Source organism: Mercenaria mercenaria, chromosome 9 (assembly GCF_021730395.1).
Source record: "Mercenaria mercenaria strain notata chromosome 9, MADL_Memer_1, whole genome shotgun sequence".
Taxonomy (NCBI): Eukaryota; Metazoa; Mollusca; class Bivalvia; order Venerida; family Veneridae; genus Mercenaria; species Mercenaria mercenaria.
Window position 1 is genome coordinate 64,857,354 of NC_069369.1, and position 144,179 is coordinate 65,001,532.

At 35.3% G+C, this 144,179-nt stretch overlaps 5 protein-coding genes and 1 long non-coding RNA gene across 6 annotated transcripts; 3 read left to right on the top strand and 3 right to left on the bottom strand.

Annotated features, from left to right (window-relative positions):
- Positions 1–25,580: 25,580 nt before the first annotated feature.
- On the bottom strand, positions 25,581–46,050 carry LOC123547315 (probable phosphoglycerate mutase). The gene is made up of 7 exons (XM_045334308.2): positions 46,034–46,050; positions 43,297–43,461; positions 37,715–37,924; positions 36,486–36,569; positions 35,845–35,943; positions 34,502–34,610; positions 25,581–26,652 (listed from the first exon to the last, which is right to left on the bottom strand). Exons 2-7 carry the CDS (start codon positions 43,426–43,428, stop codon positions 26,531–26,533), a joined length of 756 nt encoding a protein of 251 aa, XP_045190243.1. The 5' UTR covers positions 43,429–43,461; positions 46,034–46,050; the 3' UTR covers positions 25,581–26,530.
- On the top strand, positions 43,648–89,713 carry LOC123547313 (transient receptor potential cation channel subfamily M member-like 2). Its single transcript, XM_053550613.1, has 27 exons — positions 43,648–43,779; positions 47,728–48,050; positions 48,294–48,415; positions 48,768–48,868; positions 50,803–50,963; positions 52,789–52,962; positions 53,505–53,702; positions 54,722–54,896; positions 57,042–57,213; positions 57,608–57,635; positions 60,515–60,547; positions 60,948–61,014; positions 61,693–61,809; positions 63,748–63,878; positions 64,529–64,758; positions 65,487–65,630; positions 65,934–66,153; positions 66,778–66,915; positions 68,104–68,235; positions 69,125–69,260; positions 69,921–70,030; positions 71,310–71,484; positions 71,976–72,099; positions 72,941–73,119; positions 73,657–73,789; positions 75,200–75,359; positions 78,987–89,713. Exons 2-27 carry the CDS (start codon positions 47,799–47,801, stop codon positions 79,578–79,580), a joined length of 4,206 nt encoding a protein of 1,401 aa, XP_053406588.1. The 5' UTR covers positions 43,648–43,779; positions 47,728–47,798; the 3' UTR covers positions 79,581–89,713.
- Positions 89,714–99,804: 10,091 nt separating this feature from the next.
- Positions 99,805–101,461, top strand: LOC123547316 (uncharacterized). Its single transcript, XR_006685623.2, has 2 exons — positions 99,805–100,382; positions 100,889–101,461. It is a non-coding gene; the product is annotated as an uncharacterized LOC123547316 (long non-coding RNA).
- Positions 101,462–123,706: 22,245 nt separating this feature from the next.
- On the bottom strand, positions 123,707–125,776 carry LOC128559312 (uncharacterized). The gene has a single exon (XM_053550614.1). It carries the CDS (start codon positions 125,774–125,776, stop codon positions 123,707–123,709), a length of 2,070 nt encoding a protein of 689 aa, XP_053406589.1.
- Positions 125,777–133,686: 7,910 nt separating this feature from the next.
- On the bottom strand, positions 133,687–135,576 carry LOC128559313 (uncharacterized). Its single transcript, XM_053550615.1, has one exon. It carries the CDS (start codon positions 135,574–135,576, stop codon positions 133,687–133,689), a length of 1,890 nt encoding a protein of 629 aa, XP_053406590.1.
- Positions 135,577–139,464: 3,888 nt separating this feature from the next.
- Positions 139,465–142,491, top strand: LOC128559314 (uncharacterized). Its single transcript, XM_053550616.1, has 2 exons — positions 139,465–139,739; positions 139,860–142,491. The coding sequence occupies exons 1-2, from the start codon at positions 139,465–139,467 to the stop codon at positions 142,489–142,491; spliced, it is 2,907 nt and encodes a 968-aa protein (XP_053406591.1).
- The last annotated feature ends 1,688 nt before the right edge of the window (positions 142,492–144,179 follow it).

Below are 144,179 nucleotides of genomic sequence, written 5' to 3' on the forward strand. Positions count from 1 at the left end.
TTTTGTGCAGCTCTGAAAAAGATTGGATAAATATTAACTGATAAGTAGGTTATACAAGCAACTTACACAAACAACTATTGCTACAATATTAATGAAAATATACCTATTATAAGCATGACGTTTTAACTTTTAAGGCATATTTTCACTTAAAAATCCCTATCCTTGTGACCCAGGGGCGGGCCGGTTTTGACTTGAGGAGGATAATTTGAACAAATTTGGTATAAGACCACAAGATGATGCTACATACCAAATATTAAAGCCATGGTGTAATTCTGCCCAGTGGTTTTCAATAAGATTTTTTTTTAGAAAATGCTTACGGCCGGACCACACATGACGGACGACTGACACTGAGCGGTCACAAAAGCTCACCATGAACCTTAGGCTCAGGTGAGCTGAAAATGAAACTGCTATCGTGCAGGCAAGAAATTGTTGACGTGTGCATGGACGACAAACATCAGGCGGTCCATGAGCACACACTACACAGATAAGCACAGATAAGAACAATCTGAAGTCTGAATTTATAACTTACAACTTGAAGTCTCTTAAAACCCTATCGAGTCTGGGAGGTTTTTCTTCACAATATTTATGGTGCTAATTGGCAAGCCAGTTGATGGAAACCTGAAAGACAATATTGATCACAGTTAAAAAGTTATTCAATAATAATCCCAGGATTTCTTATTTAATGAAGCAAAACTATCAGATCCTTAGATAGCTCGTGTTTCTATAATTATATTATCATGTTGGTAACAAAGTAATAACATGTTAATATTTCCTTTTTTCAATCAACACATTTAATTAACAAAATCTTTTTTAATTTATACTTCCATTGTTTCTGCAAATGGCATACATACACCCCTGTGAGGACGGTAGAAACTCTTGTAAAAATCTCTGAAATATGAAGACACCAACCTTGGTCTCTCTCTGAGCACAGAAGGTCTTCTTCCATCTTCAAATAAAGCCATTGCTCATGCTGCAAAAGAAAAATCCGTTTAATTTTTTTACATCTGTGAAATAAAAAATGAACAGCATAGAAAACAAGAATCAAGAGTGTATTTGTAAAATTTCATTTGAATCTTACTTTGTCAAGTAATGAATGCAGGAATACCTTTTGCTATATTGCTTTCAGTTCAACAAACATTTTTTGGTATTTTGTCTTTTCACTGGATGATTACAACACATTTTTGCAATACAATACTTATTTTAATAACATAATGAATTATGTATTTCCCATATCAAATAAATGATTAAAGACTCTTATAAATCACCATGTGTAACTGTACTAGTACAAGTATAGTACAGGTAAGGTAGTTTCATCACAGATAGCCACGTGAAATTTCATTAGTGCATGCTTCTACAGTGATTATTTTGGTTAAATACATCGTCACAGATAGCCACGTGAAATATCATCAGTTAATGCTTCTACAATGAGTATATTTGTTCACTTACGTCGTACCTGATAGCCATGCGAAATTTCGTTAGCGCATGCTTCTACAGTGAGTATACATCGTCACAGATACCCGCGTTAAATGTAAGCAACATATGATTCTATAGTGAGTACTTCTAGCCACATACATGGTCACAGATAGCTACGTGAAATATCGATAGTGCATAATTCTACAGTAGGTATATTTGGTCATATACATCGTCACAGATAGCTACGTGAAACATCTTAAGTGCATACTTCTACAGTAAGTATATTTGGTCATATACATCGTCACAGATAGCTACGTGAAACATCTTAAGTGCATACTTCTACAGTAAGTATATTTGGTCACATATATCGTCACAGATAGCTACGCGAAATATCTATCGTCACAGATAGATACGTGAAATATCTTTAGTGCATACTTCTACATTAAGTATATTTGGTCACATACATCGTCACAGATAGCTACGTGAAATATCGTTAGTGCATACTTCTACAGTAAGTATATTTGGTCACATACATCGTCACAGATAGCTACGTGAAATATCTTTACTGCATACTTCTACAGTAAGTATATTTGGTCACATACATCGTCAAAGACAGCTACGTGAAATATCTTTAGTGCATACTTCTACAGTCAGTATATTTGGTCACATACATCGTCACAGATAGCTACGTGAAATATCTATCGTCACAGATAGATACGTGAAATATCTTTAGTGCATACTTCTACAGTAAGTATATTTGGTCACATATATCGTCACAGATAGCTACGTGAAATATCTATCGTCACAGATAGATACGTGAAATATCTTTAGTGCATACTTCTACAGTAAGTATATTTGGTCACATATATCGTCACAGATAGCTACGTGAAATATCTATCGTCACAGATAGATACGTGAAATATCTTTAGTGCATACTTCTACAGTAAGTATATTTGGTCACACACATCGTCACAGATAGCTACGTGAAATATCATTAGTGCATACTTCTACAGTAAGTATATTTGGTCACATACATCGTCACAGATAGCTACGTGAAATATCTTTACTGCATACTTCTACAGTAAGTATATTTGGTCACATACATCGTCAAAGACAGCTACGTGAAATATCTTTAGTGCATACTTCTACAGTCAGTATACTTGGTCACATACATCGTCACAGATAGCTACGTGAAATATCTGTAGTGCATACTTCTACAGTCAGTATATTTGGTCACACACATCGTCACAGATAGCTACGTGAAATATCTTTACTGCATACTGCTGCTGTGAGTATATTTGGTCACACACATCGTCACAGATAGCTACGTAAAATATCTTTAGTGCATACTTCTACAGTAAGTATATTTGGTCACACACATCGTCACAGATAGCTACGTGAAATATCTTTAGTGCATACTTCTACTGTGAGTATATTTGGTCAAACACATCGTCACAGATAGCTACGTGAAATATCTTTAGTGCATACTTCTACTGTGAGTATATTTGGTCACACACATCGTCACACATAGCTACGTGAAATATCTTTACTGCATACTTCTACTGTGAGTATATTTGGTCACACACATCGTCACAGATAGCTACGTGAAATATCTATCGTCACAGATAGCTACATGAAATATCTTTACTGCATACTTCTGCTGTGAGTATATTTGGTCACACACGTCGTCACAGATAACTACGTGAAATATGTTTACTGCATACTTCTACTGTGAGTATATTTGGTCACACACGTCGTCACAGATAGCTACGTGACATATGTTTACTGCATACTTCTGCTGTGAGTATATTTGGTCACACGTCGTCACAGATAGCTACGTGAAATATGTTTACTGAATACTTCTGCTGTGAGTGTATTTGGTCACACACGTCGTCACAGATAGCTACGTGAAATATCTTTACTGCATACTTCTACTGTCAGTATATTTGGTCACACACATCGTCACAGATAGCTACGTGAAATATGTTTACTGCATACTTCTGCTGTGAGTATATTTGGTCACACACATCGTCACAGATAGCTACGTGAAATATGTTTACTGCATACTTCTGCTGTGAGTATATTTGGTCACACACATCGTCACAGATAGCTACGTGAAATATCTTTACTGCATACTTCTACAGTCAGTATCGAAATATACTCACTGCAGAAGGAAACTCTGATGATATTTCACGTGGCTGTCTGTGAAGATGTCTGTGACCAAATATACTCGCTGTAGAAGCATGCACGGATGATATGTTATGTGACTATCTGTGGCGATGTACGTGATCAAATATGCTCACTGTAGAAGGAAGGTCTGATGAAATTTCACGTGGCTATCTGTTACGATGTATATGACCAAATATACTTACTGCAGAAGTATGCACTAAAGATATTTCACGCAGCTATCTGATACGATATATGAGACTAAATATACTTTCTGTAGAAGTATGAAGTAAAGATATTTCACGTAGCTATCTGTGACGATGTGTGTGACCAAATATACTTACTGTAGAAGTATGCACTAAAGATATTTCACGTAGCTATCTGTCACGATGTGTGTGACCAAATATACTAACTGTAGAAGTATGCACTAAAGACATTTCACGTGGCTATCTGTGATGATGTGTGTGACATACTTACTGTAGAAGTCTGCACTAAAGATATTTCACGTAGCTATCTATGACGATGTGTATGACCAACTATATTCACAGTAGAAGTATGCACTAAAGGTATTTCACGTAGCTATCTGTGACGATGTGTGTGACCAAATATACTCACAGTAGAAGTATGCAGTAAAGATATTTCACTTAGCTATCTGTCACGATGTGTGTGACCAAATATACTTACTGTAGAAGTATGCACTGAAGATATTTCACGTAGCTATCTGTCACGATGTGTGTGACCAAATATACTAACTGTAGAAGTATGCACTAAAGATATTTCACGTGGCTATCTGTGATGATGTGTGTGACATACTTACTGTAGAAGTCTGCACTAAAGATATTTCACGTAGCTATCTATGACGATGTGTATGACCAACTATATTCACAGTAGAAGTATGCACTAAAGGTATTTCACGTAGCTATCTGTGACGATGTGTGTGACCAAATATACTCACAGTAGAAGTATGCAGTAAAGATATTTCACTTAGCTATCTGTCACGATGTGTGTGACCAAATATACTTACTGTAGAAGTATGCACTGAAGATATTTCACGTAGCTATCTGTCACGATGTGTGTGACCAAATATACTAACTGTAGAAGTATGCACTAAAGATATTTCACGTGGCTATCTGTGATGATGTGTGTGACATACTTACTGTAGAAGTCTGCACTAAAGATATTTCACGTAGCTATCTATGACGATGTGTGTGACCAAATATATTCACAGTAGAAGTATGCACTAAAGATATTTCACGTAGCTATCTGTGACGATGTGTGTGACCAAATATACTAACTGTAGAAGTATGCACTAAAGATATTTCACGTAGCTATCTGTGACGATGTGTGTGACCAAATATACTCACAGTAGAAGTATGCAGTAAAGATATTTCACTTAGCTATCTGTCACGATGTGTGTGACCAAATATACTTACTGTAGAAGTATGCACTGAAGATATTTCACGTAGCTATCTGTCACGATGTGTGTGACCAAATATACTAACTGTAGAAGTATGCACTAAAGATATTTCACGTGGCTATCTGTGATGATGTGTGTGACATACTTACTGTAGAAGTCTGCACTAAAGATATTTCACGTAGCTATCTATGACGATGTGTGTGACCAAATATATTCACAGTAGAAGTATGCACTAAAGATATTTCACGTAGCTATCTGTGACGATGTGTGTGACCAAATATACTAACTGTAGAAGTATGCACTAAAGATATTTCACGTAGCTATCTGTGACGATGTGTGTGACCAAATATACTCACAGTAGAAGTATGCACTAAAGATATTTCACGTAGCTATCTGTGACGATGTGTGTGACCAAATATACTCACAGTAGAAGTATGCACTAAAGATATTATACTGACTGTAGAAGTATGCAGTAAAGATATTTCACGTAGCTATCTGTGACGATGTGTGTGACCAAATATACTTACTGTAGAAGTATGCACTAAAGATATTTCACGTAGCTATCTGTGACGATGTGTGTGACCAAATATACTAACTGTAGAAGTATGCACTAAAGATATTTCACGTGGCTATCTGTGATGATGTGTGTGACATACTTACTGTAGAAGTCTGCACTAAAGATATTTCACGTAGCTATCTATGACGATGTGTATGACCAAATATATTCACAGTAGAAGTATGCACTAAAGATATTTCACGTAGCTATCTGTGACGATGTGTGTGACCAAATATACTCACAGTAGAAGTATGCAGTAAAGATATTTCACGTAGCTATCTGTCACGATGTGTGTGACCAAATATACTTACTGTAGAAGTATGCACTAAAGATATTTCACGTAGCTATCTGTCACGATGTGTGTGACCAAATATACTAACTGTAGAAGTATGCACTAAAGATATTTCACGTGACTATCTGTGATGATGTGTGTGACATACTTACTGTAGAAGTCTGCACTAAAGATATTTCACGTAGCTATCTATGACGATGTGTGTGACCAAATATATTCACAGTAGAAGTATGCACTAAAGATATTTCACGTAGCTATCTGTGACGATGTGTGTGACCAAATATACTAACTGTAGAAGTATGCACTAAAGATATTTCACGTAGCTATCTGTGACGATGTGTGTGACCAAATATACTCACAGTAGAAGTATGCACTAAAGATATTTCACGTAGCTATCTGTGACGATGTGTGTGACCAAATATACTCACAGTAGAAGTATGCACTAAAGATATTATACTGACTGTAGAAGTATGCAGTAAAGATATTTCACGTAGCTGTCTGTGACGATGTGTGTGACCAAATATACTTACTGTAGAAGTATGCACTAAAGATATTTCACGTAGCTATCTGTGACGATGTGTGTGACCAAATATACTCACTGTAGAAGTATGCAGTAAAGATATTTCACGTGGCTATTTGTGATGATGTGTGTGACCAAATATACATACTGTAGAAGTATGCACTAAAGATATTTCACGTAGCTATCTGTGACGATGTGTGTGTCCAAATATACTCACTGTAGAAGTATGCACTGAAGATATTTCACGTGGCTATTTGTGATGATGTGTGTGACCAAATATACTCACAGTAAAAGTATGCACTAAAGATATTTCACGTAGCTATCTGTGACGATGTGTGTGACCAAATATACTAACTGTAGAAGTATGCACTAAAGATATTTCACGTAGCTATCTGTGACGATGTGTGTAGCCAAATATACTTACTGTAGAAGTATGCACTAAAGATATTTCACGTAGCTATCTGTGACGATGTGTGTGACCAAATATACTAACAGTAGAAGTATGCACTAAAGATATTTCACGTAGCTATCTGTCACGATGTGTGTGACCAAATATACTCAGAGTAGAAGTATGCAGTAAAGATATTTCACGTAGCTATCTGTGTCAATGTGTATGACCAAATATACTGACTGTAGAAGTATGCACTAAAGATATTATACTGACTGTAGAAGTATGCAGTAAAGATATTTCACGTAGCTATCTGTGACGATGTGTGTGACCAAATATACTTACTGTAGAAGTATGCACTAAAGATATTTCACGTAGCTATTTGTGATGATGTGTGTGACCAAATATACTCACAGTAAAAGTATGCAGTAAAGATATTTCACGTAGCTATCTATGACGATGTGTGTGACCAAATATATCCACAGTAGAAGTATGCACTAAAGATATTTCACGTAGCTATCTGTGACGATGTGTGTAGCCAAATATATTTACTGTAGAAGTATGCACTAAAGATATTTCACGTAGCTATCTGTCACGATGTGTGTGATCAAATATACTAACAGTAGAAGTATGCAGTAAAGATATTTCACGTAGCTATCTGTGACGATGTGTGTGACCAAATATACTCAGAGTAGAAGTATGCAGTAAAGATATTTCACGTAGCTATCTGTGTCGATGTGTGTGACCAAATATACTGACTGTAGAAGTATGCACTAAAGATATTTCACGTAGCTATCTGTGACGATGTGTGTAGCCAAATATACTCACAGTAGAAGTATGCACTAAAGATATTTCACGTAGCTATCTTTGACAATGTGTGTGACCAAATATACTCACAGTAGGAGTATGCACTAAAGATATTATACTGACTGTAGAAGTATGCAGTAAAGATATTTCACGTAGCTATCTGTGACGATGTGTGTGACCAAATATACTCACTGTAGAAGTATGCACTAAAGATATTTCACGTGGCTATCTGTGATGATGTGTGTGACCAAATATACTCACAGTAGAAGTATGCAGTAAAGATATTTCACGTAGCTATCTGTGACGATGTGTGTGACCAAATATACATACTGTAGAAGTATACACTAAAGATATTTCACGTAGCTATCTATGACGATGTGTGTGACCAAATATATTCACAGTAGAAGTATGCACTAAAGATATTTCAGGTAGCTATCTGTGACGATGTGTGTGGCCAAATATACTCACAGTAGAAGTATGCACTAAAGATAATTCACGTAGCTATCTGTGACGATGTGTGTGACCAAATATACTCACAGTAGAAGTATGCAGTAAACATATTTCACGTAGCTATCTGTGACGATGTGTGTGACCAAATATACTCACAGCAGAAGTATGCAGTAAACATATTTCACGTGGCTATCTGTGACGATGTGTGTGACCAAATATACTCACAGTAGAAGTATGCAGTAAAGATATTTCACGTAGCTATCTGTGACGATGTGTGTGACCAAATATACTGACTGTAGAAGTATGCACTAAAGATATTTCACGTAGCTATCTGTGACGATGTGTGTAGCCAAATATATTTACTGTAGAAGTATGCACTAAAGATATTTCACGTAGCTATCTGTCACGATGTGTGTGATCAAATATACTAACAGTAGAAGTATGCAGTAAAGATATTTCACGTAGCTATCTGTGACGATGTGTGTGACCAAATATACTCAGAGTAGAAGTATGCAGTAAAGATATTTCACGTAGCTATCTGTGTCGATGTGTGTGACCAAATATACTGACTGTAGAAGTATGCACTAAAGATATTTCACGTAGCTATCTGTGACGATGTGTGTAGCCAAATATACTCACAGTAGAAGTATGCACTAAAGATATTTCACGTAGCTATCTTTGACAATGTGTGTGACCAAATATACTCACAGTAGAAGTATGCACTAAAGATATTATACTGACTGTAGAAGTATGCAGTAAAGATATTTCACGTAGCTATCTGTGACGATGTGTGTGACCAAATATACTCACTGTAGAAGTATGCAGTAAAGATATTTCACGTGGCTATCTGTGATGATGTGTGTGACCAAATATACTCACAGTAGAAGTATGCAGTAAAGATATTTTCACGTAGCTATCTGTGACGATGTGGTGACCAAAATATACATACTGTAGAAGTATACACTAAATATATTTCACGTAGCTATCTGTGACAATGTGTGTGACCAAATATATTCACAGTAGAAGTATGCACTAAAGATATTTCAGGTAGCTATCTGTGACGATGTGTGTGGCCAAATATACTCACAGTAGAAGTATGCACTAAAGATAATTCACGTAGCTATCTGTGACGATGTGTGTGACCAAATATACTCACAGTAGAAGTATGCAGTAAACATATTTCACGTGGCTATCTGTGACGATGTGTGTGACCAAATATACTCACAGTAGAAGTATGCAGTAAACATATTTCACGTGGCTATCTGTGACGATGTGTGTGACCAAATATACTCACAGTAGAAGTATGCAGTAAAGATATTTCACGTAGCTATCTGTGACGATGTGTGTGACCAAATATACTGACTGTAGAAGTATGCACTAAAGATATTTCACGTAGCTATCTGTGACGATGTGTGTGACCAAATTTACTCACAGTAGAAGTATGCAGTAAAGATATTTCACGTAGCTATCTGTGACGATGTGTGTGACCAAATATACTCACAGTAGAAGTATGCACTAAAGATATTTGCGTAGCTATCTGTGACGATGTGTGTAACCAAATTCATATACGTCATCAGAGATAGCTATGTGAATTATAACCACTGTATGCTTAATTATATTTGGTACATTTGGTCACATACCCCGTCACAGATAGCTGCGTGAAATGTAAACAAGGCATACTTCTATAGTCCGTATTTTAGTCACACAACATCGTCACATGTAGAAACGTGAAATATCATCAGTGCATGTTTTTTCAATGAGTATATTTAGTCTTCTACATCGTCATAGATTGTCACGTGAAATATCATCAGTTCATGCTTCTTAATAGAGTACATTTGGTCACATACATCTTCATATAGCCACGTGAAATATCATCTGTGCATGCTTCTAGAATGAGTTGTCAATTTGTTTATTTAAAATAATACCCTGCAAGCAAAAGTATAAACAGAACAAAAGCAAAAATGGTGACAGTCATACTTATGACCTGAATACCCACGAAGGGCCTTAATATATATAGACATGATGTTGAGCGCTCGAGATAAGATGCTGTGCGCTCGAGGTAAGATGCCGTGTGCACGAGATAAGATGTTGTGCACTCAAGATAAGATGTTGTGTGCACGAGAAAAGATGTCGAACGCTGGAGGTAAGATCTTGTGCGCTCAAGATAAGATGTCGTGCGCACGAGATAACTTAATCTTAAAAAAAAATAACTGCCTGTCTTAAACATACCACCATTAGCGAAGTGAAATATTATCACTGCATGCTTCCATAATGGGCCAATTAAGTCACATACCCCGTTACAGATAGCCGCTTGATACATGTAAGTAAACAATGCATGATTTTTCATCACATACATCGTAACAGATTGCTGCGTGAAATATCATCAGATCTTTCTTCTACAGCGAGTATATTTGGTCACATATATCATCACAGACAGCCACATGGAATACCATCAGTGCATGCTTCTATAATGTGTGTGTGTGTGTGTGTGTGTGTTCGGGTTTAACGTCTTTTTCAACAATTTTTTTACAGTCATATACTACCCCACCCAGTCACATTATACTGACACCGGGCTGACCAGTCCTAGCACTATCCTCTTAATGCTGAGCGCCAAGCCAGGAAGCTAGTAGTACCATTTTTTACCTCTTTGATTATGTCCCCCGGGGATCGAACCCCGCCTCCTGTACTCGAAGGGGATTTACCACTGGCTCCCGGGGTTCTAAATGAGTAGGGTTGGGTCCATATAGTATGATTGGTAAAACATCTTCACAGAAGCCAGGGAAAATTCTTCAGTTGGGTTTCTCTAATGGGTTACGTAAAACTTGTGCTAGGGGGAACCCGGAAATAGCGCCACCTGTCGACAACGACGGTTTTTTTGGGCCCCCCCGTATAAAAAACCCATAAAAGGGCTGGGGGAATAGCGCAACCTGGTGACCGCACCAGCGATGGGCTTATTGTTTCCCCAAAAATTTTTTCCCCCCAAAACCCCCAATTGGACCGTTCCGGGAGAAATATTAAATCACTGAATTTCACGCTTTTGCTTTAAAAGCAAACACAATATTACTGCTTGTTAAAAAATTTGCAATTTTGCCCCCGGACGAATTAATACATAGAACATAAAGAAAAGCAAAAAAATTTTATCAGCATGTAATGGAAACTGAAAAGTGACCCTTCCCCCTAAATAAAGACCCCTGTGAACAAGCCCACTTTTGCTTTTTCCGAAGGGGGTTTTTGTTCACAGGTTTGAGATTTGGCCATACGCGCACGGATAGCCGCGGAAATTTATATATTGCATGATTCTTTGAAAGTTTTTTTTGTACATACATTGTCAAAAATAGCTAGGAAATATCTTAAAGATGCTTTTCAGGAGTTTTTTTGGTAAATCATCATCACAGATACCCGGAAATATCATCGTCCCTGCTTTTTTAATGGGTAGTTTTTGGATCAAAAATTAATATAGATAGCTGCGTGAAATTTAAAATCACATGTTTTCTATTGAGAGTTTTTTTTCACTTTTCTCTATTTTTTTAGTCAAACATCGTCAGAAAAGCACGTTAAATCATAGAGCTTATTCTACAGTTAGATAGCCATAATGATAATAACTATATTTCATATTTCCCTTTTTACAAATTCAATTTATAGAGACAAAACCCCCGTCTTTTTTAGAATTTTCCCACAAGACTATGTTGATTTTGGACATGGATATAGACTGGCCATTCACTACTTTCAATCATAAAATTGTAAAAAATAATCATATCTGGGAGCTAGTCTATTTCGTGAGCATATTTAAATTTATTATATTTAAAATTATACCGTTACAGATACTAGGGTGGGACGTTTTCAAAATTTTGAAACCGGTTAATCTTTTGTATGAAATCAATCGCCCTTTTTAAAAATTTAACCCCCATATTTGAAAGCTGTTTTTTTTTACTAAACCTTATAAAGGTACTTCCAACTGTGACTTCTTAGGAAATTTACAGATTTATCTTTTGGGAAACGGTGTAATTAATTGATTCATAATTATTGTGGTTATTATATTTTAGAAAAACCTAGAAAACAAGACATTGATTATGTTAAAGTCTATGTGTTTTGCGGAAAAAAAACGTAGGTCTAAATTTCTGGGCAAAAAAATTTATGAAGAAAATCATATGCGAGTTTATTGTTGAGCGATTAGCAGTTTTGCAAAAATTTAAAACCGGTTTTACCAATAATCAAATCGGTGATTAATGAGTAATCACCAAATCCACAGATCCTAAGTAAATATTGTCACTGCATATTTTATAAAATCACAGATAGCCGCAGAAAAATCAGTGATGCTTTTTGAAAGAGTTAAATTTTGGGCAAACATAACAGATCGCGGAAATGTAAAAAACGCATGCTTTTTATGGAGAGTATTTTTTGTCACATCATGGCCAGATAGTACCTGAAAATCATCGTGCATGTTTTATAGGAGTATAGTTGTTCACATCATTTTCACAGATGCCACGTGATATATCATCAGTGCAAGCCCTTTTTCAAAGTGTATTTGTTCATATACTCGCACGTAGCTTTGTGAAAAATATCAGGGGTTTTATAAGGGGATATTTGTCACATATATCCACCATAAGCGTGAAAAAGTAAAACGTTTGTTTTCGTATTTTTTGTCCAAATCGTCACAGATAGCTAGTGAAATATCATAATGCATGTTTGGGATTTGGGATATGGGACATAAATTTTCTATGGTGTTCTAAATGGATTTTGATAAATTTAATTTCCGTGTGAAATTTTAAAGACACATGCTTCTTATGTAGTTTCTAAGTGAGTATTTTTGTAATAAGTACATCGTCACAGTTTAATACATCCCTTTTTATGTATTTTTTTTTTCATTCCCTTAAATTACCCGATCTTAGTTACTTAAAGAGACCTCGGTAGACCCATTCTACCTTTGATTATTTTTTGGATACCCGCTCCGGACCGTCAACATTAAATCGCCCCCATTTGGGATGTATGCACGATTAGATACTATATTGACAAAGGTTTAGGTTGGTTAAAAAGGTTTAATAGCGTACATTTTAATGGCGGTCCCCGAAAAGCACAAATTGTATATAGCTAAATCTAGCTATATATAGAGAAGAGCAGTAAACTCCTTATTTTTTTTTTTGTCTTTTGGCATTCAGACCCCGACATGAACCAAAAACCCGGCCCGCCAGGCGTTCCCGTCCTACCCATACCCCTGGGGATATGTTCCCAAAAAGTGTCCGGGTCACAAAAAGGGCATCCTGTGTGACAACTGCGAAACTTGGTTTCACACAGACTGCGAAGGCATTGGCAGTCATACTTACGACAAACTCTCAGACTCAAAGTTCAGCTGGTACTGTCAACAGTGCGGCTCGCTAAACCACTCAAGTTCACTGATTGAATCCCTAGATACTCTCAGTGACACTTCTACTATTCCCCTCTAAGTCACGACCACAGTAAAGTAAGTTCAGCTTAAATAGCTCTTCTTTCCTCCATGAGCCTCCAGAAACCCCAAAGGCCTCATCTACCCCAATCTCTAAAAAGAAAAAGGTTACTCCCAAACCTAAACTAAAAACATCTGAACGTCTCACAGTCCTTAACATTAATTGTCGTTCTGTCAAAAACAAAATCCCTGAATTACACCTAGTTATTGACCAAATTAAACCAGATGTATTTGCTTACAGAAACATGGCTTAAGCCAGACATCAGTTCTTCCGAAATATTCCTGATAATCTTAATTATAAGGTATATAGGGATGACAGGAGTGAAGGTCAAGGTGGAGGAGTGATGATAGCTATATCTAACTCACTGATCAGCCAAGAACAACCAGACCTCAAGACTTCATGCAACATAACCTGGGCCAAAATTACCATCACTGGCCTTAAAGATATCTTTGTCGGAGCCTACTATAAACCCCAAGAATTAGATGCCGACTCCCTATCCCAACTCTGGTTATCCCTTAGTAAAATACCCAAGGGCAGCATAGTATGGCTACTTGGAGACTTCAATCTCCCCGACATTGACTGGTCAAAAGAGTCCCCTAAACAAACTTGTAAAAAACAGATCCTTTTATGAAGAATTTATTGAAAGATATTCCATTATAATCTTGAACAAATAGTTAAGATCCCAACTAGGTTATCCAACACCCTTGATCTCTTCTTTACAAACCATCCCTCCCATGTTCACTTGGTTAAATCCCTACCGAGTCTAGCCACCTCGGATCATGATATTATATTTCATGATTGAATCTTAATAGGGGCCGCCCAACCCAACCTAGACGCCCTATAAAACTCTACACGAAGGCTAATTGGGAAGGGCTAAAATCTGACATGAAGGCTTTTGGTGCTAGCTTTTTCACCGAAAACCATTCAGACCCTGAAGTAGCGTGGAATTCATTCAAGGACTGCCTTAATGAATCCCAGTCAAAACACATTCCATCTAAAATGTCTAAACCCCGTGCCGACTTGCCATGGTTAACCCCGAGAATTATCAGGCTTATACATAAGCGTGATAAACTGTACCAGAAACTACACAAATCTCCCTCCTCAGCCCGCCAACAAAGATTCAAATCCCTTAAGTCTTCTATCCAGAAGCAAATAAGAGCCCAATACTGGTCATATATGGAAAGTGTCATATTTGACCATGACTCACAACCTGGTAAAAACAAAAAGTTTTACAGCTTCATCAAGCACAACAAAAAAGAAAATGTCGGCATTGCCCCCCTTAAATCAGATGGTCTTACCTACACAGACCCCATCCAAAAGGCTACTATCTTAAACAAACAATTTGAATCTGTCTTTTCCCCTCCCCAGCCCCTTAGTCTGAAGCATATATGTTCCAACGTCCTCTCATCCCCAGTCTCCATGATGAATAAGATCCAGGTCACCACTGAAGGTGTGGAAAAACTGCTCTATGGCCTATCCCCACATAAAGCCTCAGGACCTGATGAATTATCCCCACGCATCCTAAAAGAACTCCACCATGAAATTGCTCCTGTACTTGCCCATATATACAGGTTATCTCTCGAATCTGGCCTAGTACCCAGTGATTGGAAAAAAGCCACCGTAGCCCCCGTATTTAAAAAAGGTCCCAAGTCTAAACCTAGTAACTATCGCCCAATTTCCCTAACTTGCATTGCTTCCAAACTCCTTGAACACATTGTTGTTTCCAATCTTATGACCTATTTTGACAAGCATAAGCTACTTAGCCAGTTCCAGCACGGCTTTAGATCAGGTCACAGTTGTGAGACTCAGCTCATTAATTTCACTCAGGAACTTTACAATAACACTGAACAGGGTCAACAAACAGATGTTATTGTCATGGACTTCTCCAAGGCGTTTGACAAGGTCGATCACATTAGACTAATTTATAAACTACAAAGCCTTGGTGTCAACCCACAAATTACCAAATGGGTCAAATCTTTCCTGTCCAACCGCTCCCAGAAAGTCGCTGTTGATGGTCATTTTTTCCAGTGAACTTCCTGTACTGTCTGGAGTTCCCCAGGGGTCTGTTCTTGGGCCATGTCTCTTCCTGGTATATATCAATGACTTACCAGATTCCGTCAAATGTAACGCAAGAATGTTTGCAGATGACACCATAATATACCTTACCATCAACTCCATTTCAGATAGTATATCTCTGCAACAAGACCTGATTAGCTTAGAAACCTGGGAGAAGACATGGTCCATGGAGTTCAACCCGGACAAGTGTGAAGTCCTTAGAATTTTTAGAAAGAAAAATCCTGTAGTCTACCCCTACAAACTTCACAACATAGAGTTAAAAACTTGTGAGGCAGCTAAATACTTAGGCATAACCATTTCCAAAGATCTAAACTGGTCCAAACACATTGACAGTATCACTTCCAAAGCAACTTCCACTCTTCGCTTCATACAACGAAATGTCAAAACTGAATAAAAAGGTCAAAATTGCTGCCTATAACACCTATGTCCGCCCTCAACTTGAGTACTGTTCAAGCGTCTGGCATCCTTGGCAAAAAACCCTCACTAGCAAAGTCGAAAATGTCCAAAGGTCAGCTGCTAGGTACGTCATGTATGACTACAGTTACACCAGTAGTGTTACACAAATGCTGAAAACCTTAGAATGGAATACACTCCAATATAGAAGGTTACACAATTCATTTGTAATGTTTTATAAAATAAGGACCCAGACAGTTGCAGTCGACCAATCTCATCTTATTCCAACTAGAAACCTAAATTACTTAATCCCCATGTCTCACACTCAGTACTTTTCTAACTCCTACTTCCCTAGGACCATCCGACTCTGGAACTCCCTACCAACTCATGTTAAATCTAGCCCCAGTCTCAGTATCTTTAGAGAGAGGCTGGCGGTGGTCAGTATGTAATTCTGTTGCCTCTGTCCCATTTTAACTGTAGCATACTGTCTTTTTTAGCTTTTATTCTTTTAACATTGTAACATATCAGTTCTTTAACAACTGTTTCTCTGACAGCGCCGCCCAGTGATAGTCGGAAATCGACGGTTGGGTGAAAGATGTAGATGTAGAAGTAGCTATAAAACCAATACCAATAATGCAAAATATGTGAAGACAAGATGCAAAATGGTCATAATTACATCCAAAAGTTTTAGAAGATGAAAGACAATAACACAAATCCAAGATCTTTGTAGTCACATTTTCAATAACTGTGGCAGTATTTTGCGATAAATCATCACTGAATTTTTCACTTGTGATAATCATCGTAGTATAAGACAAATTTATAAATGACTAATCGCAGAAATTCGCAACATGTATTGAAACTGAAACTGCATAGATCTCCATTCTTTGTGATTGTCTTCTGTCTCATAAACCATTTGAATGGGATAATAATTATTTTACATTTAATATACACATATGTTAAACAATTGTTATTGGTTTTATAGCTATTTCTAGAGATATATAGCTAGATTTAGCTATATAGCTAATTTGTGACTTTTCTGGGACCTGATGCGTGCGTGCACTCAATGCGGGAAATGTCAACCGCTACCAGACCCTGGCCTGGGCTTGCCACTCCCGGGCCACTGCCTTGGTTTTAAATAGGATTTTCATGATTGTACGAACCTGGGTGTCCAAAGTTTTTGGATGTCTTATAGGCAGCGAATCTGCTGTTGGTTTTGCAGCCTTAACTGCTGCAATCTGTCGTATTCGGTTCCATTTGACGTTTTGTTGTTGTTGTTAGTGTTTACCTAGTAACCTCCACGCGGAAGATGGATCAAGGGGAGTAATTTCCACACTATGATTTAGTGTATTTATACCTTGTCACCGATAGCTTCCACGGATAGCTAAAAGGGAGACCCTTTCCCTGCTCAAGATTCCATACGGAAGGTTATACACCACTAAAAGACCGGTACTACGTCCGTCCGTCCCGTATTCTTCCTTGTCCGGAGTATTTCTACGTACCCGCTGATGATTGTAATCTATAGCGAACTTCACAGACTTGTTGTTCCGGTCAGATGATTTTTCACGGAGTTATTGCCCTTTGACTATTTAACAGTGCATACAGTAATATACTGTTATCGTTCAGAGTTTTCTCAGCAAGCACAGTTTGGAATTTAGGAAGCTTTATTATCAAGAGGACATCTGCATAAACTTATTTTATTTGTGTTCCGGTCTGATAATGTTTCGAGTTATTGCCCTTTAATTAATCAACAATAGTATACTGTAGTACAGGGTGTCCCAGAATATATGTCCACTTAACAAATGTTAATAACTTTGTCCAAAAAATGCTTCAATACTAACAAATTTGGTCTCAAATGAAAAGTAATGGATGTAAGTTTTTTCTCATTACAAGAACGGCATCGTGCGACGTCACGGTAACGTCTTATGACGTCATCAAGGACGTCATTCATATTCAGGCTTCCAAGATGGCTGACAGTACTGAAATTGTTAGGCTGTACTATGAAAATGACAAATTTCTATCTATTGTGCGAAGAAAGTTGATTAAAATGTATCCTTCAATAAAGGCACCTTCCAATAAACAAATCATCCGAGTAGTTAAAAAAAATGAGAAGCATGGAACAGTTTTAGATCGCAGGAAAGATAATGCCGGGAGACCGAGAAGTGCCCGTTCCGAAGAACTGATTAAAGCAGTGTCTGAAGTTGTAGGAGAAACTCCCAGAACATCTGTAAGAAAGGTACTGAGTGACATTACAAATAAATCTACGAGTAAATCTACAGTGCATATAATTTTGAAATATGACTTAAAGCTAACTGCTTATAAAATTTCAATGATGCAGCACTTAAAAGACGATGACATTTCAGCAAGGATTGCATTTGCAGAGTGGATGCGGTCACATGAAGAATTAACCGACAGTATTTGGTTTAGTGACGAATCACATTTTCATCTTGATGGCTATGTCAATAAGCAAATCATCAGGTTCTGGGGATCTACCAAACCTGACTTTCATGACGAGAAGCCGCTGCATAGTCAGAAAGTTACCGTCTGGGCTGCCACGAGTACATCGATCCGGGATAATCGGGCCATTCTTTTACGAGGAGAATGGCGAGTGTTGTACCGTGACTGCTAAAGGATACTTGAAAATTCTGCAGAATAAGTTCATTCCAGAACTGATAAGAAAGGGAACAGTGATTGAAAGATGTTGGTTTCAACAAGACGGGGCGACCCCCCACACTGCAAATGATGTTTTAAAGTGGCTAGAGCAAACATTTGGCACCTGCTTGATTTCTTTGAAAACCGAGAATGTTTGGCATCCATATTCACCAGATCTCAGCCCCCTGGACTTTCATCTATGGGGATACTTGAAGGAAATGTTTATTACCCCAAACCAACATCCATTAGAGAGTTAAAAGCCGTTATTCGTAGAGAGATAAGAAAAGAGACACATGTGCCAACGTCATACGTGACTTTGGAGAGCGGATGAGCTAGTCAGGCAAAATAATGGCGGTCACTTAGAACATATACTATAGAAACTGTAAGTAAATAATCAAGGTAATAATTATTGTTTGATGTGCAAAAACCTACGTATGTGCTCTTTCAAATGAGATATAATTTGCTTATGTGTGACTCTTCTGTGAAAAGTTATTAGCATTTGTTAAGTGGACATATATTCTGGGACACCCTGTACAATTCTTGTTTTGAGTATTTCTCAGCAACCACTGGGTGAAATTTAGTGAAAATTGATAGGAAGCTTCACTATAAAGAGGAGATGCCCACTATTATTATCTTCATGTTCCGGTTTGATGATTTTTCGAATTATCGCCCTTCAATTATTCCACAATAGTTTACTATAGTACAGTTCTTGTTAGGAGTATATCTCTGCAACCGCTGGTTGGAACTTAACAGATATTTATAGAACGTTTCAGTATCAAGAGGTTGTTATGTTTAGGTTCAGGTTGGATGAATTTTAGAGTTATTGCCCTTTCATTATTTAAACAGTAATATACTATAGTAGGCTTATTTTCAGCAAAACAACCTGTTGGAATTTGGTGATATTTAATGGAAGTTTCAAACTTAAGAGGAGATGTGGATATGATCTAAATAGATGTCAATATAGCACCAAATACCTGTCTCACTTGTTCTATATGGCCACAGTAAATGAAGGTCAATATAACACAAAGTTCCCATATGACTAGCTTTATATGACCACAGTAAATGAAGGTCAATATAACACCAAGTTCCGATATGATTAGTACAGTATGGCCACAGTAAATAGAGGTCAATATAGCCCCACGTTCCGATATGACTAGCTGAATATAGCCACAGTAAATGAAGGTGAATATAACACCAAGTTCCGATATGACTAGTTGAATATGGCCACAGTAAATGAAGGTCAATATAACACCAAGTTCCGATATCACTAGTTGAATATGACACCAGTAAATGAAGGTGAATATAGCACCAAGTTCCGATATGACTAGTTGAATATGGCCACAGTAAATGAAAGTGAATATAACACCAAGTTCCGATATGATTAGTGCAGTATGGCCACAGTAAATGAAGGTGAATATAACACCAAGTTCCGATATGACTAGTTGAATATGGCTACAGTAAATGAAGGTAAAAATAGCAGCAAGTTCCGATATGACTAGTTCAATATGGCCACAGTAAATGAAGGTGAATATAACACCAAGTTCCGATATGACTAGTTCAATATGGCCACAGTAAATGAAGGTCAATATAACACCAAATTCCGATATGATTAGTACAGTATGGCCACAGTAAATAGAGGTCAATATAGCAAAAAAGTTCCGTTATGAATAGTTCAATATGGCCACAGTAAATAAAGGTGAATATAACACCAAGTTCCGATATGATTAGTACAGTATGGCCACAGTAAATAGAGGTCAATATAGCACCAAGTTCCGACATGACTAGTTGAATATGGCCACAGTAAATGAAGGTGAATATAACACCAACTTCTCATATGACTAGTTGAATATGGCCACAGTAAATGAAGGTCAATATAACACCAAGTTCCGATATGACTAGTTCAATATGGCCACAGTAAATGAAGGTCAATATAACACCAAGTTCCGATATGATTAGTACAGTATGGCCACAGTAAATGAAGGTCAATATAACACCAAGTTCCGATATGATTAGTACAGTATGGCCACAGTAATAGAGGTCAATATAGCACCAAGTTCCGATTTTGACTAGTTGAATCAGGCCACAGTAAATGAAGGTGGAATTATAACACCAAGTTCCGATATGACTAGTTCAATATGGCCACAGTAAATGAAGGTGAATATAACACCAAGTTCCAATATGACTAGTGGAATATAGCCACAGTAAATGAAGGTGAATATAACACCAAGTTCCGATATGATTAGTACAGTATGGCCACAGTAAATAGAGGTCAATATAGCACCAAGTTCCAATATGACTAGTTGAATATGGCCACTGTAAATGAAGGTGAATATAACACCAAATTCCGATATCACTAGTTGAATATGGCCACAGTAAATGAAGATGAATATTAACACCAAGTTCCGTATGATTAGTACAGTATGGCCACAGTAAATAGAGGTCAATATAGCACCAAGTTCAGATATGTCTACTTGAATATGGCCACAGTAAATAGAGGTCAATATAGCACCAAGTTCCGATATCACTAGTTGAATAGGGCCCAAAGTAAATGAAGGTCAAAATTACACCAAGTTCTGATATGATTAGTACAGTATGGCCACAGGAAATAGAGGTCAATATAGCACCAAGTTCCGATATGACTAGTTGAATATGGCCACAGTAAATAGTGGTCAATATAGCACCAAGTTCCGATATCACTAGTTGAATATGGCCACAGTAAATGAAGGTGAATACAAACACCAAGTTCCAATATGACTAGTGGAATTTTAGCCACAGTAAATGAAGGTCAATATAACACCAAGTTCGATATGACTAGTTGAATATGGCCACAGTAAATGAAGGTCAATATAACCCCAAATTCCGATATGACTAGTTGAATATGGCCACAGTAAATGAAGGTCAATATAACACCAAGTTCCGATATGACTAGTTGAATATGGCCACAGTAAATGAATGTCAATATAACACCAAGTTCCGATATGACTAGTTGAATATGGCCACAGTAAATGAAGGTGAATATAACACCAAGTTCCGATATGATTAGTGCAGTATGGCCACAGTAAATGAAGGTGAATATAACACCAAGTTCCGATATGATTAGTACAGTATGGCCACAGTAAATAGAGGTCAATATAGCACCAAGTTCCGATATGACTAGTTGAATATGGCCACAGTAAATGAAGGTGAATATAACACCAAATTCCGATATCACTAGTTGAATATGGCCACAGTAAATGAAGATGAATATAACACCAAGTTCCGATATGATTATTACAGTATGGCCACAGTAAATAGAGGTCAATATAGCACCAAGTTCCGATATGTCTACTTGAATATGGCCACAGTAAATAGAGGTCAATATAGCACCAAGTTCCGATATCACTAGTTGCATATGGCCACAGTAAATGAAGGTCAAAATTACACCAAGTTCTGATATGATTAGTACAGTATGGCCACAGTAAATAGTGGTCAATATAGCACCACTTTCCGATATGACTAGTTCAATATGGCCAGTATAGCCACAGTAAATAGAGGTCAATATAGCACCACGTTCCGATATGACTAGTTGAATATGGCCACAGTAAATGAAGGTCAGTATAACACCAAGTTCCGATATGACTAGTTGAATATGGCCACAGGAAATGAAGGTCAATATAACAGCAAGTTCCGATATGACTAGTTCAATATGGCCACTGTAAATGAAGGTCAATATAACACCAAGTTCCGATATGACTAGTTGAATATGGCCACAGTAAATGAAGGTCAATATAACACCAAGTTCCGATATGACTAGTTCAATATGGCCACAGGAAATGAAGGTGAATATAACACCAAGTTCGATATGACTAGTTGATTATGGCCACATTAAAGAAGGTCAATATAACACCAAGTTCCAATATGACTAATTGAATATGGCCACAGTAAATAAAGATGAATATAACACCAAGTTCCGATTGATAGTTAATATGGCCACAGTACATGAAGGTGAATATAACCCCCAATTTCGATATGACTAGTTCAATATGGCCAGAGTAAATGAAGGTCAATATAACACCAATTTCCCGATATGACTAGTTGATTATGGCCACAGTAAATGAAGGTCAATATAACACCAAGTTCGATACGACTAGTTGAATATAGCGATAGACTACCAGAATCATTTGTCCTCTTTATGTCTGAGTCAATTACTGAACTTGTCATTATATATTGAAAACGAGTTACAGTGAAGTGATTGTTATTTTAAGTGGACTAATTTTCACAGATTTCCATACCTCTTGTTTTTATTTCGATGTAAATGAGATGTGGAACCAAAATTTGTAGTCCTGTTTGGCGCCATATAACCTATACTGTGTTGGTGCGCCGTAAAACCCAAATAAATAAATAAAATAAATTCAGGGTTGAGAAGATCCAGGCAATTTCATGCTTATGGACACATAAATTTCACACTTAAAAACTTTTTCAATTTTCAAAATCCACAAATGCATGTTCCCATGAAAAAGCAATTATACCAACAAAATCGAGTGATTTCTCTGTAGTCTTGGAACTGAATACTCGAAACTTTGTTATGTTAACTAGTTGAGCTAACATCATTGAATGATAACAAATTGACCTGTAATGGCAACAAGCAATGTCTATGCAGTACTCTATTCTTGTATGCTGTTTATGCCGACAGTGAAATACTGCTTACTTGCGTATTGATGGCTCAAGTATCCAGACTCGCTGAAAGATTGTGCTCCCCAGATATTTTCCTTATCTTTCCTATTTTTAGATTGCTTGAAACTTTAGCAAACTTGAACAAACTTGAGCATTATGCTTATTCCCTTGTGACCTTGAATGAACAGTTTTACTGTATATGATGTACTAGTAGCTAATAACAGATGTCTAGTTATAATAGCAGGGAAAACTGAATTTACAGAGAAAAATGTGAATGGACATTACTGTTGAAAAGTAATATAGACAGTACTTCTACTTCACTAGGGCTGTTTAATGTTCTAGTCACTACCTTGGGAGACTTGAACTCCCATTTCTTCATACTAGAAGAGATGTTTATGTCTTAACAAATGTTTAAGGGTGTAGTTATGTACTTTTTTGTAGAAGATAATGTGCAATAACTTATGTATAAATTGTAAATGGCTTTGTCTTCATTTAAGATCTTCCCATGATTGGTGTCAATTTATATGTTAAATGTTTTGTTTGGATTTCCAGGAACAGTATTCTTTGTACGAATACCGATGGTTTTCAGGCTTCCAGCATTCTGTCCCGAGCGCATGTCCTCATCAAATTAACTGTTTCCACTCAATTGTGGGGAACTGTCTGCATGTTCTGTGTCATACTATAAGAATCTTTCACTCGTTGAAGGTGCAGATGGAAACATCTGGCTGGAGGGTAACTGTTTAGGTGGTAACGAGGCTCTGCCAAGTTATTGCAAAGCCAGATATTATCATCTGCATATACAATTACGGTAAAGTCATTTAATTTCGTTGGCATGAAATTTCATGGAGATACGAATTCGTGGATTTCAACTTCTGAACATCAAATGAATGGAAATTTTACTTGTTCGTTGGTATTAAATTTCGTGGATCGACTCAACCACGAAATCTACGAAAATTAATCCCCATGAATATTAATGATTCACAGTAGTGACAGATTCTTGTTCTTGCTATATTCTTCAGTTAAGGTAGTTCTGCACTTTTGGATCGAAATTGTTTCTACAATGTAGGATTTGATTAAACTCTGATTTCTCAAAACTTCGGAATATATTAAGAAAATTCAGCAAATAAAAAAGATAGGGTCGTGTACTTGATTTTTTGCTAGACCGATTTGAAATATTTGGACCTCATGCAATTTTTCACAATAGGAGTCTATGGGAAAATCGCAACTTTTGTAACATTTTCGCAAATAGAAATTTTTCTAAAATGTAGATTTTAATGCAACTTCTCAGAGTGATAAATAAACATATGGGCTATGATATGGTGAAATAAAATGTATAGGTCCGTGTGCTTACTTTTGAGATATTTGGCCATGATTAAAGTGAACTGCCCATTTCAAGCTATATTTAAGACATAATTTTGAATTATTTAACGTGCCACATGTTTTCATATGATATTTTAACTTTTGAAAGTAGTTAACAGTGCCATTATAATAAATTAACTCACATATTACAATTAATTCATAAACTGATTTTAATTTCCGTACGCCGAATCAGGTTTTATTCTATGTTTTCCCGGATAAATGACGTTTTCGCCATCACTTCCCGTTTACCAAACGTGCAGAACTACCTTAATAGAAGAAATAAAGTAAAAAGAATGTGTTTCTTTTTTGGCACTATTTTATCATTATTAGCATATGAATTTACGCATTCATTCTTAAATTACAAACATGCTAGTCGTCTTGCATCCTGGGATGTAAGACGCATTTTTCTTAGCACCAGCAAAAACGTTGGGAAAATCCTGTCCAGCATGCAAGAACTAGTATGTATTTGTTTCATAGTCATCTTATCATGCTGTAACTAGGAGACAAACAGAAGTGTGGCCAGTTTTAAGGCAATTAATTGATTAGTGATTAAAAGGTTTCCAAGTTTGTAATAACCTAGACATTCGTACAGATGGCTGTGGACTGTGAGCATAGTATTCAGCAGATCACTGTTGTCCAGAATAGAGCCATCAAGTATATCGTTACAGATTACGTTGATGAAGGAAGACCCAAGGAACACCTCTCGACATTATTGCAAGCACAGACAGGGAACCCAAGTAAAGCCAAATATCTTACGTAGGCTTCCTCGTGTGAAAGAATTCTACACCTCAAGTGAGCTTTTGAACCCAAAAGCAGTCACAGGCAAGCCATTCAAAGATGGTGACCTTAACCGCTAGGTTACTGAGGTCATCTAGCCTACAAGTATATTTTTATTTAGCCAAGAAAGAAAAAAGACTGCTCAAAAATAAATATTGTTTTCTAAGACTGGAAAAATACATTAGCATATGGACAGCAATATAAAGATAAAACACAATAAAAATCTGTAATGATATTATTTTAATACCTTTCTAACATTAAGGATAACAACAAACAAGAATGTTTGTGAATATAGCACTTACAAGCAAGAGAAAAAACACCCAAAATAAATAACAGTTACATCTTGAAATGATCTCTGAAATAAAGTAAAACCTTAGTGCACACAGCACCCTAGTCTCTAGGTCACTTTCAACATGAAGTTGAATCTGAAACACTGCCTTACATATCTCAAATAATTAACTGATAAAACACATTTCGCTATTTTCTGCTACATGGAAACATTACTTGGCAATCTTATCTAGAACCTGTTTGCATTCTTGAGATTTCTCAATACTATTATGCTTTAAAATATGTTAACATTTTTAAAAAATCATCACAATTCACAACTTGACCATTTCAATAATGTAAAACATTCTTATTATTATTCTAACCTATGTTATACAGAGAACGTAAGAAGACTTTTCATGCAGTCAAGTATGTACACATAAAACTGTAAACATTTTTGTCAATAGAAACTTGAAAATATATGTGGACTACCATATTTTCGAACTGTTCTTCACAATTAGGCTACAGATGCCATGTCATTCCTCTAGGCAGACAGACTACACAGGCATATGGCACAAGAAATCCAGATCAATCTTTTTCAGTAGAAATTCTAAAAAAAAGTTGAATTTTTTAAAACTAAACTTACTCGAGAATAAAAGAAAATATTGCAATATCAAAGCCAAAATCAATTAAATTTTCCAATTTGTGTAAGAGAAATAAAATCTAGAAAGAAATCCTTGTTCAAATATTCATCTATTTTCCTAAGTGTGTAAATTACAACACAGGTAAAGTACATTCTGTTGCTGGCACACACATTCACTGTGTACATATAACATCTGAACTGTCACATTAAATGAATGCTCAAATGTCGAGGTTCATACTCCATACACTGTTGACATGGAATTTTGTTTACTTGGCTTTTCCCTGGTTGGCAACTTTGTCCATTGCTGCTTTCACTGCGGCCTCGTCGGCTAGATAGTAGTGTTTTACTGGCTTAAGATTTTCATCTAATTCATATACAAGTGGTATACCTGTAAAATACAAATGCAAAGTATTGATTTCTCATGTAACAAGATCTTTCAGAGGGAAAGCCTGTTCTAAAATATATGAATTCAAAGTATATCACCTGAATCAATTCTATTGCATCAGCGTCTGTGACATGATCTGGATAATGTTTTTTTCTTCGAAATACTACATTGATACCTATACATTTTCAACAAAAAAAATAAATGAATCATGACATTAATCTAGAACATATTTTGTGACAAGTTACTCAGAGAGGTCAAAATAACATACAAGAGGGCCATGATGGCCCTATATCGCTCACCTGTTATCATTGCACTTGAGGACAAGAAGGTCCTCAGTAAAAATATTTAAGTCCAAAGGACAGGAACAACAAAGGGAAGAAATTTAACCAAAAAGGAAAAACAATTCTTACAAGGTACAGATATGTCAAAATGCACCTAAAAATTGGAGGTACCATCCATGTTGTACCACAGAAAGGTGGTCTCGGTTTTTCCCTACGGCCAATAATAAAAAAGTTACTAAAAATAAGCTATTTATAGCAACGTAAAAGGGAAGTAATTAAAAAAAACTATTGCAAGTGAACAAAAGAAGGCTCTGCCAAATAAATCTGTTGAAATAAATGAAATTTCAGATCAGTATCTTCATAAATTACAGAGATATACCCATTTTAATTTGAAATAAAGGGAGGTAATTTGACATAAAATCAGTCCATAGTTATCTACGCTGATTGGCTCAGTCCAACTAATGACAATAATGAAATTTCAAATAAGTCCTATAAGTACTTACTGATATAAATCTATTTTGACTACAATCAGGAGAGGTAATCAGATATAAAATAACCTGCGATTGGATCTGATTTGTCATGGAATTCAAGATTTATTGTTGTTGAAGATATTTTGGAAGTTTGTATCAAATAAAACCATAAATGAAGTCTCTATATGGCTGCAAAAGCCAAAATAGCCAATTTTGGACCTTTAAGGGGCCATAACTCTGGAACCCATGATGGAATTTGGCCAGTTCAAGAAAGGAACCAAGACCTTATACAAGTTGTGTGCAAGTTTGGTTAAAATCAAATCATAAATGAAGCTGCTATTGTGCAGACAAGGTCAAAATAGCTAATTTTGGCCCTTTCAGGGGCCATAACTCTGGAACCCATTACGGGATCTAGCCGGTTCAAGAAAGGAACTGAGATCTTATGGTGCCACAAGTTTTGTGCAAGTTTGATTAAATTTAAATCATAAATGAAGCTGCTATTGTGCAGACAAGGTCAAAATAGCTAATTTTGGCCCTTTCAGAGGCCATAACTCTAGAACCCATAAAGGAATCTGGCCAGTTCAAGAAAGGAACCAAGATCTTATGGTGATACAAGTTGTGTGTAAGTTTGGTTAAAATAAAATCATAAATGAAGCTGCTATTGCGCAGACAAGGTCAAAATAGCTAATTCTGGCCATTTCAGGGGCCATAACTCTTGAACCCATAACGGAATCTGGCCAGTTCAAGAAAGGAACCAAGATCTTATGGTGATACAAGTTGTGTGCAAGTTTGGTTAAAATAAAATCATAAATGAAACCACTATCGTGCAGACAAGAAATTGTTGACGCACGCACGCACAGACGACGGACGAAGGGTGATCACAAAAGCTCACCTTGTCACTATGTGACAGGTGAGCTAATAAAACAAGAATGCCAGAATGTCACAATATACGCCTGTCACAGCAAATTTCTTTATTCTAGCACCTGTATTTGCAGATGGAATTTTAATTTTGTGGTTGTTTAGTAATCACTAAGTCTTTTGTTTTTCTAAGTCCACAAAAAAACTCCTTACCAGGTAGAGATACCTTAAAATACACCAAAAATTGGAAAGTAACATCTATGTTGTACCACAGAAAAGAGGTCTTGTTTTTTCCCTACGATCAATTATAAAAATGTCACAATATAAGTTAATATAAGTTATTTATAGTAACAATTAAGGGAAGTTAATCTTTTTAAAAAAAAAAAAAAAAAAAAAAAAATTGCAAGTCCACACAAAAAATCTTTACCAGGTAGAGATTGGTCAAAATACACCTCAAAATTGGATGTAGCATGCATGTTGTACTACAGAAGAGTGGTCTCGATTTTTCCCTATGACTAGTAATGAACAAGAGTGCAAGAATGTCACAATATACGCCCGTCACAGCAAATTTCTTTACTCTAGCACCTGTATTTGCAAATGGAATTTTAATTTTGTGGTTGTTTAGTAATAACTAAGTGTTTTGTTTTTCTAAGTCCACAAAAAAACTCCTTACCAGGTAGAGATACCTTAAAATACACCTAAAATTGGAAAGTAACATCTATGTTGTACCACAGAAAAGTGGTCTTGGTTTTTCCCTACGGTCAATTATAAACAAGAGGACCATGATGGTCCTGAATCGCTCACCTCTTCCCACATGACCCAGTTTTGAGTATGTCGTCGTTTTTTCTATTATTTGACATAGTGACCTAGTTTTTGAGCTCATGTGACCCAGTTTTGAACTTGACCTAGATATTATCAAGATAAAAATTCTGACCAATTTTCATGAAGATCCATTGAAAAATATGGTCTCTAGAGAGGTCACAAGGTTTTTCTATTTTTTGACCTATTGACCTAGTTTTCGAAGGTACGTGACCCTGTTTTGAACTTTACCTAGATATCATCAAGGTGAACATTCTCACTAATTTTCATGAAGATCTCATGAAAATATGGCCTCTAGAGAGGTCACAAGGTTTTTCTATTTTTATACCTACTGACCTAGTTTTTAACCGCACATGACCCTATTTCGAACTTGACCTAGATATAATCAAGGTGAACATTCAGATCAATTTTCATGAAGATCCATTGAAAAATATGGCCTCTAGAGAGGTCAAAAGATTTTAATAATTTTAGACCTACTGACCTAGTTTTTGACCGCAGTTGACTCAGTTTCAAACTTGACCTAGATATCATCAAGATGAACATTCTGACCAACTTTCATACAGATCCCATGAAAAGTATGGCCTCTAGAGAGGTCACAACGTTTTTTCTATTATTTGACCTACTGACCTAGTTTTTTAAGGCACATGACCCAGTTTCAAACTTGACCTAGATATCATCAAGATGAACACTCTGACCAACTTTCATACAGATCCCATGAAAAGTATGGCCTCTAGAGAGGTCACAAGGTTTTTCTATTTTTAGACCTACTGACCTAGTTTTTAACCGCACATGACCCTATTTCGAACTTGACCTACATATCATCAAGATGAACATTCAGACCAATTTTCATACAGATCCCATGGAAAATATGGCCTTTAGAGAGGTCACAAGGTTTTTCTATTATTTGACCTACTGACCTAGTTTTTGAAGGCACGTGACCCACTTTCGAACTTGACCTAGATATCATCAAGATGAACATAGAGACCAACTTTCATACAGATTCCATGAAAAATATGGCCTCTAGAGAGGTCACAAGGTTTTTCTATTATTTGACCTACTGACCTAGTTTTTGACAGCACGTGACCCACTTTCAAACTTGAACTAGATATCATCAAGGTGAACATTCTGACCAATTTTCATGAAGATCTCATGAAATATATGGCCTCTAGAGAGGTCACAAGGTTTTTCTATTTTTAGACCTACTGACCTAGTTTTTGACCGCACGTGACCCAGTTTCGAACTTGACCTAGATATCATCAAGATGAACATTCAGACCAACTTTCATACAGATCCCATGAAAAATATGGCCTTTAGAGAGGTCACAAGGATTTTCTATTATTTGACCTACTGACCTAGTTTTTGATGGCACGTGACCCAGTTTCGAACTTGACCTAGATATCATCAAGGTGAACGTTCTGACCAATTTTCATGAAGATGTTGTGAAACATATCGCCTCTAGAGAGGTCACAAGGTTTTTCTATTTTTAGACCTACTGACCTAGTTTTTGACCGCACGTGACCCAGTTTCGAACTTGACCTAGATATCATCAAGGTGAACATTCTGACCAATTTTCATGAAGATCTTGTGAAATATATGGCCTCTAGAGAGGTCACAAGGTTTTTCTATTTTTAGACCTACTGACCTAGTTTTTGACGGCACGTGACCCAGTTTCGAACTTGACCTAGATATCATCAAGATGAACATTCTGACCAACTTTCATAAAGATCCCATGAAAAATGTGACCTCTAGAGTGGTCACAAGCAAAAGTTTACGGACGGACGGACGGACGGACGGACGACGGACACCGCGCGATCACAAAAGCTCACCTTGTCACTTTGTGACAGGTGAGCTAAAAAGTTACAATATAAGTTATTTATAGTAACAACTAAGGGAAGTTAATCTTAAAAAAAAAAAAAAAAAAAAAAAAAAAAAAAAAAAAAAAAATTGTAAGTCCTCACAAAAATCTTTACCAGGTAGAGACTGGTCAAAATACACCTCAAAATTGGATGTAGCATGCATGTTGTACTACAGAAAAGCGGTCTCGATTTTTCCCTACGACTAGTAATGAAAAAGTTACAATATAAGCTATTTATAGTAACAACAAAGGGAAGTAATTCGAAAGAAGGGAACTGCGCATGACACTTCGTCTCATGATGGTGTATAATTGTGTCAAGTTACATCAAAATCCCTCCATGCATGAAGAAGAAATGCTTCGGACAAAGTCATTCTTGTATCTGACCTTTGGCCTCTAAGTGTGACCTTGACCTTAGACCTAGGGACCTGGTTCTTGCGCATGACACTACGTCTCGTGGTGGTGAACATTTGTGCCAAGTTATATCAAAATCCCTCTATGCATGAAGAAGAAATGCTCCGGACAAGGTTTTCATTCTTGTATCCTTTGACCTCTAAGTGTGACCTTGACCTTAGACCTAGAGACCTGGTTCTTGCGCATGACACTCCGCCTCATGGTGGTGAACATTTGTGCCAAGTTATATCAAAATCCCTCTATGCATGAAGAAGAAATGCTCCGGACAAAGTTTTCATTCTTGTATCCTTTGACCTCTAAGTGTGACCTTGACCTTAGACCTAGGGACCTGGTTCTTGCGCACGACACTCCGTCTCATGATGGTGAACAACTGTGCTAAGTTTCATCAAAATCCCTTCATGCATGTAGAAGATATGGTCCGGACAAAGTCATTCTTGAATTTGACCTTTGACCTCTAAGTGTGACCTTGACCTTAGACCTAGGGACCTGGTTCTTGCGCACGACACTCCGTCTCATGATGGTGAACAACTGTGCTAAGTTTCATCAAAATCCCTTCATGCATGTAGAAGATATGCTCCGGACAAGGTCTGTGGACGCCGCCCGCCCGCCCGCCAACCCGCCCGCCCGCCCGCCAGGGGCGTTCCCATAATACGTCCCGTTTTTCAAACGGGCGTATAAAAATTTACAATATAAGCTATTTATAGTAACAACAAAGGGAAGTAATTCTAAAGAAGGGAACTGCGCATGACACTTCGTCTCATGATGGTGTATAATTGTGCCAAGTTACATCAAAATCCCTCCATGAAGAAGAAATGCTTCGGACAAAGTCATTCTTGTATCTGACCTTTGGCCTCTAAGTATGACCTTGACCTTAGACCTAGGGACCTGGTTTTTGTGCATGACACTCCGTCTCGTAGTGGTGAACATTTGTGCCAAGTTAGATCAAAATCCCTCTATGCATGAAGAAGAAATGCTCCGGACAAGGTTTTCATTCTTGTAGCCTTTGACCTCTAAGTGTGACCTTAACCTTAGACCTAGGGACCTGGTTCTCGCGCATGACACTCCACCTCGTGGTGGTGAACATTTGTGCCAAGTATTATCAAAATCCCTTCATGCATGAAGAAGAAATGCTCCGGACAAGGTTTTCATTCTTGTATCCTTTGACCTCTAAGTGTGACCTTGACCTTAGACCTAGGGACCTGGTTCTTGCGCATGACATTCCGTCTCATGATGGTGAACAATTGTGCTGACTTTCATTAAAACCCCTCCATGCATGAAGAAGAAATGCTCCGGACAAAGTCATTCTTGAATTTGACCTTTGACCTCTAAGTGTAACCTTGACCTTAGACCTAGGGACCTGGTTCTTGCGCATGACACTCCATCTCATGATGGTGAACAACAGTGCCAAGTTTCATCAAAATCCCTCCATGCATGTAGAAGGTATGCTCCGGACAAAGTCTGTGGACGCCTCCCGCCCGCCTGCCCACCAGGGGCGTTCCCATAATACGTTCCATTTTTCAAACAGGTGTATAAAAAGGTGTTTTTGTCCTGTTAGACTGAACTTGTAAAAAATTCAAAGGAATTAAATTTCAAAAACAAGTCGTGTTGGAGCTGACGGAAAAGTTGTTGAAAAGCATTTACTCTGAAGAAATGCCTAAAAATATAGAAGTGATAGGTCAACTGAATATAAACACTAAAATCATTAACACAACATTCTACTGTGAAATTATTAATTTTGCAGAGGACTAATTTTCTTGGATTTTTAGGGTATGTCAAACTTACAATCGCTGAAATTCAGGATAGTAAAGAAGAATTTTTTTTTCTACACTGCAGAATCCAGTTTAAACCCTGATTTTTCAAAACTTTAGAATATACTTAGAAAATTTAAGTAAAAAGATAGAGATGTGCTTAATTTTTACCTAGACAGATTTGAATTTTTTTTATCTCCTGCAAATTTTTATAAACTACTTAGTACTGGAAAATTTTGAGGACAATTTCTTGGCCTAGGAATCATCAAGATAAACATTTTGACCAAGTTTAATGAAGATAGGGTCATAAATGTGGCCTCTATGTTGTTAACAAGCTTTTCCTTTGATTTGACCTGATGATCTAGTTTTTGACCCGACATGACCCAGTTTTGATCCTGGCCTAGAGATCATTAAGATAATCATTCTGTGCAAGTTTATCAAATCAAAGCATAAATGAAACTTCTATATGGCTGAAAGGGCCAAAATAGAAAAATTTGTCCCTGAACTCTGGAACCCATGATGGAATCTAGCCAGTTTTCGAAAGGAACCGAGATCTTAATGTGACTTAAGTTGTGTGTAAGTGTGGTTAAAATCAAATATAAAATGTCACTTCTATCGTGTTCACAAGGTAAAAATTACCAAATTTTGGCTCTTTTCAGGGGCCGTAGCTCTGGAACCTATGACTGGATCTGACAGATTTATCATGGAATCCAAGATTTATTGTTGTTGAAGATATTTTGGAAGTTTGTATCAAACAAACCATAACTGAAGTCTCTATATGACTGCAAAAGCCAAAATAGCAAATTTTGGCCCTTTGAGGGGACATAACTCTGGAACCCATGATGGGATCTGGTCAGTTTTCGAAAGGAACAGAGATATTATGCCAATACAAGTTGTGTGCAATTTTGATTAAGATTAAAGTTGATTGCAAAATGTTGTTTCTATTGTGTTCACAAGCCAAAAAAGCAAATTTTGGCCCTTTGAGGGGCCATAACTCTGGAACCCATGAAGGGATCTGGCCAGTTTTCAAAAGGAACCGAGATATTATGCCAATACAACGTGTGTGTAAGTTTGATTAAAGTTGATTGCAAAATGTGGTCTCTATTGTGTTCACAGCCAAAAATGGCAAATTTTGGCCCTTTAAGGGGCCATAACTCTTGAACCCATGTTGGGATCTGGCCAGTTTTTGAAAGGAACCGAGATATTATGCCCATACAAGTTGTTTGCAAGTTTGATTAAAATCAAATACAAAATGTGGTCTCTATCGCGTTCACAAGGAAACTGTGGATGGACGGTGGACGAAAGGCGATCACAAAAGCTCAACCTGACAGGTGAGCTAAAAACATACCAAGACTTACAGTTTATCAAGCTTGCAGAACTACTTTAAAACTGGTTTGTCAATGACTTTACCTGTAGGTACATTAAGTTCAGTGATTTCAGCATCAGATACATTGTCTAGATACTTTATCAGAGCTCTCAAACTGTTGCCATGGGCAGAAATCAGCACCTTCTGTCCGGACTGAAATATAACAGAATTAAAATTTTCGCATGAAGATCGATGCTAGACTACAATACATGAGGTTGAAGCCTCAGTGACTCCTCGACTTTAAACCAAGGTCATGTAAGGTAATTTTACAGCTTAAACCTTGCATGTAAAAGAACCAGGGTCCAAAACTATTGAACTCCATTATCTGATTGTTTTTTTTTTCTTAGCACATTTTGGAAATTGACCAATGCAATGGCAAATCAGCATTCTGCAACAGGTCTCTATTTATTTATTTATTTTGTTGGGTTTAACGTCGCACCGACACAATTATAGGTAATACGGTGACTTTCCAGCTTTGAGGAAGACCCCAGGTGCCCCTATGTGCATTATTTCATCATGAGTGGGCACCTGTGTAGAACCACCGACCTTCTGTAAGCCAGCTAGATAGCTTCCTCACATGAAGAATTCAATGCTCGAACCCACAACGATGAGGGGCAAGTGATTTGAAGTCAGCGACCTTAACCACTCGGCCACGGATGCCCCCGCAACAGGTCCCTAAACTCACTTTATAAAACTTAAGGCCCAGAGGAAACCTCTTCAATGAAGTAATCACAGTAGCTCACAATATCCATCAAAACACATACTTATGTTCACCTGAAGTTCTCACCAACAATGGATAAGTGGATTATACTATAAATAAACTTAAACAATATACATTATTATACATGTAACATAATTATGTATCTTCAAGGTGACTGATTACTACAATATCAAATTAATCAGTAACATACATTATAATTACTCAAACTTAGTTGTATACAACTTTATATTCCTAGTTAAAAACTTTTATTTGATTATAATATAATTCAGCAAAACAAAACAAAACTGTAGTTCAAAACATTGCCAGGGAAATAACACAATTTCTTATACCATTTCCCTTATATCCTGTAAGTGATATGAGCTGCGTCATGAGAAAACCAACAAAGTGGCTTTGCGACCAGCATGGATCCAGACCAGCCTGCGCATCTGCGCAGTCTGGTCAGGATCCATGCTGTTCGCTAACGGTTTCTCTGATTGCTATAGGCATTGAAAACGAACAGCATGAATCCTGACCAGACTGCGCAGATGAACAGGCTGGTCTGGATCCATGCTGGTCGCAAAGCCACTATGTTGGTTTTCTCATGACGCGGCTCATATATCAAAACAATATTTCTCAATTAGTGACATCCCTACTTTGATACTCAGAGAGACTTTTGGCATTACTAACCTTGATAGTTGGAACAATGACATCATGCCAGTATGGAAGCACTCTAGCTACAGTATCTTTTAAACATTCACAAAGTGGTACTACAGCTGTATCATACATCTGAAATAATACAACAAATAAATCAGCCAGTTTTAACACTCCTCACACCCACCCACCCATCTCCACACACTCGTCCCAATCTGTTTGACCAAGAATTAATGAAATACTGGTAATAAACACACCCTTTATTGCACCATTTTAAAGGCAATCTACTTTAACGTAGCTAAATACTTAAGTGAAATCCTTAAAATCTGTGGTGGACTAATTTTTGTGGATTTTAAGGTTGTGTCCAACAACAAAATAAATTAAATCCCAATAATAAATAAAATTTCCATTCATTTTAGATTTAAAAGTTAAAATCTGTGAATTCGTAACACTAAAAAAATAGGCATTTTTGCCCAAACCAGGAAATTAAATGATTTCTTAGCTTTTGGTAAGTAGATTACTAACTGGTACTTTCTATTAAGATAATGCAAACACATAACTCTCATATACATATAAAAGCATGAATTATAAATTGTTAACATTTATCAGCAGTGAATAAACTTTATTTCAGTTGTGAGCAAAGTACTGTGTGTAAACGGTGGTAATAAAAAACTTACGCCATATTTTGCCTCATTTGTAGCAGATCGTTTATCGCTAGCCTCCAGTGCTGGTGGACGGGTGTCATAAGACCGTCTCCAAACCTGTTGAGAAAATAGACAAAACAGATACCATAATACCAACAAGCTGACTACATTAAATGAAGCACAACTCAAACTTAACATGATGGTTTAAACAAAGTAATTGTACACATTGTTCAGAATAAATAGGAGAGGCTATTGCGCACTGTCCTCCTGAAAAATGTTTTGAAAGTTCCACTGGACTAGGGTAGATATTTAGTTTAGGCACATAAATATTCCAAAGCTAATTGAATGTACAAATGTCTTTGTGTTTGGTATAATACTATTTGTTACATTATGAATACACAAACTATCCCAGACATACCTCTTGAATAACAAACTTCTTTTTCAAAATATTAAAATATTTTTTACTATTAAGGTCTATGTTTAGGGAAAGTCTCTCAACCTGCTCAAATGTGTTCCCAATCTGGACTCATGATCCAGTTAACATTCAAAGAGAATATGTAGCTTCTCTGGTTCCAATGAGTTAGAAATACTAAATTAAATGTCACTGCTGATTTGTGAGACACGAGTACAGAGATTTGTGACAATACCAGTTGTAGTACAGGCAGTCATAAAGCTGGAATGAACCGATCTTCATTGAGTTTGTGGACTTGTTGTGAAATATACACACAAGTTTGTACTGCTAAGCACTTTGTCATAATTAGTCTGGTGTATTGTTGTAGTGATTTGTTCTGATAAATTATCTCTAGGCATTTTGCCATAGTGGTGGTGATTTATTCGTATACATTCTCTCTAAGAACACAGAAGTTCTAACATTCATGGACAAAGTATAAAACCTATACATAACAAAATTTCAACTTGAACAGATGTAACAAACCTGTTTACATAAACTTTAATCATGTTAATGCACATATTCAGGCTGCATCATGCTATTACTTAAACATTTACAAGATTAAATAAACACATAACCTACTTGTTACCAATTGTAAATGTATATGTGTAATAAATAGGTGTTTCTGTCAAAATTTTAAATAATGCGGAAATATAAGATCTGCCTTGGAATGAGTGTCTTTTAATGTTTACATTATGCTGTAAACTATACAAACAACCTCAGAACAGATTATATCAAATATTGAAACATATACAAAGCCCCTCACTAAACACATTTAACAGGACTAGCAATGTATATTCATATTGACTGATACCTTGACTTGGGCTTCACCGTGTTTTGCAGCGGTCTCGGATTTATTCAGACCCTGCAGTCCACCATAGTGACGTTCATTCAACCTCCAATGTCGTATAACTGGAATCCAGTGCATATCTAGTTCATCTTGCACAAAATATAAGGTTTTGACTGCACGTTTCAATACACTTGTGTATGCTATATCAAAGGTGTAATTCTTCTCCTTCAGCATCTGAAAAGTAAAAAAATAAATAATTTTTAATAGACCTCGGGTTCTGCTGAAAATGTGAAGCCTGTAAACCTACTTTCTAAAGCCTGAAATTTCCCTTTTCAACAGACATATGAGCCGTGTCATGAGAAAACCAACATAGTGGCTTTACGACCAGCATAGATCCAGACCAGCCTGCGCATCCACACAGTCTGGTCAGGATCCATGCTGTTCGCTAACAGTTTCTCTAATTGCAATAGACTTTGAAAGCGAACAGCATGGATCCTGACCAGACTGCGCGGATGCGCAGGCTGGTCTGGATCCATGCTGGTCGCAAAGCCACTATGTTGGTTTTCTCATGGCATGGCTCATATATAGAAATCCAGGCAGTCAAATGCCTGAAACAGGACCAGTCCTTAGTTAACACCTTTCATATATCATTTATCATATTTCAAAATGTCAAATAGTTGACCTAAAAGGGGGCATAAATCCTAAAATATTGTTAAGAGTTGACAGTTATGGCCCTGGTGTCATCTGATGTGGGTGATGATGATGATCATGAACAACTATTTCAAAACTGAAGCAAATCCATCAAGAAGTAAGTTTAAACAGAGACAAAGACCTTGAATCAAATTTTAACGAAGATGTGGATGCTTGCCTGGGCAAGTAGAATAACTCTCCAAACAGTTGAGCTTAAAGCCGTCATTACATAGTACTTTTAAACATATTTTCAATACTAGTACACATCTGTGGCGTTACTTAAATAATCTGAATAATATGATCAACAAAGCTGCAACTACATTGTCACAAGGCTGTGCACCATAACTCTCCATACACATAGCAAGATATGTGAAGTTTTTACATTGATATTTATAACATTTACTCTGTTGTACATGTACATGTAATTTATCCAATAAGCTCTAAATCTTAACCTCACAGTCGTGGGCAATAATTTTTGTTATGCTTACCAGCTGTAAATGTATATTCTATTCTTACGCTATGTGATGTTGAGCATTGTTTAATTTGATATTACATGAATTATCTCAAAAACAGTTGAAGGTATCTTTTTAAATTTGGCATTCAATTTGGTATGTCACTTAAGTCTTACTCTCAATATATTGCAGAAAGTCCGGCCCTACTAATAAATACTATATTTTTAATTTTTTTTTCGTTGCAGATTCAACTTGTTTATGTTTTTTGAATAATGTGACTGTAATTAAATGATTGTTTTAATAATGATTTCGTGTTTTTTCAACACTTAAGCTAAATACTGTCTTTCAAGCGAAAGACATTTCGTCTTTCAAACGAGAGACAGTGTTTATATCGAAAGACTGTCTCTCAATCCAGGGGAAGTCTCTGACCTGATGTATAACATGCAATTGAATGACGTACGGAAACGGGATTGTGTTGATCTTTTCTTTTTTTAAAATGTGATATAAGTTTGGAAAATTTTTAATATTAGGATAATTGAGTAAATTAAAACTACTTAATTACCAACAAGTGTGCCTTTTAGATAATATTAATGCCTCTTTTTAATTACCAAGTGTGCCTTTTAGATAATATTAATGCCGCAGGGGTGGCAAATTCAATTGTCCGTATTGCCCAGGTTGTCCCAAAGCTTGTACGGACAAGTGAAATTTGACCAGAATTTACTATACAACTATCATATGGACAAGTACAAAATAGCAATTGACATAAACAGACAAGCAAGTCAAAATCATATTTCGCCACCCCTGAATGCCTATGTATTTATGTTGTAGGATTAGAGTTCATGAACTGATATAGATATCAATGGATCAGTTTTTTATGCCCCCGAAGGGAGGCATATAGTTTTTGAACCGTCTGTCCGTCTGTCGGTCTGTCAGTCTGTCCGCAATTTTCGTGTCCGGTCCATATCTTTGTCATCGATGGATGGATTTTCAAATAACTTGGCATGAATGTGTACCACAGTAAGACGACGTGTCGCGCACAAGACCCAGGTCCGTAGCTCAAAGGTCAAGGTCACACTTAGACATTAAAGGATAGTGCATTGATGGGCGTGTCCGGTCCATATCTTTGTCATCGATGGATGGATTTTCAAATAACTTGGCATGAATGTGTACCACAGTAAGACGACGTGTCGCGCGCAAGACCCAGGTCCGTAGCTCAAAGGTCAAGGTCACACTTAGACATTAAAGGATAGTGCATTGATGGGCGTGTCCGGTCCATATCTTTGTCATCGATGGATGGATTTTCAAATAACTTGGCATGAATGTGTACCACAGTAAGACGACGTGTCGCGCACAAGACCCAGGTCCGTAGCTCAAAGGTCAAGGTCACACTTAGACATTAAAGGATAGTGCATTGATGGGCGTGTCCGGTCCATATCTTTGTCATCGATGGATGGATTTTCAAATAACTTGGCATGAATGTGTACCACAGTAAGACGACGTGTCGCGCACAAGACCCAGGTCCGTAGCTCAAAGGTCAAGGTCACACTTAGACATTAAAGGATAGTGCACTGATGGGCGTGTCCGGTCCATATCTTTGTCAACCATGGATGGATTTTCAAATAACTTGGCATGAATGTGTACCACAGTAAGACGACGTGTCGCGCGCAAGACCCAGGTCCGTAGCTCAAAGGTCAAGGTCACACTCAGACGTTAAAGGTCATTTTTCATGATAGTGCATTGATGGGCGTGTCCGGTCCATATCTTTGTCATTCATGCATGGATTTTAAAATAACTACGCATGAATGTGTGGCACAGTAAGACGACATGTCGCGCACAAGACCCAGCTCCGTAGGTCAAAGGTCCTAAACTCTAACATCGGCCATAACTATTCATTCAAAGTGCCATCGGGGGCATATGTCATCCTATGGAGACAGCTCTTGTTATTTAATGTCATTATGCCATTAAATTTATATTTCGAAGAATGTTTTTCTTTTAATAATACTTTGGTATGAAATAGTAACGTTATTAGAATATTTGCGTTTTTCGGACTGTCCTAATCATGCTAATGAGACCACTTTGATGTCCAAAGATTAAGTCTTTAATGACCACAGTGACACAATAGACAATATTAACAACGGTTAACACGTGCCATTGAGTAATTAATGAGGTGTTTAAGGATTAACTATGCTATGCTTCAAACACCTAATCAACCAGGTGTAAACATTTCTGTTATTGTTAAATTGAATAAACTATATTTTAGACAGGGGAAAATATTAAGCATTTTGGTTTGGGGGCCCAGACTGCCTAAAATGAATATTTAAAATTTAATAATAGGCGTATAGGCAATCTGACCTAAAATTTAGGGGCCCAGACCAAAATTTAGGAGCACTGGGCGACTGGGCCCCTGCTAATATTTTTCCCTGTTTTAGATTAAATCCATAGTTACAGTAGACTGGTCTCAGTCCTTACATTTGCCAGTCATAGTCTCTTCTCATATTTTATGTTAAATTACTTCCCTTCACAGTTATAACATGGTTACCTTTTCTTGCTGCCGAATGTAATGTATTCATTGCTTAAGCTAATTTGAGTCTTTCGATCAAAAGACATTTTGTCTTTCGAATGAGAGACAATGTTTAGATCGAGAGAATGTCTCTCAATCCAGGGGAAGTCTCCAACCTGTACATGGTATCTTTAATAGTTATCTCTAAAAATGATAAATATATACACCACTTTTCAAATAAATTAACATCTTTTAACCTACTATGCATAACATAGAATGGGTTCGAAATGTCCCAGGTTTTTTTTTCGGCCGTTTTTATAGCCGTTATTGGGCTATATTCCCAATGCCAAAAAGTATGTTTTTTTCCCCAAAATGAGTGCAAAAATTCCCAATCTACATGCTGAAAAAAAATGTCATCAAAATTGCACAAACACTTCTCAAATTATGGACAATTTTGTAATGGAAGTATGTTAAAGAGGTTGTACAATGTGAAACAAGTGTATGAGAAAGTGCTTAAACAGGTCTAGGAAAGTGGTAAATTTACAGATTAGATTATCTATAATTTTACAGATTTTTTGATCTATAAATTTACAGATTGTTTATATGAAAATTTATGAAATTACATTTTTTCCCAAAACCGCAGCTTGAAATTAATTGGTTTATTTACAGTATGCACAAATTAACATCATTTATGAGTTTCAGCCACTTTTATTGATTTTGAATTTTTGGCATTTTCAAAAAAATCAAACGAAGTCAACAGAAATGACTGAAAGTTACAACTGACCTTTATTGATGCATACCATAAGTAAATCAATTAATTTCAAGCTGCGATTTTGAGTCAAAGTATGATTTTAGCAGTTTTCAAACATTTGATCTCAACGGTTCAACGCAACAAGGGCGTATCTACATATAATTATTATATGTAGATACGCCCTTATTGCGTTGAACCCTCGATCTGTAAATTTATAGATCGAAAAATCTGTAAAATTATAGATTATCTGTAAATTTACAGATAATCTGTAAATATATCCTCAGGAGCCCATGAGCCATCCCTTTAATGATTTCCAGCAAAAATGCATTTATAATCTATAACACTTTAGGAAAATTTTAATCTTACCTTAATAAATGTTCCTATTCTTTTCAATCCATGCAATATTTTCAGAATAGTTTTCTAAGTTATAGAAAGAAACTAACAGAAAAACAGCACATGTTATTTAGATATCGGCCATTTTGGAATGCCCAAGTTATTTGTCACATCACGGGACATTCATTGAGGAAATGTAAACAAAGCAGACGCAAATTTTATCCTGAAAAATAAGCTTTTATTACAAAGAATCTTCGATGAATCTTTGGAGGATGGGCATAAAAAGTAAGTTTTAGTTGATTCAAAATGAAATTATGCAAATAATTTATGTTTTCTCTGCATAATTCATCATCTTCTTCCAAGAAAAAAATTAAAATGGAAGTAAAAAGTTTTTCCACAGTTTGCACACGTGCGGTGATAGACCTCGGGAGATATAAGTCAAAACTAAACATGGTAACGGGTCAAGGGAAGGGACGGCTCAAGGGCTTCCAACGATACCACTTTCCTAGACCTGTTAAACACATCCTTTCTATATCCTATGGGACTAATTATTTCCCAATTTGGAAAATTTACGCGTCAAAATTCCCAAGTTTGGGGGTATAGGCTATGTTCCCAAATAAGCTAGAAAAAACCCTGTGTCCAAGAACTTGGGGTTGAAATGTCTTGGGGTCGAATGGTCTCTTGTGTTGAAATGTCTTGGGGTCGAAATGGGGTCGAAATGTCTTGCTAGCGTACGGGTTGTCAAGAGGTCCGGTAACTAGACCCCTAGCCATTTCCTATCCAAATTCATTTGACAAGCAGTTCATGATGACGTTCCTATTTAAATGTCTGCAAATGGGAAAGAAAGGGTCGAAACATGCCAAGAACGAACTGACGTTACCTTTCCAGCGTTCTTTGCTTCCTCTATGCCAAGTTCCGAAAGATCTGCATCGAACCATCCACAAAACCTGTTCTCCTTGTTGTAGTTACTTTCACCATGTCTAACAAGGACCATTGTATACTTCGTAGCCATTTTTGCTAGAGATTTCTCCGTCACCTTGGCCGGCTGAAAAAAAAACAATGACCTTCACCTTTAGTTTCTTGAGAAAACAAGGGAAGTAACACAGTAAATGAAAACCGAAAGGACTTCATTGGTATCATTTCCGAAAATGTGGAATTTTATTTCAGTGTCTTTCGGATCAATGTGCTCATTTGATTTATTACTTTAAGTAAATATATCATCGTAAGTATGAAATCTTATACATTACACTACACTTATCAGAACGACTTGCGAGTGCTATTTCCGATTGGTATTCCTTTCGAATTTTGTTTGACAGGAAGTGTACATACTTGCCATGGTTGCACAAAGGTGAATAGAATTCAGGTAATTTCACCCATAAAATTAGTCCAAATAACTGTACTCGAGAGTTGAATATCGTTATATTATTTTGACTTGTCGATATTCGCCTCCGAGTACAAACCAGAAAAGGTAAAGAATGTGGTAGCACTGTCCTTCTTTGCGTAAGTAACACCCAATGGAATCCGTTAGGCGGGATTTATGTTAGAGTCATTTTACCTATGCTCGACCAGCCAAGTGCTCGACCACTATTTATAAATGTACATGTTTATTGAAATAAACCTTTGAACTGACGGTTTTTGTTCATTTATTTCCTTCCCAGCATCCTTGTATCAATCTGGTCGAGCATAGGTAAAAAAAAGTCTATATACCGTTCATCTGTAATGTCGCGGTACTTGACATTCGACGTAACGACATTAAACAAGAATCAACACAACAGTGTAGTTCTTGTCTTTACCACAATATTTCATGTCATATGCATCAATAACTATGTGAAAATGAATAAGATATCATTCGAGAAACATCCATGTGTACTTCGAACAACAATAGTCAGCCATTGTTATCATGTGACGTCACATCACTAATGTCGCGGTATAGGTCAACAATTGTGTCAATCAAACTAACATAGGTTAAAAAACATAAAAAATAATTCAAACATTGAAAAGCTATCTAAGTCAAACTAACAGGAACACTCAAAAGTCATTAAACGCCAATTTAAACGTTTAATATTATCTGTTCACATTGGCACTATCGAAAATATTCTCCTCCGGGCAGCGGACATACCAGATATGTTGCAAGTAAATCGCAAGTTCGCGGGCGTGGTCATAATGTAGCGGAGCCTAAGAATCGTACCATTACTTAATAGTTTCTATTTGGTAGTTATCTAACATGTTCAAATTCACTGCTCAGTATAATGGGTGTATTTTGAGGAGATGGTCAGGGGGCCCCCATATCCCTTCCTCCCCCTTAAAATCCGTCGAGTTAAGACGTTTTGAAGTTGCGCCTGATACTGATATTTCATTCATTTTTGTGTAGCTGGGGGATGTTACGTAAAACTTGGTGTCCTCTAACCTATAGGCGGGACTTAATTTGCATAATTAATGAGGACAAATGCCGATCAGCTGGTAGACGAACTTGTAAACGTTGCAAATATTTGCTTAATTCATGGATTTTTGCAATAGATATGTGAAAAAAACCATTTTAATAAATATTGACAGATATTTAGCAATGTAACTGCAGGTAGGAACATTTTTTGCCAGCATGAGTAAAATAGGTCCACGAACTTCACCGGTAAACACCACGTAGGTGGCGCAACTCAAATACCGCGAAATTAGTGATGACGCGAGATTAGTGATGTTGAATATAATAATGCAACGGATAAAAAAAAAGAAATACATACATAGAAAGCCTGTAATTTTTCCTTTTCAATGATGTATATATTACCGAGATTTCTTGAGAAAAATTCAAACTATGGTAGTTAAAAAAATGCCAAGGTTTAACACGGGTGTACTACATACTGGAAAATGGCCGATCACCGGTAAACACATTACTACACGAAACGTTTTCATTGGTCACGCCTCCGACCGCCATTACATGAAGACGATTGAAACGTTAGAGGTTTAAATTTTTTACAACAGAAATTCTTGATAAATATGTCCTGTTCTTATGTTTTTTATTTACACTTTATGATTTAAAACAACAGGTAAACAGTTAGGGCTAAAGAAAAATCGTGACTACTGATAAATCGTAATTTCAATTGACCACAGTTTCCACCACAGTTTTGATTGTTTCTAGTTGAGACCTCTAGGTAGACAACGTAAAATATCAAAATGTAAAATCGGTCTGCCCGAGGTCTCATTATTTAGACTACCATAAAATGTGAAGTATTGATCTGGTTTTGTGTTAGGTCCTTCATCAAATTAAATGTACTTATTCTTAATATTTCTTGTTTGAAATCATAGTCAGAAAACTTACATTTATGACTGGCCATGCCTGACAGGTGCTTTATTTAAAAAATAAATTTGCACATGTTTCAGTTGGGCTAGCTGTACATGCATCAGTTCCGTACACCTGTGGGACATTCTCAGTTGAAATATCAGGGGACATTTCGGTGTACCCATCACGTGATCGGGATAGCCATTTTGGAGTTGTATTAGTCTCCGTTTTTCAGACGGCATCTTGCCTTAATTTACGATGCGTTTTCATCAAAATTTTGGAAACGAATAACAATTTCTGTGCTAATAATTATGCGTTTAGTGCTAGAAATATTACATTTAATTACCTGTAAATTGATTCCAGTTATGTTTTAGATCCACGCTGCATTAATTACGTCGTCACTTATTTTCAAATCTTCTTTGCGAATAACAAGTTTTCTAACAACAATAAATTAATATCGTAAACCGTAAAACATCTTTAATCCTTTATCATTCACATTAATTAATCCATTTCATAATGTAATTGATTCACTTGTGAAAACAAAACGTTTATCATACCTAACAAATATTCAACTCACCGCTACATAAATATATAATTATTGCTCTCCACTTTAAATATGTGATCAATACACACCACACTTGTCAGCTGATATTTACTACCGTATCCACCGACTTTTGATACACGCCTAAGGGCATACTACAGTATACATGACGTGTGTAACGGATTAATTAAGGCTGCTAATGTCGACAATTAATGGGTGGCAGTTACGGCAAGTGGTCGGGGCTTAAAAGGGCCTGGCGCTGCGCCAGACTAAATAGCGTTAGATGAAATACTAGCCAGTGTTGTATGAATTAAGCCCAGCTATTTCCTTTATCTCTATCTGAGTAATAATGTTTGTCATTCCTGTTCTTTAATTCTGTCATTAAGCATTAAAATTTCATTGTTTTTTTTCTATTGATAAACACCGTCCATTCCATATCTGAACTTTTTTCAGGAAATAATAATATATTACTATAAAAATATATAATTCAACACTAACTATTGCCTGGAAAACAAATTGGATGGGTAATTTTGGTCCTTTCTATGGAAATGCATAAATTTCAGGGTTTTTTTTATATGGAAGAGGGCCATTCCATTAATTTTTCCCAAATGTTCTGTCGGACATATCTTTAGTAAGTGTTATAATGTTCCCATCTTAGTGGACTGTTCATTAAATGTAGGATTAAAGGCAACATTAAAACAAGCATGACTGACAAGTAAAGTAGTTAACAAGAAAAATGTATAGAGGTGGGCGGTTTATCTGCAATTTCCCATTTAAATTTTGTTGTGTACTTTATTTCTGCCTGTTGTTTATCAAGCCTGTCATTTAATACTTTTTAAACAGATTGGGCATACCTAAGCAGCTTGTAATATTAGTGAATTGTAACTCAGGCGATGCTCTTTATTTTTTTATTTTTTGATGGTTGCATAAAATTAACTGATCATTGGAGAGTTGTTCACATTCAGTTATTGAGCCAGGGTCTAGTCACTGGATAAAAATATGTTTGTTACTGGGTCATCCTGACTGAATTTTTACTGTTAAAGAAATTAAAAAAAACTTTAGTTTTAAAGGGATTGAGCTCAATTTGTTCTTATACATGTCACTTGTGTCTGCAATAATTTACAATGATACTACAGTCTTTCAACAGTCTAATTTAACCTTTTAAAAAAGATTTGATAACCATTACAAGCTTTTTGTTATCTCCACATTGACCTCATATTTCTGTAACACAGTTTAAATACTGCTAGGTAAAAGAAATACTGTTAAACTTGTCTTAGCAGCCAACTGTATTAAACAGCTAGTATGCTATGGTAACTTCCTCATTTTGTTCTAATTTCCACCTGCCTTGCTGCCTTGACTGGCTGCTTAAAACAGGTTTGATTCAAACGTTATTACATCTAAAGACAATAAAAAAAATATTTATTATGGTTTAGGCACCTTGTCAAGAACTCAGTTAAATTGATTAAATTAGTTAGTGTACTCCTTCAACTTTTCATAAGCTGAAGGATGGACAGCGGGCAACAACTGTAAAACATGCTAGACAACTGTAAACTTCCTGTGCACAAGAAAGATGGCAGATAGTCGTGTGTATCCAGGCACGTCCGACAGCATGGATGTCGGATATTCAGCTGTAGGTTACAGGGGAGCTGCAGTTTCCTCTTTAACAAATGATGAGATGGAATCACAGAGGAACAGAATGACCCTGGAAGAAGCTCGTTGGATTGGGGTACGCAAGAAGGTTCCTGGAATGTCTGGGATACCAAAGAACCGTGGTCAGAGTGGAGCAACATTATATGTGGAGGAAGTGGACCCTTATCAGCAGGTCTGGAATTTTTCTCTTTCAGTTTCGATGCTTTGATTTTACAGCACCATTATTTTATTTATAATCACATAATAAAGTCTTCTTTGAAAAGCATTATAGACATTTCCCCATTTAATATTTAAATTTGATTGAATACTTCCAGATATTTATTTTAAATACAAAAATGTAGTCATATATGTATGTAGTTATTTTTGCAAAACTTACATATAATTACTCTGTTAAGGCAATCCTTCATTTTTACAGAAAATACAGGAAATCAGAACATTTGTTCGCACTTATTTCCGACAGAAGGAATGTGCATCTTTTGTACCTAAGCCTGGACAGACAACTGGAGAAAAAGCTGTGAAGAAAATCAGAGACCTCAAGTAGGTTTTTCTATGAAAACAAGTCTTATGATATTTTTATAATAATTTTGAAGTTGGTTAAGAGGCTTGTAACCTTTCAGAAACAGTTTAGCAGTGAGTATAGAATTTAACTAGGCTCTTAAATTGCGATAAGGTATTTAGTGAACCACTCTGAATATGAGAATGTTTTCTGTGGGGATTTGACTAAAGACTAAAAGTTCCTGCTTCAGGTGGTGCAACTACAAGACTGCACATGTTTAGAAACTTTTGGCAAGCAGGCATTAAATTCAAAAAAACTGATTGTTGTCATTGTGAAGAGAGGAGTTTAAATGATAGTTTGAACAAAACAATTTATAATATATATATATTACAGGTGTCACTGTGGGGAGGTGTTGATGGAACATGCTGACATGCAAGGACCATTTCCTGATTTCTCTTCTGCTGATATGAGGCTTGAATGCCTCGTGCCAAAAGGTAAATATCTGGTAAACTGTTACATTTTAAAAGTGTCACTTGTTTTTATTATCATCTGAAACTTTGATCGGCTGATTATTTAATGTAAGTGCAGTGACATTTATCAATTTAAATTGAGCCGTGCCATGGGAAAACCAACATAGTGGGTTTGCGACCAGCATGGATCCAGACCAGCCTGCGCATCCGCGCAGTCTGGTCAGGATCCATGCTGTTCGCTAACAGTTTCTCTAATAGCAATAGGCTTTGAAAGTGAACAGCATGGATCCTGCGTGGATGCGCAGGCTGGTCTGGATCCATGCTGGTCGCAAACCCACTATTTTTTTTTTCTCATGGCCTGGTTCAAATATTGTTCAAGCCTAGGTTATAAGATCATAATGGGTCTGATAACATCTCCACTAGGCAGATAAAAATTTATGCTGCCTTTGTTATGTTTTCAGTCCATTAAATCATTCCTTACTGTCTGTGAAATGTAGTACTTACAAGACGTTGGGTATCAAATTAAACTGATTTTATCAGAAAACTTTACACTTACTTCTGTTTTGGCTTTTCTAAACCATGCTGTCAAAATTTTTAAATTTTGACCAAGTCAGCATAAATTTTAAGAATCATGATAAATATTTCATTTCTTTATGCAGGTTGAAAAAAATTGATTTAGTACAGACGGCAGATCTTGCAAACAAATTTATAAAATTTGTTGAAATGAAGGTTTCATAGTCTCTATAAAACAGTTAACTTAAAACTCAGGTAACTTATAATTGAAGGAAATTTCCCTGGTAACATAGGCATCAGTTCACAGCAAAGTCTTTCTTCTTTCTGTTGAGATATGTTAAATTGTTGTTATTCAAACATCAATCACTCAAGATGGTTTAGAAATACCCTGATTTTAGCTAAAATTGGCTGTACAGCAATATTGGGCAAATAGGTATTCTGTTATATTGGGATCTATGGAACTTTTACACTACCTCTAAAATTTAGAGACCTGGGTCCAATTACAATTATAATTTAAATAATTATAATTAATTACAGTTTTTCAATTAATTGAAAATAATTAATAATTGAGACAAAAATCAATTATTTTAATTGTAATTAATTAATTAAAATCCAAACAAATGCAAAATAATTGTCAATTAAATTCAATTACTCTTCAGTTACATGTAGCAAACTGTCACAAACATATGGCAATTAAATATTGGCAAAAATACAGGTTATTGTGCAGTAGCTGTTATCACCTAGGGGTATAAATTTCACACTTGCTCGTCATCTAAAGAGGTATTAATGTAATCTGGATATGTACCTGAAACTGTTGCTAGACCATTGATGAATATTAAGCCATTGAATTACAATAACTAGTAGTATAATTAAATGTTTTTGAAAATGAAATGCAATAAGGACTTATAAACAAGCTACTGCATCATAAATCTGTGAATGGTATTCACTGACAGACAGTAAACTTTGAACAATGTTGAAGGGTTCATGATTTCGAAATTCAATAAGGACTTACCAGTCTGCATCATTGATATGTCTTTGATAGTAACATCATGATTCCATTTGTGAATATATTGCCAAATAATTAAAAAAATAATTAATTATTTTCCTTAAAATAATTGTAATTAATTAATTACTTCTGTAAAAAGCAAGTAGTTATAATTGTAATTGAATTGAAGCATTTCTACTTTAATTGTAATTAATTAATTACTTTTGAAAATAATTGAACCCAGGTCTGAATTATGGATTTGACTGAAACTTACACTGGCGTCCAGCATCATCAGAGGGTTAAACATTCCAGTGATAGCTCTAGTTTCCTCTGATATGCAGTGTTTCACTATCAAGAATGGAAAAAGTCATTTTCTTCTCTGACAGCTCTTGTTCATTTGTGCTGTAAAGTTATGGGTTTGTAAGGCCTTTTCATTAGATCTTTCTATTCCATTTTGCAGAGCTGCAGAAATTGATGTCAAAAGAGAGACGTCATGATGCCCCTCCAGAGAAAATCCCGGAGTTAACCTGGAAGAAGGACTTTAGAACTACGGCCTCATATGCATTTGGAAAGATAAATTTTGAAAATGTTGAGCATTCTGGAGGCAAAAAACCTGCAAAGGTATATAACTGTACTATGCTTACCATCAGAATACAGTATAATAATCTTTCACTAGTTGCAGGAAAGGATTGAAAATATATGGTTTGAGGGTAACTAGTTACTATTGGGCAGTAACAAGGCTCTGCTGAGTTACTGCTAAAACAGTTACCCTAGAATCAGATATTTCAATCCACTCCTACAATCTATGATTTATTGTTTTTCTTACCTATGCTTTTCTCATAAGCACTAATTCAGTTTAGAAGCTTTAACGGTACCTTTGAAAAACAAACACCTTTGTACTGTACCATTAAATAAAATAGTGGCCTTTGTGGCAGATTGGTTTAAGGTCAAATCACTTGCCCCGTTATTGCCTGGCTTGATGTGTAGCATTCTTTCATATGAGGAAGACTTTCAGCTAACTTACAGAACGTCAGTGGTTCCATCCAAAAGCCTGTCTGTACCTTAAATTAATACTTCCTTCATAATAAAAAGCTGAAAAGCTGCTATGTGACCTAATATTGTGTCAGTGTGATCTCAAACCCAACAAAAGAAATGAACTCGAGGGCAGCAACTTCTTTTCAACAAACACATTTTTGGTGGAGAGATTGATCAGTATACCTAGACAATTAGCAGTGTCAAGTAATTACTAGAAACAGTGTTAGGGATGATTTTGATATCATCATGCTTTTTGTTTACAATGTTCTTATTTATTTTGTAAATTTTTAGCTCGACTATTCGAAGAATAGTCTAGCTATTCTACTCACCCTGGCGTCGGCGTCGGTGTCGGCGTCACACCTTGGTTAAGTTTTTGCATGCAAGTACATACAGCTATCATTTAAAGGCATATAGCTTTGAAACTTATTTATTCTTTTTCTAGGTCAATTACCAACCTCACTGGGTCAAGTTCCATAACTCTAACATGTATTTTGAGCAAATTATGCCCCCTTTTGGACTTAGAAAATTCTGGTTAAAGTTTTACATGCAAGTTACTATCTCCAAAACTAATGTAGATATTGAATTGAAACTTCACATGTGTCTTCGGGGTTATAAAACTAGTTGATAGCAGCAAGTCCCATAACTCTGACCTTCATTTTGGCCAAATTATGCCCCCTTTTGGACTTAGAAAATTCTGGTTAAAGTTTTGCGTGCAAGTACATATAGCTATTACCAAAAGGCATATAGATTTGAAAGTTATTTTTTCTTTTTCTAGATCAATTACCTACATCACTAGGTCAAGTCCAATAACTCTGACATGTATTTTGGCCAAATTATGCCCCCTTTTGGATTTAGAAAATTCTGGTTAAAGTTTTACATGCAAATTACTATCTCCAAAACTAATGCTGATATTGAATTGAAACTTCACATGTGTCTTCGGGGTTATAAAACTAGTTGACAGAATCAAGTCCCATAACTCTGACATGTATTTTGGGCAAATAATGCCCCCTTTTGGACTTAGAAAATTCTAGTTAAAGTTTTACATGCAAGTTACCATCTCCAAAACTAATGCAGATATGGAATTGAAACTTAACATGTTTGTTCGGGGTTATAAAACTAGTTGATAGCATCAAGTCCCATAACTCTGATATGCATTTTGGTCAAATTATGTCCCCTTTCGAACTTAAAACTCTTTTGATATTTAACATTTTGGGTAATAATTTCCTGCTTCTGTGACAATATTTCGAATAGTCGAGCTTGGCTGTCTTACGGACAGCTCTTGTTTTGTCATATTCTTCAGTTATTTCATATCAAATCAAGTGTTTGTCAGTTTAGGGCTTTAAATTTAAGGTGAGTAAAGTAGACTTGTGTCATATTCATATCTGTGAGATTGCTTATTTCTCTGTTACAGTATATTCGTATGACTGATGAAGATTCCGTCAACAATTTAATTGAACTCATGAAAGAACACTGGAAGATCATGGAACCTGAACGCCCAAATTTGGTAATATCTGTTGTGGGTGGAGCCAAGAACTTCAAGTTGGATGGCAGAATGAGGGATACATTCTCAACTGGTTTAATAAAGGTAAATGTCTATGCTTTTTACAGGTATTAAAGATCTTGCAGACGTTACCAAAAACATTAAAATGAAGGAATTTTGAACTTACATTGTTACAACTTTATGACTTTTACCTGTCTCAGCTGTAGTTACTTTTGCTTAAATTGTTTCTGAGCCATAATTTGTATATGAAAAAAAGTTAGTGCGTAAAGCTTAGTGGCTCCAAACTAAGCTTTAGAGAAACGATTTTCTTCTTTTTTCTAAAGTGGGATAATGTTTGTTTCTGCCTAGAATGGAGCAAACTTTGTTTCACAGATGTAAATAACATTAAACATGTTGAATACAAGTTCCGTAATTGATTCAAAATATTATAATTATACAGACATGGTCTAAATTATATTTCTCAAGCCATGTAGACGTGAGACAGTTGGGACATTTCCTTAACAAAACCCTAAAAGTTGAATTCAAATTTTGCTGTTAGTGCCGGTTTTGGCAAGCCTGCACACAGTGTAATTAGAGAAAATGTTAGTTGAAACAGCACATGTATGTATGTCTGAATTACATTTCAGGCAGCAAAAACAACCTCAGCCTGGTTGATATCTTCTGGTTTCAACATGGGTGTGATGAAGGCAGTAGGTCAGGCTGTAAGGCAGGGTCAGTCATTCTGCTGGGATAATGATCGTATGGTACATGTTCTACGGTGTATAGGTATTGCACCCTGGGGATATGTGAAGAATAGACGTGTCCTGGAAAGTGTTGATGGACAGGTAAGAGTGTATTTCCTATACTTTAGTCAGGTAATCTTTAAGGACTCAAATTACACCTCAAAGAAATAGTTTAGGCATACTGAAAGTGATTTGAATTAGAAGTACATTTACTTTTGATTGAATGGTCATTAACATTCTCTATTTGCTTTGACATGCAAGTGGCATTAATTATAGTTACAAAGGGGAGTAACTCAAAGACTGCCAGAAACCCAGTAATAAGGTGTAAAGCGACTGCTCTTGATGCCTCTCTGATTCTTTAAGTTCTAAAGATAAAGTTTTTATACCAGATATATTTAATAATGTGTTCATTTTTCCATGTCAGGTGTACCTCTTAATTTAAAGATTACCTATTTGCATGTATTTTGTATTCACTACTTATGGTGTACTTGTGCAAAGAATTATTTAGTAAGAAGTTCTTCTTAACCTGCAGTAAGCACACAGAGTATGCAGAGGATATTTGAGTCGCGCCATGAGAAAATCAACATAGTGGTTTTGCGACCAGCATGGATCCAGACCAGCGGATGCGCAGTCTGGTCAGGATCCATGCTGTTCGCAAACGGTTTCTCTAATTGCACTAGGCTTTGAAAGCGAACAGCATGGATCCTGACCAGACTGCGTGGATGCGCAGGCTGGTCTGGATCCATGCTAGTCACAAACCCACTATGTTGGTTTTCCCATGGCACAGCTCATTTGTTTGCTTCAGTCAAAGATTGAAATATCTTTCACTGAGTGAACGCAAGGTTCAATATTTTTTTCTAGCACTATAGCCTTGAGTGAAATTGTAAGATCCTGGTATCTATGATTGAAAGAACTTGATCTGATATTTTGACCTTACAAGTAACATGTAAAACAAACAAATATTTTTTTTGTTATGTATCTTGCCAGTTGCCAATGGTTTTACTGGTAACAAAAATTTACCAAGTTTGTAGTTCCATATTGGAAAAAAAATCACCAGGTATAATATTTCCACTCTATCAAAAATTCTTGCAAAAAACTATAATTAAATAATCATATTTCAGGGAAAGTTCAATGCAGATTATCGGACTAGCAATGTAATTCTTCATGACTCAGCTGTACCATTAAATCCAGACCACACCCATTTTATATTTGTTGATGATGGGTACAGGATACGGTATGGAGGTGTAGCTGGCATCAGGGCAAAACTGGAACAGAAAATATCACAACCGCAAGCTGGTATGAAAAACTAAATGTGCATATAAACAAAGTTTATACATGTATTACACACATTTTCAATCTCTGTTTATATTTAAAATGGGACAGGTGACATCAATATTTTTTTTCTGAATTGGGAAACTGCACTTAATCTTAATGGGGAAAATTCACTTGTTCTTATTGGGGAAATTTCACTTGTTCTTAATTGGGAAATTTCACTTGTTCTTAATTGGGAAATTTCACTTGTTCTTAATGGGGAAAATGAACTTGTTCTTAAGAGGAGGAAAATGTACCTGTTCCAAATGGAAAATGCACTTTTTCTTGATAGGGAGAAAATACATTTCTTCTTAATGGGGAAAGTGCACTTGTTCTTACCAGGAGGGAAATGCACAGGGTAAATGTATTTGTTCTTTACAGGGTAAATTCCCTTGTTAATGACCTGGGAAAATGTGCTTTTTCTTAACAGAAAATGCACTTGTTCTTAACAGAGGGAAAATACAATTGTGTTTAACAGTCGGAAAATGCACTTGTTCCTATCAGAGTAGTTTTGTGCTCCTAAGGTAATACAGTGTCTCCTTTCCATTATTTTTGCATAATTATCCTATTAACCATAAGTATGAATATAACTGAATACATTTTTATCCCCTCCCCCGCTAACCCCTCTTCAAGGCAGCAATTAGTAGTTGCTGTGTCTGTCTGTCTGTCTGTCTGTCTCTATCTCTGTCTGTCTGTCTGTCTGTCTGTCTGTTAGTTTGTTCGTTCGTCCCAAGTTTGTGTCCTGTCTTTAATTTTGTCATCCATCAAAACCCCGAGCCCTAGCTCATATGTCAAGGTCACACTTACAGGTAAAAGGTCAACAGGGTATTTTCCAGTCTAGTGTCTGTAACTCAACCATCCATCAAGGGATTTTGCTAATATATGTCACAAATATCCCCTGTAATAAGCAATGTGTAATGCGAACCCTAGCTAAAAGGTCAAGGTCACACTTAGAGGTTAAGGGTCAGTAGTGTTTTTACCTGTTCGATCCATGACACTGTCATCCTTGAAGGGATTTTAATATTACTTGGCACAAATGTATCCCGTAGTGAAACGATGGGTCATGCTTAACACCTAGATCCCTAGTCCAAAGGTCAAGTGAAATAGAGTTTTTTTTTTCTGTCTATTCAATACCTTTGTCATTCTTAAAGCAATTTTTATACTGCTTGGCACAAATGTATCCCATAATGAGACCATGTGCCATGCATATGTTCCTCATAATGAATCAGTATGTCATGCCCAGTCCCCAAGCCCAAAGGTCAAGGTCATACTCAGAGTTTGAAGGTCAGTAGGCTTTTTCCTGTCCAGCCCGTAGCTCTGCCATCCATCAAAGGATTTTTAATATTGCTTGACACAAATGTTCCTCATAATGAGTTGCAACACCCAGAACTCAAAGGTCAAGGTCACAACTTGTAGATCAAAGTTCATTAGGGTTTTTTCAAGTGCGGTCTGTAACTCTGCCATTCATATCAAGGGATTTTAATTTTTTTTTCACAAATGTTTCCCAGAATGAGACAACTTGTTACGCACATCACACAGATCCCTAGCTTAAAGGTCAAGGTCACACTGAGGTCAAGTGTATAAGTAGTACATATCAATTACCACTTGAGCTGTGCCATGAGAAAACCAACATAGTGGGTTTGCGACCAGCATGGATCCAGACCAGCCTGCGCATCTGCGCAGTCTGGTCAGGATCCATGCTGTTCGCTTTTAAAGCCTACTGCAATTAGAGAAACCGTTAGCGAACAGCATGGATCCTGACCAGACTGCGCGGATGCGCAGGCTGGTCTGGATCCATGCTGGTCGCAAAGCCTCTATGTTGGTTTTCCCATGGCACGGCTCACTTCCATTCGAATGAAGCAGCATGTTGGGGGGGTGGGGAGCATGCACTTTTTCAAAAGTAGCTTCTTGTCTTACAAAAATTTAGTCACAGATTGTCTGTCAGTGCAATGTATGCTTAGATGTTGAATGTGCCACTTAATTTACACACTGTGATACTAATAAGTTGTTCCATCCAGTCAGGGCAGGGACATTCATTTGTTGCCCATGCTAAATAAATAATCTTTACTATTAGACATGCATGTACTTTGAGTGTAACTGAAGTACTGATTAAAATATGATTTATTTCAGAGGGAGGTCTTGGTATACCAGTGGTACTTGTTGTTGTTGAGGGAGGTACAGACTGCATCAGTGATGCTAGAAAATCTATTGAACACAAGATCCCCGTGGTGGTTTGTGCTGGTACTGGTAGGGCCGCTGATATCCTGGCCTATGCATATACTCATACCAAAACAATCTCTGGGTGAGAAGACCTTATAAGTATTTATAATGAAAAGTTGTAATAAACATGCTTTTTGGGTCATTTTTTTGAAAAAGAAAATTTTTGAACTTTTCAAAGCTTAATTTGACAACTTTGAAGTTGTTTTGCTTTAGACTTCATTCATTTTTGGGCCATTCTTTTGAAAAGGAAAATTTTTGAATTTTTCAAAGCCTAATTTGACAACTTTGAAGTTGTTTTGCTTTAAACTTCATTCATTTTTGGGTCATTCTTTTGAAAAGGAAAATTTTTGAATTTTTCAAAGCCTAATTTGACAACTTTGAAGTTGTTTTGTTTTAGACTTCATTCAGATGATTATACAAAAGAATAAGTCACTGAGAATTGTTATTTAGAAAGTTCTCTACTGGTTTAAAAATAGATATTATATGGTTGGAATTAACAAAAGAGTAAGTAGAGCAGAAAATTTTACAAATCTTAGATCATATTAGTAGTGAAGTCAGAGCTTGTTCATTACTCATATCCCAGTCATAGTGTTGTCTTCCTATGATACACTCTTTGTTAACAAAATATGTTGCTCTGTACATTTGAAAGAGTTGTAATACCCCCCGTCCCCTCCCCACACACCATTAATAATAGGGGCGGCAGATAGTATAACCCTGTCAGTGTGTGTGTGTCCGTCTGCATGTTTTGTGTTTTAGGTAGAAAAAATGTGTCAGGCAGATTGCCTTGTCATGGAAAGTTGGATTTTACAATATCTGCAATAATGACCACCATAACAACACATGTTGCATGCAAAATGCAGTACCATATCCAAAGATCAAAGTCACATGAGGTCAAAGACTTTATGTTAATTCTTTGTACAGTCTATAACTTATGTAAGCTTAGAAGGAAAGAAGGATACTATAGTATTCGAATAACATGGTACGGACATTCACCACCACAAAGCAATGTATCACAGGCCCTACATTTAAAGGTCATTTTTAGCTCATCTGATTTTTTGAAAAAAAATGATGAGTTATTGTCATCACTTGAGCGGTTGTCGGCGTCGGCGTCGGCGTTGCCTGGTTAAGTTTTATGTTTAGGTCAGCTTTTCTCCTAAACTATCAAAGCTATTGCTTTGAAACTTGGAATACTTGTTCACCATCATAAGCTGACCCTGTATAGCAAGAAACATAACTCCATCCTGCTTTTTGCAAGATTTATGGCCCCTTTTGTACTAAGAAAATATCAATTTCTTGTAAGTTTTATGTTTAGGTCAACTTTCTCCTAACTATCAAGCTATTGCTTTGAAACTTGGAAAATTGTTGCACTTTCATAAGCAGACCCTGTACAATCAAGAAATCTAACTCCATCTTCTTGATTTTGCAAGATTTATTGCCCTTTTGGACTTTAGTAAATCAGTTTTCTTGGTAGTTTATGTTTAGGTCAGCTTTTATCCTAAATATCAAGCTATTGCTTTTAAAACTTGCAACAATTGTTCACCATCATAAGTTGACCTGTACAGCAAGAAACAAAACTCCATCTGCTTTTTGCAAGATTTATGGCCCCTTTTGGACTTAGAAAATGTCAGATTCTTGGTTAGTTTTATGTTTAGTCAACTTTTTCTCTTAAACTATCAAAGCTATTGCTTTGAAACTTGCAACACTTTTGACCATCATAAGCTGACCCTGTACAGCAAGCAACATAATCCATCTCCTGTTTTTGCAATATTATTGCCCTTTTGGATAGAAAATCACTTTTCATGGTTGAGTATTGTTTTAGTCAACTTTCTCATAAACTAACAAAGCTATTGCTTTAAAACTTGCAGCAGTTTTTCACCATCAAAGTGAAACTGAACTTCAAGAACATACCTCTATCCTCTTTTTGCAAAGAATGATGGCCCTTTTTAGACTTAGAAATCATGGTAGGACAATATTTCTATACACAAAAAAATCAGATGAGCGTCACAGCCCTGCAAGCGGTGCTTGTTAGCTCATCTGATTTTTTGAAAAAAAATGATGAGTTATTGTCATCACTTGAGCGGTTGTCGGCATTGCCTGGTTAAGTTTTATGTTTAGGTCAGCTTTTCTCCTAAACTATCAAAGCTATTGCTTTGAAACTTGGAATACTTGTTCACCATCATAAGCTGACCCTGTATAGCAAGAAACATAACTCCATCCTGCTTTTTGCAAGATTTATGGCCCCTTTTGTACTTAGAAAATATCAGATTTCTTGGTTAAGTTTTATGTTTAGGTCAACTTTTCTCCTAAACTATCAAAGCTATTGCTTTGAAACTTGGAATACTTGTTCACCATCATAAGCTGACCCTGTACATCAAGAAACATAACTCCATCCTGCTTTTTGCAAGAATTATTGCCCCTTTTGGACTTAGAAAATCAGTTTTCTTGGTTAAGTTTTATGTTTAAACTTTAGGTCAGCTTTTCTCCAAAACTGTCAAAGCTATTGCTTTAAAACTTGCAACAGGTTTTCACCATCATAAGCTGACCTTGTACAGCAAGAAACATAACTCCATCCTGCTTTTTGCAAGATTAATGGCCCCTTTTGGACTTAGAAAATATTAGATTTCTTGGTTAAGTTTTATGTTTAGGTCAATTTTTTCTCTTAAACTATCAAAGCTATTGCTTTGAAACTTGCAACTCTTGTTCACCATCATAAGCTGACCCTGTACAGCAAGCAACATAACTCCATCCTGCTTTTTGCAATAATTATTGCCCCATTTGGACTTAGAAAAGCATTTTCTTGGTTGAGTATTATGTTTAAGTCAACTTTTCTCATAAACTATCAGAGCTATTGCTTTAAAACTTGCAACAGTTTTTCACCATCATAAGCTGACACTATACATCAAGAAACATAACTCCATCCTGCTTTTTGCAAGAATGATGGCCCTTTTTAGACTTAGAAAATCATGGGTAGGACAATATTTCTATTATACAAAAAAAATCAGATGAGCATCAGCACCCGCAAGGCGGTGCTCTTGTGTTATTTAGTCCTCTTCCACTATGGTAAAGTGCCATTACACAAAGAGCACACATTTCCATGGCCTATCATCACCAAGTTGAGGCATCCATGCCCTTTGGACACTTTCACATTTCACAAGTGTTTCAGTAAAAATTCATTCAAATTTCATCAGAAGTAAAAACATTATCCTATGCAATTTGCTGTAAATGTTTTCTGTACATCATTCTGTGTAAGAGTATAAAACCATTTTGTTTTCTCCATGTTGCTAGTGGAGTGGCAGTATGAGGAGTCTGAGTGAAGTATGGACAAATCTTGAAGCTTTGAAGACTTGAGGAGGCGAATACAAAGAACATTATGACATCAAGAGTCAGTGCAGATATGCTGTCAAAACTCAGATCTGGTGTGTAGTAGACTTTTTGTGATACTGACTACTACATGAGTTGTCTGTAACAATTTCGTTATTGTCATATATCTGGACCAATCAAACACTTGCGCCAGCAGGCTAAGGTTTTAACACTTTTGCTAAAGAAATTTGTACAAAAGTGGAACATATCTTGAGTAGGAAGTTTTGACTAGGAGGTTGGGTTCCTTAAGATATAACATTTTAGACTTTAGTGACCATTTTATACTAATATATGATACGAATCATGGACTGAGGTATTATTGCTTTTTATGAGTTTCAATAAAGGTTAATTTTTATTGAGTTCCAGTCAAGGTTAACAGTCTAAATTTAAGTTCTTATTATGCATTCATTGTCCATTTTTTACAGCAGCTAAGTGTGTATGTCTATTTGTTTACAGTTGACTGTATTTCACATGAACAAGCATGAAGACCTAGATCTCTCCATTCTTTCTGTGTTATTAAAAGGTGTGTACAATTTTTCTGCTCATTTGACAGATTTCTATTGCAAAGATTATGAAACTTAGATTTCAAAACCAGTCACAAATTTCCAGCCATTGATTGGTTGATCTTGATTGCAGTTAAAAATTGACCAATCACAGTTTTGCATTGTGAGACTGGTCTCCAAACTTAGTTTTATAAGCTTGGACTCTGTTCTTATTTCAGAGAGAAGATTTTTCTGAACCACAAAGTACATTTACTGTGAGCTTAGTCATGTGATGAAAACAGAAATTGTTCTGTTTGCCTGTCAGCAGCTATTAGATTGAATCAATTTATAACCGAGACCTTTTTCTCCAATAACATAATTTACTGTAAAATCTGAAATTTTGGAACAGGTTTGATTTACTAGATTTACTTACTGTCTGTTTTTGCGAAAATAAATAGAAATGTATTTGCAAAATTTCTGATATTGTTATAAATGGTCATATTTGTTTCACAAGATGGCCATTCATCATGCATATTCTACGACAGTTACTAATTCTAATTTTGAAAACAGCAAATTTTTAGTTTTGCGAAAATATTTGCTAATACGGTCCATCAAGTAGTATACATTGAATTCTGTTGATGAAGTACCAGACAGGCAGTGTATTCTAATAAGAACATTATCCAGCTTGGTTCCCTGCATCCTGTTTTTGTTTCTTTTAGCAAAGAAAGGTGCTGATGAGGAGCAGAGATTGAGTCAGTTGAAGTTGGCCCTGACCTGGGATAGAGTGGATATTGCTCAGGAAGAGATATTCCGAGAGGATGTCCTCTGGAGCACTGGTAACTAATACAAAAATATACAGTCCTACCTTTTTAATTCTGAACCTCTGCAATGTGGAAACCCCTACAAACTGAACTTTTGTTTTGGTCCGTCTGGAAAATTTCCTCAAATCAAGACTGGAATTTTCCTTTGATTCAGCGTCTGTCATTTGAGCATGGTTCCACTGTATTATAGAACTTTGATTATGTTTGAAAATGATTTGATTAATTTAGCTCAGATTTTTGTGTTTAATTGGTTGTTAAGGTGGCTGACATGGATCACGTGACAATGTATGTAAAAACTGAGATGAAAACTCTGGTTTGGATGTAAATGGTTTTGTGTGAGGATGCTTCGCATGAAAAATGCCAGGAAGGAGGAACCTTGAGTCTTCCTCCATTACCAAAAATTATATGGGCTAGTTGTGTTTATGTGACAAATTTTACAAAATGGTGCTAACTGTGCTTTTATCTTGACAGACTTGTCTCTTAAAAGATTATGGTAATATGCTGAACTGCTGATTGTTGAAAATTGTTTTAATGTACAGTCGAATACCGTAACCTCGATATTCAAGGGACTGTAAAAATTGCATCGACGTATCCGAAGTTCGGCATAACGATATCGACTATCTGGGACTTCCTTGTACTTGTTATGGATGTCTATATTGTCATTATATCCAATGCTTTTTTTTCAGAGGGTTTGAAAGGGGGAAGAAATAATATAAAACGTAAATACGATTTTAATTTTATTTACAAATAAAATATCTTAATTAGCATTAGTATTTTTATACCTTCACTAAACAAGTCTGAATGCAATGGTAACGTTCCTTGTTGAGTAATCATTTTGACTGTGCTTCAATAACGAAAAATTGCCAGTTAAATACGTGTATTGTTACTCAGTCCTAAATGGCAGATTTTTACTCCGTCAAACAGAAAATATTTCATCCAAATAAGTTGTTATATATTTGAAAACAGCTTTCATGCTTGCACGGTGTTTTATAACACTAATTATTGGGAATTAAATGCAAACTTCCTGACATTTAAATTGGATTAAACATTAAATAACAAACAAAACAGAGACACAAACTAACTTGAATATGATTAATACATCGCTGAACAACAATAGGTTGATTTTCACACCTTACAAATAACATGGATATTTTTTGACAAGCTGCAATATCGACGAAACCAGGTGTGAAAACAGTATAGGTAAGTTGACGGGACTGAAAAATCTCATCGAGCTAAACAAAATATCGAGCTAATCATATCGAGGTAATGATAAATAATTACATTAAGATGAATAGGGAAAAATCGGGACCTACTCAAACACATCGTGCTAACCGGAGTATCGAGCTAACCGATATCGAGGTAACGATATTCAACTGTAGTTTTTTTTTAGTATTTTTCTTAGTCACTGGAAATTATTTGTTTGCTTGACTGTTACAAATCATATACGTGTACATGTACAAACTCATCTTTTAAATAGACAGGTGCAAAAATGCCCCTCATGAAGTTATGTGCACTGTTGTTTAGTAGATACTTTTCAAATTAATCTTACCAGCTAGGGCCAGTTTTATGTAATCACTTGTTGTGTAATGAAGGAGCTGTCCAGTGGGATTTATTTATATATTGAAAACATTCAGCATGAGGCAGGATCTTAAGTGGTCGTTAACAAGAAAAGTGACTAAATACAGAGAGACATGTTTAAAGTTTTTTTTAGTTTTTTTCTTAGTTTAAGCATCAACAAAGATATATATTTTACTGAATATCTTCTGTAGCAACCTCTGTCACAGATTCTCACCTTTTCAACAATAAAGCTCACACCAACAATATTTTTTACGGTATTTTAAACCACGTAAAATATGTATTGTGTTGATTGTACTAACTTATTTTACTACATTTGTATTCTAGTTACCTAAACTAGTACAGTACTTGAATTTAAATGGTCTTGCACTATTTCAGGCAGTTTGGATGACATCCTTACAGAAGCTTTACTCACAAACAAGGTGAAGTTTGTACTACTGATTTTACAGCAAGGAGTGGTCATGAAGGAATACCTCACTGTACAAGTACTTGAGAAGTTATATGATGAAGTAAGTTATATACAAAATTCTTGAAAATTAGCCCCACACGAATACTAATAATTTCATAGTAAACAACTGTGCATTTTTAAAAAAATTTTACTTTTTTTTTTTATCCCGTCTTATGCCTCTCATACAAGGGCTGATTAATAGCAAACATGATGTGCCAGGAATTTAAAACAAATTTAAGAGTCTACACATACCATTATACCATACCATTAAAATATTTTCCATAGATATTTCCTCATAATACAATAGCATATAAAAGTAAAATTTGGAAATGGAATTAGTTCATACAAGTTTCATTCTTCTTTATGTTGAAAACAGTAATATTTTTTTGTGCAGGGTTTGCAGTATAACATCAAAATTCTTTTATGACATTGCGGCAGTGAAATAAAACCATGTAATATTTTTGGTATTACACTAGTGTGATAACTATTTATTGTTGACGTCATTTCAAATATAGGGGAGGTTAGCCGAAATGACTTGGTCTATAATATGTAAAAAAGAAGGAATTTCTATGTTACAGTAGAGAAGCTAATGTGATAGAAAGAATATTACATTTGTGTTTTTCCCCGTTGAATTTAGAGCCTCCCATTTTATGTTTTTATTCAACACATTTAATAAATTCAGTATGAAAAGACAAAACATATTTTTTGTAGGTGCCGAAGCATAACTACTTGTACAAGGTCCTACATCGAATGACTGGGAAGGAACAGTTAAGTCTTGAGAATGTAAGTCTATTGATTAAAAGGCTGCTGGATAGATACGACACGTTCGAGGAAACGCTGGAAGAAATTGATGCTGACAAGGCTGTTGTGAAAGATACAAAGCTGAGAAGGTTTAAAAGACCATACAAAATGTTGCTGGTGTGGGCTTTATTGATGAAGAGGTGAGAATCTGTGGCAGAGGTTGCTGCTGAAGGTATTTCAGGGAAATATATTTCCATCTTGATATTTTATCTAAGCTGGATTTGTCTCCTTTGAAATGTGTTGAGTCAGCAGTTTTCTTGTAACATTTCTACAGTAAAACTTGTAGTCCAGAATAAAGATAGGAAAATTTGCTGAAACAATTATTTGATCAATCCTGTCCTGAAAGGCAATTAACTCAAATTTTAACCAGTTTGAAAAAAAAAATCAAGTTCTATTTAAACATTGTTATGAAATAAATATCATGAAATTATTACAGATTGCACACCTCAGAAGGGCTGAATTTAGGCTTTACAAGGGTATATCTCAAGGCTTCTGGTGTCCACATACTTAGCTTTTACTTATTTTAATACTTAATGCAAATGTTGTAAAATGTTGATGCTTTTCTGACTATAGAAGCTTTTGTCACCCTTTGTATTTTTGTAAGCATTATATTTCTTTGAGTCTGAATGTATTTTTAACTGAAAAATTTAATGTAGATTTTAAAAATTATGTTTTTTTTTCACCTACTGTGAAATCATTTATGTTTGTAGGATACTAAATTTTTGAGATTGAGTCAATCTGCAAAATAGAAGCCTTATTTCAAAATCATTGTGTTTAGAAGCTGAACTGCACACATCCATATCCCCATGAAATAGCCATTTTAACCAATGCTAGGATAACATGATTTCAGCTGCATTTTTTTTTTCAGACAAACTCTGGCAAAGTTGTTCTGGGAGCTAGGAGAAGAGCCAGTCACCAGTGCTCTAGCTGCCACTAGGATATACCATGCCATGGCGAAAAATCTGCCCCGACACGAGTCACATCTTAAAGAAAGTTTCAATGAATATGAAAGGTACTGAACCAATATTTAAAAGAAGAATCCTGGCTTGAAGCTAGTCCTTTATACTGGTTACTGGGAAAAGTTGCCCTGTACTTAGAGAATACAGATTTTTGGACTTACTTTTTTAAAGTCATACATTAGTTGCAGTAGAAGCAAAAACCTGCTAAAAATTCTTATTTGGAATTTTTTTTTGGATATAATGTAAGGTATCAGCAAAAAAAAGGTTATTATCAAAAAATACCTTATAAAACTTGAACCCAGTATATGCATAGTGATGTAAAGATATATCAGTTTAAAGATTTTTTCCAAATACAGAGAGTTTGAGAAACTGGCTACTGAGGTGCTGAATGAATGCCACCACAAGGACCCAGACAAGGCCATGATGATTGCTGAGCGCAAGTCTCCGTGCTGGAATGAGATGACATCACTCCAGGTGGCTGCTGCAGCAACGGATCAAGTGTTTTTGTCATCTGTCACCTGCTTCTCGTCGTTGAATGTGATCTGGAAACACGGAATTCTCTTTTCATGGCCAAAGGTTTGTCCTTCCATTTTCAGGTTTATATTTATATCAGAGTTGAACACAGATTGTAATTACACTTTGATCGATTGTGAAATGAGTGCCAAGCAAGGGAGCTACTGGTATGATGTGACCAGAAATCAAACCTGAAATTCTGCAGTCAAAGTGGATGCTCTTTCACTGGGTGATCAAGATTGTAATCATTGTTTGTGTTTAAATATACATAGAAATACATTATTGCTGAGATAGACATAAATGATGTCAACACAGAAAATCAAAACCCAAAATTTTTGTAGTGGAACACAGTTCATGTGAGCATTGATGGCTCTAGGACCGGTGCTTGCTTGAGCAAGTCATATGGTCCCCTGGTGGTTGCCTTATATTTTTTGTTTGGATCACACAAAGCACTGGATAACTTTTGCATTTTGGTCATCTTCTTGCAAGTGATTAGAGTTTTACTGTATTTGAAAATACCTTTTACTGCCCTATTTTCATAACTTCAACTAATAGCACACATTTCTCTTTTAGCAAGCTATTAAAAATTCTTTCCTTAACCTGTAATTCTAGGGACTTTGACAGATTTTAAACATTAAGTTGGGAATGTGTCTTTTGTCTCTGACTTTAAAATTTTGTATTTTTCAGATGATATTTGCAATGTTTTTTCCACCATATATTGCGTTTGGGTTAGAGATTTTGAGTTTGGGAGAGAGCAAGTTGTCATGGTTACAGAAGATGGGCATATTCTATTCTTCACCTATGGCAAAATTTGCTTTTGGAATGGTAAGACTGAAGCTATCAATTTAACCCTTACCCTGCTAAATTTCTATAAATGAACTTGTTCTTCTTTCAATTTGGACAGTACCATTAACTGTTAAAAGGGGTGCTTACCAAAAAGGTACTGACTGAATAGCGAACAATGCAGATCTTGATCAGACTGCATGGATGTTCAGGCTAATTATGATCTAGACTGGTCGCAAAGGTAGAATCAGTCGTGTCCAGCATGCTAAGGGTTAATTACATATAAGTTTTTGAAACATATTTTAGTTACTTGAAACTAGAATAACAAAGAAAGCTATGAAAAAACTAATTTAAGATTATTACTTAAAATTCGTTACGTACTCTTCTCACTACTTTCCAAATTTTCTTGTTCACCATTTTCAAAAATTTCAATGTTTAATAAAACAGCTTAGTTCAATGTAATGTATTTAAGATCGTATATTTAATGCCTGCCATTATTGTATGTAATTTATATGTAAGGAGAGGAACTATTTTAGTTAATTCTATCGTTCCAATCCTTTTCCTATTGTGTGTAGTCATGTCAGTTGTCATTCTTAAAGGTACATTACAAAATAAATATGTTTAAACTAAAGAAAGCATCATTTTTTCGCAATAAATTCAAAAACTAATAAAGATGTTTTGAAAATTTACATGTTCCTATTACAGTCCTCAGAGTTCTTTAAAATAATTTATTATGTCTCCCACCACACAGTGGTGTGGGAGACATACTGATTTACTTCTGTCTGTGTGTCGGTCACAAATCTTGTCCGCACTCTAAGTCAAACATTTCTCATACGATCTTCACCGAACAAAATGCGTTTGCCAGTAAGTCCTTGGCCAAGTTCAATAACTAGCCAGATCGGCCCAGGCACTTCGGAATTATGGCCCTTGAAACTTGTTTTTGATAATCAAAGCACTGAAAGTCAGATAAGGCAGTTGAGGTCTTTGTGCATAGTTGATTCAAATACTACTAGTATTCAGATGATTAGGCAATTGTGGGAGACATGCACTTTTCTCAAAAGCAGCTCTAGTTACATTATGGTTTTGTCTTGATTTAGAAAAATTAAGAAAAATACTTGTTAATGAAAAACAGGTACCAAACAGTAGCAACAAATGTTTTTAAATAAAATTATGTAGCAGGTTAATTAACTGGCATAAATATTTTGAATAACTGTTATCTGTTTATTTCAGGTAATGTACGCAGTATTTCTTGTGCTACATTCGTACATGGTACTAGTGGATTTTCAGCCTGATCATGTGACACCTCTAGAAATAATCATGATCATTTGGGTGTTTTCTTTCTTTGTGGATGAAGTTCACACTGTAAGTGCAAGCTCCTCATCAAACATATGTAATACATTTCAAAACATTTGCATCTGTTTGTCTGTACAGTAAGTACAGATGGGATTTCATGTTAAATTTTTGAGTGGATTTTACAATGTCTTGAACCTTACTTTATGTATGTTGCAACAAGCCTAGGTTATACCATAGGTACTCTTCAGGTAGGACATATAGCCGCCATGTTGACTACCTGCAACGATTTGACCTATATTTATACAATTTGAAATTTTGTACATATATATTTACTACATGACCCACAACTTTCAATTTTTCCATTTTTTCCAACCATTGGAAGTTGAAACAGCCTGACTATGCATGCCAGGAACATTGCTACTTCTACCTATTTTGCAGAATATTTTGTTCTCGTTGCCAAGCCGGGCTCAATCCGTGTAGTCAAGACTGTGGCTGTATGTCAAGCCACTGAATACCTTTGGGTTATACATTTTGCTGACAGAAGAAAGGGCAAATTAAGAGATAAACTGAAGTGGACTCTTGGCATTATTCGTGTTATTAAGTGTCCTCGCTAGGAAATTTGAAATTCTTCTGAGGTAAAACAGTTCAGTGTGCACATAAGTTTTCGAAACAAGTATAGAGAATGTAAAAATTGCAAACAGAGAAATACCGTAATTTGGCAATTGTCACTACAGGTCCACTACTTTAACCTTTACCCTGCTGTATTTCTAAAATGGACTGGTCTGTCATTCAATTTGGGCAGTACCACTTCGTATTTGAAGGTGTGTTCACTGAAAATTTACTGACTGAATAGCGAACAGTGTAGACCATGATCAGCCTGCACGGACATGCATGCTGATCTTGGTCTACTCTGGTCACAAAGGCTGGATGGGAACTTACTATTTAATTCAATTTTCAGTTTATAGCCTTCCCATCCCCAACAATGAAGTCAAAGATTCGAGACTGGTACGGCTTTCTGAAGTGGCTGGACTTGGCAAACTTTATCTTGGCATTTACAGCTTTCATTATACACCTGTACCCACAACACTATAAAGGTAGGTTTAAACAACATGCACCTTTAATCTACATGTATTATCTGCTTAACGCTATCACATAAATATGATGCTTAAGGTAATACTTAAAAGTTAAGTTTTAGCTCTTTTTTTGGTCTTAAAATTTAGTGCCTGTTACGTTACTTTGCTGCATTGATCATTGTGCAGATAGTTCTGACAATAGACTGGCAAGCCATCCAATAGGTGTTTTATAACATGACATCAGAAATAAATTTTTATTATTTCTTTCTTCAAGTTTTGTCTTTAGTATAGCAAAATTTTGTATAAACTATAAACCTGTCAGTAGCACAAAGCACAGGGGCCAGTATTAAACTCTTTTTGGGAGGAAAATGGCTTGTATATATAGAATGTATGAGCCATTTTCCTCCCCAAGGTGAATGATACTATCCCCAGTATTTTGTTACTTTTGTTTAAATTCTGTCCTACTTCTCAATCTAATACTGGCATGTGAACCAACACCCACATTAGCTGTAACTCTCTAAACATAATCGAAAGATTTCATTAATAAAAATCTAATATTGGATGATGATAAAATGCATGATCAAAGTCCTGATAGAAATGTTAGTGGCGGCAGGTAATCATTTTAAGGGGAGACCACTGCATACAAGGTTGGTATATTATATGACCTATTTTATATTTCAGTGACAAAAGTGTTCTATTGTATCAACTCAATCATATTTTTCCTGAGAATTATGAAGATTTATGTCACTAATGGCCAACTTGGACCTAAAATCTTCATGATTCAAAGAATGGTAAGACATAATATTATTTAGTATTTACTCTCTGGATAGAATTTGTTATATCTCTGTCACGGAGAAGTGTTAATGAGCTACTGTAATTTTTTAAAACCAACTTAAAGTAATCTACAGTAAAAATGCTCTAAAACTACATAGAATTAAGTACAGCGGATTCAGTGGTTTAGTGGATGAAACCAGGGGTCACGAGTGCGAACCTTGCTCATCAAACTAAATACAGTTATAACTCAATATCTCGAACTCGCTTAACTCAAAGTTCCAGCTAACTCGGAGACATTTTTAAGTCCCGTCCTGAAAACACATGCACAAAATATATTAAATTTCGGTTATCTTGAAGTGAAGCACTTGATCCCTTGGAAATTGAGATACCGAGTTTCAACTAAATATTTAATGCTCTTTCTGATGCAAGTCCTGTGTATGGTTGTGATACACATGACATGCTTAGGAACCAGGGAAACTCTTAAAAATAAAACATCTGATTGGATTCCCATAGTGATATCCCATCTTGTCTTACAATATCCTTCAAGACCTAAAATGATTTGCATTCATCAGGAGGAGTTGCCAGTATCGGTACAGTAAACCATTGATCCATAGCAAGATGATAAGTAGTATAATTCAGTTATCGAGAGGTGCAGGTGATCCAAAAAGAAAATGTGCAGAAAAATAACGGGATTAAATCAGTTGCTCGAGTTAGCCTTGGATTTTGAACCGTCATTGCTTGAGGGAGTGGTGTGTTACTGTATATGATGGCATCTATAAAAAAGCACCCACATTTAGGACAGTGTTTATAGCAAACCATTCATATATAACTTATTGGAGAACTCTCAGCAGACATGGATATCAATGTTTCTAGATTCAATTCTGTGAAATCATTTAGTATAGTAAATTTTTTGCAAAAAAAACTGTGGTGTAGACAAAAATGACTATTTTTAGTGCCAATGAATTATTGAATTAAAATTTTAAAAAATGATATGGAAAATTTTCTTATTTATATGTTTGATTTCCTCAGTTGACACAACCACAAAATCTATAAAAGTTAGTTCCCCTGGATTATTATTAATTTCACAGTATTTTAAAATCTTGTCCTCATGTAAATTTGAAAATTGTTACCTTGTATCTTATGCTTCTATTATTCTTTTTTTTTAACTTTTAAAAATAGTGGAAAGAAATTTGAAGCATGGCCAGAACTATCCTACTATACTGGCCCTCTTTTGTAGGTTTTGGAAAAGGTTTTGAATATCTCTGGACAAAAACGTTACTACATTCTGTTTTTCAGTTGGATGAGTTACGTATGTTTGTTATGGTACTGTTTGTGTTCCTGTTGGCATATGGTGTGGCAAGTCAGGGATTGTTGTACGATTTACGTACACCGTCCTGGGCTATACTCAAGGACGTCGTCTATTTCCCCTATTGGCAGTTATATGGAGAAATATTTCTGGAGGAGATAGACGGTAAATATGCACAGTTTACTGACTAAATAGTGGATGCAGTTTTTGTTGATAAAATGAATGGGCATTTTATATATTTGTCAGCATTTAATTTTGTTGATTGCCATAGCCGTAAATTTCATAAAAACTGGTTCCCAGTGAATATGTTTATTCAAAGTTCACATAAATATCCAGTTATAACAAAGATCCAGGTGTCAGTGTTGTTATCTGAAGATGCGCTCTTAATTACTCTAAAATAAATCCTTTAACCCTTAGCCTGCTAAATTTCTAAAATGGACTGGTCCATCATTCAGTTTGGGCAATACCATTTATTATTTGAAGGGGTGTTCACTGAAAATTTACTGACTGAATAGCGAACAGTGCAGACCATGATCAGCCTGCACGGATGTGCAGGCTGATCTTGGTCTGCACTGGTCGCAAAGGCAAAACCAATTGCCGCCAGCAGGCTAAGGGTTAAAGATACACAAATCAAATTGTAAATACTATATTTACAGGAGAAGATTGTTCAGCGGGTATGACAGATTGTAAAACAGGACACTGGCTAATCAAGTTTCTACTGGCAGCCTACCTTCTGGTTGGAAATATCCTTCTCCTCAATCTACTTATTGCTATATTCAGGTAAGTTGAATGCTTTATTTAGGTAAGTTGAATGCTATATTTAGGTACTTCATTTGCTAAATTTAGGTAAATTGATGGCTATATTTAGGTAATTTGATTGATAAATTTAGGTAGTTGGATTGCTAATTTTAAGTAAGTTGATTGCTATGTGGAGGTGTGTTGATTGCAATATTTAGGTACCGTACTTTGATGGCTATATCTAAGTAAGTTGATTGCTAAATTTAGTTAATTGCTTCATTTACGTATTAACAAGTTGATTAGTATATCCAGGTAAGTTGATTGCTCAATTTAGGTAAGTTGATTGCTAAATTTAGGTAAGTTGATTGTTATATTTAGATAATTTAGTTTAGAATCATTAAAAGCTTGGTAGTTGAAAAAAAATGGTAGCATTTTAAATGATTTTTCAGTCTGTATTTTGAGAAAAAAAGCTCCAAGGTTTTGAGACTAGACTTAGAATGCAACCTTGCCAATGGTTAATTTCAAAATTATGCTCAGAAACGACAAGTAAGATTCTAGAGTTTTGATACTTAAGTACTGGTGTATTTTGAGGACATACGATGATGACCACATTGGGTTTTGAACCAACAGCCTCTAGATTGAGTGTATGACCAGTTATAAAGTACATGTATACAACTTCTTTCCTTACTTGAGTTAAACAGCATCTTGTCCGGTGTTGGGGTTTGATTAAAAAGTCCGTATTTCAACAAAAAGAAAATCAGATTTTGTTTTGTATTAAATTGAAAAGGTAAATTATTAGAAAGCAAATGTTTTAGATTTTGTTCTTAGGTGTGCTAAATTTGCAGTCACCATGTAATTTTGATCAATGTGATCATTATTTCAGTCATGTGTTCGACAAGGTCGAGAAGAACTCCAATGAAATCTGGAAGTACCAGATGTATTTCATGGTGATGGAGTATGAAAAAAAGACAGCGCTGGTTCCCCCATTAAGTCTCTTTGAACATGTGTTCCTCATTGTGTCATGGATAGTTAGGAAAACATGCAGAAGGAAAGTTAAAGCAGGTATGTGCAGCATTACAAAATATTTCAGTTTCAACACAACCTTAAGTAAGGAGTAACATGCTCTTTAAGTCTTCATTGTATGAGTTGTGGTCAAGTACACAGACTTCAATCACCAGGCTTTCAGCAGAAAATTGAGAGTCAGTGGTTTTCCACAAGTAATACCTTTAGAGCAAAATTAGCCTTTCACCAGCTGGTATTGCAAAATAATTGATATTCATAGGGGACTTATTTTTGTGGATTTAATGGTGTGTAAATCCAAGAATTTTAAGTTCAGTCCCAGAGAACAAGTAAAATTCCCATTCATTTTATATTCAAAATTTGAAATCCACAAAATAAGTTCATATCCAAACAAAATAGTCCCTCTTTTGATTGAACTACAAAATTTCATGCCCACAAGATTAAATGAATATTCACAGTGAACGGGAGAATTTCCTGATGACGTTTTAGGTCTGTATAAGAAGAAAACTTTTTAAAGCTTTATGGACACATGTATGCCTGTTAAGTTCTTTTTCAAAATCTTGCTTCTATTCTCTACAGCTCAGAATTTTGGCAAACGACATCTCGAATACTTACAATTGTTTGAGAAGGAGATGATGATGAATTATCTACGTCAGCTGAAAGCGGAGGAAATGTCTGGAATTGAGATGACCGTCAACAAACTGCAAAAACGGTATAATGCAGTTTTATTATTACAGTTATAACTCTAATGAATCTAAACCCCTGTAATGAATTTAGGTTATGTCCCTTTGTATGTATTGCATGTTGTCACTGTTCTTTTAAAACATCACATGTCAGATTTAACACAAAAAAATTTCTTTTTTACATTTCAATGGCTGTACATAACTTGTCATCTGTGAATATATAGAACATGGTAACCAGTCTAAAATACTGTAAAATCATTCAACTTTATGGACACTAGTACATGGGCATAGATATTGAGGTTTTGGCCTAAAGGGCTATTTATGGAGACATAAATGCGTGGACTTTAACCATTGAAGATGAAATTTTACATATTTCTTAAGATAAACAACAAAAGGTACATGTATTATACTACAGTGACTTGTATAAGACATTATATCCATTTTGATTTGAAAGGATTAAAATGCCGCTTGAGTCTATGGAATTGATGATCAAAACTGACACTCTAAAAGTGTGTTTGCAAAGTATTAATAACTGATTTCACTTCTTGTGTTATTTCCCTGTGTCAGATACATTAAATTCCATAGAATGAAGGTATCTTGTACATGCCTAATCTCCCGAACCCAATCACACAATTAAATGAAACTTCACACAAGTGATCAGTACCAGCCCTAGTTCATAGTGCATGTTACGTTCTTTTAGATTATTTTTCTGCAGAGTTATGGGACTTTGCTTTGTGTTACTATACTATATACATACAGTCTGCATATGCAATCTTGTGCATGCCTAATGTCCGGAACCCTTGCACACAATTAAATGAAACTTCACACAAGTGATCAGTACCAACCCTAGTTGTTGCATGGTGCATGTTACGTTCTTTCAGATAAATATTCTGCAGAGTTATGGGACTTTGTTTTTTGTTACTATGCTATATACATAGAGTCTGTATACATACAGTCCACATAATTATGCAGTCTTGTGTGCATCTAATTGCAATGTACTGTGTCAGTGCGTGTGGATGGTACAATCAACAGCTTCACTGATAGGTCTAGTTGATTCTGCTTTGATTTAAAAATACCAGCCATATTTTCAACAGATTATTTATCGGTATGGAATAAATCTGTTTATGCAAACATATGCAAAGTCCGCCTGCTAATCCCAGTATGGAGAGCACAGATCTATGAATAGCGGGGTCATAAGTTTGATCCATGGGCAAGGCGTGTATTCACTGTGATCATTTGATAAAAGACATTGTGTTTTACCTTCTGATTCTTGTGAGGAAGTTGGCAGTTACTTGACTGCAGAGAACAGGTTAGTACTGGTACAGAATCCAAGAACACTGTTTAGGTTAACTGCCTGCATTCACAAACCTGAAATACTGTTGGAAAAACAGCGCTAAACCCAAAACAGAGTGAATATATGTTATATATAATAATTTCAGGGTTGATGAGTTAACAAAGTTGATAGAAGATGAGGTGATAGCTGATCAACAACCAAACCTAAATGCTGCAACATTCATAAATCCTCAAGAATCTATGGTTGCCAGGGATCCCTGTCCTGGTACAGGACCTGTAGTTCAGGCAGGGGAGGATAAATCCAAGGTGAGTATTGGTACAAGGCTTTTAATATATGATGATGAAGATAAATCCATGGTGAGTATTGTTACAGGGTTTGTAATATATGATGGTGAAGATAAATCCATGGTGAGTATTGTTACAGGGTTTGTAATATATGATGGTGAGGATAAATCCATGGTGAGTATTGTTACAGGGTTTGTAATATGTGATGGTGAGGATAAATCCATGGTGAGTATTGTTACAGGGTTTGTAATATGTGATGGTGAGGATAAATGCAAGGTAAGTCTTAATAATGGGCAGGAAAAGGTAAATTCATGGTCAGTTATGCAAGTCATGGTACATGGCCTATATTCTGACAAGAGAAGATAAGTCCATGGTTAGTCATGATGCATAGCCTGTTTTACTGGCAGGAGAAAATAAATCCATGGTAAGTCATTGTATATGGCCTGAAATACTGACAGGAAGAGTTAGATCCATGGTAAGTCATGATGCATGGTCTATAATTCTGACAAGAGAAGATAAATCCATGGTTAGTCATGATGCATAATCATGTTTTACTGGCAGGAGAAAATAAATCCATGGTAAGTCAAGGTATATGGCCTGTAATTTTGACAGGAGAAGAAAATCTATGGGAAGTCATGGTGCATGGCATGTAATGCTGCCAGAAGATAAATCCCTGGATAGTTATGGTACTTGGTCTGTAGTACTTACAGGAAAAGTTAAATCCATGGTAAGACATAGTACATGACCAGTAATAATAACATGATCAAATAGATTCATGGTAAGTCATGGTACATTGCCTGTCATATGGACAGGAGAAGGTAAATTAATTGTAAGTCATGGTACATTCCCTCTAGTATGAATTAGTGAGGGTAAATACATGGCAAGTCATGGTAAATGGCTTGTTATACTGGCAGAAGATGAATCCATTGTTAGTCATGGTACATTGCCTGTCATGGGCAGGAGAAGGTAAATCCATTGTAAGTCATGGTACATTGCCTGTCATATGGTCAGGAGAAGGTAAATCCATTGTAAGTTATGGTACATTGCCTGTCATATGTCATATGGGCAGGAGAAAATAAATCCAAGGAGACCAATGGTAATAATGGCTGAGGTGAATAAATCGTAAGGTGAGTCTGAGGACAGTGCCTGAAATGTAAGCTGGAGAAGATCAGTGAAATATGTGTGGAACAGATTTTCATGGCTGTGTTGACTGAGTCAGTCCATGAAATAAAACAGTGAGCAAGTAAACTCCTTTCTCATTTTATATTTAAAAGCTTAAATCCATATGAAATAGCCATTTTGGACCAAACCAGGAAATGTTTTGCTAGTGAAATTGTTTAAATTCACAGGAAATCAGAAGGTGAATTTTAGTAGGGTGCCTGTAATATAGGTGAGAGAAGATAAATGCAAGCTAAGTCCTTGTGCCAGGCCTGTAATACTGGAATGAGACAAGTCTTGGTACTGGGAATGTTATACGGGAGGCAGTTCAGTTTCAGCACTGCCAATAATATGGGTGGTTTTCAAAATAATGAAGCTTTTTCTTCTCTCTCACCTTACTTCAATTCAGTTCAGTTTTAGAATGTGTTTTGGAGCAAAATATATCCAAATCAATGTACTCAATAAATGTGTGCAATTTTATCTTGATGGCTCAAGCAGTTTTAAAGTTATATTAAATTATATAGCTAATTTTGTCCCCTGTGCACCCCAAAAAGTGTGACATTTTACATGAAGTATAGTTTTCAACTGAGGTTTACTTTTTAAAACCATGATTTATTGTTACAGCTTTGGCTTTTTAATGTAACTTAAGCTCTGCACATTTAAATAAAATACTTCTTTTCATTACCTACATCTTATTGTTACCAATATTTCACATCTTGTGATGGAACCCTTTTCACGAAAAATAGTGAAAAAAATACTAAATTTAAATGTTGAACACTACAATTTCATAACCCTATTACTTTTCTAAAGTCTTAATGTTTTTCTAAGATCTTTATCCTTTCAGCTGTGAAGACACAGTATGATTTTTTTCTTTAATAAATCGACTTTCTCAGAAACTTGATGAATGTCTATACACCTAAAAATGTCCCCTGTGCACCTTTTCAGTTGTTAAGTGTCAGATTTCTTTTATTCTTTAAATAAAATGGGATTTTACTTTATTTTCCTTGAAAGGGAGTTACAACAGATACAAAAGCAGCCTTCAACTTCACATATTACTGACTGTTAAACATTCACAAAGCCAAAAGTGATGTCCCCTGTGCACCCTTTTTTTTTGACATATATCAATTATCATAGCATTACTGTAATTTGTGGTGGCATTTCTATATTCTTAGCAGTGTGTATGCAAAATTTAGGCATTACTTGATAATTTAGCATTATATAAGAAACCCTGGACAATTAAAAATTCATTGTTTGCATTTTTTTCCGAAGTTGCCAATTTTCAAGTTTAAAAGTGGAAACATCAATTTTATTGCTTCTTAAGCTCTTAAGTTTACCTAAATATGTAAATGTTCACTAGTAAATATTATGTAGTTAAAATAATTTTACTTACCATGAACATGTTCTATGAATAAATATTTTGATACAATTTGTCCCCTGTGCACCCTTTTTAGTAACATAAAGTATGTATGAATTTTACTATTCCTTTTTATCATGCATGGTATTTTGTCATTTTTCTAATATGAATAAGCAGTTCATGTAAATTAAATGATTTCAATGTGTTAGTTATGTATAAAGTCACTTATTTTTCATTTAAAAGCATTACATTTTGTTGAATTTTCATGTTTTTGTAGTGAAAATTTTCAATTTTGTAGTTATTTTGTGGATTAAACTATTTTTTGATAATATTTGTCTAAAGTTTATTACCAGTAGTCTTTTTATGAATAGAAAACTAATAATGGATGAATATTACACTGATCTTCAGTATGTGTCCCCTGTGCATCTTTAAAATAACTCAATTTTGAGTAGACAATTCTAGAAATTAGAATTATTGGACATTCTTGAAATTTGGCATGTGGCTTATAAACATGCAACATGTCAGAAAAAAGTTGGTTTTATAATTATATGATAGTTACTTTGCATTCAGCAACAACTTTTCTAGGTAAAGTTTTATTTTCATGTCAAATTTGTGCAGAAAGGGTGATTTTAAAAACCAATGTCCACAAACATATGATTAAATAAGTTTCAAACCATACACATACACCCATTACTTATCATTTATGTTGAAAAAATTACTGTTATACATATTTCCTTGTCATAAAACCATGCAACATTTATCACCCACCTTACTGGAAATTCACTGAACTTTTGAATTAAAGGCTGAAATATTTTCTGATTGGCATTTCTCAACACTTCCCCAAAGTTATTTCCTTCAAATATGAAGTATTTGCTATAATAAAAAATAGGTGACCACCATAAGAAATAAGTTTGAATTTTCAACCCCTATGTCACACTTTTGCTTCATTATTTTGAAAACCACCCATATGGAACAGAGAGGATAAATCTAAAATGAGTCCTTGCAAGGCCTCGAAATAATGGAGAGAGAAAAATATTACTCCAATTTTCTTAACTATTACAAGACGGAAAGCTTTGAAACTTCATGCAATTTAGTAGGTAATATAACTCATTTCATTGTGTGGTTTTTTTTTTCAGCTTGAAGATATTGAAGAGGAAGAAATCAGGAAAAAGAAGAAAAAGAAACATAAGAAAGAAAAGAAGAGGAAAGATAGAGAGGTGGAAGACATGGACAAAGAAGTAAAAGATCATCTTAACAAGGAAAATAATTATGAACAGAAGTTGAGTAATATAACACTACCACCAAATATACAAGGCGATGGTGAAAAACCGGAACCAGCAGAAAAACTTTTCCATAAATCTTCTGAACATGGACTTATGCCTGCATTCTTATTACCAGAAGACTCAAGTACGGACAATATGCCAAGTCCACTTCCCTCTCGTAGAGGTTTGGGCGCAAGGGAAGAAATAGGTGCTCAGCAGTTGGGCTCACACAAATCAAATGCTAGTTTACAGTGGAGCCCGAGAAGGAGTTTTAATGTGCGTGATACGTCTGATGATGAAAATATTGTGAAGCCACATAAAGGATTAAAAAAGAGATTAACTAAGGAGATAAGGTATATCTCTTCGGACAGCGAAAATGACCTCGAAGGAGACTTGGGCAGATTTTCATCAAAGTTGAAAAAACAGAAGAAAAAGAAGAGGTCACAAGTAAATAGTGACACAGAATAATGATAGACTGGTACTACAGCAACTTGTAAAGGATCCACGTTTATAAAACTGAGGTTGGAGACCTGTCACACAATACAGCTTTGCCATTGGTCAATTTCAAAATGCTACTCAGAAACAACCAATGAGATTCTGGAGTTTTGAGGTCGGTCTCCAGTTTTAACTTTGGGCTGTGGAATTGTTAAAGTTTGTTTGTCCTGCTTGAATTTTTTACAATCGTTTAAGCAAAGTTTTTAAATCATGTTTAGTTTTACCATAGGCGTAGTACTAGAGATCAAAATACTTACACTAATACCACAGTCCATCCTGTGATGTAGTGTAACACATATTGGTACTGGTATGTACACTAGCAAAATTATTCTAATATTATCTGCAATGTTAAATACTGATAATTATGATCAAAGAGTTTAAAGTTATTTTTTCAGTATATAAGCTCACGAAATCATCTGCCTCAGTATATGTCAATATTTTTTATTTTTAAAAACAAACATCAGTTTTAATTTCTGAAACATTTTTCATTTTGTTCTCATTTGTTACCTCCCTTGCACTGTAAACTGATATGATATGTAAGAAAATGTAAAACTGTCTTTCTTATATTCTTAATGTTATTATTGTTTAAATCATTTAAAATCTATGGTAATTTTCAAAACAGGCAAGTGTGTGTGTATATTTTAGACAGAATATAATGCAGAAATTATCTTACTATAAATGACCTGCTAGTCATAATCGTAAACAATTGCTAAGCAGTAGAACATAGACAATATTTTGTGTTCCTGTTAAAACTTTGCCAGGATTCTAGTATAAACATATACATCTGACAACTATAGTTAAGTTTATGTGCTGCTGAGGAAACTTTAAATGTAACAAATGTAACTTTATTTGATAACTCTTTGTCAGTTGTATTTAAATATAATGTCCTTTGAAATCAATTAATTTCATAGGCATTCAGTTTTAATGTTTTGGCAAGAATGGCAAATTTTTGGAGCATATAGATTTGCTCTTGTCTGTCCATCTGAAGTTCGTGACGTGCCTAGCTCAAAAAGTATTTGACATAAATTGATGAAACCTTGCATGCATCTTTATCATGATATGAACTTGCGCACCTCCTATTTTTCGTCTGGCTCCACTCCCTATTTTTAGAGTTATGGCCCCTGAAATAGTCAAAAATGCACATTTTCACCTTGTGACACGCTTAGCTCAAAAAGTATTTGATATAAATTCATGAAACCTTGCATGAGTCTTAATCATGATATGAACTTGTGCACCGCCTATTTTTCATCTGGGTTCGCCCCCTATTTCCAGAGTTATGGCCCCTGAAATAGTCAAAAATGCACATTTTCACCTGGTGACGCGCCTAGCTCAAAAAGTATTTAATATAAATTTATTAAACCTTGCATGAGTCTTTATCATGATATGAACTTGCGCACCTCCTATTTTTCATCTGGGTCCGCCCCCTATATCCAGAGTTATGGCCCCTGAAATAGTCAAAAATGCACATTTTCACCTAGTGATGCGCATAACTCAAAAAGTATTACATATAAATTGATTAAACCTTGCATGAGTCTTTATCATGATATGAACTTGCGACCTCCTATTTTGTTACTGCCTCCGCCCCCTATTTTCAGTTATGGCCCCTAAAATAGTCAGAAATGCACATTTTCACCTTGTGATGCACCTAGCTCAAAAAGTATATGATATAAATGAATGAAAACTTACATGAGTCTTTATCATGATATGAACTGGCACACATCTTATTTATTTGCTAGCTTCTCCCCCTATTTTTAAATTTTTATTTGCACACTTGGCATTCTTCTTGAGAATCTTAGCGTTTATTACAGAGTTATGGCCCTTTAAATAGCCAAAATAGTTGATTTTTTGTTTGTGATGCTCATAGCTCAAAAAGTATATGGTATAGAATAATGAATCCTTTTCATAAATTTTTTTTGAGGCTGTACCCCATTAAGATTCCCCTTATTTGTGACAGATGTACCAGTGGGGGGCACACCCTGTGTCCTACAGACACATTCTAGTTGGGAATTTTATTTGTGGCAATAAAATTTTTGCGAATTTACCTACAAAATCAGTGAAAGATAGTCGCCTCCCTAGAATGTTAATGAATTCAAAAAAGTAAGGACAAACAAAGGTCAGGAAGTTAGGAACTTTTAGACTTGTTTAAAACAGCAGTGAAGCATATTTTTGTGACTCAATATTTGATATGGAGGAAATTTAGAATAAACCTGTAGATATTTTTTTTAGTTTTTTGTCATTGTATCTTTCGAAGCAGTAGAATATACATGTATAACTTAAAGGTAATATGGTAGAGTTTCAGGCTGTGTTAGGTTATTAGGCCTACCAAATAAATTCTGCCAAAAACGGACCATGTGACTCTTTTATTATATGTAATAATAAAACTCAAAGGAAAGATTAAATTGACTATTTACTTCCATAAACATAAATGACTTCACAGTGTTTCAAAGACTCACAACAATATGGTGGTCATGTCTAGTTTTCTTTTCAGAAGCAAAATATTACAAAATTTAATTACCTTTTTTAATAAAAAAAAATGTAGAGAACAAAAAAAACATGCAAGTCCCAGTGTTCCAGTTCTACATAAAAAAATAATACCATATCTACTAAGACTTCAACATCTTTAAATATGTTAATCAGCAGATTGACAACGTATTAGGCTAGTAGACGTAATAATGGCATAATTATGTTATAGCTGTGACTCCAGTAGTTTTTAATAATTAAGAAGATTACTGTTATTAATTTGAATAAAATATTTCTTCTATAGATAATCTGTTTTAGATGGAGCAAACACAAGTTTTGTGAAATATCTGTGATATTTTTATGTTTTTTATAGGAATTTTATTATTTTGTAAATTTTTGTATTTTACTAATATGACTGATGTACGAGTATTTCTTAATAGAAATATGAAATTGATACATTTAAAACATTCTCAAAATTTACATGCATAAACAAACTATCATAATTAAATCTGTTCATAGTTAAATGTATTTTGAAACATTTTTTACAGTCAAACATTCCGTTTTAATGCCTGATGAAAAAGTCTCAGATGATTTGTAAATTGTATTTTTTATGTACCTTGACATGTATAGTTTCATAGAATTGTATAATCAAGGATTTTTTTTCATTTCATGTTCCTTATTTGACAACAGCTGTTGTTTCTGGGTTGTGAAACATTAACAAAGTATAGCTTAACCATTACCTTGCTAAAATTCTGTAATGAAATAGCCCATCTTTCAATTTGGATATTACCATTAACTGTTAAAAGGCGTGATTACCAAAAAGATCCTGGCTGAATGGCGAACACTACAGATCTTGATCACTCTGCATGGGTGTGCAGGCTGATCATGATCTACACTGGTCGCAAAGGCAGAATCAATCCTGTCCAGCATGATAAGGGATAGGTGACCATTGAATATATTTATATTTATTTTTGTAGTATATTCACTTAATGTTATACACACTCAAGAATTAGAGAAAATTTGCATTCAAAAAACATCTTGTTCCCCTCATTTAGTCATCCCACTGTATAAAATATATTTCTGAAAGACTGAAGGTCTGTGAATTTTCAGGACTGGTCCTGATTTTAGGCTTTTTAGTGCCAGAATTTCCCTTTATAACTTTTGAAAAAGGATATTTCAAGCTTGAGAATGTAATTTTCAGACAGCGTGACCCCTGTAGCCGAGAGGTTAAGGTCACTGACTTAAAATGGGATAACATAATAGCATTAAGTTTTATAGGAATGATGTTCATATGTATTGTAACTAAGAAATAATAAAAAACCGAATTGTAACTGACATTTTTCTTGCAAAAGTACATGTACCTATCACTCTAATTTGGTTGATGTGAGATTTAGCGAGATTTAATGAGATTTCACTTTTATTCCTCGTAAGAGTTTCAGATCTTGTATGTTTTATAGATGTTTGATTGTAACAAAGTTTATTAACTGATTTCTCAATGCTATTGACCATTAAAGGAAATTGCTGCTGACTCATTTATGTTCCAGTTGATATTATTCAATGGCAGTTGATATATTGATGTGTTATGTCCATCCATGAGTATTTTCATTGTATATAACTACACTGTGTATCTGTCTTGTTTTGATAAATGATTTACACTGTTGCCATGCTGTAATTTTTCTTTTTGAAACATGTGCAGGTCAGATCTTTTATACTGTGTCTGATTTTTTTGACCGATAATTTTTACCACTAGGAGATTTTCATGGTTTGTTATTCATGTTGGGTTGAAACTTGATGTCTCATATTCATACTAACCATTTTAAGGATACCTAGAAGTTATATAATGTTATTCATCAAATGGTTTCATATTGGCCTTGTTATTGGTCTGAGAGTGGTCTGAATGCTTCAGTGCTAATAGCTAAGGACCAATACTGGTATGACTGCCAAATGACACATCATAATAAGGCTGAAATGAATTCACTTGATTAACAACAATGTTCTATTATTCAACTCTATACTGGCACCCACAAGTTAATCAATCAGAATAGTATTAAATCAGGTATTGGATTTTTTTATGCCCCCGAAGGGAGGCATATTAGTTTTCAACTGTCCATCCGTTTGTTCGTTCGTTCGTTCATTAGGTTAACTTTTTGCATGAAGGCACTTTACTCGCGAACCACTGCACCCAGGACCTTCAAACTTCACATGCTGATAGTACTTATTGAGTACACCACCCCTACTGACTTTGGGGTCACCAGGTCAAAGGTCAAGGTCACAGGGGCCAACGTTAACTTTTCGCATGAAGGCACTTTACTCGCGAACCACTTCACCCAGGACCTTCAAACTTCACTTGCTGATAGTACTTATTGAGTGCACCACCCCTACTGACTTTGGGTCACCAAGTCAAAGGTCAAGGTCACAGGGGCCAACGTTAACTTTTTGCATGAAGGCACTTTACTTGCGAACCACTGCACCCAGGACCTTCAAACTTCACATGCTGATAGTACTTATTGAGTACACCACCCCTACTGACTGGGGTCACCAGGTCAAAGGTCAAGGTCACAGAGGCCAATGTTAACGTTTTGCATGAAGGCACTTTACTCGCGAACCACTGCACCCAGGACCTTCAAACTTCACATGCTGATAGTACTTATTGAGTACACAACCCCTACTGACTTTGGGGTCACAGGGGCCAACTTTAACTTTTTTGCATGAAGGCACTTTACTCGCGAACCACTGCACCCAGGACCTTCAAACTTCACATGCTGATAGTACTTATTGAGTACACCACTCCTACTGACTTTGGGGTCACCAGGTCAAAGGTCAAGGTCACAGGGGCCAACGTTAATTTTTTGCATGAAGGCACTTTTCTTGTGAACCACTTCACCCAAGACCTTCAATCTTTACATGCTGATAGTACTTTATAAGTACACCAACCCTACTGACGTTGGGGTCACCAGGTCAAAGGTCAAGGTCACAGGGGCCAATGTTAACTTTTTGCATGAAGGCACTTTACATGCAAACCACTTCATTCAGGACCTTCAAACTTCACATGCTGATAGTACTTATTGAGTTCACCACCCCTACTGACTTTGGGGTCACCAGGTCAAAGGTCATGGTGCTGTGGGGGCATTTGTCACCATTAGTGACAGCTCTTGTTTTCATATTGGCCCAGATTTTTTCAAATTGGCCCTGATTTACTCAGATAAGTTTGGTATTTGCTCATTCAGTTGCATGTTATATACACAATTGATCTAATATTGTGTCTTGTATTGCATAGTGTAAGAATAAAAGTATGTACAATTCATATATGATATGTTGATACAGCTGGTAGTTAAAATCTAGCCAAGCATTGGTTGATTATTCATCTTTAGAACTTTTCATTTAAATATGTGTATTATACAACCTTTAAGAAGCCGGAACTCAGCTGTTTTTTTTTATTCATCTCCTATGTGAATTGAGAACTCTCTGGCCTGCAGCAAGCGTTGGTCAATATCGCCATTATTTTGAAGAGTTTTAGATCAGACTGACCTTGACACTGACCATTGCCAAAAGTAAATAATTTGAGAAAGCTAAGATGTGCAGAGATCAAACGTTGAAGATTTTTTTTTTCTAACCAGAGCCCCTATTGATGATGTCAGTAGGTTTAAAGGTCAAGGTCACAGTAACAGATTATAGTTTTTAGCTAAACTATTCATAGAATAGTAGAGCTATTGGACTCGCCCATGCGTCGGCGTCCGCGTCCCGATTTGGTTAATTTTTTGTATGTAAGCCGGTATCTCAGCAACCACTTGTGGGAATGGATTGAAACTTCACACACTTATTAACTGTGATAAACTGACTTATATTGCACAGGTTCGATAACTCTATTTTGCTTTTTTACAAAATTATGCCCCTTTTTCCACATAGAAATTTTTGGTTAAGTTTTTGTATGTAAGCTTGTATCTCAGTATCCACTAATTGGAAAGGATTGAAACTTCACACACTTGTTCACTGTCATGATATATGACATGCAGTGCAAAGGGTCAATAACTAAACTTAGCATTTTACAAAATTACCAGTACGCCCCTTTTTCAACTTGGAAGTTTTTGGTTAAATTCTTATATGTAAGCTGGTATCTCAGTACCCACTTATGGAATGGATTGAAACTTCACACACTTGTTCTCTGTCATGAGCTGATAAGCACTATGCAGGTTCTATAACCCTGTTTTGCTTTTTTTACTAAATTATGCCCCTATTTCGACTTCCTTATTCATTCAATCAACAAGGCTGTTGAATAGTCGAGCGTTGCTGTCCTCCGACAGCTCTTGTTAAGTAACCCTTGAGATTGAAATTTCTATGGTCTTGCAAGTTTGCTGTACTTTCAATCAGGGATTATGGAAAGGGACATTTGATTAGTATATATCCACTTTCAAATTGATTGTCAGTCTTGGGAGTGTTTATTTTTTCTAAACATTTGATGGGCCTTTATAAGTTGCAAGTAATTTTCTTGCCTAAAAATGGAATATCGAGTTTTATTTTATGCTTTTCGGTGGTTTATCGAAATATAACGGTGAATTATATCCTGATAAACTCACTGGCAACTCAGTGGAAATTATCAAATCTGATACCCGGATTAACGTCAAAAAGTTTACCAAGCGTACTGAAAGCCGGAAACAATATGACGAAGACGTCGTTAAAATGACGTCATCTTTGCGATGCTTCCTGATAAAATTTCCCGCAAATTTCGACATTTTATTGAAATAAACACAACAAAAGTAGAGTTTTAGACATAAAATAAACAGAAAAATTGTTGGTATCGATGTAATATCACGGTAATTTCACTCGTGAACACCAAAAGTTGTTATTTTCACTCGTGGCTGTGCCACTCATGAAAATATCACTTTTGGTGCCCACTCGGTGAAATTATAACGTGATATTACACCGAAACCAACAATTATCCTCTATGTAATAAAAAACATTCCTAGCAAAAAGAGTATTTCCCACTATAAACATTGATTATTTAAAACAAAACAGAATTCAAGCCACAGGATTGTCAATAATTTATTCTAAATTAAATTAAATCAACAGGATATCCTTTTTTATTGAATACATAGTTAACAATATTTGTATAGAAGTAAGTAGCAGCATTTATAAGACCACCAAGAATACACAAAGCTTTGTTATTTTCTTTTTATTTTACATTTATTTGTTGCATTTTGTCTATTTATTTTCTACTGTGATATAATATATGAATCTAGTTTTTGATGATTATTGTATGAGACATGTCCGTCCATTTCATTCCTAGGAATATTAAAATAGATATAACAAATGCAATGTTGTTGTTCTTGTTCCTTTTCTTCAACCACATCTGGCAATTGTCAATCATTCTATAAGATTGAACAATTAACTGGAAAAGTTTAAACATCGTGACCCATATATACAGTTGATACTTGGTATCTCAAATTCCAAGAAATTGAGTGTTTTACTTAAGATAATTGAAATTTGACTTCAGATGATATTTTATGTATATGTTTTTGAAACAGGACTTAAAAATGTCTTTGAGATAGCCGGAATTTTGAAACAAGAGAGTTCTAGATAATGAGTCTCAGCTGTAGTAACAAATAACACTGAGAAGAGTAAAAGGTCCTTGCTAAATACAGGTTAATGCTATTGGCTGGTTAATATAGCAAGATGCATTTCATAGTTAAGGATAAAGTGAAAAATCTTTGTTTTTAGGCACCGCTTACAATATTCATTATTTCATTGTTATATTTCCTCATCTTTTGTCTAGTTGAAAAACATACTTGTTCTCCCACAAATTTATTACTGGTATAAGATCAACACTAATGGAAGACTAACATTTATGCAATGTCTGCTTAACGCTCCACTTTAGAGGCACATGCTATTCTGACTTGTACCGAGCAGGGTTGTTTGTTTTTTGTATTCTCTTGACCATACACCTGTGCATTTGATTCCAGTGTTTTTTTTTGTCTTTGACCAATATCAATTACACTTATGAAATCCTGACCTTTTGTGTGCCATATTTTTGTGTTGTTTTGCGACAGTAATAACAGTCATGTGATATCCTGACCTATTGTGTGCAGTGTTTTTGTATTATCTTGAAACCATAATTACACAATCATTTGCAGTCCAGACCTGATTTGTTCAGTGTTATTGTGTTGCATTGTGACCATTATTACACATGTGCTATCCTATTCTAGTGTATACAGTTTTTTGTGCTATCCCTGGTCCATATTCATAGAATATCCTGACCTATTGCAGTTTTGTGTTGTCTCTAAACTATATTAATGTGATACCCTGACCTATTGTGTGCAGTGTTCTGCGTATCCGTGTACATGTGATATCTACATTTATTTTATATACTTCCTTCTACACCATAAACATGACTGTATACTTGAATCCAAACCAGATTCATGCAGGTCATAACGTACGAAAACTGCAGATCAAAAGCTAGATCTGAGCAAAGTCTCAGAACAAAGCTTTGTCATTGGTCAGTTTCACGCATGAGCTCATAATCAACCAATCATAATGCTCTAATTTTGGGACTAGTATCTATCCTAAGTTATATACTACACAACAGTAATTTAAAAAGCAAATCCGTTTTTCAAATTGATAATCTTGTTGATGAACATTCCATTAATTTTGGAGCCCTAACTTCAACTGAATTTGAAAATAGATATACAAAAATATATAAATCGAGATCATACTTTTTTTCAGATCTGTAAAATTCAAAATGTTCATGCATAAAAGTAATAAATAAACAAAAGGTCGATTGTATCTCGATGACTCACGATTTTACAGTAATAAAACCTTTAATATACGAAAATAAAAAGAAATTACACTTAAGAAAATATGTTTTATTTTATTAAAGAAGGAAATTTTCAGCATTCTATTGCGTTTTCAAAATATGTTATCTTCCTCAGACCAAATGTACTATTTTCTAATTTCTATGTCATGTTGCATCGAAACCCGCATTTACTGTGATGATGTATATTACATTAAATGAGATTATTAAATATGTTACTATACAGTCAACCCTATGTGAAATACCATCTGTGTACAGAGACTACTTGTGAACAGTGACCAACTGTGAACAGAAACTGCTTATGGACAGTGACCGACTGTGAACAGAAACTGCATACAGACAGTGACCAACTATGAACAGAGAATGCTTATGGACAGTGACCAACTGTGAACAGAGACTACTTGTGAACAGAGACAATCTGTGAACAGTGACCACCTGTGAACAGAGACTGCTTATGAACAGTGACCAACTGTGAACAGAGATCACATGTTAACATTGATTACTTATGAAAATATACCATCTGTGAACAGGGACCATCTGTTAACAGAGACCATCTGTGAACAGCGACAACCTGTTCATGTGAACATAAATCGCTTATGAACAGAGACCATCTGTGATCAGGGACCACCTGTAAACAAAGACCTCGTGTGAACAGGTCATCGCTGGCTCCATACACCTGAACTTCCCTAACCGTTTTTGTTTATTTTAAACATTTTCAGTATTTTGAACCACCTAAACCCAAACCACCCTCTGTCTTTCACTAACATGGTTTTCACCTTCAGGTTTGACTGTGTACATATATGCGCTACTAATGCGCGTAACAGGTAATACATGTAGTCCTTTTAAAAATAAGATAATCAGTTTATAAAATAAAGTGTATAACATAATGAAAATGAAAGTAATTGCTAAAAACAAGGAAATGTTTTAGTGTTTTACTCCAACGTTGGATAATTTTCAACTTTTCATTACAGTTTAAAAGTAGTTCTCTTTCTGTTATCAAGTCCATTCTCTCTCATAGATTATTAGTGTTGTGTCTTCAAGGCCAGAATTGCAGCTCCAATCAGAAGTGAAGCTGAAAATATAATAAAAGATAACAACAATGATTTGAAATAGATAACTTGATTTATTGCTACTAGGGCTGAACGGAAAAATATTAAATCAAATATAACAGTTTTCCGTTCAGCCCTCGCACCCAAACTCTTACGCAGTGATCTCCCTTACCGCTGCACTGTGACAAGGGACATCACTGCGTAGGAGTTTTCCAAGCGTGGGAATCCAGTCTGACAATTTTTAACATTTTTTTTTACCTGCAAATTGACAATATCAGAAACACGATGAATGCCAATTAACACCAATTAGCACAAATTAGTCGGGATCTTTAATGCATAGATATGAGGTATGATTTATTCTGACAAAGCAAAAGTATTATCAACGGCTTCCAAGGCAAGAGTTTGCCCTCATCGTTTCAATATCAAGGTCTTTGCTTATTTTACATAATAGTGACAAAAGTTTTCATGTTTTAATACGTTGATTACTTTAAAATATATCGTCAAAAACGCTTTCGCATTGTAAATTTCAGCCGTTTGGACAAAAAAGAACATTAGAAAAATGCAATTTTTACTCCATTTGCCTCTTGATTGACATGGGACTTTGTGAATGCCTCAGTTAGCTTAAAAGAAACAAACTTACTAGTATGCAGAACGTTATTTTGAAATATGCATGGGTCAAAAAATTAAAACGATTCAAGATTATATCAAAAGTAAAAAGAAATATTTTAACTTGATTCATTGATCTTGCAAAATATAGAAGCAATTTTGTTAAGATTTGAAGGACCAAATGAGTTGCGCCATGAGAAAACCAACATAGTGCGTTTGCGACCAGCATGGATCCAGACCAGCCTGTGCATCCACGCAGTCTGGTTAGGATCCATGCTGTTCGCTTTCAAAGCGTATTGCAATTAGAGAAACCATTAGCGAACAGCATGGATCCTGACCAGACTGCGCGGATGCGCACTATATTGGTTTTCTCATGGTGCGGCTCAAATAGTTTTCTCGGGACTCAAACTTGTTTTAGTTATGCATTATTTTGAGAGTTGTCATGGATCACAAATGCATGTATAAAAAGGTATGTTAGTAGCACAAGATCTCTTCCTTAATACACATTTTTCTCCTTTTACCGCTCACTTAAAAATGAAGACGACACCAGTTTTACGCAAAAACTACCCTGAATGCGTGAGACATTTTCTGTCGGTTCAAACGGTTAAAATCTTCAGGTTCAGCTGAAAAGCTCTAGGACAGGGTAGGCTGTCACGCTAATATAGTTACTCCCACGGTAAATAAAATTTAACGTTACCCCATCTTATTCTATCTTTTTGTTTTAGGCTTCACATGAAGTTAGATAACTCCCGAAATGAAATTATACATACTTATTTCATGGATAAGACAATACGCTTATTCGGGTCACACACCCTTAAATTTTCCTGTAGCTGAAAGAATTAAAAAGACCTGCAAAGTAGTTCGAGAGTCAAGTTAACCCGATAAATATGACATGTCCTGAAGAATTAGAAGAATTGATTAATTAGCAGCATGTGGTTTAAAGAAATAGTAGTCGGATATGAGAAGAACGGTAGTCGAATATACCCGTGAATGAGCTAAACATACCAATGACTCCCCTAAGTAGAGAACACATTATAAACCCTCTAGCGAATGATCTGTCTTCAGTGACTGTGAGACTTGCTATTCCTCATCTTGACCGCGGGAAACAAGAGGATGAAGGTATTCGGAAGAGCCTCACACTGGCTATGATCAATGAAGACTATCCTCCGGAAACATGGACTCATGTCTATACAGATCTGGATCAGCCATATGCGCCATGAAAGATGGAGGAGCAGGAGTTTTCATTCTATACCCATCTGGCAAGAGAGAAACACTATATGCAGCCACAGGAAAACACTGCAGCATTTACAAAGCGGAGACTGAAGCACTCATGAAGGTCGTCTCAATGGTTGAAGACTCGGCAGAAGAAAGCTCCTAAGTCGTCTTTCTCACAGATGCACTGTCTGTCATTGAAGCTCTGATCAACAATAAAGCTCCACAGCCAGCCAGGAGAATGCAGAGCCTGGGTATATCTTGCAAAGTAGCACTTCAGTAGATTACATCCCATTGTGGATTTGCAGGCAATGAAGAGGCAGACCAACTGGCTAAGCTAGGAGCTCAGTCAGAACAACAAACAACACCTGTGAGCTACAAGTCACCATCATCAAGGCACTAACGATACCAAGGATAGATGGCGATGCTTTTCATCTCCTTGATCGGTCTGAACAAGTGATGCTGGTCAGGCTTCGCTCAGGGCACATGTACAAGAAATACAGACTGGTACTATCACCAACCTGTCCATGTGGTGAGGAAGATCAGACTACGGAGAATAAACTTCAGAAATGCAAAAGGCATGACCAGGAGTGAGCTGCGACTTGGCCGATATATACCTCAATCCACCAGAAACTGTATGGAGGCATTGATGATCTGCAGTAAACCTCAAGGTTATCGAGGCTACTGGTCTGACAGTGTAGTTGCGTACGAAGAAGAAGAAGAAAAAATAAGTCACGTGGTTTCCTGACATCTTGTGACTTAATTAAAGAAAGTTATAACAAAGACAGTCGTAAATATAGAGGTTGACGAAATGGTTTACTGGCGTTCTGTGCTTTTAAGAAATACGAAAACATTCTATAAAGCTATTTGAGAACAGTTAGATATTTACCCGAGAATGTAACATATCCGCTAGATTTAGATGTAGTAGTTTTTGGTGGCATGGTAGACGATGCAACAGGAGTTGTTAGTGTCGTTGTTATCGTTTGGGTCTTCGTAGTCAGCTTTGTCGTCGTTTTAGATGTAGTTGCGGCGGTGCATAGGTCTGAAACAGATATGCAATGAAAATACTTTGAAAAATCGCAGCATCCCGTTACTTGACGATCAACCCCTGTACTTCCGCAATATTTACTAGTAGATATACCAGGACTTTCACTATCGCCAAGGAAATTGCTAAGGAAATTGCTCCTTATTGTAAGATAAATTTTAATTGTTCTGACTGTCATATGATGAACACAAGGAACATGTATAAATGACAACTTTTAGTTGTGCTAATCACTCTGCATACCACATGTTTAAACATATAAAGGCATGGCCGACGTTGAAATCTTGAGATGATACAATCTAAATGTAGTTATCTCCGAACAAGGAACAAAAAGTGTCAAGTTTAAGATTTCAAAAGGCATTTTTTTCCCGCACTTAAATGCGTTTCATGTATGAGCCGCACCATGAGAAAATCAACATAGTGCATTTGCGACCAGCATGGATCCAGACCAGCCTACGCATCCGCGCAGTCTGGTCAGGATCCATGCAGTTCGCTTTCAAAGCCTATTGCAATTAGAGAAACCGTAAGCGAACAGCATGGATCCTGACCAGACTGCGCGGATCCATGCTGTTGGTTTTTTCATGGTGCGTCTCATATCCTAATTCTCATATACATGTATACGGAAAATAACTAACCAGTCAGTCAGGGCGTAATAGATACTGTTTGTTTTCCTGTACTTATAAATTATGTTATATACTCTTATATCAACGAAAACGCACGTTTGTAAATTACGGGACTAGACTCCAGATTTGGCTAAAATGATCTTTCATTAAAATTGAGGTTTAGGTCATGCTATGAATATCAGAACATGACTTTTTTCAATTTTTTTAAAGAGTGAAGATCAAGAAAAACAACAATCTCCGAATTTGTGGAAGATAGACAGTCGACCATCTTTAATTCACTGGCTAACAGATATATTTAAAAATTTGTTTAGTTTATCCTCCGAACTTCTTTTATGTCAGTTTGTGAAAAGAAAGTCCCAACCTATGTGATTAATACATGTACATGAAAGTAAAATATAAAAAAACTGGATTCTGTTGAATTTAATATTTGAACAGTTTAACTGTTAAGGTATAAAAGCGTTTCCGAATTAAAAATTGATTTTCATCTTTCATTAATCATGCTATTCTCTGGTACAGGTAATATTGAAGTGCCTTTCCACGAGTAACTTATGATTTTGAGGTCTATGCCATTGTAAGAGTTTTAATATCAAAACCATATATATCGCCAATTTCCTGTACAGACTGCGCACGCGTGTGTAACCTGAAAGTTCAGTTTTCACATTTTACTTTTTATTTTGTTTGAATGTCTAGAAAATTGATCACTTTGTAGTAGGAAATTTAGTTCTTATAAAAATGCATCCAAGTTGATATAAGTAAGCACTCCAGTTATCATAAACAGGGCCAAATCCCGCTTCCCAACCTCAACAAACCAACTTGAATCTCCTTGATTTGGTTAAGTAAAAACACTCAGGTTTTTGTAATGCTTTTATGGAAATGTTACACAGTAACACCCAAACAAACTCTGTCTAACTAAATACAAATCTAAATGTAAAAATGCAGTTTTCTGATTTTTGTTTCATGAACGAGAATATTTGTCAGGATTTTTATTTATTTGAGAAAAAAAAAACGTAATATTAAATAAAAAAAGACTGAAAAGTTTCTACTTACGCGACAGCAGCAAAACACAAATCACACTAAATGTAGCAACATAAGTCAGTCCTGAAAAAGCCATTGCGTTTACTAGATACCTCGTCCGCCTTGAATCTAAGTCAAAACTAGACCTATATTAATGCGATGTAAAATTTATGAAAACAATAACCGAGGGGCGGTCCAAATGTTCGGCTTTGTTTTGGAAAAGTAAAGACTTTATAGGGAAAGTATATACAATAAACAGGAACTTTAACATTTACCCTGCTAAATTTCTAAAATGGACTAGTCCATCATTCAATTTGCGCAGTACCACTAATTATTCAAAGGGGTGTTCACTGAATATTTACTGACTGAATAGCGAACAGTGCAGATCATGATCAGACTAGCAAAGTCAGAGCAGGCTTAAGGTTAACAATGAGCAGCTTGAGCCGCGCCATGGGAAAACCAACATAGTGCGTTTGCGACGAGCATGGATTCAGACCAACATGCGCATCCGCGCAGTCTGGTCAGGATCCGTGCTGTTCGCTTTCAAAGCCTATTGGAATTAGAGAAACCGTTGCGAACAGCATGGATCCTGACCAGACTGCGCGGATGCGCAGGCTGGTCTGGATCCATACTGGTCGCACATGCACTATGTTGGTTTTCTCATGGCGCGGCTCAGCTAATCAATATTTCTTCGAAAACAATTGGAAACTAAGGTAATTATATTGCCTATTACAAGTTTTGATTACACAGAAAACGCGGTGTGAAACTTCGCTATCAAGAATTAAACAAAATACGATACCAGTATATCTATCCTATAAAACTGCCTCTTATTCTAATAAAAATCAGAAGCTCCGCGATTGTAGTAAAAAACACTTTCATTCATATAGACTTGGATGTGAAATTTGGGTGTTTGAAAACGGTATAAAATGTTTTTTATGGCGTTTAAGATGATCTCTCGATTCGAACGATTGTTTTTTTTTTTATTTACTTATACTTCCTAGGGACACGTTTAGGATTTTTTTTCAAATATGAATGAGTCCTTTAAAGTGCAAGTACAAGGTAATGGTAGACTTCATATGGAAACATTGAGCAGTCAAACTTTCAATCAAATTATATCAACAGACGTTTAGTACTTTTTATGTCCATTCAAAAATTTGTGATAACCTTATTTATTCTATACCTATTTTATCTATCCAAACGCGAACGTTCATTTGCAACACGTGACCGTACAATATATTACGGTATTTGGATGCACGTGCGTACAAAATCCTGTATTTTCTGTATTTGGACGCACGCGCGTACAAAAATTCATGTATTTTCTGTATTTGGACGGTTCAACAGTCCCATGTTAAACATACGATAAAGCCCGAAACGCGTGAAAATGTTCCGAATGTAAATCGGATGAAGTTGGCGCTCTGTGTACAGAGTTTGATTATGCGTATCTAATTTGAGTTGTTGTTTTTTGTTTACAACACACAAAAACGATTCAAGGGATAACAGTGCTATCTGATTTAGATATTAAAACGTTCGTTAATAATCAAAAACTTAAAAATACAGTAAAAAGGATCATGAGATGTTGGAATATTTGAAAAGTCGCTAAAAGAAGCCGTTCCGGACGAAACCTAGAAATTGGTATCAGCCCTGACTATCTGAATAGCTACCTCAGCATTATTTGTTTAACGGTTAAGAAACATAATGGAGAAGATTATAAATGGCAGCGGGCGGTCAGCATCTAAAACATGTCTGCTCTATAATTCAGTTTTCGTCGGCTCTTCACCAAACTTGCTGAGAATGTTTGTGGGCATTACATCTCGGCCAATTTCGATAACCGGCCAAATTGTACCAGGCACTCTTTGATTATAGTCCTTGAATTACTCGAAAAACGGGGAATTTAGCCTTGTCCGCTCTTTTAAGTCGAACAGTTTTCATCCGAACTTCACCAAACTTGCTGACAATGTTTGTGGGCATAATATCTCAGCCAAGTATTATTACCACCCAAATCGCCAAATGGCTGTTGTAGGGAGGTTGCACCATATATTTTTTTTAATGATGATACGCAGAAAAAACAACATTCAATGAATTACGTATATTACGTATGAAGTGAAATAAATATAGAATAAAAAAGTTATTTAAGGTCTAACATTGTTCTGTATAATATATATTTGTACTCATACCAAGCTGGGGAAAACTAGAAAAGGCAGGAATACAATATTCAGTGAAACATTTTTAATTTAAACTATTATTATAGTAAGATAAAATAGATATAGAATAAAAAGGTTATTTAACATTGTACTGTACAATAAGAGATATATTTGGACTCGTACCCAGCTGAGAAAACCATATTGAACTCGCCTAGCGACTCGTCAATACGGTTTTCTCAGCTGGGTACTCGTCCAAATATATCACCGTATTGTACAGAACAATGTTAAATAACCTAATAATACCAGTCCAAAGTTTTTATTTTTACATTCCATTTTGTTTAAGATTGAAGTTTTATTTTGGACTGGTATTTATAATCTTCTCATATTTTTGAAACTTCATTCTTTATCAGAATGTAAAAATATATCTAACATTTAAGTGTTTGATAGAATTTTCCATAAATACCATGTAGCTGGTAATTGTTTTGTAAAGAGATAAAATAAGAATGTTATAGAAATATATCTGTATGATTTATTAGATTTTACAGATTGTTAGAACATCTGAGCTTAAATTCACAAAAGCCGTAATCAACTATGCCTGGCGTATTTGCAAAGATATAACTTGTTTGGCTGTTGGCACCATCATAGCTGTTCCTTCGAGCGCTTGGTTGTCTTCTGTCCTTCTCCGCACATGAACTCATCACAGATCAAGGGCACGCATGTACGTGTAGATGTATAAGGAAAATATACAAATGAAAGATTACACAAATGATAAAATTCATCCTATTGTTAAAATTGTTAACTTCCGTAAACACTTGCATCGCATCCTTCAGTTTATTTGCAAATTTACATTCCCATATACATTTACAAAATATCAGTTGTCCCTTGGACTATAAGTATTAACTTAAAAGAAAAAATGTCAAGATATCCTTACGCGTGAAAAATGCAACAACTACTCAGATCTTCAATTTTTCGAAGGTCCAGATACGGAACTAAATCTTAGTTAGTCTAGTCATAATTATAATAGGTGGTATTTTCACGAATACGGAAGTATTCTCAGCAAGACATTGAGAACTTTAACCTATAGCCTGCTGGTAGCAAGTGATTCTGCCTTTACGACCAGTGCAGACCAAGACCAGCCTGCACATCCGTGCAGCCTGATCATGTATGTGTGTGTACGTTTCTTTATCCTCGCCGCCGGCTATTGCCATATGGGCAAGCATTTTTCCTTTCTAAGATGATTATGCCATTCTAAGTTTGTTGTCTTCTTAGGTTTGGTCTCTTATGTTGAATCTAAGTTTTATTTTTCTGGAGTGGAGTCGTCTACGTTATTATATGTCTTCTAACGTTGATTTTAGTTTCACTTGTAGTTTTTTTTCTAATGTTGTTATTATACTCGAGTCATCTCACGGCACAATCTGTGTTGTCCGACTTTTGATGACGCAAAATTCTGTCTACTGCTTGCTTAAATGTTATCCTGCGCCGTTCTTGTTGTCTAACTTTAAGCGTCTACCAGATCCAAAAACCCCAGCATCTTGATCAGACCAGATCAGACGACCAGCCGCACACGAATCGATAGTGGTTCCCTTTCTAATACCGCAGTCACACATACGGCGCGGATAGCTACGTCTAGCCACGGATAGAAACGTAGTAATCCGTATCGATCCGTACCTGAGCCGTACGGATTGGTACGGACTGATACGGATTACTACTTTAAGGTACGGCTGAGGTACGGATCGATACGAATTACTACGTTTCTATCCGTGGCTAGACGTAGCTATCCGCGCCGTATGTGTGACTGGGGCATAAAGCCACTACCGCCGATGTTCGTCATGTGTCGCTAACCAGGTCAGGCGTGACCTAGTAAGCGACATATGTCCCCTCACCGCGCCATGGACATCTCAGCGGTTCCGGTGAAGGAAGTCTGATCATGGTCTGCACTGTTCGCTATTCAGTCAGTAAATTTTCAGTAAACACCCCTTTAAATAATAAATGTACCAGTCCATTTAAGAAATATAGCACGGTAAGGGTTAAAATATCACCCTTGACTCACAGGACTGGTGATCTCTCACAACTGGTAAAAATCTGCACAGGACGTTTTAAAGGATACATACTTGAAGATGTGGTCTTTAGTCGGAAGTCGCATTAGTAAAGTTTTAAAGGAGAATAATGCTTAACAATAGGTTGAATCTATATGAAAGGCATTGTCAAGTTAAGTATGTTTATGCCGTCTTAATTGTTATCTTCTTCTTCATTTTTTTTTCTTTTTTTTTTTTTGCAAAATATTCTTTTAAAAAGATAATACACTCTAATGTGTTTAGTTGAGTTTAGGATTTTAAGTAAAATAACTACATTCCTCAAAGACAAACAGACCTATTAATGTACAAAATTAAAGAAAATACAGTTAAAATATTTAAATATAGAATAAATCCGCCATATTGCTTTATGCTTTAAGAAGACCTACTTGCAGATAGAATTAAAATTTGAACAAGGTTGTATTTCCAAGTATTGTATTTGGATAGAAAGAACGTGCGGGATTTTCAATGTCTAACTCTCTTCTGATTTATTCATTTTGTTGGGTTTAACGTCGCACTGACACAATTATAGGTCATATGGCGATTTTTCAAGCTTTTATGGTGGAGGAAGACTTCATGTGCTCTACCGTGCATTATTTCATCACGAGTGGGCACCTTGGTAGAATCACCGACCTTCCGTAAGCCTGGTGAAGTATTCAACGCCCCGAGTGAAGCTCGAACCCACATCGATGAGGAGAAAGTGATTTGAAATCAGCGACCTTAACCATTCGGCCACGGATGCTCCGGGCTCTCTTTTTAATCTAATGCAGCATTTAGCTATTAATTATGGCGGCTGATTTGTGCAATTTCGTGATATCAATCTGTCGCAGCAAGCCGAGGGACGGATATTTCCATCCGATTAGTAAACACATGACTGATATTTTTTCTTGCATATCGTATACATGTTAGCATTTTATTCTGGCAGATTATTTTTCTTGCATACCGTATTTTACAAATAACAGGTAGAAATACTTTCTTTATAGCACTCTTTCTTGTAGTAGAGAGTGAACACAAAGCGCTAGAAATTAACGTCCGTAAGCAGAAGTGACGTCATGATGTTTTGCGTTACGCACAATAACAAAGTTCCACTTTAGTTTTATCGTTTGTAGCGTAACGTTATGTTCTTACGGTAAACTAACGTATTTTGAATCGAGAAATATACTATAAGGAGCGGAGAGAAACTATCAAGGTACCTGGTTTTTTCGTATTTTACATAAACAATATATTATCAGTGCATGAATCAGTAGTTGTCATTAACAGCACGAGAGTCATGGCATGGGAGGGGGGGGGGGGGGGGCGGGGAGGGTGCCAGATGGGTTTTGCCGGCATGGGTAAAATCACCGGAAACGCCAATCCGGTGTGCAAGAAACGTCGTTATGGCGCCCGCCGAACGTCGTTATCATGCACCCCGCTAAACGTCGTTCCGCCGAATATCGCCCCGTTGAACGTCCCACCGAATGACGCCCCGCCGAACGTCGCGCCGTTTGTTGGGGCGCCATTACGACATTCGGCGGGGCGACGTTTGGCTGGCGATGTTCGGAGGGGCGACGTTCGGCAGGGCGCCATGACTACGTTTGTCGTTGTGTCGCTGCGACAGAACGAAATATCGCAATGGCACAAATCAGCCACCATGACTGACGGAATAATCCTTCATCCACCATACTTCTTCTGTTCGAAGATTTTCAGGAGCATTTCATGGTGTTTCAGTTTCATTTCTAGAGTGTTTCATCACAGTTCTCGACGAGTTTCAGGTTTGTCAATTTAATTACACTCGTTATGCTCATAGATTGATTTCGAGGCATTTGCGAGGTCATTGAAATGAAGTTCATGGTCACTTTGGGAGCTTTGAGATGGTCATTTCTATTGCAAATAGGACGAGTAAAACCAGGATCTACATAAGCCAAACACACAGTCTTATTATACAAAATATACAGATCACCATGTGGGCTTACGTTACTCACCTTAGGTTCTAAAACAGTCCATTTTAATGAGTCATCGTTAAAATACCTCGCCCGAGTTATGGTGTCATTTGCCGATTGAAGTCTTATTTACACAAGTCTGCAACTTTTGTTCATGTGGTAGGAATAACGATTGAAGTTCTGTGCTCTTTTACTACTACCAAAATACATTGCTACCAGCTTCATGTATTTCTGTGAATATTTAAACCTTGTACATATAAATACGTAAGGGGGCCTCCGTTCTTTGTGGCAGGTAGTCAAACTCGTGACGTAATTATCACTTTCATTTCATTTTTCAGTCTTATACGGACCATCGGGGGAGGTAAGAGCCAAGAATCGGGACTAGGTGGTGGGCAAAGACTCAATAATGCATTAATATCTTCAAATGCGTTTATTTTAACCCAGAAATATTACAAATGCTAGTTGATAAAAAGACTGTAAAGAGACCATTACAAGTTACATGTATTGCACAGAGTAACTATGTGACCATCATTTCCTTCATAACTTCCAAGATTATAACTGGTTTTCAACAGGATGTCTAGTCCAAATACAAGTAAAAGACGTAAATTCACTTTCTGTCAGTTAAGAGTTTTTTTTCGTTTTTTGTCAAATTTCTGTAGATTAACTTCATTACTGGTTTTTCATTATTTTGTGATTATTCTACTTTATTTTTATATAATTAAACGGTACCATGTATTAGCTGTGTTACTAAATTATTCATATGTCAAATGAAAATCGTTAAACCTTGAAATGGTCAAGATCTGAGGTCACAATGTTGGAACGAAGCAAGTATTTTAACACACTGATGGATAGCTTTTAACAAATCCTGCTGATTCAATGTATGAAATGTTCAAAAAAAAATAAAAATAAATTCAGCAACATTTCATAATGAGATCTTCCATGGAATTGTTTCATCCTCTCAGTTTCATGGCAAACAACACGCTGAGTAACACCAAAGGAACTGAAAGTTAAGAAATACAAGAAATATGTTGAAAAAAAAGAGTCTCAAAAGCAATTCAAGCACCAATTAGAGACAAGGTTATTACAAAAAAAAAAAAGATTAATACGTCCAAGGACTGATCTCTGGGTTTCAATTTGAGCAACACCATGAGAAAACCAGCATAGTGGCTTTGCAACCAGCATGGATCCAGACCAGCCTGTGCATCCGCGCAGTCTGGTCAGGATCCATGCTGTTCGCTAACGGACTCTAATTGCAATAGGCTTTGAAAACGAGCTTTGAAAGCGAACAGCATGGATCCTGACCAGACTGCGCGGATGCGCAGGCTGGTCTGGATCCATGCTGATCGCAAACGCACTATGTTGATTTTCTCATGGCGCGGCTCATTTAAAGTCTCGGTTGGATCGCAAATAAAATTAAACCCAAGTCACTGAGACTGGTTACATTTTCCTAAATAATAAGCTTTCAATATTCAGAATTATGTTTCATGAAAATAAGAACTTAGTACCTATTATTTAATAATAATAAATATGCACTGGAAAATAAGTTGTGTGGTGAAGCTATAAGAAGCTATAATAGCCTAACTACTACCCAATTTAATGTAGATCGGCTGCTTACATGTGACTGGCGGGGAATACATCTTATATAACAGCACCAGCCATTATCATATCTTTCGTTACCGAACGAGAATTAACAAGCTTCTCCTACGGAACCAACATTTGATTTACCTGCCGAAACCAGCATTTTACCTGCTTGCCGCATTTAACTAACCAGCCGCAACGAAACCAGCATTTAACTTACCTGCTCTAACGAAATCAGCCTTTAGCATAATTCGTGTGACGAAATCATCATTTAACTTACCTGCCGTGACAAAATCAGCATTTAACATTATTCCTGTAACAGATCAGCCTTTAACTTACCTATAGTATTTAACTTACCCGCCGTTATAGGACAAACGTTAAGCATGCATTCCGTAACATACCTACCGTAACGGGACCAACATTTAACAAACCACCCGTAACTTACTGGCCAGCATTTGACATACCCCCAGCATGTCACATTACCTGGCGAAAAGGGGCCAGCGTTTAAAATACCTGCCTTAAATGGCACCAATATTTAACATACCTGCTGCGTATAACGCTGAAGATGCAGAGTGATGAGTTGTTTTCGGAACTGTAGGGCTCGTTATGTGAGTGGAAGTAGTCTTTAGTTGAACGGTTGTCGCAGCATAGCCAATGTCTAAAGAAAACAAACAGATAATATAAATGAATCAGCTAGGCAAATTGTAAAACTGACATAGATAAGGATATTTTCTTTTAGATATTCATGTAATAAAATATTTTAGATCGTTAGAACATATGTTTGAAAATATATGAATATTTAGAAAGATATAACGCCTATAATGTAAACATTACATTACTTTAGAACCGTCCTTTGGGATACATGTATATCACTTGACATTTCTTTATTGAAATGGAGTTAACCTCTTCCCTATGCTGGTTAAAGAGATCAAGTTCTTAATTAATTAATAGCTAACTCAAATAAACTCCAGAACACACACACACACACACACGCACACGCACACGCACACACGCACACGACAAATTATCTTTAGCGCCAGACATCTAATCTGGTGATGTCAACTTATTGCGCTCGAGAAATGGACATGCACTTGAAATAACATGTAGAGTATTCTAGACATTTAAAATTAAAAAAAAAAAAAAACAAAACAACCCAAAAAACAGATGTGTGTGTCGGGAACAAACCGCGTTATAAAAGCAACTAACAACTTACCAGACAACACAAAGACAGCCACTGACACTATAACAAGCACATAAGGAAATGTAAAGCCCGCCATTATGTTTGCCTTAAAACTTATAATCCACTTGATGTCAATGCTGCTTCAAGAAAAGATCGAGAAATAATTCGCTCACGATATATAAATCCTCTTTGAAACAATTGACACGGAAGGGTCAAAGTTCTGTTTTTCTCGTGACATCCTTTCTGAGTTGGAGAGCGCAGTTTCGGGATTTTTCTTTATTCTCTTAAAATCAATTGAAATGCGGAAGTTAAAGCCTACATATACAATAGTCATGTTTACTAAAACAATATCAGGACTCCTCATTAATGGAAAAAGAACATACATCAGTCATTATTTCATGTGCCTTTTATGAAATGTCATTTCTTTTTTCTCACTTTAAGTTTCTTATTGTCATAAAGAAGGAATTTCTAATCAGGTTCTGTAGTGTCAATTGAGAAATGTTGTCCAATAGCAAACATGACCGAGATTTTGTTGCCACATACTTGCTTTTTAAGTTTCTTAAACGTTTTTCATGAAATTTGGCTGCTAAATGTCCGAATATTGTAATTTGAACTGATTCAAGGGTGATAACTCTGGTGTTACCGAATTAATCTTGATCGTTATCATATGTGATCACCCACATTTTGTGTGAGTTTCATAAAGATTGCACAAGAAACGCGGCCTATAATTGAAACCTGACAGTTTTAAATAATTCAAGGGAGTAAACACTAGTGATATTAGAATCATAACTATGGTGCATATAACACTAGTAATACTAGGGTAATCTTTCCTTTTATGATTTATCGAGTCTTTTCGATTTTTTTTTTTTGGAGAGGAGGTGGGTGGGGGCGGGGCGGCGGGGGTTACGTCGAAGACTCACTTATAGGTCATATGGCGACCTTTCAGCTTTGGACGTTGGAGCCTCTTAAAGAATTATGTCGGGCATGGGCGGTTACCTTGGTAGAACCACCGACCTTCGGTAAGCCAGCTGAATGGCTTCCTTACATGGAAGATTTCTACTTTTAAAGCGAGGCTTCGAACCCGCAGCGGTGATGGGCAAATGATTCGAAGACATCGGCATTAACCACTCGACAACGGATGTGTCTTCGCGGTCCTGTCGCTTTATAAAGTCTATGTGTGTTACATGAAGAAATGAAGTCCGCAATGTGTTAACAACTACAGCATTTACGGACGATGGACGGGCAGACGATCACAATAGCTCTTCCTTGAGCACTCTTAGAAAGGTACTATACGGCTATCCAATACCGATAGAGCTAATATGATGCTGAAGTTGGATATATTTAGATAATACAACGCCAATACATGCTTGAAGACATCATTTGGTTCGTAGTCTGCAGCCCAAGAGTGGCAATCCATAGAAGGGGAAATCAACTTCTCACTCCACTGTCTCTTTCCAAGGTGCAAGAAACTGTCACATATGCAAGAGTCTACGCCTATCTCACCTTAATTTAAAGGGAAACAACTCAAGTTGAATCAGTACTGTAGTGCATTCACGCTTAGGGATGGTGGTCACACGAACAAATGATTGAGCAGGAGCCTTGGTAACGGGTATGTGAGCAAAGTGCCACGGCTTTCAGGACGATTTCTGTGGGGGGTTTTTGCCGTCATTGAAAACGAAAGTAGGCTAGAATTTCAGATATTGATACGCGTGTTCACTATTTAAGTTATTTGTGACAATACAGTGTTCTTCGGTCTCAGATAAGAGAATACAGTTAAATAGATTATATAAATAGCAAAATACATCTAATGCCATATTTGTCTTAAATGTCACGGCATTCGTGACGACCCATTTTTCAATGTCACGGCTTTCTGTCTACAGTTTGACAAATTTATGACTTGGAAAAATTGGTTGATTTGAACATTTCCTTTATTGGAAATTCGATCATGATGTAGGGATAATGCTTTAACATCTAGCTGCAGAATCCCAGGGGATTGTCGAGCCCGGTAGGACGAGGGTACCAACATAATATTTTTTTTCTGCTGGATTCTGCTGGTGTTATAACACGAAATGAACTTGCATGAGCTAACGCTATTCTAGCGTAAAACGTGTAAAACTAGAAAATGAATATATTGTCCATCTCCATGAATTTCACGGGGATTTTAGCTTTGTTTTATCACGTTGACGTGTTTTCCTATTTAAGAAATAATAAATCTGTCCCTATATTTTATCAGATAATAAAATATGGGCAGGAGTTTGGATGCGTAATAATTAAAGCACGAGTGCGTAGGAACAGGCAAAAACTGTTCCATTGAAATATGAATGTGTTCCTATTTGGAACTAACAAGGACAGTTATATGTATGATGATGAAACTTTTGTACTTGTTTGGAACAATCTGTTTGTTCTCTCTTGAAACTAACAGTGTCTGTTCCTTTCAGGAACTTATAGTGGCTTATTGAGTGCAACTGGTATATGTTCCTACCTGGAACTAACGATACCTAGATTGCTGTATGTTCCTGCCTTGGAACAAGTGTAGATACTGTGTTTGTTCCTTCCTGGAACTTACTTGATGGGTTCCTTCTTGGAGCTAACAGTGTCAAAGTAAAACGTTTAATGCAATTACATGTATAAGTATCTGTTCCTTCGTAGAACAAAAGTACTTGAAGCTTGGTGCAGGTTTGTGTTTCTGCCTAGGAATTATGTACATTCAGGTAAATGACCACTGACATCAGTGCCTGTACTGTATATTTTATGCAGCTACTGACAAACCAGATAGAATATTAAAACTATCTGCACTAAGGTTACCTGAAAGAGACTGTCAAAGCTACCAGTTGGAAGACCCATATTTATGTATATTCTAAACTACATATGAAATTGCAAATGCAGAACATTTAATCACCATTTTAACAATAGTTTTCCTCAAGATATACTGCCTCAGGCAAAACCTTTTGTTAAATACCTTGATCTTTCATGGTTAGTTTTGTTTGTCTACTTGTCATGTTCTATGTCCATACTTTTTCCACACATGTATATAATGGACACATTTTTGTTAAAGTTTATCACCCAGTGCTGTGTTTAATAAAATTAAGATAGTAGTAGACAATCTGAGGCCATTTCTTAACAAATGCACACTTTTAACAGTGTTGCTTCGAATGTTTATTTACCCACTTTTTCCCAGTTTGGGAGTATATCACTCTTTCAATATTAACCAGAGTGTACTGATATACTGTCATTTTAATGTTTATTTAGTTTACAATATCTGCTGAAAATAACATCTGAATATCTCAACTGATAAAAAATGTTTTAGCTTTTTGGTGAAGTTCGTCCATTGAAAATCACTAAATTTGATCAGGCCAATTTGTGGCTCTGTATTGAAAAAAGTATTCAATACAATTTAAAATGCAACATGTTGTGTGAATGTCCATTGCATAGCTATTTTAACATAAAAGTTTCAGGTAAAAAGTTAGAACAATTTTTTAAAAATTAACGGAAATTGTGTTCCTGGGCTGGTCACATGTCAGATTATCCCACTCACCTTAAATGTGAATATCTATAAATTTTACAGTAAATCAAAACTGGTAACAGTAACACTTGTTAATGAAACTAAGTAGTAAATTAATTGTTTGTGCGAAGACAGTATAACCCCATTTGACTTTCAATCCCCGGTCCGAACCAACTAATGTCGGACAATTAAAATACTTTAAAAACCACAGATTTCAAACATACTATTGTGTAAATCTCCGGTATAACTGAATGAAAATATTACTTCCTTATTTTACTCATTCATAAACTAGCGTAAATATTTACCACAGATTTCAAACAGACTATTGTGTAAAAACACTCAACCGATAAAAATCAATCGGTTTTCTATACAGTAAAAAAAATATACCGATATCGCTTTTGTGTTATAATAATAACAGTACGTGACATTTTCTGAAATGATAATGAATTCAGTTTTATAAATAACTGGCACATTTTTGGAAAACTGTAATACTGGTTTTCTGTTTACTAATACTAGAACATTCGTTGTTGCTATAGTGTTAAGTCACGTAAAACTTTGTAGCAGTTTAGTATTTGGCGTAAATGAATAAGGATTTAAAGATTAAAAATGTAAGTGTTGTTTCATTTTCTTTTACTGACTTTGAAAAAATGTGTTTTTGACAAATAAATATTTCTTTACTTTGTAGTGCTATTAAAATTTATTTTATTTATTCATTTCAGGAGTTTTGAAGAGTTCTTTAAAGATATTGATTGTCTAACTGTGGCTTTGAGAGAGAAATACCCTAACGACTCTGATGTGCAGAAATGGAATGAAATATACTGCAAAAGATACTATGATCTTCTCATTCAACATATTTGGAATCCAGACGAATTTCAAATACTTCAAGAAGAGAACACTAGATTAAAACAAGAATTACAGACTTTAAAACAAAGTACTTCTAAAACAATGACGTCGTCCGTATCAAAACAAACGAAATATGATAAAATTAGAAAAAATATTCAACAATCATATTCAGAAGAAAGAAGGTTAACTTGCGACTGTGATTACTCTGGAGAACCAACGATTGATTTATGTATTAAAGCTTTGGGAACGTATGACAAATTGATCAGCTCGGATAAACGGAAAGGATTCATGGATATACTAAAAAACCATGGTTTCGTTTATTCATTATCACATTGCAAATTTTTAATACGTTTATATGATTTTGCAATGACTCATAATAAAATATTACATTGTGCTTTATCTATTGAGTATATTTGTCAAAATTTTACAATCATTAAGAAAATCTTTCAAGAATTGACTTGGTGAATACAAATAAGTCACTCAACCGTAGGATTATATTATAATCACATGCACGAATGAACATCATAATATTACGTTTTCTTGAAATCATTCAACCGTAGGATTATATTATAATCACATGCACGAATGAACATCATAATATTTCATATTGTCAAAATTATTCAACTGTAGGATTATATTATAATCAAATGCATGAATGAACATCATTGAAAAGTAGTATGGAATATAACGCTTATGATACATTTTTGTTAGTAGTAAAGAATATTACGTTCTTGGTACATTTTAATACATTTTAACTCATTTTATTAGAATAATTTATAATTGTTTGTTCATTTACTCTTTGATTGTTAACTTTTAGTATTTTATACAATAAATCATACAACGGTATTTTATCTTGTAACATTTTTATGAAAAATAAACAATAATAACCACAAAGTGTACTTGTTTTGTCTTGATATTGTATGTTGTTATACTTGACCCCAGGTATATAATTAATTACTTCCTTTGGTGGAGGAAGTCCAAATGGATCGAAGTACAAAGTATTCAAGTAACAAACCCAATGTATTCCAGACCCAACAGAGTCATCTAAATTGATTATTCCACACTCGTCCTTTGCTTTTGATTTTAATAAATTTAATAAATTATTTCTACTAAATACACTCCTAAAGCTTTTAATTTTTAATTGTTTTACCCATTGTTCAATTTCAAAGTTAGAAATTGGTTTGTTTATAAATTTTATTATTTTTTTTACTATAGGAATTCGTCTGTAAGGTCTTTTCTGAGAATCAATCTGTAGACCAAAACCTTTGGTTCCTGGGGAATTTATAATTCCACCCTGACCATGTCCCTTACCACTTAACAAAGATGTAATCAAAGGTATTCCTAGACTAGCAGCCAACATACCCAGAAAGCCGCCATTTTGTCTCTGTTTTTGTGTTAATTTAATCACTCTAGATCCTACTAGCTGCTTTCTTTGATTAGGTGTAAGATATGGCGATATCATATTTCTCTTATCATTAGCTACCGAAATCATACCATTCCCAAGTAACTTACTGACACCAGTACTGGCCAGTCCAGAAAGGGCTCCAATGCCAAGAGGGGCTAATATTTTTGGAACTATTTTCGCTGCCATCGGAAGAATTGTTTTTCCTAACAAACCAGCCAAAGCTTCTAAAAATCCACCATTTTGACCTTGACTGGACATTTGTTTTTTTGAAATTTTAATTTCTAATCCCTTCTTATTTACAACAGCTTTTTAATTTGATTAATTTGTGTTTTTGTTAATAATAAAGGGAAGTTTCCATGTAATTGTTCATGTTTTAATCTAAAAGTATGTGGAATTTTATTATTATAAGCTTGTGCTAAATTTTTCTTTTGTCCATCTGTTAGGTTAACTTTATATTCAATATAATTTGATACCATTATATATAATTTATATTTATTTTATTTAAACAATAACAAGTTCATTTCCAATAGTATTTATTTCAACTGTTTCCTTATATAATACAATTGCATAAACACGAATATTAGCTGCTGGTGGAATATTTAATTTAGCTGTTAATATAATATGCTTAGGATCTTCTGTTATTACTTCCTTTTTATATTCCAAGTTAAAATGAACAAATCCAAATAAACGATAAAAGTTTGATCTATTTAAAAGACTTCCAGTAGTCTTATTATTTTGTTTATAATAATATTTAATTACATCATCGTATATTCTTGATATACTTGTGTATTCTGTTTCTGGATAAAAAACACCATTACCAACTTCAAGACGACAAGAGCTCAAAGTGCAATTTTCATTATCTTTATTAATTTTAAATGTATCTAATAAATGTGGATTATGTTCTTGTGAATTACTTTTATCAGGTCGTTGTAAATAAACAAATACATGTTGTGGTTTTGTTACACCAGCCGTTATTCTAAAGGTTATATTAGTTTGTTGTGTGTCACTTGATTGCGTCACCATTTCCCGTAGGTATGACCATCTTGCTTTTGTAAATCTTTCAGAAATTAAATTAAGTCCAAATTCATTGAAAATTAAACGTGGAACCCATAGAATTAATTTTGTTACAATTACTCTACCAGCATCAGCAGCATTAGCTCTAAAAATTAATTCATCATCATCTGTCAGCTGCAGTGTTATTTGAATTTGACTTGGAGGTAAAATATTAGTTTCTAAACCCTGAAAAAATGAATAATTATTTAATGGAATCTTAGCATTTACCTCTTTACCACCCTGGATTGATAACTTCCTAGAAGCAAAACCACTATTATATTTAGCTTGATCCTTCCTGCTCTCAGCAGTAGCAGTAGTATCTAAATAAATATATTCGTTTGTTCCAGTTGTTCTTACATAATCTTCAGACAATTCAACCAAACTCTTTACATTTACTACCTTATATAAATTATTACAATCATATACAATTTTTCCATTTTGTTTAACCATTAACTGATCAATTAATGAAGCAGCATTATTAATTAGGGCAATTTGATTATCATCATAATTATTACCATCAGCAAGCTTATTTACTTTAAAACTTACTTCAAAATAAGCATTAAACCAATCAAAATATGAGCTTCTATCATTAATTGTAAAATGATATCCGTTTTTCTGTTGCTTAACATTATTTCCCAAGACAGATATTAAAGCTGTATCTAATTGAATAGGAGTTAATTCATATCTTTCACAATATTGTTTTGTTCTAAACATGTATATATTATATATTATTTTATTTTTTATTAAAGTTAAAACTTTAGTTTTTATTAAAGTTAAAACTTTAGTTTTTATAAATTAATCTGTTAATACGTTTACGTGTCCCAGATCCTGACAATATTCTATTTATTCTCATATGAATATCCTCCTCCTCCGTATTATTTTTACTGTTATTCTTTTCTTGTAATTCCTTAGCAATTAAATTACCAACTGCCGGAGCAGGTTTCTTTTTAAATTTTTCAACAATTTTATTAGTATCTCCAGTGAAGCTTCCAATAAGCTTCGCTGCAGCTAAATTTCCAACTTCTGTTCCAACCTTTTTTGTTCCACTTTCTAGTGCGGCTTTTCCTGCTGTTTCTAATGCTTTTTTCCAGCTGTGCTAATTGAAGATGCAACTCCGCTTGAAAACAATTTAGTTAAAGTGTCAAAGATACCTGTTCCGTGTATGATTTCTTCTTCAGTCTGAGCATCAACATAAATAAATATTCCTTTATTTTTGTCATAAACTTTTTTGTACATTATATAAAACTAAAATTTATTAATTATTTAATTAAAGTTTAAAAACTTTAGTTTTAATTAATTTCTTTTAAAATTAGTGTAAAACTTGTTTCAACCTCATTAAAATTAATTATTCTACCAAATACATCTGTAATATATATTCTAATTGAAATTATAATATATTTATTAATTTCAGAATATCCAACTCTTTGTGGTTCTTTTGTAAATGGATAAGCCCTTGTTAAATCTGCAGTACTTAAAGCATAGATAATATCACTGAAATTACCATCAACAAGTGAATTATCAATAAGATCGCAATGAATGTAAATTGTATCCACAGAGTTGGTTATATTTGGTGTTGTAGTTCCCCATTCAGTATTTCTCAATGCTTTTTTCTCAAACCCAAGCAATGTATGAAAATTTGACATTCTTAAATCCAACATAAAATTATCTTTAATTGAAATCAAAATCTTAAAACTACTTAAATCAAATTCAAACTTATTGGAGCACTGTCTGATTTATCAAATTCAAAATCACCATTACTTATTAATGTTTCCCTAATATAATTATTAATATCTGTGTAACTGTAAGAACCATTTGTAAATATGATATCTTTCCAATCCTTACCATTATTATAACGAATTATTTTATTATCATATTCATCACTAATATTATGCCAAGAGTAGGTCATAGTGTTAATACTATCCAAACCGACAATATAAGTTTTATTTTTATCTAAAATTAAAGAACGACTAAATCTGATTGTAAAATCACTCGGAGTATTTTTATTATCTTTAACTGTTTCAGAACTTAATACTATTTTTTGTTCCATTTATATATTCAAGAAAAATAATTTTTATATAACATTTCATGTTGTTCTGGTAATAGTGAATTCATTTTTAATAGTTCATCAATTATTCTAATACCTTCATTTTTTAGTTCTTCATTATTATTTCCAGCATCAATTGAACCACAAATTAACACCAACTCATTAACCAATGCTTTTGGATTATATGGACAAACATCATAACCTTGTCCTCTAATTACTTTTTTAAATTTCATAGATCTTTTATTGATAGGCAATCCTGATTTTTCTGTTAATTCTTTGAATATTTTTCTTGAATGAATTGAATGTTTTTTATTATTGTTATATCTTTTATTAATCAAATCAATCAAATCATCATCTACTTCAGTATTAATTACTTCTTTTCCAGTTCTTTGATCCTTAGCAACCAATTTGTTTTGACCATAAAGTTTATTTAAGTTAATAATTAAATTTCCATATTGTCCATTTGATAAAACTTTATATGGGTTATGATATCTTATTCCTTTTCCCATATACTTTTTTCCTTGTTTTAAAATATCAATGATTACGTCTCTATATTTTTTATAATTTTCCGACTTAGCTATAATTGCTTCCTTTTGCTTCAGATCGAAATTTGTTTTGTTTTTCTTTCTAGTTATTGCACCAGATTCATTACCCAATTTTTTATATCCTTTGATGCCTTTTCTATGATATTTTCTACTTCTTCTCTAGTCATTTTTTCATCTGGATCTTTAGATTTGCTGTGAAAAAAATCAAACACTTCTTGCGGCGTATACTATTGTTTTTCATCTAAAAGATCTAAATCAATATCTTTATTAAAATTAACTGTAAATTCTTTTGGTCTTGCTCCCAATTCTTCTTCTAATTCTTCTGATTCTTCAGGAAATTCTCTAGTGTCTTCAAACTCATCATCTTCATTATCCAAACCCATACGATCTTTCGGCGGTAATAATCGTATTGATTCTTGGAATAGCTGTGGTAAACCCTGATATGTTTGTATGTCTTTCATTTCATCACCTAATAATGCTAATTGTTGTTTTATTCCAGGTTATGCTTTTAACTGACTTGGTAATTTTTCTTTTTGACTTTCTATTCCTTCAGTAATTGGCTTATAAATTTCAGTGTACATATCCCGATTTGTAGCTTTCTTAATTTTTTTCTCTCATTATTTCTTCTCTAAGAGCTCTCATCTTTTGTCCGACTAAGTTTTTTCTTATTCTTATTTCATTAAGTTTTGATTGCATTTATATAATAACGTAAGAAAATGTAAGATAATGTAAAATAATGTAAGATAATGTAAGATAATGTATTATTATATATAAATGGAAATTCCAAATTATGATACAAAAAGTAATAAATCTAATAACTTTAAACAATTTAAGCAATATCCCTTTATGCCAGATTCATGTTTTAGAATGTTAATATGTGGATCTTCTGGATCTGGAAAAACAAATACATTAATGCATATACTTCGAAAACCTCTTATATATTATGATAAATTATACTTATATGCTAAAAACCTAGAACAATCTAAATATCAGGATTTAATTAAATTTTTAAATGGAATTGCAGAAAAAAGTAAAATAAATCCAAATGAAATACTTGAATATTCAGCTGATCCCAACCAAATTGAACCATGCGATAGCCTTGAATCAGAACAACAAAAAGTAGTAATATTTGATGATTTTGTATGTGAAGATAAAAAGGTTCAAAATGAAATAACAAAATACTTTATTCAAGGACGTCACAAAAACTGTTGTGTTATTTATTTAAGTCAGTCTTACTATAAAACACCAAAAGATATCCGAATTAACTGTTCACATTATATTTTATTTGAAAGTCCAGGTAAACGAGAAAATGATATGATTTGTAATGAACAAAATATTAACCCTAAATCTTTTGCTAATGCAACAAATCAAAAATATGATTTCTTATATATTGACAAACCAAGGAAGTTTTTTAGAAAAAACTTTACTGGTAATATATAATAATTATATAATGGGAGTTTTTAATAATATAGAACAAATAAGTGAACCTGGTAGTATAAGTAAAGTTAAATTTGATATTGATTTAAGTGATTATGCTACTAAAAAACAATTCAAAAAACTTGAAAAGGAAACGGAATCGTATCTTCACAAAAATAAGGAACTTGATAACACAATGAACAGAGCATTAGATATGGGAGGTAATGAAATAATCAACCCAGGAGATCCAGATAAACCCAACGATGCAGTTTCAAGACGGTTTATGTTTAAAAAAGGTTCAAAGTGTAATAGATGACTATAATCTTGAAGACATCAAATCTATAAAACAAACACTAGAAGCAGAAGTAAAGAATATTGAAGAATTAACAAAAGACTTAAAAAACAATTCATTATTAATAGTTCAATTACAAGGTAAAATTGAAGAAGAAATGAAAGCTATGGTTGATTCTATTAAAGAACTTGAAGAGAAATCTGATTTGACAGACGAAAACATAAAAGAAGTATTTCGAGTTAATTTAAACATTTTATTCACTCAAATTCAAGAATTAAAAGATAGTATGATTAAACATGAAGAAGTGAAAGACAAGATTATTGAAGCCGAGAAAAAGTTACAAAATATGTATCAGTTAGAAATCAAAACAGAAATAAATAAACTAAATACTGAAACTGAAAATAAGCATAAAGATTTATTAGAATTAATTTCAAATAAACTTGCAGAATATAAATCTGAACTGGAAAAGGCAGCTTCACAAAGAGGTGATGATCATGACACAGCATTAGATAACCTTAAAAAAGAGCTCAATTCTAAAATAGATGACTTTAAAAAACAAATTCGAGTTTGGATTAGTACTGTTGACAACCGTCATAATTTAAAGTATGCAGACTTGAGTAATATTACAAAAAAATTACAAGAAGATATTAATGAATTTAATGCTAAAGTTGAAAAACATAAAAATTAATTGGACTTTGTAGTTGAAAAATCAGTTAAACAAGGAGAATCAATCACTGCTAATGCTAAAGCAATTAACACAACTAATGAACAGCTAGAAAATTTTAAGAAACAACTTCGGAACTTGATTAGTACTGTTGACACACGCCACAATTTAAAGTACGCGGAATTAAGTACACTTACAGAAATGTTAGAAAAAGATATCGGCGAATTTAATAATAAAGTTGAAAAAATAATAAATGATCTGAACTCTGTAGTTGAAATATCAACTAAACAAGGAGAATCAATTACTGCTAATACTCAAGAAATTTCTACTAATACCCAAGAAATTACAAAAGTAAAAAATGCTTTTCTAAAACAAGAAACACAATTAGCTAGAACAAAGGGTGTTGTTGATAGTTTATCTGCTTTTGAAGATGCTACAACAAAACGACTTGATGATTTAGCTGAAATAATTCTTAAACTTAAAAAGAAAGATAGAAAAGATAGAGAAGAATTGGAAAAAGAAATAGAAAAAGTAAAACATGAAGTGTTTCTTTTTGAATATAACAGTTTTTATGAAACAGATCCAAGGTTTAAATACGGTCCTCATGAATACATAAAAATGAAAAAGTATTTTGACCGTCTGGGTGCCTGGATACATTCAACATATGAAAATATGACCGGCCTGAACTATTTAAATGCATTTCAGTTAGGATCTGGAATTACCGTAGATTATAAAGATTTTATACAAATAAACCAAAAACATAAAATAGCTGTACCAGATGTACTTTTAAAAGGTGTGTTTTTAGTCGAAAAAACTGGAATTTATATAATAGATATTAATATTTTATTAACGGGGACCAGGCCTATAGGTGAACCGGATCAACCGATTAAAAGTCCAATATCACATTTTATATTTAGATGGCGGAATGATTTGGAGCGGATTAATAATCCATTTTTTAGTTTATTTGGTGGTATATTTGATAATGTAAATATAGCAGCTGAGGACTTTGACACTGATCAGTTAATATCTATGTATAAGAAAAAAATTAAAATTTATTTAACACAAGGGACAGTGTTTGACATTCATCCTTATAACGATTCAACATCTACAAAAGTAATATTTTCGCTTTTGGCGGATAGTTACATTAGATTCTACATATCGGATGAATATGCATTTTATGATAGAAACAAACTTTTGAGTTAAAAACTTTAATTAAAACTTTAATTAATTACTGTGTTTTTATTTAACTGGAATAATTAATATAATGGGAATATTTAATAATATAAATGAAAAGCGTATGTTCAATCATGCATATGCCTATGGCATACTCAAACGATTGAGTGATTTTCATAACATAAATGTATTATGATATTCAATCATGTGTATACCTATAGCATACTCAAACGGTTGAGTGATTTCAGTTGTTTGTACTTAAATCTTGTAATACTTGTTTAATAGTTGTTAAAAAATGCAAAAGCCGTGTTGTGTACATTTATTTTAACCCCGACGCCAGGTAGAATTTATTACGTGCACACCCGACGCCGGGGTGAACCATTAGTCTTTCCTAAGAAACCTCATCTGTAGGCTCACCATACAGTTGGTTTTTCCTAAATCATCAAACCTGCCCGGTTTTGCAGCCAGAATCACCTTCAACCCCATTGTTCGTTGCCTCTCGAAACCTTCCAAACTAGAGACAAGAACGAAGTAAGGCAATTCAGTGCTATTACAACATTGACAACATTCTTTATGTGCACAACCAGTCAATGTCATAATAGCAGGCTGTAACCGTTAACAGGCAAGACGACTCAGTACACAAACCATACTGCAAGCTACCTTTAAACAGACAAGGAAACGTCAGATCGACTTCCGGAACTAAGCATAACACAACTCGGCTCAATGATATAAAAGTTGAAACCGGTTTTATATAGTGTATTTCCTTTATTATAATAATGTTATGGTTTTGAAATTATCATAATTTTATTTTTCATGTGTTATAATTTATTCAATTACTTTTTGTTTTTAAATAATAACAACTCCTAAAGTAATTTTATTCTTCCAATATTAATTAAAATAATTTGTATGAATTTCAGTTATCAAAGGGAGATATTACTTGTTTTTTTTTAATTTCAATTATTAAAAAGGGGGATAGATTTGTAAATAACCTGACCTTGTTATATTTGTTATATTTAGCATTTGGTTTTCCCGGTCTGTGTTATTTTTAGTTTGAAATTTTCTTGTTTCATGGATAATTATAAATGCATTTATTGGTATTGTGTACATTTTGTGTCATTTCTAATGTCTTTAACAGTTGTTTTATCTATGTAGAAGGATTACGAAACAAGGAAGTAAAAGAGTGATTTAAACAGAAAATAAATGTGGTCTAAATTCAACCACATTATATTTTACTTCCTGTATGTTATATTAGGCCAAACTTATTCTACATTTTGTCTCTCGGTGTAGTGTTTAAAGTTTTTAAGTGGAAACTATTTTTAAATAAAGACATATGTTTTCTTCATTTTAAATCATCTTTAATTAAATCATCTTTAGTTAAATCAGAAGTTTTTACTGGATTTTAAATTGTCCGGCATTAGTTGGTTCGGACCGAGGATTAAAGGTCAAATGGGGTCAGATGTTTCAAAACCATCATATTCCTATACTACTAACCTAAACTTGATACATGTAGGTATATTACCATAAAATATAAATAAAATAGAAACAACATTCGCAGACAACTAACTGGGACACTGGGACCCTCAATACCCCCCCCCCCCCCCCCCCCACACACACACACACCCACACACACCCACACACCTACATGTAAACGATACCAATCGGGGATGTAAGTTATAAACCTACTTAGTGGGTGGGAATTTCTTTATTACTGCACCTACAGTTATCATATTTCTATCAACTCTTATTCTTATCATCTTTAAATTATCCGAGGCTTATTATTAGCTATCTTCAATAGTTAAGCAATGAGATTTTTCACATTCAAAACGGGGCATTTTAAAACCAACTGAGGTGAGTGTATAACAAACGGATGTTTGTGTATAGACGAAATGTGGAATTGTGTGTTTCAACAAAACGGGGAATTAGTGTAAAGACTAAATGAGGTACAAGTGTATAACTAAACGGGTGCATGTGTATAGTTGAAACGAGGAACTAGCTATTAAACTAATATATGCGGAATCACTTTTTGCATAACGTGTATATGAGTAAGTCAATCAAGGAATTTGATTTGATTTGACGGGTTTAATGCTCGTTTTAGTATTCAGTTATGTCAGACGGTCAGTTTACTCAACAATAGTTCCTGGGAACATCCAGTAATAGTCTCCCAACCTCCGTAAGAAACTGACAGCTTTCTTACAAAAAGAGACATGGTCGGGAGCAGGACTCGAACCAATGCCCGTTAATCAGTGAGAGCTTACGGTGATTTTATATCAGCGACCCTAACCACCCAAGCACAGAGGCGGTCAGCAATCGGAGAAATTCTATATTCTGTTTGTAAGCGGTACGTCAATCCTTTCAAAATTCAACTAAAGTTGCCTATGTCAAATGTTTACATTAAAATTATTGTTTTAAGAAGACATAAAACGATCGAAGAACAAGCCAGATACATGATGCAGAAACACAATATATCACAAAAAATGTATCTGGTTATATCAACTTTTTATTTCAATCAAAAGCATTACTTACAAAAGCGGTTGAACTTCGATATTAAGTGAATATTGTATACTATAGTCCCCACTTATGTTTTAACTAAATTGCTAAGCAGACAATTTCTCCTTCAATTCCGTCTAAATCAAAGAACCGATTTACAGACGCAATATTGTGAACGAACATTCTACCCTTTGCAGAAGAATACTATTCGTTCCAAAGACAGTAATTACTGAATGTGATTGAAAGTACATTAAAATAGTATTAAGAATCAAAACATATAAGTGGTTCCTATAACTAAAGAATGATTCTGCTTGAGGAAATCACCCGTATCCGAGCACACTAAAGATAAACATACAACGGTCCGATCGGATTTAAGTTCATATGTTTTTCACTTTTTTTGCGCTCCTATCTTTGAAATGTTATATTATTATAATGAGTACATTGTATAAATTATAATGATTAAAGCTTTAGATAGTGCCAGTTGCTATTTAATCATGGTTAGTTTAAAAAAGAAAAAGTATTACAAAATAGTAAAATAAAGTGACGACCGCAGAGTAGGACATAAACCCATGACCCGTACGGATAATGTTTCACTACCTGCTTACGAATGAAGGTAAAATCTCTTAAATTTAAGACGAAACAAGAAATATCTTTAAAAATGATGGTCGGCGAATTGTAATAACGAAAGAAGTTTATGAATTTTTCATCTAACATTCATCTTTCATCTAACATTTTTCAAATTGCAAAACTAAACACCGCACTTTAACAATTTAAATGGTTCTCTTTTAATTTTTCGCAAAGGTTTCGTAGGGTTGCAATTTTGTTTCGTTTATCCTTTATCGGGACCACTATAGCTAAAAGTAGATATGCCTTTCTTCGCAATAAACACTAAAATGTAATGGATTTTTATCAACTCGATGTGTAACAATATCGTAAGGTTTCCTGCCATTTTGTTACAAATGGGGATTGGGACCAATTTAGCTAAAAATATAAACACGTTTAATGACCTCTTCTCATGAACCGCTTCATGAATCTTCATCAAACTACTGCTGTAATTATTCGTCTAAGGATAAACGAAACAAAATTGCAACCCTACGAAACCTTTGCGAAAAATTAAAAGAGAACCATTTAAATTGTTAAAGTGCGGTGTTTAGTTTTGCAATTTGAAAAATGTTAGATGAAAAATTCATAAACTTCTTTCCTTATTACAATTCGCCGACCATCATTTTTAAAGATATTTCTTGTTTCGCTCTTCTTTCCCCCAAACTACCCAAATTCAATGCTACCACAATACTCATACGATGTGATATATTATTGAATTAATAAAAATGATTAGCAATTGAGTGAGGTCGTCCCCTTCCATTAAACAAAATTTCTTAAAACGCAGTTTTGATCAAATTTAACCGTTAAAACAAAAACAACATCACGTTCAGATAACTGTATGCCATATCTATACTTATGCCTATCTTGAATCGTCGTACAATACAATAATTTCTGACATGTACATATGAGCCTATATGCTTTGTTGAAACATTTTTACATCATAGATTTCAACACATTGCGATTGCTGAAACAAAATCAGTGCGAAAATAGCATAAAAATCCTGTGTTAAGATAATTGCATGAGTTAGGTACTGTATGATATAGGTTTTATAATTTTCACGTGTTCTTAATCAGTATTTTAATTTGTACTGGAGTCAGATCCTCTAATGCTTTTCTTTGATGTGTAGTAAATAATATCAATCAGTTAATGTACAAATGTTGTTGTTTTATTTTTCCAAATAATGAAACTGTATTAAAATTCTCTGGCTTTGCTGTATAATTACTGTTGAATTTACATAGGTAATTGCATTATGAGCTGATTATATGAACATCTTTGGAGGTAATACTACATTTATTTTTTCAAATGCAGCACGGTAATTCAAAAGGAATTAGTATATTTCAGCACCGCGCTTGAAGTTTAATGTTAGTTAAATGCAATGAATATACATAAAATGTATATATAAAATGTATATTTTGAGTAGTGTTCCTGTATATTATTATATTCTCAGTTTAACATTAACAAGATTATTATTAAGTTGAAAGTTTGTTAAATGCGATGAATATACATAAAATGTATATATAGAATGTATATATTTTGAGGTTTGTTCCTGTATATCATACTATTCTCAGTTTAACATTAACATTGTCAAATCAAGTCATTAATATAGAAATAAAAGCGCATAACACAATAAGCCAGAAAAGATATGCGGTAACATAAATATATAATACTGTCTTATGAACGTTAAAAGATATTTAATTGGTAATTGATGAATTAATCAACATACATTGTATCTCACACACAAACAGAATTTTACATCAGTGTGTATCTTTCTCCATTTACTGCAGTTCCCCAGTTTACCTGTATATACAACTCGTAGTACATACACACAAAGGTTTAAAATATATTCACTAATTTAACATATGTTTTCATCATTATAAGCTCATGAGTGAAAAGATTACATGTATGTGTGTGACCAGAACCGGCGTACCGGGGAATAAATTTCTATAGCTCAGAATAAGCTCAAATTTCGAGAGATGACTAATTTGAAGGTCAGGAATAACGTGGTATTGTTAAAATGAACTGGAGAATTCCCCGGTTCGAGGCGTATCCCCAGTACGTTGGTGTGTATTCATACGAAATTGCATAGTTGGCAGCGTTTACAAACATGTCTGAATAAATGGGGAAAAACATAAACTGAGTTTGTGCTTACCCAAAATTTATTTTTCCCTTAACAGTGTTAGAAAACCCACCAGATAATTATTTTTCAGAACTAACTAGATGCCTCTCCTCATTTCTTTGGGACGGAAAACCAGACACAATATCTCGAAAAACAATTATAAAAGATTATAAGGATGGTGGTTTAAAAATGATTGATGTGCAAGCATTTGTAAATGCAATAAAAGATAGCTGGGCGAAACGAATTTTAAACTCAGACAATAAAGGTGCTTGGAAAACATCTTATTTAATGGAAATTAATAAACTCGGTGGAAAAATGCTTTTTAAATACAACTTCATGTACTCCGATATTACTTCTAAAATCAAGAATACCTTCCTAAAGACGTTATCACAAGTTGGTCTAATATTAATTTTGAAAAGAATATTAAAAACGTATCCACAGAAATTATATGGAATACAATGTAATTCATAGATCAAAATATCAGGCAAAACAATTTTCTATAAAACATGGTTGGAGAAAGGGGTAAAGATGATCAAAGATTTGTATAGCTATGAAAACAAACGATTCTACAAATTTGAGGAATTTCAAACTCTTTATGGAATTGAAAATAGATATTATCTTCATTACCATTCCCTCCTCTGCCTTGAAAGAAAAAATAATGTCAGAAACGGTAAATGAAACATGAGAGAAACATACTACTATGTTTCTATTAATAAAATCATGCAATTGAAAAAACCTAACAAACTCTTGTACAACAAATATTTAGAAAACAATAAAAACAATAAAATCGTAACAGCAGAACAAAAATGGAACGAATGTTTTATAAGTTAAATAGGAAGAGTATCTATATGATACCCTTTAAGACTACTGTTGAGGCTAAGTTGAGAATATTTCAATATAAATATGTTTTGCGGAGTATTCCTATCAACAAATTTCTCCATAAATGTAACATTTCTCAGTCCAGTCTCTGAGACTTTTGTAACATTACAACATTTGTTCTGGGATTGTACATATATTCAAAATTTTTGGTCAAACTTATTGTACTTTCTTTCACAACATAATTTGAATATCGATTTAAACTTCCATAGTTTTCAACATCCCTCAAGCTCAAAAACGTTGTTTAGTTAATTATAAGATAATTTTAGCAAAATACTTTATTTTCAAAAATAAATTAATGTATACTGTCCCTAGATTTGAGAACTTTTTAACCCTTAGCCTGCTGCAGGCGAATTTAACAGCCTTTGCAAACAGCTTGGAACCAGATCAGACGCCGATTAAATCGGCGTCTGATCAGGTTCCAAGCTGTTTGCTACTCTGACAATATTTTTTCCAATTTTAGAGCAAACTGAATGAACTTTACAATTTTAGCAGACGACATTTCCAGCAGACGACAATTTATCTAGCATGCTAAAGGTTAATATTCCTTCAAGAAAGAAAATATTTAGAAAAACACATTGTAACAGTAAAAGGAAAACTTTCTTCACATAACATGAAATGGGGTCATATAGAGCTGTGAGAGTAGATGTAGGTTTGTTGGCAAATTGATTGAAGAAATTTTTTAAGCATAACCTCCATTTATTTCATTCACTATGTAACTTTTTTTCAAATATTAGTATCTTAAAAAAAGCAACCTTCCGTAAGCAGTACATGCTAAGATCAAGAATACATCTCTTTACTAATAATTTGTTGTTTTTTTTTCAGCTTGAAAAGATATCTCTGCATTTAACTTACATATGAATCTTTGACTGATATTCCTTGTTTACATGTTGTATTGTATAAATTGATGTACTGTTTTACATGGAATGGAAAATAAACGGGTTATCACTAGATAACTAAAAAGAAAAAGAAATGAAACAAGGTCTACAGACATGGTTACTGAGCTATTTACATCTACATCTTTGAGATATACATCTTAAGTCATATTTTAAACGGAAGAATTTTCTGTATCAAGCCGCACAGCAACTGAGATACGCCGATACCGTAAAAGGGAAATATTTCTTCGGTTAAGAACGAGTGGGTACTTCTCGGTATTTGACGGATGCCATACATTACCTACAAATTTGTATCACATATTTGATGCCGTGGGATTGAAATTAAGCCATTACATAATTCTGACATTCCTGTATTTGTAAAGGTATCTTGGTGTAACTGCTTTAGTGATCAGTCAATTGTCTTACCGATTAAGGACATAGCTGTCTAATAAAGCATTCAGTGTCATTTTGTGTGTTTTAACAATTTGTCTGTTACAACGAACGTTATTTTCGAGTAATATTAAGAGCACAAATAGACCTGCCACTGTTTCGGGTAACTACAAATCTGTTCAGTTTTGTGTTACATGATATTCCGTTTATATCCGTCGAAAAATATAGGTTTGTTTTATTAATGAGATGTCCATACTTTGAGAGAATATGAAGAATGCCGTAGGACTCCAAAACATAAACGTTACTGTCAGTATCAACGTAAACGCCATTGGGAGACATGATACTGTATTTGTATACTTCTTTTCCATTTGCTGTGAAACAATGCAGGGAGTTTGACTTCTTGCAACACTGAAGAAAATATCTTTCTGATTCCGATTCTTTTGGACTGAAAGATGCAATATGAAAGGCATCAAACTTGGGCGATATCATTTTGATTTCCCGCAGTACTTTTCCTTCCCTAGAATAAACACTCATGTACCAAGATCCGGTGCCATCGCGCATAGAAACAAGCAGACTATTGTTGTCAATAGTACAAATTCCTTTTGGGTGATACCTTGTTTGAATACTTTTTACCCACTTGAATTCGTTCTCGGTTGAAATTAGAGCTACTTTGAATGTGGATTGTAAACAAACTGCAATACAAGAATCATCTAAGACTGACACGTTACCAGGTTGCTTGCTTAAAACAAATTGATTGTTGTAAGTAAAATTTTCATTCAGAATTATAAGTCTTGATCCTTTAATATCTGACAGTACCAGACGTCCATCGTGCAAAGTAGCCACACCTTCTGCGACAGGTTGCTTCCCGTCAGGTGTTGGTATAGTAACATAAGACACCGGTAGTATCACCTGGATATTACAAGCGCTGTTGCTACTTAATAATCCCTGTTTAATCATAGTGTCTGATGTCTTAGTACTCGCCGGGCTACGTGATGTCGATTGGTTGGTTTTCGTACTCTCCGGGCTGTGTGATGTGGATTGGTTGGTCGTCGTACTATCCGGGCTGTGTGATGTCGATTTGTTGGTTACTTCATTGTCAATGTCTCCTTTATATGAGTTGTTATCAAATATGTCTATTTTCTCTGCAGTTACAACAGATGTTGAGTGACTGGTTATTCCAACGCTTTTGGCAGCATTATCTGGGTTACCATCAGAAATGCCATGCGGCACTGTAGCTTTCAATATTTCATTGCTTCCAGTTTCATTTTCGTTTGGAACAACCAAGTGTTTTATACTGTCAAGAAATGTACTTCTGCCTGTTTCCAGTTTTTGTTGAGCATGAATAGCTAAAATGTTTTCTTCAGTGTCACATTTTAAGAGTGGTACCCGATCTTCAATAAAAGAGTTTAATGTTGGAGCTATTAGCAAAGACTGTTTCTTGATATTTGTAATTGTACTGCTGGAACTGGAATTTAATTCGTCAAGTTGTTCCGTAATAGATAGTGCACACCGGAAAAAATCAGCACCAGAGCCACTTTGTATTACTGTTTTGAGCATCTCTTTATTATTCTCGGCTGTCTTGCGTGTCTCTGTTGATTTCTTTTCAAGTTCATCTAATGCTGAAATTTGTTGTTCAACCATTTTAGAAAGTTCCATTTTAACCCGTTTTTCGTACTTCTCAAATATTTCAATGATCTTGATTTTAGTACGAACTAAATATTTAGTCAGATCTGTTTCTCTATCTATACAGGATATTTTTGCATCTACAATTTTAGATTCATTACGTTTGCACCTGTCAATGACATTATCTAAGTCCCGTTCTATTTGAGGATGATATTGATCGACGAGAAATTCTCTAGCAGTTGTTATATCAATAATGGATTTACAACCAGACTTTTGTGCGAGCAGCAAGCATGTGCTACACATTAAGTGACTGTGGTCCACGCAAAAGAAATCAAGCGGTTTATCAAAATGATCACTGCATCTCTGAAATTTGTCCAAATCCTGACATATCTTTAAATCTTTATTCAAGTCTGTGATAATAATAAGCAAATGGGTCCTTGTTGCTTTACTACTTCTGTGAACGTCAGCACATTCTTTGCACTGCGGCTCCTGGCACGTCTTACAAAACTGAACAGCTTTTATGTCAGTATTTCGAAATTTGCAAGGTCCACATAACTCCATAATAGGGATTCTTCCACTCTAGAATGTGTTGGAGTATTTAATACGATATGTATATCCAATGCTTGTTAATGTTCACAATCGAAGAGCTGAGATGTCAATGTAGAATCACAAAACAAGTTAGAAGAAGAAAAACGTAAACGATCTGTTCACAGTTCTTTTCCATTGTATGCGCATCAACTACATTGTATTTCTGAACCATTCAACAGGTCTTGACATTACCTGAAAGCATAAAAATGACATGCATGTTAAAAATAAAACTGACTGATAGCGTCACATTTAAATTTTATACAAAACTGATAAATTATATCATGAATACCCAATCTTGACCAGTGTAAACATCCGTTCACTTTATTAGATAAGAGAGTAAGTAAATTTAAATTAATTTGATACCACAGTTTTGAATGTTGATAATTTTTGATAAATAATTTATTATATTTTATTCCCAATGGGCACGTAACAACAGGTTAAGTGAAAATAAAATTTATCCTACTATGTGAATCCTATACACACGCAAAAGCAACAGATCGTACTAAAGTGTGAACTCATTACGCGCATATACTCAGTGACCTTCCTGAAGTATTCTTGAAATATAGATGGGTAGTGATGAGACAATGCAAAAATCCACATCAATCCCTCACCCCCCCCCCCCCCCCCCCCCCACCCCCCACACACAAACCCCGAGAAAATCAACATAGTGCATTTGCGACCAGCAAGGATCCAGACCAGACTGCGCATCAGGATCCATGCTGTTCGCTAACAGTTTCTCAAATTGCAATAGGCCTTGAAAGCGAACAGCGTGGATCCTGACCAGACTGTGCGGATGCGCAGGCTGGTCTGGATCCATGCTGATCGCAAATGCACTATGTTAGAGTTTTCTCATGGTGCGGCTCAGTTATGCATGTGTTTTTTTATTAACTGCACAATGATATCAAGATTAAACATTCATAGCAATAATCATTTTTATTTTTTTTTTCTTCAATTCTTCACTCTGCAAACGTCGCTTCTTTTATTGTTTAATTGCACTTAGTAAAGGTTAAGCCTTTTGTTAGCTTATCAGCATATGCCATATCTTCGAACTTAGTCTTGCATTTCTAAAAAAATTATTTAAATCAATAAAACAAATTAAAGGGATCATTTTTACTTTTATAGATAGGTGATTTTAAGTACTTGAAATGGATTAGGGTTTTAAAGAGGCTAATGTACTGAATTACTTTATCGGAATATATCGTTGTTGTTTTTTTTTTCATTTTTCTGATATAAAGAAATGGGCTTGGTGCATGACGGGACATTTTGCCTCGTATACAACATTGTTTATAGAGCCTTTTTCTCATTGTCTGATCTTTTACAACCTTTTTTACAACCTTTTCAGTGATAATAATAGCATGTTTTGTTATCAAAGGTCCAAGTGTATTATGTTGCACATAAAATGTATGTACCGACCACGTAACCTTAACAGTTCATGTGCAATATTAAATATAGTGCTTTTCTAACCATGTAAGTTTTTAAGATAAAAAAAATTAAAGCATTATGGACCTTTACAGAAAGTATCTTTCTCATGACAACCGCAAAATGACGAATGAGAAATAAAGAATATTCAAACCCTTTTCAAGAAACAAAGTTTTCGTATTTTAAATGTAAGTCAGCGGGAAAAACTTAATAATATATTTATTAAAACGTATAGGACAGCAACGGAGTTGTTTTGCTCTTATATTACTTGTGTACGCTTGTTTCGTATTTTATACTTTTTTGACTTATTCATTGTGTTAAGAATGGCGTCCTAAGTGGTGATTGCCACTGAACGTTCTACAAAGGTACCCAGATTTGATCCTTTATGTCTTACTTGGTCAATATATTGTTGTGCACATCTATATCGTGTACACATTCGCACATACGCTGCACAAGGGACCATTCTAAAGGCCTGCGTTAGCGTATCGAAATTTTTTATGTTGGATCTACGATCATGTTCTTATTATCAAAAGATCCATGGAAGATAATTGAGACTATAAAATGGAATTTAAACTAAAATATATGAGAAGATCCTTTAGAAGCATAGAAAGCAAATAACAGCAGTCACGTTTTGACCGGGTGTGTTCATGAGAGGTAATGAAATGCACCCCTCACGCCCCCTAGCGCAGGTTTATGTGGAACTCTTTTATTCAGAACACTCACAGAACACTATGGTCTAAAAACAAATGAAAATATCAAAACACTGAGTGAAAGTACGTGGAGACCTTTAAAGCCGCAACAACCTAGTTTGTTTTCATACGGATAGTTGGTATTCCAAAGGAAACTTATTGCCCGCTACTTGTTGCAAACTTACGAAACAGACTTTATATAAGGCTTATCTCTAGATACGCAATCATATGCCATCACTGCCTTTAACAGCACCTGATGCAATCGTATTTTGCTCATATGGTTGTAGTTAAATATCATAGACAGCATCAGTTAGATAGGGCTAACAATGTGTATACTACTACGAAGATAACGTCACGGTAGTACCTACCAATCACACTTCTACACTTTTTTACTGGAATCTGTACTGCTATACCTTCGCTGGAGAAAAATATGGCATACAAAACTCTCTTTGTACTCAAAGTGCGTTTTGCAATTTATGGCATTTGGCCATGTTTGGTGGTCCATATTTTGTTTCCAACGTTTCTGGCAGGTTTCATCACCTGTAACAACATTTGCAAAAACCTTTTTGTCGTATTTTGGGAACAGTTTTAGCAATCTTTTGGCAGTTTCAACACGTAGCCTTTTTTGGTCGTCAGTCAAAACATGGCGTACCCACCTAGCAGAAATCTTTCAAGATTTTCTTTAAAATAGAATGAACTGTTGATAGGGAAATGCCAACAATATGTGCAATATCGCGTGCAATATCGCGTACAGTATATCGAGCATCATTTTGAAGAATTTCTATGATTTCCGAACATTTTAGTCACACGTTGCTGTCTTTGACCGACCTGATTTTGGGGCATTTTCAACAGGCTCTACACCACAATCAAATTTCTTTTTCCACCTGGGAACCGTCTCATAAGACACCTTACTAGACCCATAAACACGGGTTATGTCGCTAAAAAGCTCTTTCAAAGAACAACCGAGTTTACTGCGAACTTTTATATATGACCGAATGTCTCCAGTATTTGTTATTCGTTTTCCAACCATTTTTGCTACAGTGGTCAACGACTTCCAAACTGAAATAGCGACAATTCGGTAAAACGACATGTATATACCATTATGTAGATACTGAACAGAGGTAATCAGCTGTATAAACATCGACGTGAAATTCCTCCCCACAATACACAATACTTTTCGAACACTCCTCGTATTGCAGCTTCTTTTTGTAAGGTTAACGTCTCTCAATATACATATAAATACACAATAAGAGACAGGATTTTAGGTTTGATATTGTTTAATTTCCGTCAACTTCACGAAGATATTCCCCTTGCAACATTTTACAGGGTCTCAACAGCTGATCAGAATTGCCAGAGCTTGTCTTTCACCTACTGTCTCCAAATAGCTTCCTCAGCAGGGCTTTCGTTATCCTATACTTCGCGAATCTTGTGATTGATTTTATCACTATAATTCTGAACTAATTATTAAACTTGAAATTAATGTAAAGACATGTCTAATATAGGGCTGTTTTAATCATACTTGAATAATATTAGACCAGTCCCATATGAATGAAAAGCAAGGGGTATAAAATATGGCTTATTTCTCTGTAAAGCTGTTTACTAACATGTCAATTAACAACGCGAAAACACTAATCAACATTCTCATTTTACACTGTATAGAGTATAATAATGTCATTTGTTGTGACCTTGTCATATATTTGCTATTAGTACGCCCTATTGATTTTGACATTTGAGCACTGTAATTTGTTCACGGCCGGAAACTTATTTCTTGATAAGAGAAAGAGAGGGTCGGTGACAATTGCCATTGTCGTCAATATGTATCTTACAGCAATTTACCTGTTCCTCTTATTTCTCAATAAAAGTACTTTGGAGCACACACTGTGCAACTTTGGTCTCAGTGATACTAGATTTAAACGCCTTGTATGTTTTCAACTATGTAAAAGCTTTCTTCGTCGTTTGTGGTATCGGGTATGACATTATATTATGCATGTAACTGTATACATGCCATTATTCATGTCAGTTGCGATTTTTTTAAAAAATAATCTTCGATATCTTTATTTAATATTCTATTAATTACATGTTCTCCAAATGATCAATGTAATGAACAAGATAGTTCTGTTGAAAAACGTAGGTTCGGGTGTGGGGGTTTATACTCCATTGATAAAATACACTTAAAATCCAGTTTACTACATCAGTTTATTATGTGATGGATAAATAGTCTAAATGATGGAAATAATGTTGTCAAAATTATAATTCTCTCATTCATCTGGTCTAAAGTAACTTATAATTATAACTGTAAAGTATTTCATTTCTTGTTTCTATGATCTGTCATTTTCAAAGTCCGAGCCAAAAGTAAAGAATAATCCCCTCCCAAGTTCTGACCTAAGCTTATATACAAAAGCATGTACCCTCCCATATTTGGAGTGTATCACAGTGATGAAAGACAAAGATTACCCCTAATATTTATGAGGATAACCGTTGACTGATGGTACCATCCCAAATATGGAGCCACCTCTAACTCTAACAAACCAGACATGTTTACGATGGTACATGATGACAACATACCCTGATAAAATGATACAAAATGATACACACTCCAGTCCCAAACAATTTATGGGGGTAACTGGTGAATGACATCTCTAGTAGCAGAGGCCAAAGTTTCACATCAGTAGAATCAATTAATAAATCAACTTTAATAAGGCTAGCTGCTAAATTTACAACAGTCCCCCACCCTTAGCTTCTTAATTGTCCCCAATTAAGTTTTAACATTAAAATACAAGTGACTACTGAGCCAGACTCTTACTCTCAAATACTATGTGAAGATACATAAGAATATGAATACCTAAACTATTATATCATTGAAATTGCTCCTCAATATAAATGATTAAGTGTCATGTATAGTAGCAAACTTGCTATATACTCTATGTTTTAATAAAACTCATGATTATAGTTCGGAAGAACTATGTGACTAAATACTTCTCAAAGTAGTATACATGTAAAATGACTATTATACTAATGTATGTATGAAACATTAAAAGTGTAAAAAAATCGCCAACTGTCCTAGTAAAACACATGTAAAATAAAATCCAGTGTTGAATTCAGTTCATCTAATAAGGTGAATATATATTTGTAAGTACATTCACACAATGTTTATTTCACTCACACTAAGTCCTGGTGCCTTTATTTATTTTAACATTATTACAGTATGATGATAGAAATAGGCACAATTTTGATTAATTTCATTGATATGGTAGTCGTCTTTACCATTTACTAATGTAAGTCCTGGTGCCTTTAATTTATTTAAATTAATTAGAAAAAAGGAATAGGCACAATGTTTGATTTTATATGGCTATGGTAGTCGTCTCTACCAAAGTTTTAAGTCCTGTGTGCCAAGAGAATCTAATTATACAACAAATAATTTTAATAAATGGCACAAATTTTCATATCTGAAAATGAAACCCACAAATAAATCCATCTGAATACACCAAGGCTGAATGGGATTATTATTACCAATGCAGCCACTAATTAAATCCATACAAAGAATAATAAATCCTTTTGAATACACTTAGGCTGAATGGGATTATTATTACCAATGCAGCCACTAATTAAATCCATACAAAGAATAATGAAATGAATAAGTGCACACTTATAATCCAGGATGAATATTAGTTAACACTTTAAATCCAGAAGGAATATGAACTTAATCCAAAACAATTAACACTTTTAATATTTATAACTATTGTGTACCATGTTGGTATGGTCTGTATTGGGTCCTGTTCCTTGAACTTCTCCTCACTTGTTGACTGGTACCGTCAAGGCAGGATTTGGAAGTTTGCTGGTACCCTTTCATTTTTGCTTTATGATTATTTTCCTCAGACTTAACCATGTTTGATTGCCAATGGGTCATTTTATTTCCATGAAAAGGTTTCAATCTGTCATGATGCACTATAATGTACCGATTTCTGGATTCTGCCTCATTAAGTGGCCCCATTATGTCCGTTTGTATACGATCCATAGGATGGCCAACTGTGTACTCTGTTAATGGAGCCCTCGGTATGTTTTTCGGCCCTTTTCGGAATGCACACTTTTCACAACTTTTGATATGCAACTGGACGTATTCCTTCATTTTATACCAGTGATATTTGAGATGTAATTTGGAATATGTCTTTGAAATTCCTAAATGTGCTCCAGTAATTGAATCATGACAAGATATCAAAAGTTCCTTATAAAGTACTCTAGGCACTATCAACAAAAGCCGATGGTTGTTTGCACTGACAATGTACTTTTTAAATAACACTCCATCAATCAGAGTTAACAGGTCATAATTTAGCCAGTAATTCCGCACACTTGGTGAATTCCCAGCTACCTTATCTCTCAGGGGTCGTCTGTTTTCTTCAAGCCACTGTATCACAATTCCTAAATCTGGGTCAGCTCTCTGTAATCTGGCCATTTTGACAGGTGAACAATTAACTGTGTTAAACTGTTTGAGACAACCTAAGTTAGATGTTTGCGCTGCATCCTCGGATAATGCAACATGTTCATCCAGTATAGAATTTACGTCCTTGTTCAACACCTCCTCGTTATTGTCACCAAAGTTGAAGCTATTTCCACTTTGTACGTACCCATTTAAATCCAGACTATTATGGAATCGAAGTCGTTGAACACGATTTCTGAAGTACTTTTCAGTCTGTTTTAATCCATGGAAAAGTGTATTGAAACAACCTATCAACTTCATGATTTGCAGCTGCATGAGCACAAAAATACTGCTACAAAATTCACTATTTTGAGCCTTCACTCGTAATATGACTGGCCTATTCTGATTTCCCATATTCAAGTTTTTTATCGAATAATGGAACAACGTCATTGAATTGTGCAAAATCTGACCAGGAATCGTGCTTCTTCAAACAAGTCTGACACTCCTTACATGTTCATGACTGTCATCATCTTCAATTGTGACAGAATCTTTTTCTTGTCGCTTTTTAGGTCCCATGATTGTCACTTAATTGTCACCACAAATATATTAAATAGAAATATATGTCCAAATTTCTGATAAGCACGTGTGTAAGTCCATTTCCGTCGCTGCCACCAGTATTGAAAAACGTAGCTTCGGGTGAGGGGGTTTATACTCCATTGATAAAATACACTTAAAATCCAGTTTACTACATCAGTTTATTATGTGATGGATAAATAGTCTAAATGATGGAAATAATGTTGTCAAAATTATAATTCTCTCATTCATCTGGTCTAAAGTCACTTATAATTATAACTGTAAAGTATTTCATTTCTTGTTTCTATGATCTGTCATTTTCAAAGTCCGAGCCAAAAGTAAAGAATAATCCCCTCCCAAGTTCTGACCTAAGCTTATATACAAAAGCATGTACCCTCCCATATTTGGAGTGTATCACAGTGATGAAAGACAAAGATTACCCCTAATATTTATGAGGATAACCGTTGACTGATGGTACCATCCCAAATATGGAGCCACCTCTAACTCTAACAAACCAGACATGTTTACGATGGTACATGATGACAACATACCCTGATAAAATGATACAAAATGATACACACTCCAGTCCCAAACAATTTATGGGGGTAACTGGTGAATGACATCTCTAGTAGCAGAGGCCAAAGTTTCACATCAGTAGAATCAATTAATAAATCAACTTTAATAAGGCTAGCTGCTAAATTTACAACAGTTCTAATGTTGATAAGTAGATTCCTTATATTTTGTTGTCCTCTAATATTTTTATCCACGTCCTTGGAAAGTTGTTTTGTTTAGCGTGATATCTTGAATACTCCTATTTTATCTGAGCATTGTTTTGTAATGAAGAGAGTGTCCTTTTTCTTATTGCATGCTATTCCATTTGCTTCTTTTGAAACATCAATGGTTTGAATAAGCATCCCGTCGTTTGTAAGAATATGAACCGAACCGAACGAATCCAGCACATATATTTTTCCAGCATTGTCAACATACATGCATTTCGGTGACATGACACTATATTTAAAAACTTCCTTTCCACTAATTTCAAAGCAGTAAAGCTTGTTAGATGCGTTACAACATTGAAGATAATATCTAGGTGACGTTGGGGATAATTTCAAAGACGCAATCTGACTGGCATCTAGTATAGACCTTGCTTTACCAATGTCTTGCCAAAAAGCTCCTTCAGTTGTTAGTATCTGTAGATACCATTTCCTTTCAGTAGTATCATACATCGAAACAAGCAGGCGTGTTGTGTCAAGAGCGTGCACATCTTTTGGTGTGTACTTTGTTTTAAAATTCCTCATCCATTTAAACTCAGGTGATAACCAGACAAATGCCACACGGTTGGCAGTTGGTAAACATACCACAAGATATTTTTCATTTAGAACTGTCATGTTACCAGGGAGATGGGATAAATCTGCTGTGTCTTTATATGTTAAGTCTTCCTTCACGCGTATCAGTCTTGGCTGTTTACTGTCGGACAAGACAACACTACCATCAAGTAGAGTGATGATGCCAGCAATGTATGGTTGTTTCTCATCGGGTGTCGTTAACGTAACGTCAGGCATGTGTACAATATTTGACAATCTTTTTGACTTGGTGGCCGTTCCATGCAATGCTGCTGTAGCTTGAGCGCTTTTGGAAGAAGTATCCGAAACATTGCTACTTTCATTTGATTGTATTCTGTGACGTTTGGCTTCAGATTCTTCCATTTCCGCATCAGCACTAGAACATGAATAATCACTGGATAAATCATTCTCCCTGGTTAAAGCCACCTGTTTCACAGTCTCTAGGAAACTGTCCATGTCGGTTTTCATGTTCACATTACTCGTAGACGTTTTTGTATTGATAACTGTTCTACAGTGCATGATTGGATGCACATCTATGGATGTTATCAGTGTGTCGAAAGCCGGAGACAATTCCACTGAATGGGTAAACATGTCGGTAGTGACAGAAGCTTTGTTTGTTTGAGACTTGTCTAGCTGTTGCATTATAGAAAGGATGCATCGGAAAATATCAGCGTTTGAATTATTACTTATTATACTTTGTAGAATGTCCTTATTTTCCTTAGCTGTTTGAAGAGTCTCTCTAAAAACAGTCTGTTGACTAGTAAGCTCTGCAACTTGTGCCTTTACCTTTTTATCTACTTCGTCTAGAATGTCCTTCTCGCACTTGTTAAACTGCTTTAGTATTTTATTTCTAAAGTCTTCTATATATCTTTTAAGGTCTTGCCTTTCTTTATGACTTTCGTCTATCAATCTCTGAATTTCTTTTTCTTCTTCTTTGCAATGGTCTACGACACTTTCCAAATCTCTTGTTAATTGTTCATTAAATTTGTTTGTTTCTAGCTGCTTGCCTGCTGTTTCAATATCAATGATGGTTTTGCAGTGAAGCTTTTGTATCTTCAACAAACACGTGCTACACATTAAATGGTCATGATCTATGCAGAAGAATTCGAGCTTCTTCTCGGGATGGTAACAACAATTCTGAAAGTTTTCTAAGTCTTTATTTGTCTTGGAAGCACTACTCAGCTTTGTGATCGCCAAAAGAAGATGATTTCTTGTTGCTTTACTACTGCCATGGATCTCAGCACATGTTTTACACTGTGGCTCTTGGCAAGTCAGACAGTACTTAGTAGCCTTCGCGTCTTCATTTCGAAACTTGCATGGACCACATATATCCATATTATCCATAACTTAGATATTATTCTTCTTTCATCTAGATTGATTAAAAAGTACATACTGATTTTAAAAATATTGACATTTTTTTTTAAATATGCATGCATAAAACAGAGCGAGTTAGTTTATGAACTAGAATAGAAATCATGAAATGATAGCCGTTATCAGAAAACTATATACATGAATCGAAAAGTGTTGAACACTGATTTAAATATTGTTATCATGGTGTAAACAGTAATTTAAAACGATTGATTTAGATATTAAACATTTTATTTTGCAAACGGTTTACCATACACAGTACCTGTAAAAAGCATACTCCCTGTCTTAATTTTGTGTCAGTTATTTATGATGGTTGATTTCAGCCATATTGTTTTGGCATGTTGGCGAGACGAAAACACGACACAACGAAAACACGAGTCGGTTTGTTTTTGTGTTTTCATGTTGGCGGGATGAAACACTTAAATACGACACGTTCTACGAGAACATTTGACGTTTACAAGGTGTCGACAAGATATATTTATCTGTCACATTTTCGTGTTGGTGGGATAAATATGTCGTGTTAGCAAAATAAAAACTTTTAGATAAAAAGTCTCGATCTGGACAGAAATGTAAAATGTCCACATTTCGAAATTCAGGTTTTCAAATCTAAACGGCAGTTGAAACATTTTGAACAGCCCGCAGAGCTAGAGGATTCCATCTCTTTTACTGGAAGAAGAAGAAGGCATACAGACACTAAATAACCTGAGCACCTATGAAAAAATGGTAGTCGCATAATGGCGGATTCAAACAGTTCTCAGTTTTTTTTGCTGTAAGAAGGATTTTTCCTTGAAATCATTGCTATATATTGGTTGAAATCATATTGCATGCCTATACTTGACATACTGGTAGCATTTGCATGTTGAAAAAAGACTCCAAACTGATTTAACATGTGAAATTTATTCATACACCCCTACCCTAAATTGTGATTGTCATTTGCTTATCTTGAACGGTTTGAAAGATTTGCACGTAGCCAAGAGTGGAAAGAAGATACTTGGCCATAAGCTTGAGTTCTTTGTTAACCGGGAAGGGTCTTGATGTATACACTAGTATGCCCCCGGAACAAGCTACAGATTACAAGTTATTGAAAACAGCCGTTCTTAAAAGATACCAGCTTACGGAAGAAGGTTTTCGGGCTAAATTTAGAGAAGGTAAACCAGAGCAAGGGGAGACGGTATTTCAATTCATGGCTCGTCTTGATAGATACTTTAGCAGATGGACGGAAATGGCGGAGGCCACAGATACTTACGACAAGTTGAAAGACTTAATTATTAGAGAGCAGTTTACTAGAACCTGTTCACCGCTTTTCCTTAAAGAAAGGAAACCTAAAAGCCGCAATGACGTCATTACTCTGGCAGAGCAGTACATAGAAGCTCACGGTGGTACGATTACTTACAGTAAGAATCCAAAATGTAATAATAACTCCAATAAATTCACCCAACACCCAGTTCAGTCGCCAAGCCCAAAACCCCCGTCCTATGATAAGGCAGTGCATAAGAAAGTCACATGTTTTATTTGCAAAAGTGAGTGAGTGAGTGAGTGAGTTGGGTTTTACGGCGAATCGACACAAAATGGTCATATATCGCCAAGAAGAAGTCATATTGCAAACGCCAACTGTAAAGCCTAAACATTGATGTAAAAATGTAAAGCATACATAAAAACATCCATGTAAAAATGTAAAGAACAGTATGAATAATGCAAAACATATCTAAAAGCATCCATGTAAAAATGTAAAATATATCTAAAAACAGTAATGTAAAAATGTATGTACGTGTGTGTTAAAATATCAGCTGCAAACATAATAATATTGCAAGATGTAAATAAAAATAAGAAGTGTTAGATCTTTTGATATATTCCTATCTGCTTTAAAAACGATAAAATATTTCCAACTGAAACGTTGTCAAATAATTCTCTCAAAGATTGAACGTCATAATATGTACTGCGTTGTGTAGCAAAGTCCACACAGTCAAATTAAAATGTGTTTAATAGTTAGCGGTGTTTGACATGGTACACATTCGTGTTGATCTTCTTTATTCAAAAGGTAAGAGTGAGTCAAACGGTTATGACCTATTCGACAGCGAGAAAGAACAACTTCCTCCCTGCGAACAGATCTGTTCCCTTGGTGCCATTCCCCTAGAGTAGGTTTGATATCATGACGTTTATTGAATGAAGCACGGTTCCATGACGATTGCCATTTAGATAAAATGTATTTGTTTATATTGGGCCTAAAATCGGTATGTGGTAATTTCAAATTAGATTGTGATAATAAAAGGGATTTCTTTGCTGCAATATCAGCATCCTCGTTTCCATGAATACCAACATGACTAGGAATCCAACAAAATATGATAAACTTTTTTAAAGATAGTTCATGAAGCCTGAGAAGAATATTTTGAATGAATGGATTTTCCATATTTCGGTTATGAATTGACTGTAAAACAGAAAGCGAGTCGGAAAAGATAATAAATTTTTCTGCACTATTTTTTGATATAAAATTTAGAGCTAAATCAATAGCTTTGGCCTCGGCTGAAAATATTGTTGCATTATTTAGCAAACGTAATTTTGATTGATGAAGGAGGCTGACAGCAGCACAGCCAACCTTTGATTCATCTTTTGAACCGTCTGTGTAAATTGCAAAAAAGTCATTGTAAGTTGATTTGATTTCATGATATTTGGACTTGAATATTTCAGGGTTTGTTTCAGACTTTCTAAAGGCAGTTTTCAAATCGAAAAGAACTGTAGGGGTATGAAGGGTCCATGGTGGTGTATCTGGAATTGAATTTTCTTTAATACCATCGAATTTGAAGTCAGTTTCATTCATAGAAGATTGTATGCGAAATCCAAACGGTTTGATTTGTTTTGGTTTTTCCTCATATGAATCGGAGTACTTTGGTTTAAAAATAATTTCATGAGCAGGATTGGATTTGTTTGCAGCCACTCTTAAAGCATATTGCAGTGAAAGTTTTTCTCGGCGTGTGTAAAGAGATGGTTCGTTTGCTTCAGTATATAAACTTTCAACTGGCGATGTTCGGAATGCACCAAGAGCAATACGAAGACCTTGATTATGTATGGTATCTAACATTTGTAAATAAGATTTTCTTGCGGAACCATAAACAATACAGCCGTAATCTAGCTTAGATCTAATTAAAGCCCTATAAAGTCTTAATAAAACCGTTCGATCGGCTCCCCAATCAGTATTTGAATTTACCTTTAAAAGATTTAATGACTTCAGACATTTGACTTTCAAGTATTTTATATGTTGTACAAACGAAAGCTTTTTATCAAAGATAACACCAAGAAATTTTGCTTCAGCAACAACGGGTATTTTTGTACCATTTAGAAAAAGCTCAGGGTCACAATGATGTTTCCGTAATTGGCAAAAGTGGACACATTGAGTTTTCGATTGGGAAAATAGATGGTCACATTGCGAAAGATTGCCGTGATGAAAACAGAAAACGATATGGTGCAGCTGGGATGATGTACAGATGTCAAAATGGTGGTAGTTACCGCGATAGGCGTGATCCGTCACCAAAGAATTGGCGCATGGGGCCGACAGAAAATAAGTGTGATGGTAGACCTGGTAATGAGAAAATATCGGGCATGTGCATGTCACTTCCTCCGCAAAGCTCATACGAAGGTTGCATAGAAAAGGGGAAGCTCAAACTAGCTAATGGGAATTCAGTTCCACTAGTTACTAGTAGTTGTACTATTGAATCATTAGAAGGTGAAAGGCAGTGAGACTTGAAGCAGGGTTATGTCGGAGACCAAGAAGTTAAAGTTCTTAGAGACACAGGGTGTGAGTTAGCAGTTGTTAGAAAGAAGTTTGTTACAGAAGATCAAATGTTGAAGAAAAACTGCGTAATGATAGCAATTGACGGATGTGCAAGATTAGTCCCTACGGCAAAAATTAACATTGACACACCATACTTCAGTGGTGAAATAGACGCCATGGTTTTAGAAACCGTAATTTGTTATTTGGTATTAGGCAACATTAGTGGCGTGCTAGATAAACCAGATGACAAATGGGTTTGTCGTGATGCTAGTAAGGTAGAAGCAACGGACACAAATGTAGCTGCTGTAGTCACAAGGGCACAAGCAGAGAAGGAGAAGAAGTCTATGAAGCCACTTAAGGTACTGTAATTAAAGAAGATGAAATAACGGTTGAGTTGCTTAAGAAAGCACAGTCAGAGGATAAGTCATTGAACAGCAAATGGCAATAAGTACAGATACGAGATAAGCAAATACGTATTGTACAGGATCTTTGAGACAGTGGTGGGCGATAAGAAAGTAGAAACCAAGCAGATAGTGGTCCCGAAAATATACCAGAAGCGTGTAATGTCCTTAGCGCATGAATCTATAGTGGGTGGACATCTTTCAGTTCGCAAGACCGTAGACAGAATACAGTCAAGCTTTCACTGGCCAGGAATATCAAGCGACGTCACAAGGTTTTGTCGTTCGTGCGATATTTGCCAGAAAACAGTACCGAAGGGTAAAGTTCAGAAGGTACCTCTTGGTGAGATGCCAATCATCGATGCTCCATTTCAACGGGTTGCTGTTGATTTGATTGGGCCAATTTCGCCTGTTTCAGGAAAAGGAAACCGTTACATCTTGACAGTAGTTGATTATGCTACACGTTATCCTGAAGCAGTTGCTTTGCCAAGAATAGAGACAGAAAATGTTGCAGAAGCATTGCTAGACATATTCTCTAGAGTAGGTTTTCCTTCTGAAATCTTAAGTGACAGAGGTAGTCAATTTTCGTCGCAACTTATGGAAGAAGTATGCAGGCTCGTGTCCCTTAAACAGTTGTTTACGACACCTTACAACCCGAAATGTAACGGCCTTTGTGAGAGAATGAACGGAATTCTCAAAAGTATGCTAAAGAAAATGTGCCAAGAGAGACCCAAAGACTGGGATCGATATATATCTGCTGTATTATTCGCATACAGGGAAGTCCCACAAGCCAGTACAGGATTTTCCCCATTTGAATTGTTATATGGTAGAACAGTGAGAGGTCCAGTGCAGGCACTGAAGGAACTTTGGACAGAAAGCGAAGTTCCAGAAACCAGGAACACGTATGAATACGTGCTAGATCTACGAAACAGACTAGAAGAAACGTGCAGAATTGCAACGGAGAGTCTCAGCAATGCACAAGTAGAATACAAACATCATTATGACAAAAAGGCAAGAGCACGAAGTCTCGAGCAAGGAGACAAAGTTTTAGTCCTCCTGCCTACATCTCACAACAAACTCATGTTGCAGTGGAAGGGTCCATTTGAAGTAGCTGAAGTTGTAAACAAATTTGATTATAAAGTGAAGATAGGCGGCAGAGTAGGTGTTTACCACATAAACCTTTTGAAGAAATATGAGGAGACAGAAGATAAGGTCTGTGCAAGTGTAGCAGTTATAGAAGCAGAGATTGAAAGTGAAACTGGTGTAGTTGACGATGAGAGTTTACTGAACTTAGTAAAAACTAGTGGCACAGAGACATACAGAGATGTTTGTGTAAACGAGCAGTTGTCTAGAGAGCAGAAAGCTGAAGTGTATGCTCTGCTTGAAGAATGTAAAGATATATTCACTGATGTACCAGGGACAACTGACCTTGAAGAACACAAGATTGATTTGACTGATGAGACACCGATACGTGTTAGGCAGTACACTATACCTTACGCAAAGAGAAAAGACGTTGAAGACGAAGTTAAGAATATGTTAGAAGCTGGAGTCAAAGAACCAGCAAATTCAGATTACAACTCCCCGGTTGTTCTTGTGAAGAAGAAAGATAATACAAACCGCTTTTGTATAGACTTCAGACACATGCATTCTTTCACGAGGTTCGACACGGAACCTATGGGTAACGTAGAGGATATTATGGCGAAGTTGAAAGAAGACAACTACTTCACAAAGATTGACCTGACCAAAGGTTATTGGCAGATACCAATAGAAGAAAAGTCGAGGCATTTGACAGCATTCTCTACTCCAGAAAGCAGTTACCAGTTCAGAAAAATGCCATTCGGAATGGTAAATTCTGGGGCAACATTCAATCGAATGATGAGAAAGTTGTTGGCTGGCATCAAAGATGCAGATAATTATGTAGACGATGTCCTTGGACACACTATAACCTGGGAGAGACACGTAATGATGTTGAGAAATTTATTCACCAGAATACGGGAAGCAAGACTGACAGTAAAGCCATCAAAATGTATGATTGGATTTGGTAGTATTTCGTTTACTGGCCACGTTGTAGGTGACGGCATGATGCAAATGGAGGACGAGTTGGATAAGATACGTAGTGCTGATAGACCAGAAACTAAGACGCAACTTAGGTCATTCCTTGGTTTGGCGGGATACTATAGGAAATTCATCGGGTCCTTCGCAGAGATCGCCGCCCCTTTGACAGACCTTACGAAGAAAGGTCAACCAAACAAAATAGTCTGGAGGCCAGATCATGAAACCGCCTTCAGGACACTGAAGCAATTATTGACTCGTGCGCCGATATTACGTTTGCCAGACTTCTCCAAACCATTTGTCTTGCAGTGTGATGCTTCGGATACTGGGGTTCGAGCAGCCCTTCTACAAAGGTTTGATGACGGATTGTTTCCTATTGCATATGCAAGCAAGAAGCTTTTGAAACGGGAGAAGAACTACTCAGTAATAGAGAGGGAATGCCTAGCTATGGTTTTTGGAATTAAGAAATTCCACAAGTACTTGTATGGACAACAGTTTGAACTGCAAACTGATCACGCACCTTTGACCTACATTCAAAGATGTAAAGTTGAAAGCGGTCGAATTATGCGATGGGCCTTGTTCTTGCAGAACTACAAGTTCCGAATCGAGGCTGTCAAAGGAACAGACAACGTCTGTGCAGATTACCTGAGTAGACTGAATACCTGAGGGGTTAGTGTCGAATTATTCTTCGTGTTTGGAAAACAGTTGAGTGTTTTCTTGAGTCGGGGGCTGTCAGAATAATTCGTTGTTGCTTGTAGCAAAACGGCGTTAAACCATAAGTTGTAAATTTATACTGTATGCTAGCTTAAACAGCAGCTTAAAACAAGTTTATCTATACGCTATATTGTACGGCTTGTTAAACCTAGTTGATAAAATAATCACTGCAGTATAGGGAGAGAGAGTGGGCAAAATAATTAGGTGTTGACAGGTACATGGAATTTTACACAATTTTATGAGAGTTTATCAGTTTTGGTCGCGCTTTAGCGAGAGAAAGACGCATGTTATACATGCAGTAGTTTTAACGTTGTTTAGAGTCAATTGGTGGCTCGATTTTTGAAGGAAAGATTTGTTTCTTGATGTATTTGTTGGAGATTGGTGGCGTACATTTTATTGTACATAATTGTTGATTAGCTCGGCGAATATTTTGGTTGTTTGGTTGTTTAATTGTGGTTTTGTTTTGAAGTTGATACTTGGTTGTCGACGGTTGGAATTGTTGGTTCTTTTGTGAATTTGAAGTTTATGATTTGGCTGGTTGTTTGAATGTGTGTGTTGATGGGTTCCTTTGTGTTTTAGATGTGTATAAATTGATTTTCTGCAGTTTGGTGGTGTATCGTTCGAATATATATTTTGCTCTGAGTTTTGCAGATTAATTGTTTGGTTTTGAATGGCTGTTCGCTGAAGCTTGTGCTGGCCGAGCATAAGTATTGAAATACTTGCGATATTTTGTATATCATATATACCTGCGTACATGTGATAAAGTTTGGCGAAAAGCGGTGCAAATTTAGTTATACTTGTATACAGAATGTTTGTGGTGTGTGTTTGATCTAGGTGTAAATAGTACGTCACCATGCTTAAGTATATAATGTATATACAGTGAAAAATATACAGAAAAACTACAAAAAATACACCCACAAAAATATAAAGGGAAACAATTAAGTGCTAGTTTCCAAGGTAAAGATAAGCCATAGTCAGGCGGTGCACACTACCACCCTAACCGTTGGTAACGCCTCGTATCGGCCACCATCAAATCCTGACACTCTTGAATAAATCATTGTTTGTCGTTCAGATGCGTATTATTATATCACTCGTGATATAATTCCTTCGCATCTGAACTCCAAACAATGATTTATTCAACGACAAATCACTGGATGAGATATATTATTTCTTAAATAACTGCAAATACCTTTGCATAAATTCCCGCGATAGAAAATAACCCCAACTCCTCGAATATATTAAATAACATCGTGAAATTTAACGTCAATCGGTCATTCGGGTTTGAAAATACAAATGTTTGTGTCTGGCATAAAAATAATGTCATAAGAACATCTAGAAATCTGAGCAATTAAAAGTGAAGCAACACAATTTTTGAATAATAAGATTTTTAGTTGACCTATTTTGAAATATAGCTCAATCACGAATTAGCAATAATTTTATCAAGATGATTAGGCATAATACACCTGTAAAATAGATATTTTATGATTTTCCAGAAATAAATGGCAAAAATTGTAATATCTACATGTTTAATGTATATTTTTACGTTTAACCGGGACTGATATCATATTTAAAATGTGTATTCATATTCATTTTCAAAAGGTATTCTGCTTTTAATGAGAAAATTTACTCCGTATATTTCA

What these genes read in the sequence shown, in the direction of transcription:
- LOC123547313 (XM_053550613.1), top strand. Translation starts at nt 47,799, where the DNA reads ATGGCAGATAGTCGTGTGTATCCAGGCACGTCCGACAGCATGGATGTC. An exon ending in GCTGTCAAAACTCAGATCTG is followed by an intron (nt 60,548 to 60,947) that starts GTGTGTAGTAGA and finishes ATTTGTTTACAG; the next exon opens with TTGACTGTATTTCACATGAA. An exon ending in AGTTTCAATGAATATGAAAG is followed by an intron (nt 65,631 to 65,933) that starts GTACTGAACCAA and finishes TTCCAAATACAG; the next exon opens with AGAGTTTGAGAAACTGGCTA.
- LOC128559314 (XM_053550616.1), top strand. Translation starts at nt 139,465, where the DNA reads ATGATAGCAATTGACGGATGTGCAAGATTAGTCCCTACGGCAAAAATT. An exon ending in ATGAAGCCACTTAAGGTACT is followed by an intron (nt 139,740 to 139,859) that starts GTAATTAAAGAA and finishes CGTATTGTACAG; the next exon opens with GATCTTTGAGACAGTGGTGG.
- LOC128559313 (XM_053550615.1), bottom strand. Translation starts at nt 135,576, where the DNA reads ATGGATATATGTGGTCCATGCAAGTTTCGAAATGAAGACGCGAAGGCT.
- LOC128559312 (XM_053550614.1), bottom strand. Translation starts at nt 125,776, where the DNA reads ATGGAGTTATGTGGACCTTGCAAATTTCGAAATACTGACATAAAAGCT.
- LOC123547315 (XM_045334308.2), bottom strand. Translation starts at nt 43,428, where the DNA reads ATGGCTACGAAGTATACAATGGTCCTTGTTAGACATGGTGAAAGTAAC. An exon ending in ACGGTGAAGCCCAAGTCAAG is followed by an intron (nt 36,570 to 37,714) that starts GTATCAGTCAAT and finishes TTTTCTCAACAG; the next exon opens with GTTTGGAGACGGTCTTATGA. An exon ending in TCATTGTTCCAACTATCAAG is followed by an intron (nt 34,611 to 35,844) that starts GTTAGTAATGCC and finishes GTTATATTTCAG; the next exon opens with TCCGGACAGAAGGTGCTGAT.